The 144,179-nt window shown below is 37.6% G+C and overlaps 1 long non-coding RNA gene across 2 annotated transcripts; it reads left to right on the forward strand.

Annotated features, from left to right (window-relative positions):
- The first annotated feature begins 3,037 nt into the window (after window positions 1–3,037).
- LOC149534773 (uncharacterized) lies at window positions 3,038–82,233 on the forward strand. 2 transcript variants are annotated; one of them, XR_016357354.1, is made up of 3 exons: window positions 3,038–3,178; window positions 51,428–51,605; window positions 82,018–82,233. It is a non-coding gene; the product is annotated as an uncharacterized LOC149534773 (long non-coding RNA). The 2 variants fall into 2 exon arrangements; XR_016357353.1 differs by lacking the exon at window positions 82,018–82,233 and adding an exon at window positions 57,313–57,942.
- The last annotated feature ends 61,946 nt before the right edge of the window (window positions 82,234–144,179 follow it).

The following is a 144,179-nucleotide window of genomic DNA, read 5'->3' on the forward strand; positions in this document are numbered from 1 at the left end:
AATGTGGTCATATAATAATTAATTGAGAAGGTCTAACAGCCGACTCAATGAATTGTTTTGAGGACTTGGTATGAAGGAAGGACATTTTCCTTTATCATGAGGTATGAGATATGACATGAATTAAATTGATGATAAGAAGCAGAGAGTGCAGAATGTGAAGTTGAGCAAAGTAGTGTGGAAGTGAAGGAAACTTCATTGCCGAGGTTTTTCTGAGTGATCCAAGGTTTGATATTTAGATTCGAGTTTCATGACCTCGTCTACAAGGTCTAATAGTGATTGGTTTGGTTGAAAGAATCAAAGAAAATATGAGGATAACAATAAATTAATTGTTTGAGCAGTGAGCACTTCTTGTAGTTGAAATTGCATGTTTGAACAGTGGGCTCATCTTGCATACATTGTACTACAACTCCTAATAGGGTTGACACAACTCCTAACAAGGATTCAAAGTCTCCTAGTAGGGACTCTATGTACTAAATGTTGTAATAGACTCCTAATAGGGTCCATCCTCTAACAAGGAATATTTATATTAGTACATCATCTTGTGGGCATCATTTCCACCAGAGTTTTCCCTTTGATCAATGGTTTTTCTAGTCAACATATCTGGTGCAATTGTCTATGTGCATTTTATTATGATTTTTGTTTACTTTGGTTGAATGGTTAAGTTTGTTTAAAGAAGATAAATGTTTTAATTGTTAGATAACTGATTCACACCCCACCCCCCCATTTATCTTGTTGGACTATTGTTTCTAATAGAATGTAGCCTAGAGGAATATTAGATTTGAGGGATGTTGCTAGTGAAGAAAAGAGAAGTGTTGTAGGGGAAGAATTTTTTGATTTGATGGATTCTTTGCATAAGGAAGTCAAGTTGAGGTTGGAACAAAGTAATCAAAAGTATAAGGAGAATTCTGATAAGTCTAGAAGACATCATGATTTTGAAGTTGGTGATGAGGTGATGGTTCATTTGAAGAAAGGTAGATTTCCTAGTGGAACGTATGGTTAGCTGAAGATGAAGAAGTTTGGACCTTGTAAGATCTTGAGGAAGTTTGACAATGGTAATGCTTACGAAGTTAAGTTACCTAATGACACAGATATATCTCCTATATACAATGTTGCTAATTTATATAAGTACTGTGAGTCAGATGATGAAGTTGCTACACCAAATGATTATCCTAAGAAGCAGATTGAAGAGGTTGAACATATATTGAGCAGAGAGTTGGTAAAAGCACAAGAGGAAAAGATTACGAGTATTTGGTGAAGTGGAAGAATAGATCAGTTGAACATACTACATGGATTTCTCAATCTGAGTTGGATCTAACTCAGTTTGCGAAACTTGCATGATTTAGGAGAATCATTTCTTTCAACTATGGTTGTTTGGTGCAGGAGCATCCTGGGTTGCATTCCTATCCTGCATGTTTTCTTGTTTCTATGTTGCTATTGAGTTCCTTGTTGTTGCCGAGTTCTCTACTGCTGTTGAGTTTCTTATTGCTGCCAAGTTCCTATTGGTGTCGAGTTCTTAGTTGGTGCTTAGTTCTTAGTATGTGTCAAGTGTTGATTGGTGCCGAGTTCATGTATGTGTTGAGCATTGCCAAGTGCCAATATTTGCCTTGGTCCTTCTTCGACCAAGTTGTCTTTGTGTGGTTCCAACTTGATTCGACTTTGCACATATTTAATTTGGTATTTGTATTTAATATTTGTTAAGAGTTGACTTGTGGCTTGGTTATGAATTTAATGTAAGGGTTTATTTAGTTGGTAATTTATAATAGACCGACTTGTAGCCATGCAAGTATTTAAAGGGGTCTTGCATAAAGTCTTAAGTATTAGTATGATGGTTCATTAAGGAAGAAGAGTCAATAGGAGTTAGAATGCGATGATCATCCTTGAAGATCAAAGTTTGAATTATATTCTTGGTCGTAACTTGGAAGGCCTCACAATCGGGCATGTATTTGGTAATTTGATGAATGAATAAATGTTTTTCTCTTCTATCTCCTTTGGTTGCTATTCTCCATGTTGTGTATATGCAAACCAATGTAGAATAGCCACAATGTTTCCCTATCAATTATGAACCATGTACACAATGGTGATGGAAAACTATTGAGTAAGCATCATCGAGCTAGGTGGAATCTTACTATCAGAGCACAAAATGTATTGGTGGCATAATTACAACTATAAAGAGCATAAATGAGCACCTTTTGGTGCATAATCTAAGGAAGCCTCTAGAAAACAATTGAATGGAAGGGGTGGAAGTGTATTGTGCGAGGTAGTACGATCACTTAATGAAGGAATGTTTGGAAATTTTGCTCCATGTAGTGGATGTAGTGGGAAGGAACATACATTTTCTTTATATGGAAAGTATGGTTGTGGTAGTATAGGTAATAAATTTGCTGAATTAAACCTAAACGGTGACCAACTATTTGGTTACCAATAGTGACAACATTCTGCAATTTTGGGAAAGTGGAAACTGAACAACACTTTATTTTAGAATGTGAAGCCTACAAGAGTAGTAGAGATAAATTTGCGGACACTATATGTGATAGTTCTTGGCATAACCTATTCAACGAAGAGTACATTGAGCAATTGGGTGGACTCATCATCATCCTACACAAGCAACGAACATTGTTACTTAAGTCTGCTTTAGTTGTCTTGCTGTCCCATAGGCTATTTTTAGCCTCGTGGACGTTAAAATTTTATCTATCTATCTATCTATGAAGATGAGCCTCTCCCTTACATGTCAATTGTCTAAAATGACAATCTTTTACACCTTAGAAGTTTACAAGTGACATTATTTATTTATTTTTTATATCGATTTGTTAAATTAGTGGTCCACATAGAATTTGAAAATTAAATTTGATTTCAAATGTGATAATAAAAATGAAGAAAATTCCAATGATCCTATATTCCCTTACATGTTAAGAGTGGCCTATTTAATTCCCACAAGATAATCAGATATCCTTCGTTTATATTCTAAAAAATAAACTTTATTTTTTATTATACTATTAAAAATTACTACTATTCATTGAAAAAGATGTAGAAGGTGCTGGACTAGTCCCAAATCATCCAGACAGTTCAGTTACTTTTATTTCCGGCCATTTTACAAGCTCTGGCAGGACAGAGAGGTGCGGCAAGAGATACGACGCTGCAAGGTGTGAAGGTAGTCTAGAGGAATTGAAGCCAAGATCAGGTCAGAATTAAAATGATTCTTGCACATTTTATTGTTATATATCAGTGCGATGAACTCCATAATTTATGAAAGCTCGTACTCGGTTCCTCCGACTGCTTAATGTTTGAATCTTTGCCTTTTTTTGGGTGACATTTGCGTGTGTGGCCCTAGCAACCACGACTTGTATGTGAAGGAATAGTGTATATACTACCTGTAGCATTCCATCACGACCTGCATGAGTATGATTAGTGTTTATTCAGGTCTAGTATTGGTGTTTATGAGGCCTATGGATGTGTATCACGAACTTTATGTGTTAATTTATTGTTAGTATGATTTGTAGATGATCGACGATATTTCCTCGACCTGCATTACTTATGTCTTGCCCCACTCCTTTGAAGAAACTCACCAATTTGATCACGCGATTTATGCTTCCAATTTAACATGTATGTTTACTAGACTAATTGCAACTACCTCATTGGGCAAATTCATTTAGCTTTTATACTTCGATGGAGTGCATATGCCGTTTCAAAATTCCCAATTTGTAATCGGAAAGAAACGCGGGGAAATGGGTCACACAACTTGAGTTACACCTACCAATTGCATTTGTGTGACAATTTCTAATTTCTTTTATCAAATTTTCTATCATGGCGACCTTGATTTATTCGGGTATTGTGTCAAACTGTCATGCATGGAAGGATTCTATGAAAGGCAGTATAACTTCGATTTGCTCACGCCATTTGTACTAGCTTGAAAGTCTCTAAATCCTTTGTATTTCGTGCATATCTTGCAATCAACGGATTCCACTAGATGATCTCTTTCTAGGCAGTCTACCAAAAAAGTTGACGGGCCTTACGTATGCCTTCATATTTAGCAGGGAGGTTGTGACGTCTTCATACAGTTGCTATAGTGCAATTTCTGCATAATTTAAAACGTTAGTATGTTTTCATGCAGATTTTTAAGTTACGAGAAAATGATAAATTATAATTTTTCTCTTTTTTGGTCATGTCCCTAAATTTTAACATAATGATTTAATTAAACTAATTAATTAACTGGTCATAGAATTTAAACAATATAATAAAAGGACTTTTAATTAGTTTAATTAATTAATATGGGGCCTAAGTTAATAATATTTGTATTTGTGATTCTGATTGATTTAGTATATTTTAGACCCATTTTTATTTTAATTGTTTCTGTAGGTGTTGCCGTCGGCTATCTTTTCTAAACCCTCGGGAGTTTTTCTAAAAGGTATTTAACAATGTCACCCTTGTACTAGGGTATATTGGGACGAGGGGACGCTATAATGAGTTCCTGGGACGAGGAGAAAATGGGCCTCATTTTTTAGATGGCAGGGAGATGGCCAGGGGACGGTGGCAAGGGGAGGATGGGATAGGTAGGGGTGTTGTATAATATGCATATAGAACTTGAAATGCTTGTTATGAAATAATGTTTCAATAGAACATACCAAATTAAAATACTTGAACATATCAAAATTGCAACATGAACTAGAACAATTGAACATTCAACATAGTAACATATTACATACCGAATAGTAACATTAAAAAGTAAATAAATAGAAATTCAAGTACCCATTTCAGTGGAAGTGTGGTTGTGGAATGGCAGAGGTGGGGAAACTTGGGTGTGCAAGTACCTGATGCGGCAACGTCTTGGGGACGAGTATTTTGAGGTTTGGGAGGTGGGTGTGAGTCCTTGTGTTACATTGGTATTTAAGCACGACATATAGGTAGCACTTGCATGCGATTTGAATTATTTCTTTGTACTATGAATTTTTGTTGGAGTTCAATAGTGGTCACCATTTTAGAAGTGGAAGATCTTCCCTACTTGGCTTCTTCAGTTTTAGTGGGATTCAACCCTCAGTCTATTCCGTTTTTGTATTATTTGCTCGGATCTGACAAATCTACGCACCATCTTTGTTTACATATACATATATCTATATATCTGGAATTGGTTTGCAATACTTGTTCTAGTATTAATAGGCATTTCTAGCGAATATATTTATATTGTTTTGGCATTTCAAATCGTAGCTCAATCCATGGTGAAGCATCCGTCAATCATCCCCCTCCTTGCCTTGTTTTCCGTACGGTCCCTCAACACACTTGTTCCCCATGCCCATAACATCCTACCATCGTACGGTCTTATTACACTTTCTTCATTGTTGTACATACATCTCTCTCAAGCCGTACGATATAATGTCCCTATCATAAAATAAATGTATTTAATTAAACTTTTGTAATGGGCCGATTGATTTAATGTATCTCGGACCCATTTTTATTGTTGTTTTCATAGTTTGTGTCGCCGTCGGCTATCTTTGTACACCCTCCGAAAGTTTCCCAATGGGTATTCAAGCACGGCTTGTAGGTAGTCTGCAGGTATGCTTCTGGATTATTTTTCTCTGTACTACAAATTCCAGTTGGAGTTCTCTATAATTTCGCCATTTCGGAAGTGAAAGATCTTCCATATTTGGCTCGTGCGGTTTCGGTGAGATTCAACCCTCACCCTATTTCGTTGTTGCATGTATTTCATCACTTGGACCTGACAAATCGGAGTAATATCTTTCGGAAATTGTTATTATTCGCATGTGTTTTATCAAGAACTATTGTGTTTGTGTATGAATCAGATCGCCTTTTGTGTTGGACGCATAAACCCATTCGCGTGGCCTCCCATCTTCTTCTGTACAGCTAACTCCTAACCATACGGCCTCATCAAGCGTCTGTATGACTATCCTTGTCATTCTGTATGGCTTCTAAACTAGAGTATGGTCACTTTTGGATCTTGGAGGCATCATTCTTTCTGGAGGAAGTGTATGAAACATAAGTAGTTCTTGGAGGCATCATTCCTGAAGGCACCATTCTTTCTGGAGGCAATGTACGACACATAAGTAGTTCTTGGAGGCACCATTCTTTCTGGAGGAAGTGTACGACACATAAGTAGTTCCTAGAGGCATCATTCCTAGAGGCACCATTCTTTCTGGAGGTAGTGTACAACACATAAGTAGTTCTTGGAGGCATCATTCTTGGAGGCACCATTCTTTCTGGAGGAACTGTATGGCACATAAGTAGTTTCTGGAGGCATCATTCCTAGAGGCACCATTCTTTCTAGAAGCAGTGTACGGCACGTAAGTAGTTCCTGGAGGCATCATTCCTGGAGGCACCATTCTTTCTGGAGGCAATGTATGTCACATAAGTAGTTCCTGGAGGCATCATTCTTGGAGGCACCTTTTGCAGTTCGGGGTTATTTTGGAACATTACATACGACTTGTTTTCCCCTGAAATGTATAGACACCTCCTCACCCATATCGTATGCCCAAATCCACTACTCTCACCGTACGTCCATCCCATTCCATATTCTGTACGAACATCAAATCTTCCCCATGTTGCATAGTGTGTCACCAACTATACGAACTTCACCAGTCGTACGAGATTCACCAACCGTACATACCTCTGCTTCCAATGTGCAACTAGTATCAACACCGTATGGTCACTTACATCCACCATACACCAAGTTAATGCTATACTATCGATGATTGAATTGCCACAAACACTATTTAGAATTTGCACACACACAGATCGAGGTTGTTTCCTACATCCAATCCAAGTATGAAACATTACAGTGGTACAGAGCAATTGCCTTCAGATCGAGATCCCCTTCGGATTGAGATCCCTCTCGGAACCAGATGCCCTTTGGATCGAGTTTTCCTTCGGACTGAGTTCCCTTTCGGATCAAGTTTCCCTTTGGGTTGAGATTCCCTTCGGACCGAGCTCCCCTTTGGATCAATTTCCCCTTCGGACCAAGATTCTGTTCGGATCAAGATTATCTTTGGATCAAGACCCCCCTTTGGATTGAGGTCCCCTTCGGAAATAGATTGCCTCTAGACAGAGATTCCCTTCGGGCCTAGATTGCCTTCGTGAAATTGATTTTCCTCTTTTTTGTTTGCCTCCCACTGTTCCTCTAAATTTTATCGACAAAATTTATTATTAATGATTTTATTTAAGCATACTATTTATCATGACTGTTAAGAATAAAACAGCAAATTTTAATAATCATGGGGCCACTAACTCCTCAATTTGGGGTTAAAATTTTTGAGCAGCAACAACCGCTAGTCAAAATAGGCTCAATAGTCTCATGGGAACCTGCTTGGAGACATTGATAACATACTCCCATTCTAATGCAGGTAAGGAGTATGATAACATGTATTGTGGATTTAGTACACATACTATCACAATTGCTAGAAAGGTTTAAAACCATTTTCAACATTAGTTTGTGCATATCCTGCAATTATTGTTTTCCATGAAACCATTTTCCAAACAGACATTTTGTCAATCAATTTGAGCACCGCTTTAAATGCTTCCACATTTGACATTCCATTTAGGCACTCTGTCAAACAACTCACTTTTATTGTCCACGATTTCTTATTTTCAATTTTACTGTTTATATTCTGTATATTTTCTACCAAGAATGTGAACTATTTGGAGCTTGATCTGTTCATGTCTTTGTCTTGGAGCAATACTTCCTTGTTTTCTGTACAAAATTTAATGTGTGTGTGTGTGGTTCTTTCCCTTTAGTCGCCTGCCGAATTTTAAAAATTTTCAGCCTGTAGGTAACCACACACATGTTCCTTAATCTGTGCAAGTCTGTCAAATCCTTCTCTGTTGTTTGCAAGTGCTAACTAAATTTAATAACCTGCATGTCAACCGTTTTAGTCTACCAACCATTAACACATTACTTCCGTAGTAATGTTTTTAAAGTTTTAAATTAACTGTTTCCATGCAATTCATTTAGGGTTCAATACTATCTTGGATGCATGCAAAATGAGTGCCCTTTGGTAATAATTTTGCAACTTCATGCATTCCACTTTGTAGTGGGTGAAGGTTATTAAACATTAAATTAAAGGTCTTGGTCTTATTTCAAACCTTTTTGGCATATTGTTGTTAAATAAAAAAGAGTAATACCTATTAGATTTTTCTCTTAGCTCTTTTGAGCATCTTACTACGCCTCAATTCATTTCTTGTACATACATGAATAGTTTTAAGTATTTCCTACCCTCTACCTTTCTAATAATCCTTACTAATTATTATATATTGGTACACGAGAAGAAAAGTCTACTTTGAAATTAATAATTATTATATCATATAATAAAAGCCTAGTTTTTATGCTTAAGACAGTTATATGCTTTAGCCTTATTGTTAACACATGCATGTAAAATTTTCTTTTCCCTACTACTTTTATTCACCATATAAAACTAATAGCATGAGAAACCGAGTTAGACATATCTTGCTTCTTATATGGTATCTTTGTCTAGAAATGACATGATGCAAAGAATTTAATTTAATTCATCTCTCTCCTTTATTGATGTTATCAATTTCCTTGGGCAATTGTAATATGTATCATATATCAATGTAACATGAAAATGGTCTAACCTTGAGATCACCAAAGATCCTATATAATTATTGCATGCTGTGATTGTTTGGTCTTTGGAGGCAAATTTTTTACTGCTTTGGGTCCTTAGAGTGGAGACCATGATTTATGAGTCCTTAACAAACAAAGAAAAAATGCCCTCTATAGCCGGAAAAAACCTTCAACACATTACAAAAAGGTGTTCCACTCTATACAAGATCATTAGCTCGATATAAATATTGAAAAACAAAGTCAAAAATACTGCAATAAAAACTTTCCAAAGTGTGCACAATTCTAATATTTAATTCCTGAACATTGGCGAACAATCAAATATTATGTTACAAGCATAAATTAGAAAACCATAAATATGTATCATGTAAGATTGGATTTATGTGGCTCCCTTGTAAGGGAAAAACCTACTAAATAAGGACAAATATGTATTAATTTCAATAAGTATGATGGGCTATAGCACTCTTCAATTTGCACTCAGACAATATGGGACTATAGTTAAGTGAAAAATACTTTAAGTTCCTCTATTTAATAACACATTGATGATATAATGATCTCAACTCCTTTTTCTTATGTAATCAAAATCTCAAGGGGAAGAGTAACAAAGATAGGGAGGAAATCATTTTGGTTTGCTCAGCCTGATGGATGGTGAAAGGCTAACTTTGATGGTGCCGCTAAAGGTAATCTTGGACATGCTGGCTGTGGAGGGATGATTAGAGAAGCGAATGGAAATTGCATTGATTTTCTGGCAGTTCCTTTAGGCGTGCAGACTAGCCATGTGGCTGAGGCAACTAGAGCTCTCTATGTTATTAAACTCACAAAATGCCTTGAGTGCCGTAATCTTTGGGTTGAGGTGACTCAAAACAATATAATTAGATGCCTAATAAAGCCTCGTGGAATATTGAACCTATCATTAAGGTGGCAGAGGCCATTCTTTCCACCTTCGATAAGGTGTTTAATTCCCATGCATTTCGTGAAACTAACAAAGTGGCTGACCATTGCCAACCTGGCCGTGATGAGTAAAATCATCATGACTTGGCAAGGCGTTATTATAAAAGGAGATAATAAAAATTGATTTGACACATAGCTATGTTGGAAAGATTTTGTATAAAGATAGAACTTATATCTAAGTACTCTAAAGTGAGGAAAAGCATCATTATTAATTGGGGCAATTACAATATAGTGTTTTTAAATTTTGGCACACATGCTTTCTGGGTCTGCAATTTTCTCATATCACCTTGGGAGGGGAACTAAAGAGACAGGAGCTGGATTCATGCAAAGAGTGAAAAGACAAGGAGGAGGTGTGGAAGCAACTTGAAAAAGGTAAAGTTACTACCGAGCTAAAACGCCTTTACAGTTTCAATAGGGAGGTTACTTCTGAATTCTTTAATGGCTGGAATGGTGATACTCTTACAATGTATGGTGCCAATGTGGAGCTCAATGTTTAGTTTATTTATGAGATTACTGGTCTTCCTTGCATTGGGAGGGAATTCAATAAAAAGAGGAAGACCTCTGATGCTACAAGGTGTAAATTTCCTAAAACCAATGAGGATAAATTTCTTGTCAAGGTTGGGGATTACTACAATATAGGATAGATTTAAACCATTTAAAAGTTGGTCCTCACTTGCATCATGGAGATATTCTAGAGTCCACAATTATCATTTTGCTTTGCTTAACCATTACCATTATAAAGTTAGGAACTTAGGGTGTCCTTCCCCTTCTTTCCACTCAAATCTATGCATCATAGTTTGGTTGAATATAGGAAGAAATCGAGCAAGTGTGTCTTACATGGAGGCCTTATTCTCCTTATTTTTGAATGCTGTGAATTGAGGACTCCCAAACCTGTGATTAGAGACCCAAAGCGCAAAAGGAAAGTCGAGGGGAGGGACTTGTGGAGGCAGTTAGGAAGAGCCCTTGGGTAAAGATGTAAGAAGTCTCCTCTTAGCCTTTATAAGCAATTTGATAAGGAGAAGGGCATGAAAATTGGCGATGAGAGTGACTGTGAGTCTAAGAATAATGTGACTCGTGGTCAAGCCCAGGTTTGATGAATCCAAAGGCATAGAAATTGAGGATGACGATGTCTCCTTAGATTCTAGAAGGTAGAAAAATGCCCCTGCATCAAACTTTGAGAAGGATGAAGATAAAAACACCAATATGCAGATGGAGGACAACCCTTTTCTTATGGAAGCTCAAGAGATGGAAGGAAACCAAGAGAATAATGATAAGATTGCTGCTGATAAGAAAAAGCAAAATATTGATGAGAAACTTCAACAATGTGTCATTTGCGAGACCCCTATTGCCAATATTGTTGGGTACCCTAGCTTTGGTTCAATTGCGGGTCCTTCTAACCCTAAAATTCTTGAGATCCCTGCCCATAAAGAGCTTGGGGTTGGGAGGAAAAAGGATTCCATTCAGTAGAGCACTGAGATTTTTGGGGACAATCAACGTGGTCATTTGGAGTTCCTCCATAAGGCTAAAGATAAGGCCAACAACTCTCTTATACTGGATAATTGGATTTACAATGAAATTAATAACCTCAATATTAAGGTGGGAAGTTTGTAGACCCAACCTGAAAAAGAGATTCAGACCAGAAAGAGTTTGGAAGATAGGGTTGGCCAGGTTCTAGAGAAGATCTAATCTTTTGAAAAATATATAAAGGATATTCCTTGTGGTAGTGAAGAGAACATGAATGTGATTGTTCATAAGCTCAAGAAGGTGTCTAGCACCTTGGAGAAGAAAGATGAGAACTAGGAAGCCTGTCAGAATAGGTTGGAGAAGAAGGCTAAAGCTACTGCTATGGAGGGACCTAGCGAATGCTCGTTAGAAAGCATGAAGAAGACTATCCTTGCTTCTTCCAAGGCCAATCAGGCTCTAAAAGACTTTGTCGAGGATATTATTGTCATTGAGATGCAAGTGGCTAATGCTCTTAAGGAGCTTGCCTAGGTTTCTGGTTGTCTCTGTGTTTGAGTCCTATTTTGTCTTTGTGTGCCTCTGGCTGTCGGTTGGGTTTTCTTGTTGTGTCTATGCCAATAGTGTTTTATTCTGGTAATCTTCATTGAACCTCTTTTGTAATGTTTTGTAAGGGGTTTCAAGTTCCACTCTTAACTTGTTTTTGCCTTAAATCTAAAACACATTGATGATATAAAATATTTGGTGACTTAAGATTAAAGGAGAAAAGCACATGGGGAAATATGAAACACTAGAAAATAGGAGCAAAACAAAATCCCAAGAAATAGAGAAGCAAAAAGTGATTTTGTTTGTCCCACATTGGCAAGGTGAATGAATGTATTCTCTTGAAAATGCTACAAAAGAGATTGAAGAGCTCTTTTTGAGCATGCTTGGTTGGATATTGTTATTGCTTATGCTTTGGTTCTTGAAGGAGATTGTGCTTCTTTTTGTTGGTTTGTGAGGATATGTGCCCCATGTTGCAAAATACAATCTGGAGGATTGAAAATGGCTTCACTACAAGAGTTACATTGGAGCTTACTGGGAGTAATTGTAGATTTGATTCATAGTAGCAGTTGTGAGAAGTTTGGGGAGTTTCAAGTGTGGCCATAGCTGTATATATTATTGTTGCTGCATAACAGTTCTAGCTGTGTCATTTTGGTGATGTATTAATGCAAGCTAGGGTTTGAAATTCTTTATATTTTCTGACTGTAATTGATGCAGATATTTATATTCATTTCCAGCAAATGGATGTCTCGAACTTGTGCTTGTAATCTGATTTTTTTTTTGATAAATGATATTTTATTGCTTCATAAAAAAGTTTTACATTATCATTCAAAAAGGCCTAATATCCTTGATTTACCCTTTCCACCCATGCATTGCAGTTAGCAAAAGTTGACAAGCATTCCCTATGACCATAGACACAGGCATTGTTTCAAATAGCACATCCATGCAAATAAGCCATACTAAGGAAAATGGGCATTCGACAAAAGACCACACATGAGCTCACACATGGTGAGCCAGCAACACATTTCCTCCCTGGTTCTGTTGACCAATACTCCTCCTCCCGTGTCGACCTTGCTCTCCTTTCTACCTAAATTTTTTGGTGGCACTGATCTTGGGATCTCCCCTGCGTCTCTTTCTTTGACTTTTCTTGCCGTTTATTTCTGCTTCCTCCTTCGTTCTTCTACCATCCACCTCTTGTCATCCTCCCACTTGGCCACGAAATCCAACAACTCCATCGATGTCGTCCTCACCTCCCCAACCCTTTTCCAAATTGGCATTGCAAAACTGAAGACTATAAGTGACTCCACTCCTTCCGCTAACCCTTCAAGACACCTCTAAAGGCTCTTCGTTGTACGAAAGCCAACTCTAACATTCGCCAAGTCCAACCAACATTGGCCCCAGATGCCACTCTAGTTCCAAACATAATTTAATCATCCTTGTTGCCTCTTCTTTATTCTAAGCTAAAAGAAAGGCCCAATCATAGAACAAGGACAAAATATCAACATTTGTACTTGGACGGAATTTCTCTCCTACGAACTCCTTCCCAAACAAATGACAAACAATTCTGAAATCTCTTCATTAACACAAAACACCTTGTGTTTGTTTTTTCTTCAGCGTCAGCAGATAAAAATTTGCTTCCATTTATTATCCTCTTTATTTTTTCACCACTCTATTTTTTGATTGTGATCTTGGCTTGGTGAGCCTGCTAAATACAATCCTAAATTTAGAAAGTTTTATCCCCTACGGCAAAAGAAATAATGCCATTCCATTATTGTAATTGCAACCTAGAGTTTTGAATCTCCAACAAATGCCCGCATACACCATCATCTCTATCCACTTAACCAATCACTCCACTTCATCATTGCATTGTCACTCCCAAGAGTGTTTTAAATATCATCAAAAGGACAATACTATAAAGGGATGAGAGATAATAAATTTGAAGTCTTCCACTAGCTCTGTATGTTCTAACAAATTCCCTCCAACGTTAGCCATCTTTTCTGCTAATGCATTCCCTTTCCGCCTAGTGTGACTAACATTATATTCCTCAAATCCCGCTAAAAGCCTCTAAATCCTTTTTACAAATTTGTCTAGGAGCCAAGTCTCCATCTTACCCTTTATAATTCCATTTATTACAATTTGAGAATCACTAAAAGGATGGGTTTTCTTGGACCACTTTTCTTAATCATTGTAAGAACAAAAATTGCAGCCAAACATTTTGCTACATTATTGGACCATTTAGGCAATCCCTTCACACCTAGAACCGAAATGTTATTGTATGCATCTAAGATTGCACACCCTACTCCACTACGACCTGGATTACCTTTTGATGCGCCATCAAAGTGAACTCTCAACCTACCATCCCCCATCTTACTCTCATTTTCTTCTCTTTCTTGATTTTCATCTAAAGTTTTAGCCCTTGGCAGCCCATTAAGAGGCCTAAACCAAATCAAGGGCCACTTTGACTGTATACTTGAATCATTTCTAGAGAAAGGAATTTTTGATACGTTAACCTGAGAAGCAACATTGCTTACCAATTCTGATATGGCTCCCTCCAGCCTCTGAGAAAACCTCTCCCAATCCTCCTCTCGAAAAATCCTTCGTTTCCTTTCCTTCCGAATTTCAACACCACCGTCGAAGGGATCATCACCCAAACAACTGCAAAAGGTTGATTTTCCTCTAAACTTGGCCAAAACAAAGCCAATCTTTGATCCTATGTGGAAGTGGACTTGCCCAGTCCAACTTGTTGAAAAAAAGTTCCCAACATTTTATTGAGAACTTACGATGGAGGAGAAAACGGCCAACATTCTCCTCTGCCTCATGACACAAGAAACATTTGAATGGATCATTGAACTGCCTCTATAGCCTCTCGCTAGTCAAGATATGCTCCTTGCAAGCCAAGTAAAGGCCCTAACCTTAGGAAGACAAGCTTGATGTCAGCAGATCCTCAAGGCCCACTTCTCCCTAGACTCCTCATTTTCTCATAGATTGTATCCCTGCTTAACTAAATATTAGCCACTCTTGTAGCAATAACATATAATCTCCTTCCTCCTTTGTTAAAAAAATATCCCTCTTATCCATCAATCTCGTAAATCGCTAAGAAGAATTCATCTCTAGACCCAACTCTCTTGGGTCTTTCCATCTCAAAATTTCACCATCCATTTTTGTCTTTCAGTCCATATAATCCCCCACCTTAGAACCCCACCTTTCTTTAGCTGAATTCATCACAAGCTCTTCATTCAACAATTCTTGCATCGACTCCTTTCCATCCCATAAATCTCCCTAAAATTCCACCTTTTGTTTATCCCAAATCAACCACGAAACATGATCTATGATAATAGGCCTACAGCTAATAGTGAAATTTCAAAGAGCAAATCCCTTGGGTGGATCATCTACTTGCAAAATGCTTTCCTTGCTCCCTCCTTTGAGACATTTCTTACTCAGAATTTGAACCTACCATTGATTAGGTTTGTTGTACATTTCCCACACTAACTTTTCTCCTAGTGCTTCATTCATCTTTCTTCAATTCCTAAGCTTTGCTACCCCATTTGATTTTGGCTTCGAGGCTTTGTCTCATGCCAATAACAAAACTCTATCCTGATCACTGTTACCATTCCATAGGAACTTCTTCATTCTTTGCTCAAACTATTTTAACACCTTCTAAGATAAACAATTACCAGACAATAAATCAGAAGAGCTGAAATCACCAATTTGAGTAATGTGATCCTACTAGCCAATGTCAACCATTGAGACTTCCATCCTTCCATAACCTTGCAGCATCTATCAACTAATTGGTTCCACATACTTGCTCTTCCAACACCAACATATAAAGTAACGCCTAGAAGCTTGTTCGGGAGCTTACCCTGCGAACACCAGAGACTCCTACTATGTTCCTTTGCAAATTATTTTCCATATTTAAAAAAATTCCAACTTCGCTTGATTGATATCTTGCCCTGACTCATCTTGGTAAGTATCCAAAACATGTTTCATAACTCTTGCCTCCCTCACTGATGCTTCTCCAACTAGAAAGGTGTCTTCAGCAAATTGGTCTTAGTTCAACAACATTGCACTTCTCTTACCTGGAAATTGAGTGAATCACTTTGTGAGCGACTATGATATCATCAACAATATGTTTCCCAGGCATAAAACTACTTTGCTCAGGAGAAACAAGTTTATCCAAGACCAATTTCAACTGGTTATTTGCAATCTTTGAAATTATCTTACATATATGTTGTTACATAGGGAGATTGACCTGACGAACTCTTGTTGTCATTCTTTCTTTGGTATCAAGGCCACCAAAGTTTGTTAAAGTCTTGCAACACATACTCACAGGCTCTAGATTCTTGTACCACCCCTAACAACTACACACAAATGACCTTCTAGAACTTATGGTAAGAAAAGGCTTGAAAGCCATCAGGTCTTGGAGATTTATCTCTTGCAAGACCAAAAACAACCACCTTCAACTCTTTTAATACTTATTTGTTCCACGAGCATCCTATTGTCTTCTTCTACTAGAGTCAGCTGAATCACATCCAAAATTTGGTTCCTATTCACACTCGACTACCGGGGCATTAATCTCTTTAGCCACCGAAATCTCTTCCCCTTGTGGTAGGCGCAACTTGAAGATTATATTGACTGATCTCCTTGTTTTAATTGAACAGAAAAAAGAGCTTAGTGTTCTAGTCCCTTGCCCTAAGCCACAACTCCCTTTTTCTGCTTCCAAAAAACTTCTTCCCTTGCAAGGATCTCCTTGTACTTACTCTTGAGGTTCTTCTCAATTTCAAAAATTTGTCTCATCCATCCCCTCTTCTATAATTTTGCTGTTTAGAGCCGCTAACTCACCTTCTATTATCTCCTTCTCCTTAAAAATATTCTTGAAATGGTCCTTGTTCCATAGTTTTAATAGCTTTTTAATGTGTTGTAATTTCTTAAAGAACTTGAAACTTTTATTAGCTTCAATCTCTAGCACCTTGATCTACCACTCCCTGACCATAGCATAAAACCTTCCTCCCTAAACCACATCTATTCAAATTTAAACAAATTCCTTGGAGGAGTGCAATCTTTAATCATCTTGATTGAAATTGAAAAATGATCCAATGTTGAAAAGGGAAGAATCTCTGATTCAAACAATACCTACATTTGTCTCAAATCTCCACTAGCAAAAAAGCAATCTAGTTTCTTTGCTATGCCTGAAAAACTTGCATGTTGATTCATCCATGTGTATTTTCCGCTCTTTGGCCTAATCTCACATAAGTCATTATTTGCTACAAAATCTTGGAAATCTTTTTGAACCCTTTCGATCTTTCCTACCCCACCCCGCTTGTCAACTAGTTCCAGCATGGCATTAAAATCTCTAGCTAAAACAATACATTCTATCCATCAAGATTCAATGATTTTAGTGAGCTTATTTCACATGGCCTTCTTTTCATTATTTTGTCGCTCCGTTTAATCCTATCTTACCCTAGGTTTCTGGGACGAGGGGACATGGGGACAGGGAAACGTGTTTCCGAGACAGATTTTTTTTTTTCTCAGAGTAGGGGACGGCAGTGGGAACGACTATATAAAAAGTAGGGAAATTTGAAATATACAGGAAAATTTTAAATATTCATATAAAAACATGGATCACACATGCTTATATAAATTATAGAACTTTAACATATAATGTTTGAGTTAAATAATTTAATTTTAGATTTCACATGAGAGTGGAAATCAAACAAATTATCAAAACTGAAACATTAATTTTATGGGACAGCCGAGGGAAAGGTTTCTGGAGGTTTCCAAGTTTCTAGGAAGGGGGGATGTGGGGACGGGGTCAATTTTTGCCGGAAACGCGTCCTTGGGTAACATAGGTTTAATCAAAAAAAGATTGACATCCTAAGTAAAAAAGCCTTGATTGTTAACCATTTCCGACCTTGGTCCACCAACTCTACCTCCAAAAACTTAGGATTCCATAGTCCCCAAGCTCCCTAAAGCCCCAACCGCATCCACAAATTTTTTTGACCATCTTACCCTAACACCTAAATATCTAGCGACCATCTCCTTTTTAACTTTTGTCTCCTGTTGATCAAAACGATGGTTGATCAAACAACGTTGGAGCCCTTGACATTCCAAGTAAGGAGCCTTATTGTTTCCTAGGAGGGAATAGGCCCCTCCCGGATCTCAATTTGCTCTAGCCTTTCATACTCCCCGCTTCTTCCAACAGTTTCTGAATAGATTCTTGACGTCTTTTCTGCTTAACTCTATATAAGCTTTTAACTCAAACCAAATCTTTTTTGAGTGTTCTTGGAGATGGGACAACTTCCTCATCCGAAGAATCCTCTGATTCTTCATTTCTATCTACCGCATCCCATCTTGGAGATTGTGGATGTCTTCCTTTGCCTCACCCCTAGAAGGAGACATTTGAATATTTTTTAATATTAGTTCTTATAGAATATTGTCCTCTTGGCTCGATACCAAAAGTAGCTCCACATTAGTTACTGACAGCTGCCATTTTAAATCTTCTACGTTGACCACTAGATTCGCTGCCAAACCTGTGCTACTTCTAGGAACAAGAATCTCTTGACAGACCTTTGCCCCATCTGATTGAGGAGCAACCTTTGGGCTTTCTGTACCCATACCCATCTTTTTCCTAGAATTCATCAAGCCCTTGATGCAAGTAAACGACTGCAAAGTTGTTCCATCCCCTATTGACTTCACCATTTTAGTATTTCCATTACTTATTATGATTGATATACCCTGACCAATATCTGTCATTCCATGCGAGCCTATTGGGGGTTCCCTATCTATAACATTATCTAAATCATTTTTGTCCTTTGCTATCTTCGGGGCTGCAATGACAAGCTTCACCTCTGCTCCTAGTTGCTCCATTACCTCCTTCATTGTTCTCACCCTACCTTCCTGAGGGTTCTCTTTGGAAACATTGGCCATAAGGGTTTCACCTAGCTGCTCTTCATTCCCTTTTCCCTTATCCCTAGAAGTAGACTCCTTCCTATGGTCCCTTTTCTTACAAATCTCACACTTCTTTTCAAGCTTTTCCACCTCAATTTCCTGACATTAGTATCATCTAAGGTTCTGATTTCCAAAGCGTGGGGTAGCAGTGGATAAGGTTTCCATGCTATACATATCCTCACATAAAGCATGAAATCATTTTGATCGATCACTTCATCTTTGCAAATGAACTTTTCCAAGCGATTGCTAATTTGTTCAAGTATCTCCTCATGCTAGTATTAATGGGGAAGATTATAAAGCCTCACCTAGATTACAACTTCTTCCACTAATGCTTGCTTCGGGTTAAAATTAGGGACCCAATCTCTTACGTCAAACTTGATCCCCCCATCATAAAGGACCCATTAAACATTATCCACACTTTTTCTCATTTTTGCCTAGCCTTTACTAAGAAAAACCCATTCATCAGAGTTTTGAGAGTAAAATACTCATCCCAGTTGTCATTGACCCATTTGCAGATTCAAGGATAAAAAGAGCATCCTCCTCCCCATTTCAGAAAAAAGGTTGTCTCCCTTAGTACTCTGACATTTTCTCTCCATGTGTTTGATTCTATTCGTAAGTCTGCTGCCCTTTTAACTATTGTCTTTGGTACAAAGTCAATTGTTTCCTTTGGCTTCTCATGCCATTTAGGAACACATTTCTGAATGCTACCGCCAGTTACATTGTACCTTCTACCACTAAAAACCCTTGCTTCTCCCCATTGCACACTCTTTGGTTTCTTCAAAATTCCTTCAGTGTGTTTCCCTCCACCACTACTCCACTGCTTTTTTAGAGGCTCCCAAGCTCTTTGTGGTAGAGACCAAGGAAGCCTACCACCCCTTCGACCTTGCCCTCAACCTCTAAAGTTTTGCCTTCCATCATGAGAATCTTCCCTAAGAAACCCCCTTCCTCGCCTTCGCTCCATCACACTTTTATATTGATCTTCCCTTGTAATTTGATTTAATCATCTAGGTATTCTGAGTTTGCAATATATTGAATTCATTTTAAGAATTGTATTGGATTTTGGGTGATTTTGTTTAAAGGTTTTCAACATATTATTATTGTTATTGATTTGCAATATGAATCTAACCTTCAATTATATTCTAACTTCTCTCTTCAAGCTTAAAAAAAAACAAGAAGATACAAACAAGGCAGCATATCATATATGAAATTTGTGCAATAAATCTTTTCTACTACATTCTAATCAAAGTGCTTAACTTTATATTTTTGAGAGGTTTGTAGAAATAGAATCATTCTTGAGACTTGTTGATTTGAGTTTTGTTCTCCTATAGCATGCAAAATCAAATACTTGATGTTTTCATGAGAAACTCAAAGCACTCAATTCTCTCTTGGTATAAGGTCATCTTTCATGCTAAGCTTGCCAAGTAAGATCATGAAAAGGCTTCAAGGTTCCTTCTTAATCATGGACTTCACTCAATTTTATGATGTGATATGCTAGTTACACAGAGGGACTTACATTATTCATTCAATGGATCTTAACTCTTTCTCTTATAGATTTGGCTTTACAACGTGCAATGAAAATATAGTTTTGATCTTCAAACCTTTCCACTTGTACCCAAACTTAAATTGGCTAACTTCTATTGTTAACTACAAATGCAAGGAATCATGGATGACTTGTACTCTGCTAGATGTAATCTCACCAATGGTTCCATCCACTCAGTGCAAGCTTCTAATGAACACTCGAATGGTTTTCAAATCAATATATCCTCTCCAATACCATCAAATGGATGCAAACTAAAGATTCACCATCAGCTGAACTTAATTGCATTCAACCATTGACTTACCACACAAGGAACTCCTACCGTCAACAAGAGGCGAGTGGCCTAGATTTGTTTGAATCAATCGAATAAACATCTACAACAACTTACATTCAACTAAACTACTTCAACATGAAAAGGGATATACTCCAAGTGAAAGATTGAGGAAACCATGCAATATTACAAAGCAGTATTAAGTAATCCACCATGATGAACCAACAATGAATTATCAATTACTTTGACAAGCATTATAGAAACAACTTCATCAAGTCTCTCCCTTAGCTAGCCTACTTTAATCTCCAAGTTATCTACTACCTCCAATCTCTAAGCTAATGCCTTACAAATGAGAAGGCCTTGGCCTTTTATAGTAGTTCCATTACAAGAAAGGGCCAAGTTCAATTCAATGGCTGAGGTTTCTTCCCAACACTAATTAGGGTTGCCAAATTTACAACCAACTACATGGAGGCACCAATTAATGGGCCAATTGTAATAACCCCAATAGGTTATAACTTCTTCCAACAAAAATCTTTATACTTCAGTTGTTTGACATTTCGTCAAACACTTTGCAAGCAAGAGTCATCTGACTGATATAACTTTTCAGATTGCTGCAGTGATTCTTGTTTGGATTTCCCTCAAAGAGAATGCTTACAAAAGACTCCAAATTGTCTAAACAATGACCTAACATAAATATGCAACTAATTTTGGCAATAGTGAATGCATATATGAGTTCTAATCATGAAAATGATCACCTACAACCAACTGGTATTTTAACAAACAGTTGGTATGCAAGCTAACTAGCTGATAAAAAATGATATATTAACGCCCAAAGACAACTATTAATGACCAGCAATTGTATCTCCTTAATTGAGAATGAGTGTCCAATACAATATTCATACTAAGTTAGCCAAGACTCTTGGCATTTACAAAGATATCAAAATATGATGATTGTTGGTAAAGTAATATGCACCTACAGCTGCCAATGAAAACTAATGCAACACTAAATATCTAACTTCAATACTCCCCTACAGCAGTACGCTAATCACATGCATGATTAAATACAAGTATAGCCATGGATTGCTGATACCATTGTGAGGAATGTAAAAATGGATGATATATCTATTAATGAATGATAGGTTTGATATGAAATGACAATTACAACAGCACTCTATAGTGAAAGGCAACTATGAAAATACACATCAGACCTGGCATATGAAGTCGCCTTAAAGAATAGATGTATTGCAATACCACTAAACAGAAAATAATCTCCTTAAGTGCCCAAGTCGTGCCTCTCTAGCTGCCGCCCCTGATTGTAGATGGCTGTACTAATTTTCTTTGCTTTTTCGAATTGCTTTTTTTTTTTTTTGGATTGCTTTTCCGGACCTGCTTTTTCGGCCTGCTTTTTTCGGATTGCTTTTTTGGCCTGCTTTTTTCGAACTACTTTTTCGACCTGCTTTTTCGAACTACTTTTTCAGCCTGTTTTTTCAAACTGCTTTTTCGGCCTGCTTTTTGTACTCAAATATTTTTTCTCAATGTAGCACAAATAGAAGATTGAAGTATCTTCCTCCTAGCTGCAATAATTCAAGTGATATTTCACACCCTCAAAATCGCGTACCAATTGAGAGTTTTCGTTCTCAATGGCCACAAATATTTTTTCTTAGTGTAGCACAAATAGAAGACTGAAGTATCTTCCTCCCAGCTGCAATAATTCAAGTGATATTTCACACCCTCAAAATTGCGTACCAATTGAGAGTTTTCGTTCTCAATGGCCAGTTGTGACTATTGCAGAAACCCTAGGCTCCACAATGCACATCAAAAAACATCAACATCAACAACAACAAATCTGGATGATTAGAATGAAGCTCGGGGTGCCTATTTATTCTTTTTCCTCCACTTTCTCCAGAAGCTTCTAGAACATTATTTTATTTTATCTATTAAGTGACTTTATAAAAAATATTTTATAATTGAAGTCACTTTATTAAATTAATTAAATATAAAGTTACCTTTTAATATTTATTTATTTGATAACTTTATAAATAATTAATTTAATACCACTTATTTATTTAATTAAAATAATTAATTAGTCATCCTTATAAAATATTCATTATTTTGGACAACCTAATTAATTAAATTAATTAAATCAAATTGCCTCCAAAATGGGGACATGACAGTCCGCCCTTCTTGAAATTGCTTGTCCCCAAGCAATGGCTGAACAATAAACCAATCAATCCGCCTGGATCCCAAATGTCATCATGAACTATACTACTGTCAATTAACACAAGCTCCTGTGATATCCTCTGCAATATAACCAAGAGGAATCCATAATCAAACTGACAATTACAGCTCAACCAAACTCCAAAATCACAACTGCCACAGTAAGAAACCCATGAGACACAAACTCCTAGAACATCAGAACCCAAGTAAAGTGGACAAATCAAACTGCCAACACAATAAATACCATCAATGCATCCCACTGGCCTATACAAAATGTACAATCCAACTCTGCAATAATGGTGAACGCTCCCGAATGAAACTGTACCAAGTATGGAGAATCCACACACTGAACAACTCCTGTAGCCAACACAACTCTGCAGATCACCAGCCACTGTCTCATAGCCATAATTCCCATGCAGCGCTGATGGTGAAAAGACATCACAAGATAAACAGCAAGAAATGGAACCCAAACCAAATTTGTCTGCCATCAACTCCTCAACACAAGGATAAAAGGCTAATTGATGTACATACCCTGCAGTATAATGCTGATAAAAAGAACCAACCTCAGTCAACAGCTCACCATGAACAAGTGATACAACCCACTGTGACTGATCACCAGCTAAGTCAGGAGATGCTATAGCCAAAGGAGTAGAATCAATAACAACAACCGCTGAAGCATCACTCCCAAACTCTTGCTCTAAGTCATGTATTATAAAGTTGTCAACCGCAGAACCTATCGCCATGTCATGCCCATCACAACTCTCATCTCGAGGCGTCAAACCGTCCCATAACTGATGACGAGCACTAGGAACCAAAGTACATCTCTGTCTCATCATCTCATCAACATGGTCATCAAAGGTAAATTGATGAGCATACCTCACAGTGTAATGCCGATAGAATGCGCCAATCTCAGTCAATGGCTCAGACTGCAATCAATCACTAACCAAGCTGCAACTAACTACTACCTCCAAAGACATCGCCAAGGGAGTAGTATTACTAGCAGGAACCATGCCAACTGCTGGCTCACCAACATCACACATGATCTTTGATACAACATCTCTAGTCTCCGTGCCATCAGTACTAGAGGCCACCACCATGTTAGTTATACAACAGCAATCTGCTACAACACCCAACTCAACTGAACCTGACTCTAGTGGGAACGAACCCGATATGCCAATGTTAGTATCAAGGATGGATGCATCCCCATCTCCACTGTCTCTGATAATTTTGACCATGGACACCCTTGGATCACCAGACACCACAGCTTGACTGTATAGAATCTGGTAAAGACTGTAATCGCTCTAACACCATGGTCACCTTAGCCAAATGAAAGTGTGACTCCTCGAAGGCCAACTGTGTACTCTCAAGAATCTCAGAAGTCACCTTGAGCTGTTGAGTAAGCTCACTCACCTCATCTTCCTTGGCCAATAATGCATCGTATGCTGTACTCCCCCACTCCATTAGATAATCTCTATCGGCTACCAACTGCATATAATTCTGTCTCAAAATTCGAATAGCCTCCCATAAAGAGTGGATCTCTGTCAAGGAAAGATAACTGCCCCCCTGCTCATCACTAGTAGGAGAACCCCATCCATAAACTGCTAACAACTGACGAGCAGCATCGAAATGTTGGCAAGCGATAGCAATGTCTAGCTCACTAACTCTCAACTGACTAGACACATGATGGCACTGGCTAGACTATCTCCTACAAACCTCCTCTGATGCATGTCTAAAGGAGTATCCTCAAAGTTAATGGTCTCTAGAGTATTACCATCCATATCCTGCGAATCAACTCCAAAGCTCATATCAACATACGGAGTATCAAAAACTGTAGCACTATTGTCCAACTCCTCTGTACAAAAAGAAACTGCCAAAGAAACTAAGTCTTCAAAACTGCCCACTTCATCCTCCCGGATGTCATCAATGCCAATATGATCCTGGGACTCATCTGTACACACTGTCAAATATGAAAGATCATCAACACATTCCAGCAAGAATGGTCGACTGGATATATGAACAAAGCCCAACACCGGTGTATAAAAACTAATACCAACATCGGACAAGCTGTTGGTGCAAGAAAAGACAACACCATGCAATCTGCTAATCAAATCCATGATAGCACCCAAACAATCACTGCTACCAAAAAGTGTTAAAGATCTCCAGTCAACTGAATCCCAAACGCCAATATAACAATCTCGAGTCCATATCCGTAAACTAGAATCAGCTGGTAACTCAAGCAAACTCCTCACCTGAGTAATATGACCAATACCAGCTAACTTCACATTCCTGTCTGACATTGTCCCTGTATCCTGGATGTGAATGCAAGATGAACTCACGACATTATCAACGGCCACAAATGATTTACGTGCTGCAGAAAGCTGAGTATCAGGAGTGCAAGATGAAACTAAACTCAACTCCATGCCATGCTTATCCCCATGTCTCTCCCAGTCCTGTAATGCCAATGGAGTATTCACCAAAGAAGCTCGAATGTCCTCAAGCTCACGAGAAAGCTTGTCAACTTCCTCCTCCTTCCTCCTCAAGGCATCTGAATAGTCTCTGACAAGTCTAAGAAGATGGTCACAATCTAATAGAAGATGTAAATAACTCAACTTCATTGTTCCCATTCCTTCCCTAATCGCTTGTAAGTCAACACAAGAAGACTTCGCCTAAATTCCCTTGTGTCTACCCTGTAACTGAATCATCCGGATGTGATCCTCTATCATATCCCGCATCCTGTCATGATGAGATAATGAAGTCACAATACTGTCTTCGCTCAACTTCAGCTGGCTGGACAAATCATGTGAAGTACTACCAGCCTCAACCTCATGTGACGAAGCATCTATCTATGCCTGGTACTCTCTCTCAGCAAAGTCATGAATGCTCAATGTCTGCTCGTCTCTACCAGGGATCTCACCATCATGCACAACAACATCCTCATAATCATCATCTGAACCCACTATGTTGTAGTCACTGCTTGTTGGAACTAAACCATCTCGAGTACCTGTGACATCACCCTTTGGCAGCCTGTATACAACTGTCTCAACTTGAGTACCAAGTTGACAGTTACTATCCATCAGTGTAATATCCTTCACCACTTCTTGTGGCTGAACTGAAAGCTCTGACTGGTTGCAAACTTGTTTCTCGAACTCCTCATTAAGGTTCCTAGTAACATCTCTCACTGTATCAGTCAATTCTTTGCGAGAAGATTTGCCAAATCGAAATCCAGTTGACTTATCCACCTTAGCTGGGTTGGACAGCCTGTCATTTATACGGTGGTGCTTAACCAATAGTTCAGACATGTTATGCCTTATTTTCCTAAGTTCATCTCGAATGTCTGAATAGCCATCCTTTCCACAATTCCGACTCTGGATACCGTGTCTATCAATTGTCCAAGATTGTGTCCTCAGAGACTTTGTACTGTACCTGTCCATTCTGGATAAAGTAGAGTGCTGATCACTCATGTAAGTCGGTTCTCACCCCACAGGATGGCAAGAAAACCGCTCTGATACCACTGTAATAACCTCAATAGGTTATAACTTCTTCCAACACCAAAAATCTTTATACTTCAGTTGTTTGACATTTCGTCAAACACTTTGCAAGCAAGAGTCATCTGACTGATATAACTTTTCAGATTGCTACAGTGATTCTTGTTTGGATTTGCCTCAAAGAGAATGCTTACAAAAGACTCCAAATTGTCTAAACAATGACCTAACATAAATATGCAACTAATTTTGGCAATAGTGAATGCATATATGAGTTCTAATCATGAAAATGATCACCTACAGCCAACTGGTATTTTAACAAACAGTTGGTATGCAAGCTAACTGGCTGATAAAAAATGATATATTAACGCTCAAAGACAACTATTAATGACTAGCAATTGTATCTCCTTAATTGGGAATGAGTATCCAATACAATATTCATACTAAGTTAGCCAAGACTCTTGGCATTTACAAAGATATCAAAATATGATGATTGCTGGTAAAGTAATATGCACCTACAGCTGCCAATGAAAACTAATGCAACACCAAATATCTAACTCCAATACTCCCCTGCAGCAGTACGCTAATCACATGCATGATTAAATACAACTAAGGCCATGGATTGCTGATACCATTGTGAGGAATGTAAAAATGAATGATATATCTATTAATGAATGATAGGTTTGATACGAAATGACAATTACAACAGCACTCTATAGTGAAAGGCAACTATGAAAATACACATCAGACCTGGCATATGAAGTCGCCTTAGAGAATAGATGTATTGCAATACCACTGAACAGAAAATAACCTCCTCAAGTGCCCAAGTCGTGCCTCTCTAGCTGCCGCCCCTGATTGTAGATGGCTATAATAATTTTCTTTGCTTTTTCGGATTGCTTTTTTTTTTTTTTTTCGGATTCCTTTTCCGGACCTGCTTTTTCGGCCTGCTTTTTTTGGTTCTGCTTTTTCGGCCTGCTTTTTTTTCGGACTGCTTTTTCGACCTGCTTTTTTCGAACTGCTTTTTCGGCCTGCTTTTTCGAACTGCTTTTTCAACCTGCTTTTTTCGAACTGCTTTTTCTCAATGTAGCAAAAATCTTTATACTTCAGTTGTTTGACATTTCGTCAAACACTTTGCAAGCAAGGGTCCTCTGATTGATATAATTTTTCAGATTGCTGCAGTGATTCTTATTTGGATTTTCCTCAAAGAGAATGCTTACAAAAGACTCCAAATTGTCTAAACAATGACCTAACATAAATATGCAACTAATTTTGGCAATAGTGAATGCATATATGGGTTCTAATCATGAAAATGATCACCTACAGCCAACTGGTATTTTAACAAACAGTTGGTATGCAAGCTAACTAGTTGATAAAAAATGATATATTAACGCTCAAAGACAACTATTAATGACCAGCAATTGTATCTCCTTAATTGAGAATGAGTGTCCAATACAATATTCATACTAAGTTAGCCAAGACTCTTGGCATTTACAAAGATATCAAAATATGATGATTGCTGGTAAAGTAATATGCACCTACAGCTGCCAATGAAAACTAATGCAACACTAAATATCTAACTTCAATACTCCCCTACAGCAGTACGCTAATCACATGCATGATTAAATACAAGTATAGCCATGGATTGCTGATACCATTGTGAGGAATGTAAAAATGGATGATATATCTATTAATGAATGATAGGTTTGATACGAAATGACAATTACAACAACACTCTATAGTGAAAGGCAACTATGAAAATACACATCAGACCTGGCATATGAAGACGCCTTAGAGAATAGATGTATTGCAATACCACTGAACAGAAAATAACCTCCTTAAGTGCCCAAGTCGTGCCTCTCTAGCTACCGCCCCTGATTGTAGATGGCTGTACTAATTTTCTTTGCTTTTTCGAATTGCTTTTTTTAAATTTTTGGATTGGTTTTCCGGACCTGCTTTTTTGGCTTGCTTTTTCGGTTCTACTTTTTCGGCTTGCTTTTTTTGGACTACTTTTTCGGCCTGCTTTTTTCGAACTGCTTTTTCGGCCTGCTTTTTCGAACTGCTTTTTCGGCTTGCTTTTTCGAACTGCTTTTTCGGCCTGCTTTTGGTACTCAAATATTTTTTCTCAATGTAGCACAAATAGAAGACTGAAGTATCTTCCTCCTAGCTGCAATAATTCAAGTGATATTTCACACCCTCAAAATTGCGTACCAATTGAGAGTTTTCGTTCTCAATAGCCACAAATAGAAGACTGAAGTATCTTCCTCCCAGCTGCAATAATTCAAGTGATATTTCACACCCTCAAAATTGCATACCAATTGAGAGTTTTCGTTCTCAATGGCCAGTTGTGACTATTGCAGAAACCCTAGGCTCCACAATGCACATCAACAAACATCAACATCAACAACAACAAATCTGGATGATTAGAATGAAGCCCGGGGTGCCTATTTATTCTTTTTTATCCACTTTCTCCAGAAGCTTCTAGAACATTATTTTATTTTATCTATTAAGTGACTTTATAAAAAATATTTTATAATTGAAGTCACTTTATTAAATTAATTAAATATAAAGTTACCTTTTAATATTTATTTATTTGATAACTTTATAAATAATTAATTTAATACCACTTATTTATTTAATTAAAATAATTAATTAGTCATCGTCATAAAATATTCATTATTTTGGACAACGTAATTGATTAAATTAATTAAATCAAATTGCCTCCAAAATGGGGACATGACACCAATAAGAAAATTACAATGATTTTTCCAACCAATGAGAAAATAAGACACTCGGCATGTTGTGATTAAATGTGCTTGAAATTGAAAATTTCTAATTGGAGGAGACAAACTATTGACACCTCATCATTTTTATCCTGTGCTTTGAGTCATAGCCTGTAGAAGGTGTTTTAAACTGCAAAAGTATCTCTCAACATCTGAGATGTTCTCCATGCTTTGAAATTTCCTCATGGAATTTACTAGAATCATTTTCATCTTTGTGAACCCATGAGTTTGATCTTTCTTGATTCTCCTTGAACATGTCCTCATGTAGTTGGATCTTCTGTGCTTTTCTGAATTTCCTCTTTATTCCAATCTGAATTTGCAGGTTAGTAACTTGAACATGAATCTTTCCTTCTCACTTGAGTCCTCGGGCTTGAGCCATCTCCTTGTAGTACCTCAAAACCCTCGCCCCATTTGAGGTATTTTCATAGCCCAAGTCCTAGTGGAAGGATAATAAACAATGTTTAAAAAATAAACAATATTAACTCACACCAAACCATTTATATCATGAAAGTTGTATACCGATAATCTTTATTAAATTCAAGTATCCTAGAATCATTAGTATCTGTATTATCTTATTTTTATAGTGACCCATATTAGGATTTCAATGGAAAAGCTTGATAGGATCACAAGAGATTATTCCTCAACCAAGCCTTAAGGGCACACAATGAATCACCGAGTCATTCATCCTCTGATCCACAACTATGGTAGGATCTTCAGTCCATCCACTTGAGGTGGTGTGCTTGATGAAGAAAGACCAATAGTACTGCATCTTCCTATAAAACATTTTACATTGATTCGAAACATGATTGCTTGATGGGAATCAGTTAATTGATTATTTATCTTATATTTCTTCATACGACGCTGGAAGATTGTCTTCCTCAACCAAGCCAAAGGGTATGGGATGAGCCTTCAATTCATTCAGCCTCTAGGTCCACAACTATGGTAGGACCTCTAGTCTAATCCAGCTCAGGGTGGCATACTTGATGAGAGAAGACCAGTACCGTTGCATCTTCCTATGAGATTTATGTTGAGATAAGTACAATAATACTTGCATACCAATTACTTCCTTTAATATTTAGAACTGATTTTCTAAATTTTCTAACTCAGTTTATTTCAGAATTCTCTCTCCAATTCAACTTGATTATTCCATTTCACTTGATCAATTGAATTGATGAAAGAATTGATTGTCGGTTGTTTCTTGATTTGTAATTGACTGAATTTCTTTGATTTGATGATTTAATAACTTAGTGAAAGATTATTGAATGAATGTTGAATTCATAGAGTGATGAGTGAAGATTGAGTGCTGAATTGATGTATTGGTGGCTGATGATTGATATGTCATCCTGGAACTCTTGGAATGATTTCTCCTTCAGGAGTTCTTTGGGGACATTACTTGGGGGCAATTTACTTGGTGGCCTTTTTGGGGAAATTGCCCCCAAAGTGAGGTTGTTGCACTTGAGGTGTCTAAAGGCCAATACACAAGTGGTAGTGGCACTAGTTGTGGTTCTTTAAATGTTCCTACATCATCTAATGTCAATGATACTATTAATCATTTATGTTTAAAATGACATTAGAGTTTATGGCATTTTTGTTCATTATATGATTGTATGGGGTATTATAAAATTAATTTTTTTTCTATTAAATATAAGTTAATCAGTCTGATACATATGAGATCGAAGTATATCAGAGTACCACCATTGCTAATAGCTTATCAAACTTAAACCAAAAAACATGATTTGTGGCCCATTCAGATCTACCACATATAACATATGGCCATGATATAGAAAAGGGATCAAAACCAAACTATTATCATTTATTCCTTGAACCATGTTGTCCAAGGCAGGGGGCCATCTGCCCATCTAAATCTTAAGCCATCTTCCTTAATCTCATTATAGGGGTTGCTGAGCAGTGCCTCCCATAGTATAGCAGGGGGACAAGGAATGGTGCCGATAAGAATGCATGGGGGTCTTCTAGCTCTGATCTCTGCTGCATTTGAGACACCAGTATCTCATTTTTTGCTCCTTCATCAAGGACCAACCTATTGAATACCTCTCTGACTGCATTCCTCTGTGCACTAGTGCTGGCTGTTCTAGCGTCTGCATTCTGGGCAGGTTCTTTTAGGGTGTTCAGTTCAGTAATTCTCTTCCTTCAGATGATCTGGTCCAACATTTCCTTCAGTGTACAATCATAGTTAAAGCCCTTTGCTTCTTTGGATTGGATCTCAAATGGAATATCTTCATCTCTAAGCACATTAGTGCATTCTTTGATCACTTTGAGAAAGTGTTTCTGTTTGACCTTGAAACTCAAAGTAACCTGCACACAAATGTGGTGATGGATGAGTCTCCATAGAGACTTCGTAAGAACCCTATGCCTACCTTTGAAAATATCCTCATTCCTAAGAAGCCAAATGAACCAAAGAAAATGAGAGGAGAAAATAGACCAGAAAAGATTGATGTGTTTGCGAAGACTAGGGATAAAACCAACAATAGCATGAAAATTAGAGATATTATAATCCATTGTGAGTCCAAAAGAATTCCAAACTCCCTAGGTAAAGTTGATAAAGTTGATTTCAGAGGAGACATGAGAAATTGATTCAGGATGTTGACACACAAAACAAAGTTATGGGTCACCATCAGGTTTAATGAGGGGCAGTCTGTGGAGCAAAGTTTGCCAAAAAAAACAGGGCAATTTGGGTTCAATAGGGCAGTGCCAAAGAGATTGAAGGAAATTGCTCCAGTACTTAGAATCATAGTTGGTAGACCATTTGATATTGAGGTGGTTCACCATGTCCACAAAGTCTAAAAGTAGGTTATAAACACATATAGCATTTGTAGCAAATAAGGGGAATCATGCAGACACTTCGGCAAGGGAAGTCTGTCAGTGATCTCACTACACTCTAACAGAAGCTTTAAGAACACCCACGCCTCTTTCAACATGGAGAAGGTTCTTTGAGTGGTAGGTAAATTATATTTGGTGTTCAACTCTTCCCATTCAACCAGCTTACCATTAGTGATTAGATCACTAAACTTAGTAATACCCATTTTATACTGATGTTTAGCAGAGTATCCTTCGAGTAGGGGCAATGGTTTCCAATTCTTCTTTAGGTTCCACCAAGGAGACTTCTCTCCGTTTACTTTGAGGCTGTTATCAATTATCAATTTATCCCAGCTCCAGAGAGCCATTCCCTAACTTGTTCCCAACCTTCCACTTTGATTTTCCACTTTCCAGAAAGGAGATCATGAATGTGCATTCCTTTCCAAGATTTGCCCATGTGTGAAGACCCCTGACAATGTTGTCTCAGATCAAGATCTTTCATGATTCATTTCCTTGGGTAGCTCTGGCCACCTATTTTACTGCAAGTGCAATACCTTACTGCTTTGGATCTTTCAATCCCAGACCTCCTACTTCCTTCCTTTTCACACACCATTCCCATTTAATTACATGTCTTTTCTTCTTTCCTTTCCCACCCGACCAAAGGAAGTTTCTAATAATTTTCTGGACATATTTAATCTGAGATTAATTGAAGAGCCAAGCGGAAGAGTAATAGATGGTATAGGCTGATAAGATCTTCTGGCATACTTGGAGCCTTCCTGCCACAGAGAAGTAATTATTCTTCCACTTCAAGAGCTTCTTTTCAATTTTATCTTTGATCCAATGCCATATAGAGTTTAGATTTGGAGAAACAGAGAATGGTATGCCCAAGTATCTCATCAGATGATTGGAATCACCACAGGAGATGCCAAATTTTGTATACCAGTTAGGTGGCTGGTCATCCCAACCTAACATGATTGATTTTGATACTGCGATTTTGCTGCCAGAGGCTTTGTAGAACATCTCCAATTCGGCAATGAGGTTTTCTGTATCACTTTCCGAGAGTTCAATCAATAAAGAAGTGTCATTGCGAAGTCTACATTGAATATCTCCTTATGGTTGGTGAGAGTGATCCCTTTTACACTAGGAGATAGGAAGTCATCTCTGAAAATATAGTGAAGGCAGTTTGTAGCAATGACAAATAATGCTGGAGCTAAAGGGCAGCCCTATCTTATGGATCTTGAAAGAGAAAGTGAATTGGATCTCACTCCATCAATTTCTACTGTTGTTGCTGCATCTACCATGAGGGTGAGGACCATTTTGTTGAAGAAGTCAGGAAATCCAAGACCTTCCAACATCATACTGATGAACTTCCATTCCACCCTGTTATGTGCCTTGTCGTAATCAATCAAGAACATAGCAATGTGTTGTCTTGAGTCTTTTTCCCTTACCATAGTCTCTCACCAAGTGATAAGTTTTTCCAAGATGTACCTCCCTTTCAGAAAGCCTGCTTGTGTATGGCAAATTACCTTGGGTAAGACATCCTTCAGTCTAAGAGCTAGTGTTTTGGCTAGACGTCTATAAGACACATTCAGGAGAGGAATGGGCCTCTAGTTCTTGATCAATGTTTTGTCTCCGTCCTTGGGGATTAGCTTTATCAGACCCATATTGATCACTGATCCTAGTGATCCATTTTGCACAACATCCTCATATAGCAACAGGAGGTCCTGCCAGATCTATTCCACATGGGTTTTATAGAACTCCACCAGGATACCATCTGGCCCTGGGCCATCATTGCTCATTTGGGCGAGTGCATTAACAATTTCGTCCTTTGAGATAGGTTGATTCATTCTCAGTCTGTCTTTCCTTGGTACCTTTTCGGTAATAGGACTTTTAATCTTCCTCCTTTCCTCTTCCATCACTAGCCCATTCTCTTTTGAAGTGAATAAGCTGGCATAGAACTTGGCAAATGCATCAAGGATAACTTTTTGATCAGAAATTTCTCTTCCAACTTTGATTCTTCAGTTATCAACTCAATTTCATCCCTGGCTTCTTTAGAATTTAGCAATTGAAAGAAGTATCTGGATCCTTTATCCCCATGTTCTAGCCAGTTGATTCTGGCCCTCATTTTAGCTCCCTGTATTTTATTGTTTTGGAGTTTTCCCAAACAGTCTCTAGCTAACACTAGGGTACCCTGGGCTACCCTATTGGAAGGGTCTGATTGCATAACAATCTCTGCATTTACTAGAGCATTGTGAAGAATAGGCTCTTCCCTCTTGCATCTTTAGCCCTTTCCTTGCTCGCTGTCTGAAATAATTTTCTCCAACTCTCCACCACACCTTCCCATCTCCTTCCCATCTGTTAATGGCATTAGGGTACTTGGCAATATTGTGATTATACCTTCTGATCATAATAGTAGCAGATTTAATACCTTCTGGCTTCATCCTTAAGTAGGGAAGTGTTGAGTGCAAAGCCAGCTGATCTGATATCTGGTTGATTAGACTGATTCAGAAGGAATATAGTATCCACAATTGGGTGGTGATCAGAGAGGGTGAATGGATAGATTTGTACAGTTGATCCATCCTGAGATTTCTTAAAGATGAAAGAATCCTTAGTCACAAGAATCCTGTCCAGTCTACTGTATATTCTCTTGGTTTCTTTCTGAAAGTTGGTCCAAGTAAATTTGATACCCCTATGGTCCCTTTTCTTCCAGCTAATGTATCAAAAAGTTTGAATTTGCTGATAAGTTTGGAGCAATAGAATTTTTCTTCAACTCATCATTCAAATCTATATCCTCCACCTTTTTGTCTTGTTGTCTCTCTATCATATTAAAATCTTTGGCCATGATCCATGGGATGTCCTTCAGTTGACACATCCAGTCCCATAGGGGGATTCTACTATTATAGTTGTTGGTGGCATAAATTGAGCAGATCCCAATTTCCTTCTTGTTGATAATGAGGGTAAACCAAACCATTCTATTGCAAGGTGATGCACCCCATGCAACTATTGACTTCTTCCACTTAGGACTGATTAGAATTGCTGCTCCTCCTTTCCCTCTAGTATGATTTGTGAAAACTGATTTAGCATCTTTCTAGATGCATTTGAGTGCCACATTGAGTTGGAAACCAGTAACCTTAATCTCTTGGAGTTTTACTACATAGATTAATGCACACAGAAAATGAACAAGAACAGCAACAGTAGTACTCCTTTATTCGCATATGCCAATAGATTACATATAGAGCATGAGATGATTTACAATGATCCTAGATGGGATATAAATACTTTTCCGCCGAACCTTCCCGAAGGGGTCTGTCAGCTAGAAAACAATCCTAATCTACTTGTCGGCTACCAAATACAAAATCTCCGACGGCATAACCCATTCGGCTACATAATACAAAATCTGCCGACGACATCATTGCCCCCAAAAAGAAAAGTCGTCTCCTGACGACTAACAAAATAGGAGACAACCCACATACAACAAAACAAAAAATACTAGAGAGAAGGTGGTGCCCTTGAAGAATGCTGCTGTCGACGCAACTCATAGACCTACTTTGTCCGGATGCTCAAATCCTTTTGAATCCGTGTGTTAACTTCTATGGCCTCTTTCAGAAGAAGCGCTGCATCCATAGTCTGTGTCTTTGCCAACTGTAATTCTTGTTTAGCTGCTTCCTTATCTCGCACGGCCGCCTCCCTATCCCTTGTGCTGCCCGCTCAGTTGCCCACGTTGCCTGCTGGCTGGCCAAGTCTGCTGCTAACTTCTCCCTAGCCTCCCTCTCAACTGCTAGAGATCTCTATGTTGCAATCCTGTCTGCTGCCCTGTCTGCCTCCGTGCGCCTGCGAGCATAATAAACCTCCTTATAGAGTCCCACAATCTCATGCGCCAGCTTCTCCAGCGAAGTGTTGCAGGGCCCCAACTCTGGCTTGGTGGCCCAATTTGCCAACATCTCCGGTGTCTCAACAGCTGGCCAACCCCTCTCCTCAAAACATGAACGGAATCGCTGCGGACAGATCCCCCTGATGTAAGCTCGAACCAAATGCCACTCTCTCTGTCGAGTCATAACCTGCAATGCCACATTGTGTCCCTTCTTTAATGCAACCTTCATAGCCCTGAGGTAGTCCCTGCACCTGTCCTCATCCGACCCATAATCCTCCTTTGCAAAACCCTCCATCGTCCACTCCGCATCACTATTCTCTTCCTCATTTGCGAGGACCATGCCCACATCCGATGTAGCCTCCTCTGCTCTTGGCACAACCTCGGCCTGTGGCACCCCCACCTCTTGAGGCTCTAGTACTACAGCTGATAATCCTAGGTGCCTGGGGGATTGGATGGACGGACCAACCTCGGCAGGGATGAGTTGGAATTGCTGTCTCAAGAAAGCACTGACTCTATTCATCACCTCCGGCTGCTCTGACTGTGCGGGCTCCATACTCTCCTCCTGTTGTGCTGGCTGGGCTGACTGGACTGTCTGTATTGGCTCAGCGGCTACTAACAAGAAAGACCAAACGGTGACGATTGCAAAATAGTCAAATCACATCCTAGTGAACTTGGGGCTCAGGCTCCGGCGCTAGCAACTCTACCCTTTGTGATACTGGCTCCATTGGTGCAACTAGAACAACATCTGCTATGGCCATGGAGAAAGTAACACCTGGAGTGGTCGTCAGTGCAACAACATCTGTCGTTAGTGGGACACCCTCTGCCACTGCCTATGGGACATTTGCTACCGCCGGCGGGGTCATCATGACCGGTGCATGACGCTGACCAAAAGGAGGAATGTGTGACATGGGAGCAGACAAGTGCGCCGAAGTTGACAACTGCAGCGGGGTGAAAAATGTGGGCTCACTATTTGTTGGTTCGCTGCTAACCTTTGTGGAAGTACTCTCTTCCTCATACTCTGAGTCGCTGCTCTTTGAAGTCTCCTCCTGTTCGCTGTCAGTGTCCCTGTGAGCCACCTGCAATCCTTGAAATACCTTCTGTTGTCCCGCTGCTGTCCCACGTGTGTCCAGATGTCTCCAATAAAATATTGGAGGCTCTCCTTGTACCAACTTTCCCTGAGGTGGTGCCTCAAAATCATCCATGGGTATCTGATTAACTGTTGCCTCCAGAAACAAGCCAATTGCATGATGCGGCATAAAGAATGTGCGGTGCTGGAGTGTCATGAACTCCTCCATCCTGTCAGCAAGAACTATAGCCCAATCATACACCGTGTCGTTCATGATGCCATTCATGAATACTATCTGCGGCAACGCTATATCTGAAGCCTGAGTTGCCCCTGTCAGCTTGCTCTTGATAACGTCCATAATGCACCTCCAGTGGTCTCCCCGAATAAGATCCCACCGAAGTCCTCTCCATTTAGACCCCTTTATTACTGACTCCATCTTGTTACGTGTAAGATCGCGGCCCACTAATCGAATCCAGTATTCCGTTCTTGAGAGAGCTTGTGATTCTTGATTTCCACCTTCTTACCTCCAGGACCAGGAATGCCAAAAACCCTTGTGAAATCCCTAGGCTTAAAAGAAACCGTCATCCGATGCTTTTTGTACAAAAATGTGCTTGTTCTGTTGTGCCAATTATATGCTTCTATCATAGTCTGCAAAACTGATTTAAATAATCGGATAGAAAAAAATGGAAGCTGGATGGCCCAATGCACTTGTGCTTGTACCAAAATTTTCTTAACGAGGTCGGCGTCTGGAGTTTCCTGCCACCATTTTCGGCATTCGCTGCCATTGAGACCCTCAAAGTGGATGGTGAGATGAGTGAGTTCCTCCCTGACTTTCTGTTTCTTGCTGCTAGAAGTAGATGGCCTTGCAACTTGGATTCCCGATGCTAAAACCCTTGCATTCTTCTCCATACTTGTCTTCAGTTGGTTCTTCCACTTCCGTTTCCCTACTGATTCCATATGATAACGGCTTCTTTCCTCTTTATATAGTATATGGTTCCTCCTTTTGCATACAGGCCACAAATTGAAGTGCTAGCTAAATAACATCCGTGGGGGAATAAAAACACTCCGCACAATACCATCCGTGGGGGAGAAAAGCTTAGCCTCGGGAGAGCTTCAATCCGAGGAAATAGAAGACGTTTGTGGAGATGAAGGTAAAGCCGTAGGACAGTAGAAGAAGATATCGCCCCTAGAGAAAAGTTTAGGCCGCGGGGAACAAAAGAGATTTTCTGGCTCACCGAATGGTTGAAGTTCCTACACAATATGTTTGCAATGAGCACTCGAATAATAAGGCACAGGCATCTACTTTTCTTGCTTCCAAACTTTCAATGAACAAGGTTAATGAACCCCTCGCACCAGCAAGCAACCCCCATAAGATATATCGCCTGTTACAACAAGGTTAGGTAGTGAAGAGTAAAATGCTGCATTGTGATGAAGAGAGGAAGTCTGTCGTTGAAGAAGTGTCCACTCAAAATGTCGAAGAGTAGGAGATCAAGTCGTGGAAACTAGAGAACACATGTAGGAGAATGGCAACACCAATGGAAGACAATGGAGTTTAAGCAGTCGCGGAAAACATCCTAGCACGCGGAAGGCAGGGATAATCCATGGGAGAGTAGAGTTCACCGCGGAGGAACTTGACCGAGGGGAGGTAAACAGTCCGCAGGTGACTGTTCGCAGATATACCTGTGGGACACTGTTCGCGGACAGGTGTCTGTGGGTGTATGTCCGTGAGCCAATCTTTGCGGGCCTTCACCCGCTCACTAGCTTTGCTTTTTTTTGTCAATTAATTAATTAATTAATTAATTTTTTGTAATTTTTTTATTTTTATTTTTCAATACAAAAATACAACTCAATCTTCGACTGAAAATTACAACTTAGCTCTCCGTCTCGACTTCACCATCCTGCGACGACGAGGGAATTGTTCCGATTTGGGCAGTCGACGATGGGGTCATTCGGGCTATGTCATTTTGCAACAACGCGGGAGTGTTCCTGATATAGTACCATTTCAGCTTCGGCCCTTTCACTGTCTGAGGCACTTCTTGCCCGTCCAAGGTCCACAATTTTATTGCCCCATTGTCCCCTACTTCCCGGATCTGGTATGGCCCGACCCATTTGATTTTGAATTTACCTGGTTTGACTTCATTCTTTTCATCATACTTTAACACCCACTGTCCTAGCTGGAATTTATTCAGTTTCAGATGTTTGTCATGCCATGCCTTACGCCTGTTTTGCGTCACTTTCGTGGCCCACTGTGCTAATAACTGCTTCTCCTCGAGCCTGTTCAATTTGTACAACCGCTCCCTTAAGCTTTCCATGTTGCCTAACTTGTTTTCAAGTGCAATCCTCATGCTCGGTATCATGAATTCACCGGTACCATTGCCTCCTGTCCGAACATTAATTGGAAAGGTGTGTTGTGCCCTGTTGTCACTTTATATGCTGTACGATATGCCCACAGAGTAGAAGGTAGCTTTTCCTCCTAGTCCTCCCCTTCGACTACACAAGACTTGTAGATAATGGATACCAGAATCTTGTTTGTAGCTTCAGCGTGTCTGTTTGCTCTCTATAGTATGGGCTCAATAATGAATGACATATCTTGAATTCGGTGGTGAGTAGTCTGATGACATGATTAACAAAATGTCCACCCCTATCACTTGTTAACTGCAATGGAATTCCATACCTGGTAATGATCTGCTCATAAATAAACCTTGCTGTGCTGACGGTCGAGTTATCTGATAGTGCGCATGCCTCCACCCACTTCGTCAGATACTCCATGGCGACAATAATGTACCGACACCGTCTAGTCCTGCTCACCTTCAAGGGTCCAATGAAATCCAATCCCCATCGTTCAAAGAGTTCTTGCGCGTGTGAAGGATTGAGCGGCATAAAGTCTCTCTAGCGGCTTCCCAGCCCGTTGGCAAGTGTCACAATTGACGACCCATTCTTGTGCATCGTTGTACACCATCGGCCACCACAATCCTGCCAGTAGTATCTTCCTTGCAGTGGTGTCGGGTCCCATATGTTCACCTGCTGGTCCCTCATGTGCATCCTTCAGTACTCTCGGCATTTCTTCCTCCAACACACACCGTCTAAGAATATGATCCAACCCCATCTTATAGAGAAATCTGTTGATCAGCTGGAAGGTACGGCTCCTGATTATCAACTTGCGCCTTTCGTTTGCTGGCATTTCACTAGGAAACTATTCTGTCGACAGGTATTCTCCAATGCTCCTGTACCATTCTGGCAGTACTACAATCTGAAACAACTGTGTCAAGAAAGTCGTCGTGCACCCCGTTTGTGGGTTCCCCCGTTTTGATTCTCGACAGATGGTTGGCGCCGACATGCTTCTTCCTCGGTCGTACAATGATTTTGAAGGTAAACTCTTGCAACAGAAGTAACCATCTGCTAATTCTTGAATGACAGGTTTATTGACGAGGTATAGCAAAGCTTGATGGTCCACATAGAACACAAATGGTGTCGCTAGCAAGTAATGTCGGAACTTCTGTACTGCGTACACCATGCCCAATGTTTCCCGTTCCGTGGTGCTGTAGTTCTTTTTTGCTTTAGATAACAGTCGGCTGGCAAAGTATATTGGGTGATCCAAGCCGTGGTTACCTGTCTACGCCAAGGTTGCTCCGATCGCATAGTTGGATGCATCGACATGAACATGAAATTCCTTATCCCAATCCGGATATGCCAAGATGGGTGCCGTAGCCAATCGTACCTTCAGTGCTTGAAATACCTCATCATGTTCCTTCTCCCATCTGAATGATTCTCCCTTGCAGGTTAACCTGTCCAGTGGATATGATAACTTCGCAAAATTTTTAATGAACCTTCTGTAATAACTTGTGTCCCAAAAAAGATTTTACCTCCGTTACATTGGTGGACGGCTGCATTTCCAATATTACTCTAAGCTTGTCTGCATCCGTCTATAATCCCTCTTTATAGACTGTGTCCAAGCAACCTTCCTTGCGGAACCATAAACATGCACTTCTTCGGATTCAGAGCTAGGTGCGCCCGTCGACATCTCTCCATACACTCGCCCAGTGCTGCCAGGTGTTTTTCCTCAGCACTGAATATTGACCAATCATCGAGGAATGCTTTGAAGTTTCCCATGGACATTTTGTCAAAGATATGCAGTATGATACGCTGGAATGTAGCAGGCGCATTGCATAGACCAAACGGCATCCGGTTATATGCGTACATCCCATCCTCGACGACAAATGTTGTCTTCAATTTGTCCTCCTCCGCTATAGAGATCTGATTGTACCCAGAAAACCTGTCCATAAAGGAGTAAATTTCATGTCTGGCAACCTCCTCCAAAGTGTTGTCTGTAAATGGAATCGGAAAGGGATCCTTGATGGTAACTGCATTAAGACATTAGAAGTCCACACAAATCCGGATCTGGATGGTGTCCTTTAGTGAGATAACTATAGGTGACACCCATTCACTTGTCTACACTTTGAAAATAATTCTGGCTTCCAGCATTCGGTTGATTTCCTCTGTAACTCGTGCCACATAGTTCTTATTCATTCTGTAGGGTCGCTTCCGTACCGGCATTGCTCCTTCGACCAGTGGGATGCGGTCCACACACAACTCCGGAGGTATTCCCTTCAGACCCTTGTATGTCCATGCAAATACATCCTTATATTCCAAGAATATCTTGAATGCTATTGCTTTCAATACTGGATCCTAGTTATCTCCCACCAATATGTTTCTTGGTTCAACTTCGTCTCCCAAATTCATAGTTTGCAGTATGGCTTCATTATACTTGATTGTTTCCCCCTCACTGAATGTATGGGCAGGTGTGACATCCAACAGGGCATTCCCCTCTTAATCTCGGTGAATTTTGTTGGAAATTCATCTCCCCTCGGACCTTCCTCAATTGTCAGTACATTGTAGCTCTGGAATAGTTTGTAGTCCTCTATTTGCTAGTGGTAGAGACCGTTCACCAAATCCAAATCGTCATCTGTTGTTCCTCCTTCCAACTGCAAGACTCCCTCTTGATCTGGTTTCATACGCTGCCTCCCTTCATCTTCCTCTTCGGAATCTGATGACAAAGCTTCTCCCACCATCTGAGTGTGCAAATCAATGACGAATTTTCTCCCTTTGCTTTCCAATGATAAAGTGTTTCTCTTCTAGTTGTGTTTAACTCTGGCCTGATTAAGCCATCCATGGCCTAGAATTGCGTCGTATCCTTTTCTCTTCAGTGGGATGATGACAAAGTCAAGCAAGAACGACTGTATGCCAATTGTTACCGATTGCGCCATCAGAACACCAAGAGGTTTTATGCCATGTTGGTCTGCTGTCAGCAACTGAAATGTAGGTGGCCACAGCGTCGATTGTCCCAACTTCCTCCAGGTATCCTTGGGTAAGACGTTCACGCCGGACCCACTGTCGACAATTTTGTCCGTCAGCACAGTTCCGAGAATCCCCATCTTGACGACCGTTGGATGCCGTTCGGATGCAAGTGCCAGCAACATTGGGTCTTCTCCACCGGCGGTAATTTCCTTCTCTCTTCTTGGTTCTCTTGTCCCTGTCGCAATATTTGTGACTGTCGATTGGAGCTGAGGCATTGTAAGAAGCAAATCATTTATCTTGACCTGTACCTCCGTTTGTAAAATCTGCCGTATGATGTTTTGTTCCGCGGCATTCCTTGCCGAGGTGCCGGTGGTGTCTTTCAGCTGGGAGGTCTCCACCTGTGATGCCTTTTCAATATCCACCTGCACTTCCCCTAGTTTCCTTTTTTCTTCTGTTGGGTCCGGGTACACTTTTGCTTGCCTCCGCATAATTGCGAGAACCTCCTCTTCATCCGTTCCGACAGTGATCAAGTTTACTCCTAATTTTGGGCACTTGGCATCTTCATGATCACCTGGTCCGCACCATCTGCATAACAATTTCGGTGTGTTTGCTATTGTGCACTCCCAGGCAAAGTGGCCCCACAAATTGCATGCGTGGCATTGAATTATCGGTCGGCCGTTCGCATTGTACTGAATTCGACTCCTCCCGCCATTATTAGTGTTGCTGCTGCTGCTGTTGTTGTTTTGACCTCACCGATTATTTCTATATCCTTCAGATGTGGCACCCTCCATACTTGTGTTCCTGCTTCCTCTGGATGCGGAAGCCTCTTATGCCACGAACACCTGTTGAGGGCCTCTGGTTTTCATGTTGAAGGGGCATTCTTTTGTGGAATGTCCCATGATTTGACAAATATCATAGAACTGGTTCTTTGGAAAGGAGCCTTTTGTGTGACCTTCTGCCTTACATTTCGTGCACCATAATTCGCTTCCCTTTGTTTCTTTCTGCATGTTCTTGAATTCCTTCATCATCCGAATCATGTCCTTCTAGAGGGCTCGGAGCTTTTTGCTGCTGTTTTCCTCATCACTACTTTTTTCTTCCGAGGATGCATCACTGTCTGACTCAGAGGAGTTACTCTTCTTCTTTTTAGTCTTTTGCTCACTTTTCAGGTTTAGTGCTCGGTTGTATGCTTCAGTGTATGACGACGGTGGCACGATCTTCATTTTCTTTCGCAATTTCGAGTGTAGGCCTTCAATGAACCACCTTTTCTGTAATCCATCAGTTGGCTTATTCTCCATTTTGTTGATCAAGTCCTACAACTTCTTGGCATAGACTCAGACTATTTCATTTTTCCCTTGTCTTGTATTGTATATCTCTGCTACAATTTCGTTGTCGTTGCAGAGTAGTTGAAATTCCGCCATAAACTCCTTCTTAAGGTTATCCCAAGTGGTTAAGTTCTGGGGATCTACATCGGTGAACTAGTTGATTGCAACACCTTGTAAGGTGGCCAGAAATTGCCGAGCCCATTTGTTTGTATCAGTTATGCCATTTTCCCTCCAACTTGTTTCGCATGTTTTACAGTGTCGGATCGGATCGGATTGGCCGTACTATCACCATCAAATTTTGGCAACTTTTCTTTTGGTCCTGCCATCACTACTAGATTTTGCGCACGACCGTTGTTTAGTCTTGCAACACTGGCCCTGTTCACTCCCACATTGGCGGTTTGTACTCCTACACCGGCGGTCTGCACTCCCACACCAGCGATCTGCATTCCAACACCGGCGGATTGTTCTTCCACACCAGCGATCGACACTTCCACACTGGCGGATTGTTCTCCCACACTGGCGGATTGTTCTCCCACATTGGCAGTCTCAACAGCTGCGAACGTTGGTGAAGAAGGATCTTCTGAAGTTGTTCCTTCTGGATGTTTACTGTATGGATTAATTAAGCAACGCACACAGGAAATAGACACGAACACCGAACAACAAACAACAGAACTCTTATTATTATTTGCATATACCAACAGTACATTATGCTTCGATATATCATGATAAGATCTGATGATGATTACAATGCTTCCCGAAGGGGTTATAAATACTTTCCGACGAACCTTCCCGAAGGTATCTGTCGGCCAGATACATCATGTCCGCTACAAACTATTTATCGTCGGCTACATAACAAGAACTTTCCCGAAGGGACCCGTCGGCTGATACACAATTTCCTTTTCGAAGGGACCCATCGGCCGATACACAATTTCTACCGATGACATCATCCCCCCCAAAAAGAAAAGTCGTCTCCTGATGATTACAGAACAAAACTCAAACAACTAATACAACAATATCACTTTCACATTCATCCCGTTGCATCGATAGCCTTTGCTAACACAATACTGACTCTTCAAGCTGACCTTGATAGCCACCTGTGCTGCTTTCTCTGCTTCTAACTCCTCGATACCTTGAGCCAAGTGTCGCTGCACTGCCTCCAACTAGATGATCAGCTCCTCCCGAGCTCTCTATGCATCCACCAAGACAGCCTCACGGCCAACACCTACTCTCAGTGCCTCTGATACACAGACACTCCATGCCTGCAGTAGCTCCAAGTCTTCGCAACTGGTCAGACTCCCACGACTGATATCCGCAACGATTGGGCGTCCAGGGGGCAACGCCCTCGGCGGGGTCGAGGGGCAGTGCCCTCGCGGGGTCCGGGGACAGCGCCCCGGGTGTGCTCCCTGTCGCAATACAGGGCGGGGTCGAGGGGCAGCGCCCCTCATCGCCAAGACCAAATTAGCACTTTGTAACCCACACAAAAATGCACGGAACACACCATTTCTGTCATTTTCTGCCGATTCTACACTCTTTCTGGCAATCGCTAATGCTTCCCCTTCCCTATGACATCATCTGATACTCATTCTGAGCAACTTGATTCTGTTGTCGTTTTTTTTTTTTTTAGAAAACCTCCTGTCACCCTTCTGTGATGAAATCTGTCTGAAGGCGTCTTCACTATTTCAATCTTTTGGAAAAGCCGTACTGCAATATCCCACCATGTCTTCAAAATCCGCACTAAGACTCGAATTCCGTACAACAAACAACATATAAATGGGAAAATCCGTACGGCAAGCTTTTTAACAAAGCCGTACGGTAACTCAACCTCCAAAATTCGTACGGTGACAGGGACTCAAAAGCTGTATGGTGACTACATAAAACCCGTACATAGCCTGCCTAAAATTCGTACACTGCATCTTCATTAGAAATCCGTACGTTGTCTCCACAATCCGTACGGCGGCTGTGAAAATATCTGTACGGAAACTGTCTCCAAAATCCGTACGGTATCTGCCCACTAAAAAATCGTATGGTAGCATTTAAAAACCGTACACCGCTTTTTTATTATAAAATCCGTACAGTGAACCATTAAATTCCGTACACAACCTCCAAAAACTGTATGGTGAGCAGGTTAAGAATCCGTACGGTGCTCCTTCCTTCACTATAAAATCCGTATGGTACATATCAGACTTGATGCTTTTTCGTACACTGCTCAAAACTTCCAAGAAAAAAATCCGTAAGATGCAAAACTTGGCGAAATCCATACGGTACAAAAATCCGTACACTTCCTTCGAAACCGTATGGTGAACATTTAAGAATCCGTATGGTGCTTTGTTTCCAAAAATCCGTACAGTAGCTTTTTCATCACTTTTTTATCATTTTTTTTTTTTTTTTGAAAATCTCACTTCTGGAACAATTATGTACAATATTTACATATATACAGTACTTACAGTCTTCTCTCAGTTATTCGTCCACGGGGGTACATTACTTCTTTCATGGCAAACATTCAACTTCGACCTATTCACTACATTGAATACTTCCTTTCCGTCTAGCATCCACTGTTTTATTGCTCCGTTATTGCTTACTTCCCGCATCTGGTACGACCCAACCCATTTAATTTTGAACTTGCCTGGTTTGATCTTATTCCAATTGTCGTACTTTAACACCCACTGTCCGAGTTGAAACCTGCTACACCTGTTCTGTGTCATCTCCATACCGCCCAGTTTGTTCTCGAAGCTCCGTAGCATGGACTCCATCAGTTGCCCGTTCTGGCCGCCAATAACACGTCCACTCCGTACTGTTGCAACTTTTATTAGACCCTTCCGCTTTGTTTCCTGTGCAGACCGTATCGTGTGTCTTCGTTGCTGCTAGTACCTTTCTGCTATATTTGTGGTTTGACATAATACTTTCTTCTTGCGCAGTCGTACAGTAGAATCTTTCCTTCTTTTGGGTTCGTACTGTATGTTCTGTCCTTCAGCTTTAGTCATATCCGTGTTTTCTTCTTCGGCTTCTCTATGTTGCTTCGAACATTCATTTCTTCCTTCGGCTTCTCCATGTTCCTTCGGACATTCATTTCCTCCGTCGGCTTCTCTGTGTTCCTTCGGACATTCATTTCCTCCTTCGGCTTCTCTGTGTTCCTGCGGATATTCATTTCCTCCTTCGGCTTCTCTGTGTTCCTTCGGACATTCATTTCCTCCTTCGGCTTCTCTGTATTCCTTCGGACATTCATTTCCTTCTTTCTTACCTTCGTCGATCCTTAGCATATTACAACTTGGAAGGAGCTCGTAATCCTCTATCTGCCAGTGGTAAAGACCATTTACTAAATCCAGATCATCATCTCCTTCCAATCGTAGGACTCCCTCCTGATCAGGTTCTATACTCTATCTCCTCTCATCGTCTTCTCCTTCAGAATCTGACGATAGAGCTTCTTCTCCAACCATCTGAGTGTGTAGATCAATGACATACTTCCAGCCTTTGCTTTCAAGTGATAAAGTATTTTTCTTCCAATCGTGCTTCGCCTTGGCTTGTATCAGCCACTCGCAGCCCAGAATGGCATCATATCCTCTCCGCTTCAGTGGGATCACGACAAAGTCCAACAGGAATGGCTGTGTTCCAATCATCACTGGTTGTGTTGTCAGGACTCCCAATGGCTTGATTCCATGTTGATCGGCTGTTAACAGTTGGAATGTAGGTCGCCATAATGTCGGTTGTCCCAACTTTTTCCAAGTGTCTTCAGGCAACACATTGACACCGGACCCTCCGTCCACAATTGTTTCCATCAATACAGTCTCGAGAATTCCCATTTCGACGACTGCTGGATGGCGTCCGGATGAGAGGGCTAACAACATCGGATCTTCTGCACTTGCGCCACTTTCCTTCTCCTTTTTGTGCACTGTACTTGCTCCACTTTCTTGCTTCCTTCCATGTTCTCCTGGTAGTTGAGTAGCGGGAACAATGTTTGTGAGTGTCGATCGGAGCTGTGGCATAGTGAGCAACAGATCACTTATCATGACAGGTATCTTGGCTTGCAAAATTTGCCGGACAATGTTTTGTTCTGCGCAGTTCCGTACGGAAGTACTCGGTGTGTCCTTCAGGTGTGCTGTTTCTGCCTGTGTTGCTTTCTGGATCTCTACCCATGCTTCTTCTAGTCTCGTCTTTTCTTCCGGGGGGTCGGGTTACACTTTTGCTTGCTTCCGTGTGATGGCCAAAACCTCTTCTTCGTTCGTCCCGACGGTGATCAAGTTTACTCCCGACTTCGAACACCTAGCATCTTCATGATCACCAGGTCCACACCATCTGCATAACAACTTTGGTGTGTTCATTGTTGTGCACTCGCAGGCGAAGTGACCCCATAGATTGCATGCACGGCATTGAACAATTGGCCGACCATTCGCATTGTACTGAATTCGACTCCTTTTTCCATTGTTGTTGTTGCCACCATTGTTGTTATTGTTGTTGTTATTTGGACCGCGCCGGTTGTTTCTATATCCGCCTGATGTGGCACCTTCCGTACTGGTGTTCCCGTTCCCTCCTGACGGGGATGCCTCCTGTGATAGGAACACTTGCTGCGGTGTCCTTGTTTTTAAATTGAAAGGGCATTCCTTTACTGAGTGTCCTAGGATCTATAACAGATTTCACAAAATTGATCTTTCGGGCAGGATCCCTTCGTATGGCCTTCTTTCTTACATTCCGTGCACCATAGGTCATTGCCCTTAGTTTCCTTGTTCATGTTTTTGAATTCCTTCATCATCCGCATCATGTCCTTCTGGAGAGCACGGACTTTCTTGCTGCTTCCTTCGTCATCGTCGCTGCTATCTTCTCCTGAAGGCTCATCGTCATCTGAATTCGACGAGCTGATCTTCTTCTTCTTCTTTGTCTTCTGGTCACTTTCGAGGTTCATTGCCCTATTGTACGCTTCAATGTATGTGGATGGTGGCACAATTTTCATCTTTTTCCGCAGCTTCGGGTGAAGGCCTTCAATGAACCATCTTTTCTGGAGTCCATCTGCCGGCTTATTCTCCATTTTACTGATTAAGTCCTTCAATCTCCTGGTGAAGACCCGTATTGTTTCATTCTTCTTTTGCTTGGTATTTAATATCTCGGCTACAATTTCATTATCATCACGCAAAAGTTGAAATTCCGCAATGAACTCCTTAATATTATCCCAACTATTTAATTTTTGTGGATCAGCATCAATAAACCAATCAATCGCAACACCCTGTAGGGTAGCAGGAAATTGTCGGATCCATTCATTTGTATCTGTTATGCCATTTGCCCTCCAGATCGTTTCACATGTTTTACAATGTCGAATGGGATCAGCTGCTTCATCACCATCAAATTTAGGCAATTTTTCCTTCGGACCTGCCATTATCACTGTATGTTGAGGGTTTTGTTGTGTACCTGCGCTGTTCTGAGCTCCCGCGCTGTTTTGAACACCCGCGCTGTTCTGCACACCCGTGTTGTTCTGCACACCCGCGCTGTTTTGAGCACCCGCGTTGTTCTGAGCTCCCGCGCCATTTTGAACACCCGCGCTGTTCTGGACACCCACGTTGTTCTTCACACCCGCGCTGTTTTTTGCTTCCGCGCTGTTTTCAACACCCGTGCTGTTTTCTGCTTCCGCGCTGTGTTCAACACCCGCGTTGTTTTGGACTTCTGCGCTGTTTGGTGAAGAAGAGGGTTCGTCAACCGCAGCTATCCGTTCCGAAAGTATATCTCGGACGAAGAGGTCACTCCACGCTCGTGCTCCTTCGGCACATCGAGTCATGCGAGTCGATCTCCTTCCGTCAGGATTCTCTTCCCGTGGCGTATGCAGGTTCAGAAACTCCTCCCTCGCTTCTTCCACCAAATCAAGCCGTTGTCGAGTCTCCTTCAACAATCCTTCGGCGCTCTTGTTTCTGTCGGAAATCTTCTGAAACCTCCTTCAACGCTCTATCTGCTGAGCCAAAATTAAATTCTCCTGCGCAACGCGTATGTCATCTTTTTCCTTCAGCTTACTCTTATCTTTGTTCAACTGATTCGGCATATAATTCATATCCGTCTGCCTGCGTGCCAGATCCATTGGGCAACGGCGCCAAATGTTTACCGTATGAATTAATTAAGCAACGCACACAGGAAATAGACATGAACACCGAACAGCAAACAGCAGAACTCTTATTATTATTCACATATACCAACAGTACATTATGCTTCGATATATCATGATAAGATCTAATGATGATTACAATGCTTCCCGAAGGGGTTATAAATACTTTCCGACGAACCTTCCCGAAGGTATCCGTCGGCCAGATACATCATGTCCGCTACAAACTATTTACCGTCGGCTACATAACAAGAACTTTCCCGAAGGGACCCGTCGGTTGATACACAATTTCCTTTTCGAAGGGACTCGTTGGCCGATACACAATTTCCTTTCCGAAGGGACCCGTCGGCCGATACACAATTTCTACCGATGACACTGGAAGTGTATCCCGGATGAAGAGTTCACTCCACGCTCTTGCTCCCTCGGCACTCCGAGCCGTGCGAGTCAATTCTCTTCCGTTTGGACTCTCTTCCCTCAGCGAATACAAATTCAAAAAATCCTCCCTTGTTTCTTCCACCAATTCTACCTGCTGTTGAGTCTCCTCCAACAATTCTTCCGCACTTCTGTGTTCGTCGATAATCTTCTGGAACCTCCTTCTGCATTCGGCTTGCTGTGCCAAAATTAAATTTTCTTGCACAGTACGTATGCCATCTTTCCCCTTTATCTTATTTCGATCTTTGTTAAGCTGATTTGGCATTAAGCTTCATTCCTCCCTCCTTCCAGGTTCATAGGGCAATGGCGCCAAATGTTTACGGCATAGATTAATGCACACAGACAGTGAACAAGAACAGCAACAACAGTACTCTTTTATTCACATATGCCAACAGATTACATACAGAGCATAAGATGATTTACAATGATCCCAGACAAGGTATAAATACTTTTCTGCCGAACCTTCCCGAAGGGGTCTGTCGGCTAGAAAACAATCCTAATCTACCCGTTGGCTACCAAATACAAAATCTCCGACGGCATAACCCAGTCAGCTATAGAATACAAAATCTGCCGACGACATGGAGCAAGAGGAAGTCAATGTCACTGTAATTCCTAAGGAGTCTTTTAATAACATACTTCCTATCTAGTGTCTCCAATTGTCTTACATTCTAGGATACATATTTGGTCATCATAATTGACGTGTGTGATTCAATCTCCATTAGTGTTTGAAAGCTGTTGAAGCACTTGGGCAATTTCCTCTTTTGGATCTTAGTGAGCTCAATGGAGCCAGCAGAGTTGGGTGGTCTGCCTCACTTCCTTTTGGTAGGCTGGTCATTATCTTCCTTAACCCCCTCTTCTCTGATTAGATCCTCATTATAACCATTGGTTCTATATTTAGGTCTCCTGGTTTTCTTTTTGCATTAAAGACAAACAGTTCCTCCTCTTCCTCTCTGTTGCAAGGGCCTGGGGCTCTGTCATCCTCCTCAGAAGACTTCACAGGGCATGTCCCCTCACACTCCTTAGGATCTGGAACTCTGATAACAGAGGCCAGTCCTCTAGGAGGAGGGACCTCACTAGGAAAGGGAGGCGGGGGCAAGGTGGGAGAGGCCGGGATGACCACAAGGTCAAAGTTGTTGAGACTGTCTTCAATATCACAGGATTTTATGATGGCATCGAGACCCTCACAAACTGGTTCACAGCTTGGAGTTGAAACATTAAATTGAGCAACTGGGGATTGAAAGGGATTAAAATCCTGCATCTCTTGGGCAGAGGGACCAGAGGCTACTTTGGGAGAGCCAAGAAGCATGGCTTCAACTTCCTCTAAGGGGGGAAGAACCAGAGGCATAGGAGATCGGTTCTGGAACTTATGACCAGAAATCTTCTTTATTTTCTCTAGGACAGTTTGCTGGCCATTCTGAGTCTGATGCTTAGCTTTAAGGGGAGAAAGTTGGAGACCAAGAGATTCCAGGTTGGGGTCTGGAAGGTCAATAGGAACTTTGCATATATGTATATATCATACAAATATGTATATAGTTGTGAATTTTGCATTTGTTTGTATGGACAAAACAAAATGAACCCAACCCAATTTCTCTTTTCCAGATCCATTAACCAGAACCAGGATCTGTACAGAACTGGTAATGGAATCTGGGAATGTAATTTTCTTGTCAGTGAGAATTCCTTTGTGTTTTCATTTGTGTCTGTCATACAGTTCTCTCTTTCTAACTACTTTCTTGTTTATCTTTTTCTGTGCCTGCAGTTTTTCGAATCTTGACTAGATGTTTTTTTCCTGCAGCTTTTTTTGACTCAAAGGAAAAATGACAGAGCCACCATTTACCCCAAGGGAGAAAATTTACCAGAAGCAAAAGTATTTCCAAAGTGTTCACAAGCCCGTATATTTGAAGGGGCCTTATGATAAGATTACCTCTGTGGCCATTCCAATCGCATTCGCAGTTACAGCAGTTGCTATGATTGTATGCCTTTTTATTGGACCTAATTAATCTTAAGTTTTTTCCCATTTCTGTATGTGATGCTTGTGACTAGTTGTTTGTTTTTGCATTAAGCAAGATATGCATCTTCTAAAAGAAAGATAAATGGGGGTTTTATTTGGGACCCTTGTCCAAAGTTAAAATCTATTACCATTGGTTACAATCCTGTCTCATGGCTTCATTAGCTGTTACAACATAGAAAACTACACATACTCTGTGGTAACTGTTAACTGTAAACAATAATTTTAGTGAATTATCTAATAAACTTTGAGCAGTACCCTTCAGAACCTCTTTTTAACTAGCTAAAGAAGTGCAAATATGGTAATAGTAAAAGCAGGAGTCCAATGGACAAGAGGCCTGCAAAATAAAAAGCTAGTTGTCGATTTCTGAACAAGAATATAAGTATTTAGACAAAACATGCAAGATCCAAGCACCAAAGCAACCTTGCCAAGAATCAAAACAATTGATTAGAAAAAAGACTTGATTGAGGTTATGCTGTCATAAACTCCATTTAAGACTTACAAAGAAAATAGGTATGCCTTAGAGCATAGCTACAAGGTCAGGAAGAAAAGGAGGTGCAAAAAATTTTTAAAAAATTAAAAGAAGATGTATGAATAGTGAAAAAAAATTAGAAACATATAATTCAAGTTGAAAATGTAGCATAAAATTGGATTTCACAAAATTAATATCTGACATCCCTCAGATCCATAGTCCTTGATTCTAAACCAAAATCAGCTTCAATTATTAACATAGATTTGAATTTATCAGATGAATCCTTCAATCATTAATCTAAACTTGTATTTTTCCAATTTGGATTATTGTCCTAAAAATCTGATTACGTTATATGCTGTTATCATCATGCCAAATAAGAGCATGCTATTCTGTGACACTATCACAGAGCACCTCCATTACTGGCAAAACTTAATGGTACTTTAACTGAACTTTTTCAGTCTGTGTTTGTGATGTCCCCTTTGTAATTTTCCCTAGAATCACAATTGCAACATATGAGGGCTAGGGTTCAGTCTACCAAGCAAAATATCTCTTCAAATTGTGTGATCTTGGATTTGAATCCTGCAGTCATAATGTAAGAAACACACACATTTATCCATTATTAGGGTTAGTCCAGAACATATGATATTCATATAATTCTATAGCATCATTTCAAATGCATTAGGGTGTGGGAGAAGAAGCGTGAGAGGTCCGCCCAAAGCAATCTGACATTAAGCCCAAGATTGAAACTTTGGCCCTCTTGGCCCCAATGGAGGCAACATGGACATCCACTTGGGGCATCCTACCTAGTGGGGTGGTTATACTTGCTTTCTCTATCTGTGCGTCATCTCCTAAGATTACTAGTCATCCTGATAGAGTCGGAAAGGACGTCATAATGGAGGTTCCTCAAAGATCCTATCTAAGCTCAAGAGCATAGCTTTGGCCCTCTTGGCCTCGATGGAAAGGAAGACGGACATCCACTTGGGGTATCCTACCTAGGTGGCGATCCTCACGATCACCTCTTAAAACCTCCTTCCATACATGATGGGTGTTTACAAATAGACTTTGACATATGCATTTTATTTCTAATTATAATCATATATAAACGATAATTGACCTACAAATAATCTATAAGCAATATTGATACGGCAAGAGCAATTGTTAGATTACTGGATGCTGGTAATAACAGTTCTGAAATGCCTAGGGGCCTATTGCTTTCCTATGCATGGTCAAAATATTATCTTATTATTAAATTTTTGTAACTGCTTTTAATTGATGATTGTAATTGGTATGATATTCCTGATTTTTGAGTTTGCTTCTTATCGATGATTATTTGTGCTTGATATTTCCTTTAACAAACCTTCTTTCCCTTTATGTCTTCTAGTGTGAGGGAGAGCTACCTCTTCATCATCTATGCCTTTTTTCAATGGTCACAACCTTTCATAATAACCAACTTTCAAAGAGTCACAAACCTTCATCATTGCTGCCCTTTGAATTAGTCCTCCTCTTTCTTCCAGTCCCTTTCTTCTTCCATTATTCCTTCTTGATTCCTATTCTCTAGAGATTCTTCCTCCACATCTCCTTTCAATGGCCGATAAAATCGCTAACTCCATAATGAGAATGCATTGGTTTTTCAATAAACTTAGCCAACTTCTTTGTATTGCTGATGAATAATAATTGAGTCTCTTAAGAATGCATTGGCCTTTAACAAAACATTGCAAAGTCTGGTAAATTGCTGATGATGCTAGTTGCTTGAGCATATCAGTACCTTTGATGGCTGCTACAACCTGCCAACCAGGCTCTTATAAAACTAAGCACCTTTCCAATATGTTATGGGTTGAGCATATCATTTGTTTTGAGAAATAAACCAAGTTAATATATCGACCTCTTAGGAAACTCAAACAGCTGCTGCTAACAACTATATTATAGAAGAGTTAAATGTTCTTTATTGTACTTGTTATCCTGTGACAGTGCTTTGGCAAGTTGACCAAGTAATTAATTGCCATTTAGGCCTCTTTGGGATAACATGAGGAAACCTATTTTAATTGGTCATTTCAAATGGTTTTGACTTTATAAAATGGCCAATAATAAATCAAATTTGCATGTGTGCAAGGGTATACTAGTGTCCATTTGGTTACCATTTAAGCTTCAGTCTTGACATTGACTTGATCAAGGTGATGCAAGGTTTGACATCAGTACATGTTACCAATCCACATTATCCTTTGGCACTTCACAAATGCTTGTCAAATATAATAATGTTACTGGTGATTTGTTTTTATCTGCCTCCGCTAATGTTACATTCTATGAGAAGGAATCTTATTCAAAGAATATTGCTGATATGTTCATACACCAGGTACATTTTATTTTCTTAGAGGGAGAAATGATTTATCTCTTAACATTTTGCAAGCAAGAGCTAGAATAGGAGAAAAACATTGATAACTTTTGAACTGTTGATCCTTTTGTGACAAAATTTTGCCTAAACAACCAAAACGCTATAATGACAAGAACCAGAAAAATGAGTACACTTGGAGCTAAGAAAGCTGTGAATTTGATTTTTTTTTTTAGGATTAGGTCACAGAAAATAGAAACATTATTCTTGAAATCTGTGAAATGGATCACCTCGAAAGCTGGCCATATTGCTTGGAATAGCATGATGAACATTCTTATAAAAGGACTTTGCACTTACACTTTCAAAATTTAATTGTTTCAGTGAATCTTGGTGAACTAGAGGACAACTCCCTAGGCTTTTGATTGAGATAAGAAATGTTTTGGCTTTGAAATAACAAAAGGCTCAATGCGGGAAAGTTCTCTAGGATTTCTTCAACTAGGAAATCCTCAATTTAGTGATTTTAATGCATTTAAAAAAAAATTGTCGAGTTTGAAGTGGGGGCTAATCGATTCTTATGAGGGAATTGTGGTGGAGACTATAGATACAAGAGTGGTGGTGTATTTTATGTTATGGAACTCAAAATTCATATAGATGGTGTACATTCCCCTACAGGTTATTAGCATGCTTGCAGACTCTGGAGATTGTTTTCTCATGAAGAGATATTGGATCCAAAATTTATAAAGTGGGAAGACAATTTGGATGTTTGTCAAGGAACTTGCCATGATTAGGCCCTTGGACAGTGTATTTCAACTTGAACTATGCAAACTAGAAATTGGGAGCATGTGTATTGTCTAAGGTTGAAGTTGTGGGATAAATCAGAATGCTTAAAGATAAACGAAATTTTTAGTAGCTTCTGAAGTGTGTGATATGTGTTGGTGTTGATTGAGCCCAGAAATTCGTTAGTGTGTGATATGTGTTGGTGTTGATTGAGCCCAGAAATTCGTTAGTGTGTGATATGTGTTGGTGTTGATTGAGCCCAGAAATTTGTTATTCTATTCACGTGAACAGATGTTGTGGAGAGGTTTCTTTCTTATATTTTGATGAGGCAATGATGTGTAAAAGAAGCAAGTAATTGATATTTGGTCAGCCACTTACATGGGTATTACCTAATGGAGTTTACAGCAGGGACACCTATGTTATTAATCTGAGAGGGATAGAGGTCATGAAGTAAAATTTAAATAGAGACCAGGAAGAGCCGGCATATTATTTGAGTAATTGACAGAATGGATCAATTCAGAGCATAAACAGAAATGTGTGATTATGGAGACTGGAAATTTTCATAACCATAAGCTTGTTTGTCTTTGGCACTGCAGACTGTACTCATGCTCAAAATGGAAACTAAAGAAAACCATGAGCAACAGATTTTTTTTATTTTGGAAAGGCAACAGTAATAATACTGAAAAAATAGCACTCTACAGCACACATTATTCACTATTTCGATCACATTTAAAGGACTGCTCTTTAGATTGAAATCACCCAGCATGCACTTCAACAGACAGGAATTTCTATCTAGGCAATTATTAACAAGAGCTTACGTTTTTGCATGCCTTGGACAGTGTTTTAATAGCATCAAAAGCGTGTTTTTGCTTAGTCATTCAATGCTTAAAGAGGAGCAATCGATCTCAGAAGAAGAGAGACAATGTTAGTAACCAGTGTGAACATGTAGTTCTCTTGGTCACAAATGCAAATGCAATTTGGTATACCTGAAAGTGTTGATCCGAGGATAAATGAAGGATCTATTCACAATGTATTCACAAAGTCTTTAGATAACTATATGAAGTGGTGTAAATATCTGTGTAAGCGTCCTTATTGGCATAGTGTGGAAGCACTTAACAGAGAAAAGAAGCTGCTGCTAGTTGCCTTATACTTTTTGATTTGGGGCAAAGCTGCAAATGTTCGCTTTTTGCCTGAATGTATTTGTTATATTTTTCATAATATGGCGGAGGAGTTGGATGAAATATCACAACAGCAATTTGCCCAGCAAGCTCTTTCTTGCGCTGGGGAGAATGGTGTTTCATTCCTTCAGGAAATCATCTCGCCCATATATGAAATTGTGGCAGCAGAGGCTCAGAGTAACGATAATGGGAAAGCGTCACATTCAGCATGGAAAAACTACGATGATTTTGATGAGTTCTTTTGGTCATCAAAATGTTTTGAACTTGGATGGCCTTGGAAAAGAAGCCACATTTTTTCAGGAAACCAAAGGAATCAAAAAAGGGGTTTGGTGCTTATTGCATTCAATGTGGCAAGGTTAATGTGGATACCCTCAAGGAAGTTCTTAGTGTTGGTCCCACATATTTTACCATGAAGTTTATAGAAAGTGCACTTGATATTATGATGATGTATGGAGCTTATTCAATGGCTCAAGGATTAGCTATTTCAAGGATATTAATACATTTCATCTAGTTCGGTGGATCATCTGTATTGATTGCCTATCTCTACATAAATATGCTTCATGAGCGTAGCAAGCGAAATTCAGATTCTTTCTATTTTAGAATCTGCGCCTTGGTTTTGGGTGTGTATTTTACTATTCAAGTTTGCTTTGGCCCTCTTCTTCAGATACCTTCATGGCGAAGACTAAGCAACAAAGTCGATCAGTGGTCTCTTATTCGATTTTTCAAGTGGATGTATTAGGAACGATATTATGTTGGGAGTGGCCTTTCTTGAATATAATTTGGTGGCATAACAGAGGACGAAATCTGCATCAATTAGCTTTTTGGAGTGGAAAAAGTCTTGCAGCGTCTTCCATGCTTGGAAAACATATTATTCATCATCACTAATGGGTTTCTAATATCGTGTTGTGTTTATTTGCAGGAAGATGCAGTCTGGAAAGCCCACCATGGCATGCGGTCTGGTGTTCAGAGGATGCGAGTCACACAGAAAAATGCCCATGTAACTGAAGGAGAGTATATTTAATTATATGCAAATGCCATGGGAATTCAAACATGCATCTCGTGGATTAACGAATTCACGCCCAAAATTGATCGCCGCAAAGGTCATATATTAACGTTAAAGGAGAATACAACACACACAAAAATTTGATTATGTTTTGATAAAATTAAAAATATTATTTCTAACATTGGATTAGTTGATTTATGAAGGGGTGCGACTTTTTAAGTAAAACCGGCACCCTTTCCATGTCTATAAGTATAAATTCAAACCAAAAGCAGATATTATTGGGACCAAATTCATCGCTTTTATAAAGTGATATTAAAGCTATTGTCATTGTAATTTGCAAACCTTTATCAATACTGTTGGATTTTTTCTTCCCAAGGGAGAAGTTGGAGTTTTGAACGAAGCAAAGGAGATTCTGATTTTTGAGCACTATTTCTAGTCATTGTGTGGAACTTATTGTGTTGGATAGAACATCAAGAGATTGAGTGTCTTCAACACGATTTGTCCAACACCAACATCAGTAAGAAATTTTATTTGTTTTAGAGTTGAATTGTGCATAGCTCGTTCTTTATAGTTGAGTTGTTCATTTGTTTCTAATTTATTAATTTGATAAGTACATTAAATTGTTTGCTGCTATTCAGATTTGATCAATACAAATAGTGTAGGATATCATCTTTTTCTCATTATTTGTATCTATTATGCCCATGTGATGGTTAAATTATAATAGACTAATCTGACTACACTAAAGTGTGACAATTTGTGGCATCAAATTAACTAAGTTATTAATAAATACTATACCAACAGCATTGTAAAGTTGTATGTAAGAAATGTATGTTTGACTCTATCGCCCAATTAGAATTCAGCACTGATCATAAAAATTGCTAATAAATTTTGAACCCAATGCTGGCATTTTTCTATTCTTTTCCTTTGACAATCTGATTTCATTCAATAATTCGTTTTAACTTTTCTATTTCAGCAAACACACAAAAATAATAAAAGTAATCGAACTTTGAAGATAAATAATTATTAACTACAATCCAGAACTTTTCCTTGATGCTTGCCAATTGAGGAGTTTATTTGATTGCTGTAATCTGCTATAAATCATCTTGGAATTGAGTTTTGCCATCCAGGATTTAGGTAAACAGGCCTTGGTCTAGCGGAACCAAAAGCACAAAGGATTGGGATCAATCCTGTTACATTGGCCAAAATCAGTTAGATACCCAACATCGAGTAGGCAAGGCTCGTAGGTTTCTAACCAGTGATTTTGATAACCAACAGGTGTGTAGAAGGTTTATGAAATTGCTAGGATGTGAAAGGAATATTTGAAAGGGTAAGGAAAGTGTGAGGCTAAAAATTTATAACAAAAACTTATGGTGGTAGTAGGAAAGCTGCAAGAATAATGGAAGAAGTTGGCTAAGGGTCAAAAAATGAGGGAAGAAATGGAAAAGCTTAAAATTAATTCATGGGAACAATATCTAAAAATAAAATATTAACAAAATTTCACAATATTGCCATACAAGTTTGTCGAAATCTCGAGATGAGTAATAGGTTTTGAAATAAGTTGGTGCACATGATATATGTTCAAACTTGGCACTAATTGTGGGTTTTGATCCTTTGACAATGGCTTGTTATGCGAGGATAGTGTTTTAGATTAAGGCAAAAATAGGTTTTGAGGGGACCCAAAACCCCTTATAAAAACAAAAGATAAGCGAAAAGGATCATTAGGTTTTACAAGGACCTGAAACCTGAAATTCACATCTAATCAAAAGTTAGGTTTTTCAGGGATTTGAACCCAGAAAAGTACTAAACATAGTTCAAACCCAGGTTTTACAAGGACTTGGAACCTAGAGTTTATACAAAAAAAAGATGGAAACGATGGAAAAAATGGAAGACCATAACCAACAACCCGACCAGGGACTAGAGACCTACAAACTAGACCAACAACTAAATTAGATCTTTAATGACCTTAGCTAATTCCTTGCCAGCCTCGACAGTACTCTGAAGGATGTCTTATACTGTAGAACCAAGCGCCTCAACAACAACTTTCTTCGTGCTCTCTCGATCTTTTGCTCGGACCACCCGAAATCTTGGCCGCAACAGCATTAGGTGACATGATCTCCCATTACTCTTTAACCGGTTGCTGAAGTTCCATTTCATACTCTTTTAATTTCTTAGGGATATTTCTAACTTGATTTTCTAGTTGGGTTCTCTTAATTTTTTCTTGATCCATTTTTCTCTAGATTTTGGCCATTTTTTTCTTTAGAACAATTATTTCGTTGTAGAGCCAGGAGTCCACTTGGAGGGAAGCGTCCGCTTTCGCCTTGGCTTTGTGAAGGAAAGACAGTTTCAGTGAATTATTTTCATCTCTAACCTCTTCATCAGAATTTTTTCCTAGAATCATTAGTGATTTCCTGGGTTTCCTTGAGATAGAGTTGATTATCAGTATTTAAACCCTTTTGTTCCTTTATCTCCTTCTGATTCTTCTTGTTTAGGCATTGATCTTTAATGACTAGGGCTTTTCCTTCATCATTCTTCTCTATTTTAATGTCCATCGAGCTCTTAATGTTAGTAATATCCTTTTTGGTGGGTGTAGGCTATTCACTTTGGTTCCCATCATACTGCCCTAAGGCTTTTGAAATCATTTTTGACTCCAAGTTCCTTTCTTTGCTACTTTCCCCCTCATTCTTAACCATTGAAATACCCTTGCTTCCAGAGTACCCATCCAGGTTAGAGCTAAAATCTCTTATTTCCGTGTTATCCTCATCATCTACACTTTTCTTCAACTTTGTAGCTTCCTCATAATTTTTCTTCTTTTTCTCCCTCTTAATCTCCTTCTTTGTGCCCTTGCTATCACTAAAACCCTCTTTTGTTTTAACCTTATTATTTTAAATTTTCTTAGCACTTATCTTTTGATGAGGCTCGCTACCAACCGATTTTCTCTTCTTCTTCGTTATAGGTGAAGGTTTTACTGCATTATTTCTACAGTAATTCTCAATTTATAAAATAAGACTTTCATGGAGCACAGGTCTAGATTCCTTCTTCCTATGGGCCTGAAGACTATGAAGTAGAGAGAACTTCAAATAAAAAGGGAACGACAACCTATCTTTACAACAGAAATGGTTTAAAAATACAAAATGAAATTTATGCACCCTTTTAGATCTTCCATCCAGAATGAAGTATTCACAAATGTGGGATAAGACATCTTGCTAGATTGCCTTGATTTGGTCTAGGTCATAGAAGTCCCCATTCTTCACAAGCCTTGTCTCCTCATCATCATTTTTCGGAAATTGGTTGACTGTTGCATTCGATATGTTTGTTTCCTTTTTGAATTTTAGCCCACCCATTGGAAGACCTGTAATCTTCGCAACAAATTCCTTGGTCAAATTCATTGCTACCCCATGAAGAGTAACCCTTTCCTTCGTCCAATTCTTGAAGAAATAATCAGTGATATGGGGCTTGTAGCCATGTAACTTCTTGATGTACACAGTCACTTTGCCCTTTTGGAGTATCTCCCACACCATAGATTTCGCCTTCCATTCGTTGTAGGTAGACAACTCTTGCTTCCTCGGCCCACCCATTGTGCAGCCTGCTCTACAACTTTTTTGAAAAACAGTAACTTCAATCGAGAACAATGTATGCTTAATGCCAAGGAAAATTTTCACCCTTAAAACATGCCAAGTACTTTTGATGATGATACAATGGTACTTGTTAACACGAAAGTTTTCACCCTTGCCTAAAGTTTTGACCTAAAGGCAACCTTGTGTAACATGGAAACAATCTCAAAAGTGTGGGACTTTGCAATTAGAGATTGAGTCTTCGGAGAAGGCTGACTTCCTTACTATTAGGGCATGCCTAACTATTTCTTGAGAGGAAAAGGGAGAAGGAATACATGAAAGCAAACTACCTATTCTAATCTAGAGGGGTGATACACCAAATAGTATTTTGATCTACTTCTTTTCTAATGACTACACTAGAATCCAATAGACTTCACAAGTTATACCATTATCTATATTTCTCCAATCTCAATATGACAGGTAAGCCAAGAAGACAACATAATCATGAAAGGAATACAATAGTTTCACTTAAGAAGATCAGTTATCCGAGACGAACATAATCATATGGTATTACAATTGTCAAAATATATTCAGAAGAAGTGAGGCATAATAGGTTGCACAAACTTAACTAACTGATAATGGATATGATAAGGGCGATTCCTATTGAATTAGAGGCACAACAATTACAGAGAAGATCTGTGAAGGATTAGAAAAAAAAGAGATCCTTGGAAAAACAACAAAACTTGCCTTTATAGGGTGCATGCATAACCCTAATACAACCTTGAGTCTAAACTCCCTCGATCATGAGATTGGAATACGGATGAGAGCAATAATTGAGGATCAGAAAAAAAATCTGATCATGGAGTGCAATTTCTCACGAGAAATGACAGAAAGAACAAGGGAAAGCATGCACCAACCGCAAGAGATCAAATCAAAGCTAGATCAATCATGATACACATTTAAGAAGCATGGAGTGTGACGGCGTTGAAGACATCAAAAAATGGTTATAGATGATGAATCATTTCTTCTATTTTTCCTCCAATTGTTGCATGAATTTCACCTACATTTCACCAAATCAGCAAGTCAACTAAAGTCAATCATTCCTCTGCCACATGGCTCCATGTCCTCGAAGTATTTTTCCACCTCGCCTAGCCTTCTATCTTTATGTTGACATGTGCCTGCTCATTGCTTCATAGCTTTGCAACTGACTTTTCTCTTTAACTATTTAACCATGTGAAGCTGTGACCTACCTTGTTTTATGCTTATCGCTGCGTCGCAACCTTTTATCTTTCTAGCCCCTTAACTTTGGCGACCTTGTGGCAATGCAAAAATAATCATTTCGCACCGTCGCCGTAGTTTGGGCTTGACAACCCTCTAACCGCACGACGATGTGAAACCACTTATCTTGACTGCCATTGCCCAGTCATGACTTAACTATTAACTTTGATGTTTAACCCCACGACTGTGCGATCCATAAGTTTTCACAACTTCGCTGCCATGACCACATGTTAGCAATTTAACCATGTGACGAAGTGACTCAAGGCTTTTGCCATCTCACAGCCTTAACCCCGAGTTCAACATTTAACCTTGCGACTGAGCGAAAACATTGAAATTGACTGCAGCGTGTTTGACCTTTCGCTCGGTCGCAACTCAACTTTGAAGTTCATTTTGATAGAATCACATCGATTCATCAAGTCTGCTTTCATTCGATGAATTCCCTTTCGAAATTGACCCTTGCAACTTTGCGACCAAAGGCTTTTCGCAGCATCGCCACCCTGACTCTGAGTTAAGCTTAACTCCCTATGACCTTGCAACCAGAGGCTTTTTGCAACATCACCACCTGCATTTGAACGTTAGTTTAAACCGTGGCAAAGCTGTGCAAACCATGAACTTGACCATTTCACACCCTTGCGACCCTCTTGACGGTTAAGCCATAAACTGCAGTGACAAAGCAAAAGCAAGGTAGTCGCATGGTCATGACTTGAAACATTCATAAGGAAAATGCCATTTAATAAGAAAATATTAAGACTTGGGAATATAAGGAAAGTACATTTGACTAAGGTTTTACATATCCCTCTCATGCATGCATGGCAACCTATGAATACTTCAAGAACGTGGATTAAGGCTACCATCTTGGTTTTCATACCCTTTTTTTTATGAGATTGGCAATATTTGGAAAATGGGGGGGGGGGGAGAACAAAAATGTTCAATAGTACCTCCTAGAGATACACAAACAATTCGCAATAAAACCATCACTTGTCATAATAAATTGCTCAATCTTATGTAATCTTTCCTTCAATAGAATTAGTCATATCATTATTAATAATCACCATTAGTTCACTGTCCTTGCTGAGGTAATCATGCCAAGTCATCTTAGCGTCCCTATTAACTGCTTTATTTTCTATCCAGTCAGCTACTTTATTGCCTTCATGGAACATATGGGTTATAATTACTTTGTCAGTTTTTCTAATAAGATCTTTAATTTCCATAAGGTATGTGTGGATAGTGTTGGGATTGTGGTTGTAAGTTGTAACCAATTTTCTATCATAATTGTAGTTGTGATTAGGTCACTAGCAATTGTATCAATGTCTAGGTAAACATTTTAGCTAGGTCATTATTTTAATTGCATTATTGTCTAGGTAGGCACAATTTTATAGAACATTTAAAAATGACTAGAAATAGATACTGCGAATTGAGAAGACTTATTGTCCATCCAGTATCTTGACAACAATTGTGTTGCTGAGTGTTTTGTAACACCCTATGACATCAAATAAAATACCAAAGGGCAGCCTATCCTCTCTTGAATAAAATCTTCAATACGCTAAACTATGTGATCACAAAGTCCATTTCAAGGTTCCTAATATAGTAATATGTGATGTCACCAATTTTAGTGCAATAATTAATTAATTAATTGGTCATGAATAAAATAAAATAATAGACATAATTAATTAATAAATATGGAGCCCAAATTAGTAAACTAATGAAATAATTAATATTGTCAGCTTGTACTTGTAAATCTCTAGATGCTTCTTGGAGGCCTTTATAAGGAGATGTCTGGACATTGTAATGGATCATGGATTGGATTTGACTCTGTTGTATTTTTGGAAGTAGGAGGCTAAAGGATTTTGTGTGCAATTTTAGAGGTAGAAGACCCTCCCTACTTTGTAGGTTACAATTTCAATGGTTTAGCACCACCCTACTCTACCGCTGGAAATATCATATGGATATTTCACTTGTGTGCGAGATCTATCACTCTTCATCTTTTGGTGACACTGTATTTTCTCGGATCTTGTCCGACATCTATGTAATTTGTAGTACTATTAATTATTGAATGCGAAACACTCTTGAGTTGCTTACTTTTTTTGGTGATTTGGTGTTCTATTATTAATTGTATGTGCATCTGAATTTGTGCGTACTTGCATTCATTTATCTTAGCATTGGCCAACCATCTGGTGATGAAGGAGAAATAACCTACGCGGAGTGCCCCACTACTATACGACCTTTGTATGATCCTTTGGACGTACTCCATCACACCATACAATTTGGTCAGCATCAAACCGTACATTCCAAGTCAAGCCGCACACCCAACACTCTTGGCGTCGCCCATTACTAGTACCATATGGGCATACTTTATCTCCTCGTACAACATCATTTGACCTCTCCTACTCCTATTGTACAACACCCCCACCATACGACAGCCTTGCCATACCTATATGCTACTCCACTCCCTTCTTGTACGGCTAACTTCCACCATTCCCTCCATACCAAGCTCCCTCCTATATTGTACGATCTATTCCAAACAATTAGACAACCTTGGTACCATATGCCATACTCACCTCTCTTCAATTTGCCCTTGACCACTTAGTTTCCTTCCATTCAGATTCAGATTTTCCTGTCACTTAGGCATCCAACCTGGTATGCGGAAGTTGTGTATATTAAAATGGTATCGGAGTTGGTGATCTTGCCATATGGGGTATTGAGATTGAATCATGGTGCTGAAAGATGGTTTGAGTGAAATGTTGAGAGAGTTAAGAAGTCAACAAAAGCTCTAGGAACAGACAAAGGAGACACTCAACCTCTTAGCAAGCACAAGGTCAATAATGATGACTCCCACTCCTAGGGTCAAGCGTCAAGAATTGAAAACATCCCATTTGGCTAAGTTGTTGAAACAAATCAAGCAAGATTGGGTGATGGGTGAATGGGAAAAAGACGTCTCTGAAGGATTATATAGAATTGTGAATGAAGTATCCATCATCACAGCACAATATACTCTTCAACAATGGTTTGAAGCAAGAGATTGAGAAATGGCTATAGGATGAAGTCATATAGATATCAGAGGATATGGACAAGCAAAAGACTCTAATTACCCCATTCAGATGGAGAACAAAAGAATTCTCACGACAACCAGAAGATTGAAGAAATCATGGATGATTCTAATAAGGTTGATGATGGAGAAACCATTGAGGTCACAAAACAAGACAAAATAACAGATTTGAAAAGGAGGACAACCAAGCCAATGTTGAAGTGGGACCTAGTAATATTGTCAGTGTGTGGAAAGAGAGCAAGGCTACAAATCTTCTGGAGAATATGGGTAATGATTAGGAGTCACATAAATGGAATCACAAAGCTAGAGGTGGAGACATTACTGACAATCAATTGCAGGAACAATTTCTACCATTATTTGAGTATAAAGTCTATCCTCCTTAGGTGGCAATCATGAAGGATTACATCGATGAATTTCAAGACTGGCATGTTTGGGATCCTAAAGACTATGGACACGACAATGTTTATATCAGAGTGGCATAGCGGAATTTTTTCGACAGTGTAACACAACAAAGGTTGGATGTGATGTCCCTAGTTTTAGCAGGGTCCTGCAATTGGCCAAGTCAGTTCATCATAGCGACCCTCGTGAGCTGACAGTGCATTTTGGGGGTCTTAGTTGTGGATTTACTATTTTTAGTAGTTGTTATTTTTGGCAACACAGTGGATGGCTTGGTAGTTGGTCGTCACCTGCAGTTAACAAGGTAAATAATTGCATGAGCTCTTATTTATTTATTATTTGTTGAGTTGCATTATTATAATAATGTTTATATTATAATAATAATGACTTTAAGTGATATTTCTAAAAAGCAAGTTGGAAAGTTTCGAGTGTTGAGTTCTTTTGGGAAACTTCCACGATTTCAGAAGTGGAGTTTTATGGAAACTTTTTCCAACGAAAGCTTATAAATAAGAGCTCATTCATTGGGAAAGACACGCTTGATTATATATTTGATTTTGTGCCTTTGTGGCTTTTTCTCGGGTTCTTGACTGTATGCCCTTGCTGATGTATAAAGGGCTCTGAGTTTCTGATGTTTGAGGTCATTGCTGAAGTATAGTGGTTCCACTGGTCAAATCTCCTATCTATCATTATCTGTGTCTGGGAGATTGGTGTTGTAATTTTGAGATCCATAACTAACAGTTGTGCTAAGATAAAAAATTGTCAGAATCATCCTATTGTGACTCCTATGGCTTGGAGATTTTGAAAGTGCAAGTTTATGATTTAACAGCGGAGAGTCTACATTTGTTTGGTTGGACGAATTGATACTTGGAAGCTGTGAATTTCATCAAGTATTGGCAAGCATGGGTGAAAGCAAGAAGTGTTTGCTAGAAGTGAGTAGACGACTTCATTGTGTAGACCACTCGACCTTAATACCTTGGTGTTTGAGCTGTTGCAGCAAGGAGAGGCTAATGCAACTTGTTTTGGGCCTACAGTTTATAGTTGGTCACGTATTTCAGCAGACCATAGCCGTGGGTCGGTGTGGGAACTATTTATTGCAGACAACAGCTGATTGGAGTGTTGTCGGAGATGTCACCATTACTGCTGTAGGTAGTTGATGCATATGCAATTCAGCTGCGAGTTGATATAAGGAGAGACGACCATTGTCCAAACAACTCAATTCAGGTTCAAATCACTATTTAGAATTGTATTGAGGTTTTATGCATGGTTGGTCATTTCCTCAAATTAATAAATTGGCAAATTACCTGCAGCTAGGTGCCATGATTAAAACATATATTTCTGATTTGTGGTTTTCATATCAAATGCATAGAATCCCTTTCTAGTCATAGTCTGAATTTATAACATCATTTTAAACTTCTTGTAACTTATCTACTTGGGAAAATTCAAAATAAATTGGAGAACAATTAAATATTGCAAGTAAGATTTTGTGCATTCATTTGTCAAATTGGGAGCCAGCTAGGGGTTTTTACATTGGATGCAAATTTATTCAGTTCACCTGTGCAGTTGGTTTGGGATCTTGGAGCTGATAGCATTTCACTCAATTATGGATTGCTTGAGGGCACACAATCTTTGGGTGGCAAGGATTTTAGATGTCCCCAATTTTAATGTAATAATTAATTAATTGGTCCTAGAAATAAAATAAAATAATAAAGGACATTTAATTAATAAATATGGGGCCCAAATAAGTAAACTAGTGAAATAATTAATATTGTCGACTTGTACTTGTAAATCTGTAGATGCTTCTTAGAGGCCTTTATAAGGAGATGTTTGGACATTGTCATGGATCATGGATTGGATTTCATTCTTTGCTCTACTTTTAGAAGTTGGAGGCTGAAAGAGTTTGTGCACAGTTTTGGAGGTGGAAGACCCTCCCTACTCTACCTCTTGTAGTTTTGGTGGTTCAGCACCACCCTACTCTACTTTCGGAAATATCATACGGATATTTCACTTGTGCGTGAGATCTATCACTTGTCATCATTTGGTGACTGCTCTGTATTTGCTTGGATCTTGTCCAACATCTATGTAATTTTCCATACTATTCATTATTGAATGCGAAACACTCTCGAGTTATGATATTGCTATCAGGATTTAACTATGTAGTTTTTGAGTCAAACTCATTGACCCATGTATCATGAGTAGTGATTCAACACGAATCCATCTCTCATGAGAATAAATGGAACACTTAGCGCTCATTGGATCTACGTGATGCTCACAGAGGTGAAGCTTTGGGACTTCCCAGGAGGTCACCCATCCCAGTACTACTCCATCTTGAGTGCGCTTAACTATGCAGTTTCCTCCATGGTTTAAATGGAACACTTAGCACTCATTGGATCTAGGTGATGCTCATAGAGGTGAAGCACTGAGACTTCTCGGGAGGTCACCCATCCCAGTATTACTCCAGCTTTGGTGCGCTTTCCAGTACTACTCCCGATGCTTCACCTCTATGAGCATCACCTAGATCCATTGAGTGCTAAGTGTTCCATTTATTCTCATGAGAGATGGATTCATGTTGAATCACTACTCATGATACATGGGTCAATGAGTTTGACTCAAAAGCTACACAGTTAAATCTTGATAGCAATATCATAATTTGACTTCTTGTGGAAAATATCTCCTACTCTTGAGTTCTTGACTTTTTCTAGTGCTCTGGAATTCTATTAGTAATTGTCTGCGCATCTGAATTTGTGTACTTGCATTCATTATCCTACACCAACCGTGCGACACCCCTACCGTACGACATCCCTTCCATACATGTATGCTACTCCACTTCCTTCTCATACAACCAACTTCCACCATTCCCTCCGTACTAGGCTCCCTCCTACACCGTACAGTCTATTCCTAATAGTCAAACGTCCTTGACATTGTATGCCATACTCAACTCTCTCTTCATAGGGCCTTGACCACTTCTCTTCCTTTCATTCCTATTTAGTTTTTCCTATCACTTAGGTGTCCAACTTGGTATGTGGAAGTTGGGTACAATACACAATGCGGGTAATTTTTTTTTTCAGGATAGACTCAATTTGGCTCGATGTAATGTTGGTTCCCAAGGGGACTTAAGTAATTGTTTTAAGATATTAACTCAATTTCAAATGTTGCCAATTTTCTTTGTCAGGTTGTTTTGAAAATTTTTCCTGCTTGACCTTTATTAAGGCTTTTGAAGAATAAAATGAAAAAGAGGAGGTTTTAGGAAGACAATTCTAAATATAGACTAACCCTGAAATTGAACATATCCTTGCTTTGCCATTTTCTACAACCTACAAAGATGATGCAACCTTCTAAGGTATTAAATTGATTTTCATCACTTGTGTTCACCAACATTTGAAACAATGAACAAGGTGATAGAAGTTAAGCTTATTATCCGAACATATTGGCTAACCTTGCACTACAATTGAAAATCATTGAATTATAATAGCCTAAAGGTATGAACTTGACAGATTTGACCATTGATAGTACTATTAATCCTTCATTCATTTGCTATTAACTTTGTAAAACAAATCTGTTCTAGTGAGAAACAAGAAACCATGTTAATTTGCAAAAGAGAACAAATATCCACTAAATTTCAATGAACTTTGTTCATTTCTTAAGAAGTATTGCTACAACAATTTCTCCATAGTCTCCCCTAACAATGAAACAAGAAGGGTTTATATAAGCACCCCAAAACAAACAAACAGTCCAGATTGATCCAAGATCAACCATCAAGATAATAAATTATTCAAAAGCACAACTATTGAATGTGTATTGTCCATGCGAGGACATTAAATTATTTATTATAGATTTTTCCATTTAGGCTTTTGCAGAGAAAAGTTTATAGTTCTTCATTGTTACATCCCAATTTTTTGCCCTAAAATTTTAAACTAATTATAGCCGTTGTTATAACATGTTAGTTATAGCCGTTACTTATCTCTTCATGTTCATGTGAAATTGAATTAGTTAATTATGGCCGTTGTATCGATCTAATTACCATATGAAATTGAGTTAGTTAATTATAGCCGTTGTATCGATCTAATTACCATATGAAATTGAATTAGTTAATTCTCGCCGTTGTATTAATTTATTCATGATCATGTGAAATAGATATGATGAACAAGTCAGTTATTATGATGTTGATCAGATTCCTAACGGTCACTTGATGATCTTAATTAACAATTTATAAATCTTGAATTGATGTCTTGGCAAGAATGTTGATCACGGGATGAAGACTGGAGAGAGAGGGGAAGCATTGCGAAACAAGGTCATCGGAAGGGGATCGTCATAAGGTTCAGTCATCAGAAATGACAAGTTTGACCTAAAAACCACCCTGGCAAGGTTACTAGGACTTGACGACATAATTTTATAGTGGAACCACATGAGCTATAAGTAAAAACAATATATTAAAAACAATACAAAATGAACATAAGTTCTTACCTTTAAGAAATTATCAAATAATAATATCATTTAAATATTATTTTATTCTCTCAATTATGATCATAGGTAAATAATAATAAAGTGGCACCATTACATTAAAAATATTAATCCAATGATGCCACCTTACCAATATGTACCTATAAACTTAATCAAGAAAATAAAACAAATATAAATGATATTAATTAATTAAAAACTCTTCATCCTTCATTTCTTTTCAATTTTCCCTCCTTTCTATTTCTTCTTTTAGCCGATTTGATAAAGAATTCGAATATGATCTTGTAACTGATGGTAGCTGTAAGGTCGGGCTTAAGATTATTTAATAAACCTTTAAACATTCTCGGCAATCATCCTGTTTCGGCAACTTGCATCTGTATTCATCATTGACCTTCATTTTCTTTGCAACCTGAGACTCTATGTTAGCCATTTGCAGAGGTTAAGTTTTCCCTTGCTTGCAATCCACTTGGAAAGTCAAATCGATTGTATTCACAAACACTGAGCTAGGGTAGACAGTTAATATCAAGTGCAGACTGATCTCAGGATTGGATTTAGAGAGAGTCAAGTAAGATAATCCAACTCTTATAAACATTTTCCTTTTATTTATACTTCCTTGTTATCACGTTTGCTATCTTGATTCGGCAGTCTATTATGAGAAAGAAAAGCCGCATAGAACTTAAGATACTACATGTTAGAATCAATAAATTATTTTCCCTATATCATCGAATTGAAGTATGAATATTCCAGTCATAAACAATGGAGTTTGATATGTTTCCAGTCTACTGACTGTTTACTTTAATATCATTGCCATTAAATCAAACACCTTCCTTTACCGTCTGAATGTGTGATTAAACTATATTTCTTTTCTTTTTTAGAATGATGTCTTTTATTCCTCAAGAACAAACCAAATACATTTTGCTATAAAATTTAGTAACAGAGATTGAGATAATGAACTATAAGCACCAAGATATTCACCAGGCTTATGCCAGAATATGGTGAATAAGGTGTAAAGTCTCTAAGTGAAGATATTCGGAGGGCACTAAGGAATCACCGGCTAGATGGCCTGATTATGATGAGGAGGTGTAGATGTACCTATAATTTTTTTTTATAAAAATGATATATATATATATATATAAATGCATTAGCTCATGCAAGTTCCACTTCTGAAATAAGTTGTCAAGCTGAGTGGTGGAGATCGGGTTGTAAACTCACATTATGAAATCCTTGGCCAAGGTGGAATTAGGCTCGGAACAATTGATCTTGTTGTTGTCCAGATGCTTCAGTTATTTCGTTGAATAACTATTAGGACCTCAACCCACCTTGATACTTTGATGGCTAGATCAATGAACATCCCAAGCCCGAGCTTGGGGTAGGGAGGGCCGTTCTATTAAATTAGAACCTGTGGGGATAAGTAATGGTCTGCCGCTGGGAGGTTAAGCCTATGTCAATGCTTCTCCTCTCACCAAAGCCAAAGCTTGGACAATCGAGTAAGGAAACTTCACAACTAATCTGTATGTTCTTTTAAACCTGTAAGTTTAGTTAATCTTTTCAAGCTTGAAAGTCATATACTTTAAACTAATACATTGAGTAGTTAAATGATCATGTATATTTCATTTGAATCTCATTTCAAGTACATTTATTCTCGGTCAAATCTAGAGGTAGTTTAATAATTACTTTCAGCTGAATTAGTTGTAATGTTTTAAATCCATAGTCTTGGAAGATTAGCATTTGTAATTTAGATTTATTTCAGTTTAAACAATAGATTGGAAAAACTATGTCATGTGAAACAAGACTAAATCAGTTAGTTAGTTCAAGGCTATAATTTAGCTTGTAAGAAACCAGATGTTACATTCATGTTTGAATGATGATCTCAAAGTTTTTTTTATTTGATATATATATTCCAAGGTTGCATGGGTACGTGGGTACGGGAACGGGAACGGGTACGGGAGTGGGTACGGGTACGCATATTTTTCAAAATAGGGGACGGGGGTACGTGTGTATGCCTAATTTTTTCTATATAATTAATATTTATAGAAAATATAAAAATCAAAATATCTGTCATGAGTCATGACATTGAGCATTCAAAACAAGATATTTGAAAATATAAGCCATAAGTCAAATATATGTATATGCTATTGCTGAATGTTTAAAGTATTTTTCAAAATAGGGGAGGGAGGTACTTGGGTATGTCAAACTTATTTTAAAATTACGCTTTTATATTTATAAAAAATCTGATTTTATGAGTCATGACAATGGTTTTTTAAAACAAGAACAGTGATAAAGTTTGCAAATGTAATGTACTGTTTTCAGTTTCAGATTTCCTATATGTTTGAAATAATAATACATGATAAATGCTTAGATGCATAACAAAGAAGGCAGACTTTAAACATGAACAAGAAGATCCTAAACCATATGACAATGACATATTGCAAATGATAAACTTTTGACTTGAACAGTGATAAAGTTTATTGTTAATGAGTATCAAAGTTTCAAACTGATTTGGTATTGAATTAAGTTTGATAAACAACAAGCTAATACAAAAACAAAAAACCCAAAAAAAAAAATCAGACTCTTAATCAAGGTCTTTAGCTATGATGCTCTCCACCGAGTACCCGGTACGTGGGATACGTGTACCCGGTACTTGGGTACGTGGGTACGAGTACCAAGGGTGTGGGTACGAGTACCCATGCAACCTTGATATATTCTTTCATTCTAAGAGTCATGACTTTATGTAATTAATAATTATATTATATTTGATAATCTAAATATATTAATAAACAAAATTTAAAGAGGGGTAAACGCGTTGACCTAGAGCTATGAACTAGTGAGGCCACAAACGGGGTACCTCATCCCCATTAGATTTGAACCTTGATGGCAAGGATAACAACTCAACAACTTAACCATCACAACATGCCACTATTGGCCTAAATATATTAATAATTATATTATACTTGATAATATAATTATACTAATAATTATATATTTAAAACATATATTATATTAGTAATATAGATCATATCAATATTACTACTTATAATATATTTACTTTACATATTTAGATTATTAAATATTATATAATATTTAATTCTCATATTTCATATTAATATATTATGCAGTGAATATAGTAAATTTAACATTATTAATATTCCATTATTACTTTATTTATTAATTATTAAATTATATGGAATTTATTTTGACAAGGATATCACAGTCCTCCCCTCTCAGATTTTGCTTGTCCTCAAGCAAAAAGCGTTTATACGTGACTTTTTGTAGAACCAACATATAATTGGATGCATGAAGATTTAGTATACGTCATAATGCATGAAAACACAAAGCATACATGAAGCAGGCATATGGATGTATGAAAACACTAAGCAAACACATGAAAACACAAAACAGACACATGAATGCATGAAAACACAAAGAAGACACAATTTAGACATATAATACATGCTTTCTTGATTGATGGCGTACAGTTCACTAGAGTCAAGAAGATGAGTTGCAAAGTTTTCGTCTTTGATAGAATCCTGCAACCGCAAGTGATCATTAGTACACGTGTATATATAAGTTTCAATGAAAATGTGAGTCAAGATAATTTATCACAAGCCAATCCCATACTTCCACATGAGGTGGCTTACTTAGGGGAATTGTCTGTTTTATTTTTCTTTATATAGGGATATCACAGAGTGATTGTTTTCTTTGTTTCTTACACGTGGCACAAGGAAGAAGAGCCATTTGGAATACAGATAAGGCTGACACCTAGCAAGCTAATCCATAGAACCAGACTCCAAGATAAAATTCCCTTTTCTTCTCTCTATCCATGAATGCACTAAATCTGACCATGGGTGAATAAAGCTCATACATTTCTATATTGGGCAAGTTACCCAATTGCACCTGTATCACGTCCAAGGCTTCAATTCATTGGCTGAAAGTATTTTCCCACTTGTTCTCTTGTAGATCATAAGGGAAAGATGCCATCGAGTTGAGATGCACTTTTTTTCACATTCTCCTTCAATTTTTCCAAGTTCAATCCATCTGCATCACTGATTTCCTGTCCAAGGAATTCCTCAAGTGACACGAGGATCTCGAGCTGTCTCATTTCGAGTGAATTTTTCATATCCATATACTCTTCCTTTATCCTATCAAATGCTTTTTTCTTTTCTGCCAAAGAATGGTTTCGTCTGTTGAAGTCGTATGAGACTCCATTAATAACATTCTCTTAAACCAATATCTGCACAGACATTTCCTTCAATGTTTTGAGACATGGCATAATCTTGTCTTCTGCATTGTAGAACTCCTTCCAACTTTCTCACCTGATCAATCTCAGTCAAGAGCATCACTATTCTGTCATAAGTTCAAACATGCTTCTCTAAGAATTGCTTCACTTGTTTTGAAGTGTTCCTAACCCATTTGTGTAACTTGTAATTTGCATTGCTTCAAGGCAGCTTGTTGATTCTTGAGGAAGAGAAGGTGGTGGGAGGGATGTTTCATCCTCTTGTCTTACAGGAGCTGTTATTTGCTGAATGAACTCCATAAGTCTCATGTTCTCCATTTCTAATTTTTCCTCCTCCATTTCTGTTCTAGCAAACCTATCCTTAATGGCTGCTTCTTTTTCAGCCAACTCTTGGAAATTTTTGATCCTTTGTAGTTGGTGCAATGTCAAGTGTTGTGAACTCATAATCCATGGGGATAATATCATCTTTGGGCTTGTTTACCTTCGGAACAGCGACCTGCAAGATCCTAGACTTTGTATTATTCCTGCTGATTTGAGAATACTTCTTTGGTTTCTTTGGATCTTTGCAATTTCTTGTAAAACGGCATGCATGTTCTCAATTGGTTGAACCTCACCTACTAGCTTGGGCTTCTTTGTCAATCTTTTGTAAAATGTCATGCATATTCTTGATTGGTTGGACCTCATCTACTAGCTTGGACTTCTTTGCCAGACTCTCTATCAACCAATCAGGTACAGTAGACAGATTCATTCCACTTCTAATTCAATGTTATCGTTCAATCCCCTTAAGAGTGGAAATCACCCCCTCCTCTATTTCGTCATCATACTCTACAAATTATCTACCTCCATAAAATAAATGACTTGAAAGACTTGTTCTTGAAAAGGTTCCAATTGTTCATTTTGAAGTACAGTTTTCTGCTCATGATGTCATTCACCTTCAATAGTGAATGTTAACTCTAGTGTCTTTGTGGTTCATCTGCTGGTAGTTGACTGAGGAAAACCCACCTTTTTCTTCCTTTGCACTGTCTTTTCATTTGCTGCTCCTCCATTATTTGCATATGAACTTTCAACCACCTCTTCCCTCTTCCTTGAACTTGGAACTTCACTTTGGCTATATTTTCCTTGCTGTTTTTTTAACTTGATATAGCTATGGAGGACCTTGTCATTGTTTAATTTTGTTTAACTAAGAGTGACACATCCTTTCCTCAACTAACTGATTTGGTATCTCCTACTCCCTCAAACTAGCTACGATGTCTCTCATTAATGTATTCAGATTTGCCAACTCTGGTTGTATGCAACTTGGTAATAGGGTGAGTTTTCTTTTGTCTTTCTCATACTAAGAATATTTATAGTCTCCATTGTCTTTTAATTGATTAGGAATAGGAAATAAATCACATTTCCTTAGAAAACCTTCTAGAATTTTTTACCACATCTTTCTTACTCAATATCCATCTATCAGATTGGACCTACAGTACTCTGACTCACTAACATGTCCTTTTATCCTTTTGTGAATTCTTTGTTGCGAACCATAACTTGGTCTTGTTTTTTACATGCCAAGCTTACAAAACTTCTACTCTCAATTGGTTGTCTTGGCTGCTTAGAGTGAAGGCCATGTCTCTAACATCTTTCCCATCGCAATAGGAAAATGATGTCCAAGCTTGTGCTCTTTTGTTTGGATTAAGTCGAGGTGATCCAATGGTCTTGCTACCTCTAGCATGACTAACTTGTTGGGTATCTCAAAAATTTGTACGGAGTTTTGTAATGTCCCCACTATTAGGGTTAGCTTGGGACAAGTAATACCTGCAAACAATTGTTAGAATCGTAATAATAACAAATCTGATTATACTATTCTACCCTCTAATTTAACCCCAACCTTAATGTCGTCACCAGATCGGGCTTCCTAACCCTTAGCTATTCTGCTATCTTCTCATGGAGCGCTCACATTAAGGTTTTTCTTGGACGGAACATCCTCTGTCCAATGCCAATCACACATGCATATGTTGATGTCATCAGAATATTCTGGCACATGGAGATCATCTATTGATCCTAGTCACGATGGTCAAATGGAGACCTTAACGCCTTACATACCCCATGATAGGAATCCCATTAATCTCCATGATGGCAGTCCTGTGGACTGATACAAAGGATCAAATATCCCTTACATAAAGAATCACTTGATTGTCACATTAGAATGATATCACTATAGCGTTCAAATAATGTTCAAATATTCACATTCAAATAATGTTCAAATATTCACAATTCCTTATATCTAAATGATACATTATATTCAAATATTCATAATTCCTTATATTAAAATATAACAATAATACATTTGTATTTAATTAAAAATAACATTTACAATACCCACTAAATATCATACCTTTATATATTTAAATATTAAAATAACGCTATATAGCATTGTCATACCTTTATTTATATTACCCATATGAAATCATGATTGCTTTTATGGCCCACCCCTATAATTTCGGGGTTCTCCAAGGTTTCTATTAAATCTTCTACTTTCTATGTAGGATGAACATTATTTTATTTCTTTCCCATTTAAATATGATTTCTTTTTCCCGATCTTGTTCCTCCCCTTAATTTCATGTGTAATGCAATATATATATATTGCTCAACTCGGATGGGTTGTGTCCATTTGAGGTGTTGCTCGATATGGAACCCAATGACAATTATTATTCGTGTATAGGTTTTGATTATGTAAAAATAGGTTTTAAGGGACCCGAAACCTTTAACAAAGTATCAAAGAAGAATTAACAAAAGAGTTCAGAGAATAAAAAGCCTTAGAGAACAAACAAACAAACACAGAAACAAGAGGCCAAGTACAACTATGCAAAAAAAGACAGCAAAAGGAAAGTAAAAGGACAGCACCCAGATAGCTACAAAGTTTTCAACAGGTTTGCAGCTTGCTCTACTAGAATGTTCATATTTTCCAAAAGCTTTCATTTCATCCAACTTTTTTACTTCCACTCTTTCATTCTTCTTGGAATTGGCCCTTGTGCACTTGCTCGAGCCTTGGTCCTCATTCACAACAGAGGAGTCAAATCCCTTAGCCTGATCTATCTTGTTCAGCAAAGTATTGAAGTTATCAGCCACAGTCTTCAAAATGCTGCACTTTTGGTCAGCCAATTTCTTGATCGTTGTTTCCATATTACTAACTCTAGCATCCATGCTCTCCATCCTTTTTTGAATATCTTTATTTTTCGGTTCCAAGTTCCTGTTTTTGGTTTCAATTGGTGGCATCCGTTCATTAAGTTTTTAACTTCTTTTGCATTGCCAATGACTTCAGATAGCCTATCGCTAGCCTAGCGTACGCTCCTCCCTTGCCGTCCTTCTGAGCTGCTCAAAATCTTTTGAAATCTCATGCATTTTCTGTTTAAGGATCCTGACATCCTTCAAAATTGACCCTGGGTTACCCATGAAACCCTTTAGGAACCCCTTCTCACCCTCTTCTCTGTTATGTTCAAAATAGTGCTCTTGCTTCCCTTGTTTGTTTTTATCCAATTCCACCTCCTTGGGAACATTGTCATCACCCTCATCCTGAGCTGACACCATTTTTCTTTTTCTTTCCATCCTTTTGATTAAAGGTTCATCATCAGAGGGGACAGAGATGATTATTCGTGTATAGGTTATTAGTGAGTTGAATTATTTTAGAAATTAATAGTTTATTTGGTTCAATCTAGTTATAAAGTAATTAATATATTTTCTAATGAAGTACTTGATTTTGTTTATCAATTAAATTATTATTATAGATGGAAAATATCATAATAGACTTAAATATATCGAATGATCATTTAATTCTTTAGTCGATTACTTAAGGATATCGATTATTTGAATTTTTATTATCAAAGGGGGAATATTGCAAGTTTCCTCAACCTGTGGATTCTTATGTAGGCAGAGGTAGGAAATTGAATAAACCATGGTCTATATTTTCCAAATACTGCCATAATCTCCTTGAATAACCTCTTCAAACTTACTCCTTGAGGTAATCGGGTGATGTACATAGGAAAGGTATCATTGGTTAGCTTGAAATTGTCTATATAGTGCAGCTGCAGCTGAGGATAGCAATTGTACGCTTTGAATTGGTTGTTCCTAAGTCCCACTTTTCCTTTGCATATCAATCCTGTATATCTAGTGCATTAGGCTAGGATATACACCACATAGGAACTCATGCTCCTTGGGAGATACTCTTGACCCTGCTCATCATATGAATCATGTCATCATACTCCTTTGGAGTTTCTGCAAACAAGTCTCTTGGGTGACCTGGAATGATGCTCGTTGTGTGCCTTGATCCAACTGGTGTTGAATATCTCCATACAGGTGCTTTGTGCTTGATCAAACATAACTCATGATTCTTCTTTCTATTCAGCATGTTTTTGCAGTTAGGGATTTCAAACACCTCCCTAATGGAATCTTCAATGAAGTGGGCCATGGTTATTTCGTTAATGGTCTTGATGGATCTTGTTTGTGGATCATACCTCTTAGTCAATATCAACTCACTGCATTGAACTGCTGGTGGAAAGCCCACAATTTGATGAAGTCCACACTTGATTGTATTCATTCATTGTGGATGTAAGGCATTCTACTAGGTGTGCCAAAATAGTCTTTTCTTATACTGAAAAATGTTGAATCGTTTGAGATTTGTGTCTCCGACATCCTTCCATTTAGATACCATTTAGGATTCAGGATATAAACCTTTAAGCACCTCCTTAACTTGGGTCTTTCTTGATTGTAGTTCCATTATTTCTTTGTACAGACATAGTACTTGTATTGAGCTTGTAGCTAGTGACACTTGAAGGCTGCAAAAACATTTAATGAATGGAGGTTACACTCCTATTTAGATTCTGTTGATGGATTTTAAGCATTTCAACCTTCATAAATCATAAAGAAACCAGTTGAGATTGGAAATTCCGTGACATTTGCAGATAACATTCCTGAAATCTGATTTTCAAAATGTGAGGATGGTTGGTTTAAGCTTTAAAACTTAAGAATTGCCCTCTTTCACGAAAACTCAAGAAAAATAGGAGGAAAATCTTTGATTTAAAATTGATTATTAGCACTGCAAGCTTGAAGGAGGTTTTAAAAAATGATATTTTGCAAGTAATTAATAAATTTGATCTTGAAAATCTCTTTGTTTGTCCTTTACTCTTGCAGTTCTGAATTGATGACACTTTCCTTTGCTGTGATATTGAGCTGAGAACTACTCTCTTCTGCTAACTTGTGAGGTGACTTGAGTTGAAATAAATTTCATTATCTATCACTATCCTTCTATAGACAAGGAGAGCTTTCCTTGCAAGGGTCGACTTAATTTATTATTCTTTGTCTCATAAAAAAGTGCTTAATTTTTCTTCTCCAATAAGCAACTCATATTTGCTTTCGTTTAGTTATCGGTTTCCATTATGATTGATGTGTTTGTAAAAGCAAGGGGGTTGATCTGTCATGAAAACAAGAAACTGAAAACTTGCCCAAACTTATCAAGTCAATACAAGGTGTGATATGGGTTTGCTTTTGTTTTGTTTTGTTTAACCTCTTGGAAAATCTCAACCCATGTGCCATTTGCCTTCCATCCTTTTTTTATTAACTTTAAACACTTGATGTTTTTAAGCATTTCAGGAAATCACTTCTTGATACCTCTTCAAATTCTCATGTCATTCGACACTTAAGGTTTTCAAGAACTGGAAATAATTGTTTCTTAACATTTTGATTTGACCAATTGAGGAAGCTCTCCATAGCTATTTCGTCCACTTGCCAAACCTTCGATATTGGCATTTCTTTGAAAAAAACAGTTTCTAGAAAAAAGGAAAAAGAAAAAGAAATGTTCTAAAAAGAGACTCTCAAATCGATCTAGAAATATAAAAACATTACTTTCGACAAATAGAAAAAGCAAATAAGAACTTAAAAAAATGTAAAAACAAAGAGTTGTTAAAATTGGTCTCATAAAATTGCATTCTCTCTTGAGCTATCTGAATGCATTCATAGCATCAGAATATTCATCCAACCAAGTTCGCACTAAGTTGAATCCCCAAACTTGACCACACCATTGTAAGGGTGCCTTGTCCACTTCCTCTAAATTGAAGCATTGTAAGTATTGCTTTAACAACATCCCCGTACTTGACTGGAAACCCACAACTTGACCTGTTTGTAGAGGTAAGAGGTTAGAGACTAAAACCCCTAAACACTAACCTAAAAAAATGAAGGGGTCCCCATTATCTACTAGGCAATGTGTGGAAACGTTGCAACATGTTGTAACGCTGAGGAAATGGCTAATGTGTTCTCAAACATGCTATAGGAATGGACACTCACATGATTGCAATAGAGAGTAGAACTTTCAAAAATTTCAAAGTATGTGATTTTTGACTTTTCAAAACTAGGCTGGCTTGGGTGGACATGAAAATGAGCTTGGGGGAGTGAAAAATGAAATTTAAGCCAACACATTTTATAGAATTTGATAATTTTAATGCACCTCAACATTGGCTAAGTTTTGTTTTTTAAAGTGTTTAATTTGCATATGTAACTTGTGTTTTGTGTGAATTATATCATCATTCTCCAAGTTATATATATATTGGTTCCGGGTTTTTGAGATATGCTTGTTTCATGTTTTTAAATCCCCACTTTAGTGATAAATTTTGTTATAATTTGTGGAAGTCTCAAAATTGAACAATATTTTGTTTTCTTCTTATGCACGGGTTTATCTTTTGAAGGACTAAGGAACAAACCTACTACATCTTTCTCTACAGGGTCGTGGCATATACAATATGGCTTATGGAGTAGGAAAGAAGGAATGATAAGTTTGTCACTATTGGGCATTGCATTATGAATCATTCATTAGTGATTTACATTCTAAAGTGTTGAAAAATGTTGGAGCATCAAACTTGATTGCATATCACGCCATTGCACAAAATATCTAAAACATAATAATATTGACATGTTTTGCAATGAATCATTGAGATGCTTATTATTTATTAAACTAATTTACTAAATCTAATCCCAAGTAACTAAAGAAACTCTATTATAAATGTAAACCTTAATTTTTACAACATTTCAATCATTAAACAATGAGTTAAAAATAAACTAGAGGAACAAATTGTTGTGTTCAAAAATTGGTAGTAAGGTTTTTATTTCTCAACCATTGATTAATGTTAGAAGACTAGTAATAATTTTTGTGTGGGGTCATTTTAGATTTGTTAATATTCAATGGTCAAAAAATTTATTGTTGTTCCAAGGTTATTCAATGGTCATAAAGTTGGTTCCATACTTGTTCCAAGAAAATTCTATAAATGTTCAACTCTGCATTATGGAGGTGTTTCTATTTATTTTCTTTCGCTTTATTTGGTATCGGATCACTGATTCATAAACTGGTTTTATTTTAAAAATATCTTCTTGGTATGACCTTTTATGGTGTCTTATTGCCCACGCAAGCTGATTTTCCTAGGTATTTTGAGCCATGTCTAAGCTTGGTGTTGAAATGCTCAAGATAGATGTTACCTTTTCATGGGAAAGCACCATTTAATTTCTTGAATGGCTTGCAAGAAGAATGCTAATTATATCAGGCTAATTGGGATCTGGTTCCCTAATAGTCAATTCATTCAAGCTTGAGACATTCCGATAATCTCTTGGGTATTGTGTATTTTTTTGTTTGAACGTAGCTAATGGAAATATTTCAAGGCACAACACCATCGAACGAACTTCTTGCAAGGAACCTAAGGAATATTTTCATTATTTTAGTACTCGGGTTGATTATGAGTACTAATCTAATGTCATGGTGGCCACCATAGCAACAACAAAAAAGTACCCATACACATGCAACCGCAAAGTTGGTAAATATAAGACAGAGATAAGATGACAAGGAGAAATGGAACCTAAAGAGCCAAAGCAACCATTGTTGTTGCCATACCCTAACTGAGATCTAGAATACCTCCAAAAACAACCTATGTTGTACTATCCTATAGGTGATTTGTAGCCTTGTGGGCATTAAAATAATTTCTTTCCCTCTTTCTTTCAACTCTCTTGTTTTTTGAAGCATTCTCCCTCATTTTCCCAAGTACCCCAAATCTTTTTTTTTTTAATCATGAAATGTATTGATACATGAATATAAAATCAAAGACTAACCATTTGAAAGTTTCACAATGAGTGGAAAAAAAATTGCTTCTCCTATAAGGTTTTAGTGTATCATATGATATTGTAGATGCTAGTGTTTTAATAGTTTCAAAATCTTGGTGATATCAATTGAATTGTTTTAGTGATGCTTGTAATCGTTAAGGTTGCACAAATTTTTATTCTTGCCATTATAAGTATGTAGTTTTCTTCAACACCAAATCTCTCCTTACCTTGTTGGGCATAGATTTGATTCTAGGGCTCTTTATTGAAATGGGATTGACTTGTTGTATCATTTCATCTCGTTGAACACATAGCCATGGAGATTGGTTGGAGGAGGAAGGACAACACTAACCCTTACATAGTAGGAGGTTGAGATGTGGGAAAGGAAACTAATCAACCTTTTAAGTTTAATTGGTATTTTTAAGATTGCTCTGTGATAGATCATTTACCTACCTAGATAGATAATAGGGAGGAAATACTCATGTTCAAATTTCTTAAGGCCTTTAGGTCAACACATTCTATGAGTCATGGTCTTTAGTTGTGACGATTAATCATATTACCATAGACAAACCCATACATCAATTGGATTTGATAACAATGAAGTGCAAAAAATGGTTCTCTAAGGTAGATTGAGATTGTTAAAGATCCTTATCCCCTCAATGTTCAATTTCAAGATCAAATGGGGTTTTACTAAAACATCTCATCAATAGTCTTTCAACAAATGGACCTGAGTAGAATTTAATAATCAATTTTCCACAATATAATAAAATTTCATTCATTGTTAGAAGTTTAGAAGTGTAGTATTGATATAAAAGAAGATGTTGTCCCTAATTTAGACATTTGAATAATTACAAACCAATAATATTTAATTGGCTAGAACAAATGAGGAGTTAGGAAAATGGTTAGCTCGTTGCTCAATTAGAGTTGGTGGTGAAGAATCATGTTGAGTGATTATATTTGAAAATTTGTGTGAAGAACCTCACATAAAATAATATAATTGGTATACAAATTTTTGGCAATGGGCCACCATCCCTCATTGGATTTGCAACATGATTTAACAACCTCCCATGTCTTATATAAGTCTAGTGGTTGTATTGAGCATTGACAAATTCATTTTTTGGTGCAGTGACAACCCTAACGGCTAACAAGTGGTATCAAAACTTTCTCATAGGTTTGAATCATTGAACGTTGTGATGAGTAACATTAGAAGGAGATTGTTGGCAGTGGGCCAATGTCCCTCGTTGGATTCATGACATAGTTTAACAACCTCATGTGCTTTCTATAAGTCTAGTGGTTGTATTGAGCATTGATAAGTTGATCTTTTAGTGCAATGACAAGCCCAATAGTTAACACAAATACACTACAATATTATATTCTTAGGCGACTCCATAGTTTTGGGCTCATTTTATTGCTAGACAAATCATAAATGAAAGATAAATCAAGTGGTTTAAAACTTCTTACTTGGTTTCTCCATTAAGTGGGAGATCAATCATGACTAGGAGATGGGAATTTTTCTTCTCTTGAATTGTGTTTGCTAAGAAATTTTCTTAGTGGATACATTCTGACCTTGTTTAGTATCAGACATAGTTTTGTGTTCTTTGGTTTAACTTTGCAAAATAGTTTTCTATAGTTATGTGTTTATTGTACATTTCCTTCCCATCTTATGATTAAAAAGATTGTATTAGTTAATGTATCAAATAACTCGCCATTTAATTGATAGTTATTTGGACGTATCAATTGCAAAAGATGTTATGAAGCACATTCTCTAAGTGAGTGATTCTCCCCAAAGTAATATGACTTGGTAAAGGCATGAAGTAGGTGATACTTTCCAAATTATATAACTTGGTCACGACATGTTTGAGTAACCTAATGGCTGATGATTGTTGTTGTTGATTAATTTAAAATTAGCTTTTGAAGGGACTTGAAACCCTTAACAACTTTAGAACATAAAGATATTGAGTGAAAGCCTCAAGAAAAAAGGTTGCCAATAAAAAATGACTATCAGCCCAAGACAAATTGAAGGAATAGTTCAAAGGACAACACTATTCAAGACCAAATGAAGCAAGCACGATATAAAAATAAACAAAAAGCCCAATCTTTCCAATGAGAATTAAAACCAAGAATCCACAACCTACATGAAATAAGGGAAAACAATAGGATTTTTCTTTGCCTCCCTTCTTTTGGGAACATAATCTCATGTCAAAGTGAGGGGACTGCTTATTATGTTTTCCAATAATTGCGATCTACCCTCCACCAAAGAAGCCTTTTCCTGCCAATCTTGAGAAACCAAAGCATGAGATTCCATGACATAAACTAGCCACAACGGGACTGACAAGAGAGTTTTGTATAGGACCAAAATTGGTGTTCTATGCGGGAGGAGTGGCAACGAAATTATGTTGCACAAAACCAACAACATTCACAACAACATAATGCTTGACTATGTCAACAATGATAGTTTTCTTAGTGCAATCTAGGCCCACCTCCTCTAGAAAAGGAGAAACACCAAACCCATCATCACCAATGAAAACAAAAAACTCTATAAGATCAACAAAAATTAGTAGAAGAATGTGAAGATGTGTTGATCAATGAAGGGTTTGTTGGAGCAATAGCAATAGAACAACCAAGAACAGTATGAGCAGACACAACATGACCACTTCCAATAGAAGAGTCACTAGCACAACCATCACTAGAAGACACAAGATTGGAAAAGCCAATAGGCAAGATTTTAGGAGAAACGGAATGAGCAGAGACAAAACCAACAACAACAGGGTTCACATTAATAAGAGACTTGAACAACAGTCTTGGAAAATTTTCTAAACAATAATGCAATTTTTAGAAGAGGCACCTTTCCACCAAGAAATAGACTTTTTCATCTTAACCTTCTCTAATTTGCATTGGGCTTCCAAATGACTCAGTTTAAAGAAATTCCTACATCTAAATGAGAGCCCTTCATAGTCCAAATTTTGAATCCAAAATCTTTTAGAATTCTCTAACTTAATCATTTCTAGAAGCCCCTTAAAGATGTCCATCTCTACTAGGATACATTCAAAAGTAGAATGCATTATATCAGATGACTCATCATCCCATTAACAATTCACTAAGAGCATTTCTCATTGCTTCCAACAGGTATTTAACCCAAAGATGAAGAGGAAGATAGGGAAGCCTTAACCATATCAAAAAATTGAAAAATGATTCAAAAGAGGGGGGAAAATTGGGGTGCCACGATTTCACCATCAACACAAATTTTCTTTTCCAAGCAGAAGAGTGATCACAAATAATGAACTTTCTATCATCAACATTTTTCAAACTTAATAATAAAAAACCCCTTGGCCATGGGGAAGATGTGAATAGTTCCAGATAAAATAGGTTCCCACATAGAGGAGATCGACTTTTGCAAATTAGGAAGAATCGATTAGAAACCATTTAAATGACATGTCACAACATGATTAGAAAAATAGAGGAGGCAACCCCAATGTCTTTCACCACATTCTCTTCCAAAGTGATTCAAATAGGGAAAGGTCCCTTAACTTTTACACTTGCACTGCCACCAATCTCAGTCCCACTAGAAAGAGAAGTTAGAGACCCAACTGAGATCTTACCCATAGATGGCAAGGTCCCAATAGATAGAGAAGCTCCAATAGAAGTGTTGCAAAGTTTTAGTCCTACCCTTGTAAAACTTAAAGTCATTGGTATTTAAGTGAGTCTGTGTCCAAGTGTGATGTCTAGGTATCCTGTAGGTCACTTCTCATCTTTCTCGAGTACCTCATTTTCTTTGTTTTTTGATTTTCCTAATCATGTTGTGTGGGTTTAATATTTTTCTAGTGCGCAAAGGATCTAGGTGATCTAGGCATGGTTGGGATGTGTTTTGGTGTCTTCCCAATGAGAAAGTTATCTATGTTTCACCATCTGCTATCTTGCTTCAACATCTCTCTTTCCTATGGGTTTTGAGAAATCAAACTAGTTTTCCTAATTAATGAACTTAATCAAGTGCGTATCCGAAAAGAGGAAGTCCTGAAAGTAATCTAGAAGTTGTGAAACCACAAATCAAAGGTAGTGACAAGCCCATTCATATTTTAGAGGTAAATTTTATTTTCACAAGGAAGAGCAGATCTATGGGTTTTCCGCTGCGCACTAATGGAAGCAAAGGTGTTTTGTTTTTCTCCCAAAGCCATAGTGATTTATGTGAAATCCAAGCCTTACGTACAAGCAATAAAGGCAAGATGTTGAATGAACTGTTGCAAGCTCTTTATTAGTGAGACATGCTCAAAGTCCAACTTCATGACCACCAGATTAAGTTTAAAGAGTAAAGTGTTGTTAAGCTTTACTTCATTCTAGGAAATGTTGTTGAGAAAGGGGTCTTCCATCCCCAAGGTAATGACAAAGGCCACTCCTCTAAAAGCTTTGAAAACAAAAAGACAAGCCACCTTAAAGTTCTCAAAAGATACTTTTAGAAAAGGCAGTGATGTGAATGCAATCTCGAAATAAAGGAAAGGAAGTGTTAAGTGCCCAAGGCAGAAGGTGAAAGAATGAAGTGTATAAGCTAACAAAGGATCACTCCCCATGCTATGATTCTAAAAAGAAGGAAAGTGGGTTTGCGGAAAAGATAATTTTCTCTTTCTCCCTAATGGAACTTAAAGACTTGTTTTGTTAAGTGATTTTTAGTAGTATCACTTTACTTTAAGTAAAGTAATAGTGCCTCTGGAAATACAAGTTTTTATGTGCAAATGAACAAAAATTTTAAATAGCCATTAATCATGGAATTAAATGCAAAACTTCCCATTATAATCATTGGCCGAACTTAATTTCATGTGTGTGGCACCAACATTCTAATTTATATACCTATTTTATCAGAATTGCCTGCAATTGATTTCTTCAAGTGTATTAAAACGACTATTTATCGAGAACTATATCCTATACAAACATAATGAATGACAATCAAGGCTATCGGTTATGATAAATTAATAGGCCTATCAAGTGAATTGAAAGAGATAACATATACAACATTTAAATTCTGCGATTTGGGTGATCTCCATAGGAGACTCAATTCTCAACCAATTCACCTGATTACTCAAAAGCTTAAAGAAAATGAACTAGTTGAGGTATCCTATTTTCCAATGGCAACACATGCACCAAAGCTTGTGAGGGAATGTATCGAGAGATACAACCCAAAAATAAAGAAGATTTTGTTCGTTGATCAATCCATCCTCATCTCAATCAATAAGGCATTGATGTAGTTCGCATTCAACATTCCCATGAGAGAGGAGTATTGTGATGTTGATTTCAATTCTTCTACGTCTATGTTTAATGAGAAGAAAACTCTCAGATGGGAACACATGCAGATGAAATGGTTTGAGATTGCTCGTTCGAAGAAGAGTAAAATTCCCAAGATCCTATTTGCCACAAATTTGAAAAGAGAGATAGTGGATATTCTTGCTCTACTTCTCAGACTAAAAGGAAAAGAGGAGATCTTGGAGTTCATCGAGCACCATTTCTTCCTTGTGCAACCTATATGTGCTGATGATATGTAGATTGACTGGGCACAGATTATCTGCGATGAGCTCACCTCGTAGTTCAATTTGGCCAGAGGATTTAAGAAATTTTACATGTTCTCCTATCTAATTTATGCCTTGGCTACTCACCACATGTGGCCTGACCTCCCTAGCATCCAAAACTATGATGAGCACACTAAAGTGTATGAGTTCTATCCAGATCTGTAACTGCAAAGAAGTTTTGAAGAGTATGTGACCGTAAATGATGCCTTCACAATGGGGCTATGATGGGAATTGCAAGGATACCCTGAAAGGAGATTCTCACCAGATGCAATCTTGGCTATTAGCCAATTCGAATGCTCATTCATCTAGTTTCCAAGGTTCTCTTACTTATGGATAGGTGCTTACAATGGTTTTTGCAAGAGGCTTCCATAGTATCTAGTGGGCAAGGTAGTTCTAGTCGAATTATGTCGACAGGTTCTCAAAATGAACACCTTGTGTTCTAATGTAAAGAAAATAGTTGGGATTCCCTTCCCCATAGTGGGTGGACCCTATACATGTGCTTCCAGATCCAATGCTCAAAATCTGGTGAAGAGCTTCGAAAACAAAATCAAATTGGTAGACTATGAGGTACTCAGGTGTCAATATCATTCAGTAAACTTTGTAAAGGATCACTTGAAGTTGGGATATGCCTATAGGCATGTTCCAGATATTGAGGACTTCTAGTGTAGGTGTCTCAATGAATACCAGACTTGGGAGAAATTTCAGTCACGACTAACAATTAATGAGATTAAATTGTATAACAACTCTGTTGTAGATGATGGAGCCTACATACATCCCACATCCTACAAGAAGATCAAATGTACCCCAATTTCATCTACTCGACTTGCAGGTCTTGTCAATGGCACTATGGAGGTCCTTATGCATGGAATAATCAAAAGAATAGATAAGTGGGTAGAGTGGACCTGAGTGAGGAAGAAGAGAATCGAGAGCATTGGTTCTATGGGTGAAGTATCTTTTGGAGCCACCCAGTTGACTGCAGTAGTGACCACCACAACTAATACTTCAACATCTGCAGGCTCATCACAGTTCATTGGTCAAGGTGGAGATCGACCTCCAGAGAAGAATATGCCAATCACTCCTACCTACAGAGGTGGCTCTCTTCCAAACATCGAGAAAGTTGGGGAGAAGGAGGGAGACAAGGAAAAGGAGAAAGAATAAGAGAAATCAATGGTAAAGCTTGCTTCACTGTCCAAATCATCAATTTGGATGGTGACACCAACCCCATGGATGGCCAAGAACAACACACGTCTTAACAAGGGGATACCTTGGCCATCTCAATGACTGAGGTCACTACCTTCCCCATTTCTTTCTAGAGAAAGAAAACTCCCCTAATACTAAGGAAGCTATTCAATCAGAACAATGGATCTTGGTATCCCTCTTCACGATTTTATGGTGAGCATGTGGAAGTCCACCAACGAAAAGATTGAAGATAAGTTGGAAGAACTTAGAGAAGACAAGGATGTCTGAAAGGCCTTGACTAAGGAATTGATGGAGTACATTAGGTCTACACTCAGGAGCACTTCATCAAGCCAATTTGACCCGATTATAGAGGAGAACAAAAATCTACTCCTAAAGCTACAACAAGAAAGACAATTCAAGCAGGTTGGCTGAGGATGGGAAGACCAAATGAAAGTTCAAGGTCCCCCATTAATTGAAAATTTGGGAGGTCTAGTGTTAGATTCTCACAAACTAAGGGAGGTAGCTTCAACTCATTAGACCTCCATACAAAAGGTAGCAGATGGACTAACAGAGTAGTTGGCCCTACTATAAGAGGTTATTGACATGAAGATAAATGCTGCCATTACCCATGGGATCCTCAAAATGAGCAAGGAGTCATTGTTTCACTAGAAACAATCCTTGGAATTTATTATAGAAAGCTCCATGAGGTCTGGAAATGAGCTCAAGGATGTCCATGACTTGGTGCAGAAGGTTATCAAAAAATTATTTCAATATTTGAAGATACTGCATATAAAGTCTTTTATGTTTGCTAATGGTAAGCTTATTGATATCGAGAGAATGAAGTCAAAGTTCTTGGCATTTTTTGATGAAGCCATTGACCCACTCAACTTCCAAATATCCACGATTCAAGAACTCTCTACAACAGACTCAATCATAAGGAGAGAATTAGAGAAGTTCTAGTCAAGGGTCACCAAAATTGATGAACTGACTGATATGCACGACTACTGGATGATTTGAGCTGACAACATCATCACTCCAAATATTGACAAACTAGACAAAGTAACATATGCCATGAAAGCTTACAAAGCCAAAGCAGTTACTTTAAAAGGGCACGATGTTCTGATGTTCATCCAGAGATCTGTCACTCTCTCTCTTCTCTCTTTTTGTAGCCATTCATAGCATTTCATCAATTTCTATAACGGACAATGATTCAAGCTTTTCCTATTTTTAGCTTATTTTGTTTAGAGATGCTCTATGCATGCAATCATCTAGTGTATCTAGCCATTTTGAGAAGGCCTATATATATAACATTTTGAGAAGTTTATCAGATTAACAAAATTAATTTTGGGCAAACCCTTATAGCTGGGACTACTATGTGTGACTCCGAGTCCAATTTTAATTTTTTTGTTCATCTAGTTTAGATATATTATGTGGAATGAATGTGTTGTTGTTGAAAATTGAATGAATGCAAATGAACTTGGATTTATTTCCTTCACTCAATATATTGTATGCTTTACTTTCTTTAGCATAAACATTCTTTTGTTCTTTCTATTGTACACTGTAGTTTATGTGCTTAGTGTAGTTCGTTACAAAAGGAGGCTAGAAATCGGTCGATGGAGTGGATGAGATACAGAAAATCCAAGTATTGTCAAAATATCAATTAACTTTGTAATCTAGGATTACCCATTTTGTCAGCTTTTCTTTCTCTCCTACTATAGTAGTTGGTTATGCATGTTTCCATTTCTTGCATTTAGGTTAGAATAGATTGCATGTTGTGAGTTAGTCCCCATTTCACTTTCTTAGGTTGTTTAAAGTGTTGAGCAACTTGGTATTTTCCTCTTTTGCTCTTTAGTTAAGAGCATACCCCAAAAACCCGAAAAACAAATTCATTTTAAATCTTGCATATAAAAGGGAGTTGTACCTTTCAATTTAGGGGTCTGTGATAGATAACTACACTGATCCATTCTGTTGTTAACTTTGTTTTCCTCCACAAGACATTGGACATTTTAAGAGTCAAGGTATCAACCAAAAAGGTAAGGAAGACAAACTATTAACCAACTGTTTTTGGTGACTCTACTAGGGAATGAACTCACATGTCCTAAGTTCTCTTAGTGAGTTTGTTTGTGGCTTTACTAAGTAGGTTAGAGCTTATCTTTGTGGCACTCAACTCATTGAGCCATGTATAACAACTGATAAGGAGAAATGGCATTGCCTCATGAAGGACAAATCTCAATAGTGCAACCTAACCTTAGTTTCCAAGATGAACAAGAGGACATAATAAATTAGTTGAATACCCTTTCCTTGAAAAGCCAAAAGTCCCTTGACCAATATAGAAGAGTATTTTTCCCTCAAAAGAGAAGAGGCCAATGTTGAATATTGGGAGGGAGTGTTACGTGAAAGAAGATTAAGAGAAGCACGCTTATTGTGAATTAAGATAAGTTCATCCTAGATCCTAAATATACCCGCAATGCTCATGGTAAAGGGAAAGTCGACCCTATGTTTGAAGAATTGCAGAAAGTTGAGTTTCCCATATTGGAAGATCCTCTAAGAAGAGAGAGATCCCATTCATGGGATCTAGTGTTTTAGGGTATCCATGGCGCTCTTTTTCTGCCACCTTGTCCTATCTTTTAGATATGCATTCATTCCTCTTCTCCTATTTTTCACACTCAACTCTTGTCATTGTGTAATGCCCTCACTCTTCATGGAGTAGTTGCCCCTACTGCTATTACTTTTTAGCCCATACCAGTAATCCTCCTTGTCTCAATGGTTTTTCCTTGGGGTAATGCTATTGGACCTCTACAAGTCACTTCCAATAACGACCTACCTAGAGCTTCTTGAAAGAATTTTCCCAAATTCAATGGTGATGGGAAGGTCTCTGCCGATGAGCACATTGTGACTTTCTTTGTTGCATGTAGTTTTGTTTGTCCTCAGCATGAAGATGTAGCAACGATGATGTTTGTGGAAACTTTGGTTGAGAATGCAACTGACTGGTTTCAACATCTCCTAGTGGGATGCATCATGACCTGGGATGACATGTATAGTTGATTTGAAGCATGCTACAAAAGTACAGAAGATTAACACACTTTTTTGACTTAACTTACCCAGATAAAGAAGGAACCCAGTGTTCCTATGAGAGACTTCATTGAAAATTTTAACAAGTTGGTCAATAGGATCTTTTCTACAAGAAGACGCACTAGAGATAACTAGAGAATGTTCTTCATCAACTCCATGCCCCCTAACATAAGTTTTCAAATTAGGCATGCACATGAGGCTAATATGTTGGCTTCTCAGACCTTGGAAATAGAATTGGAGGACAATCTAATAGCAATTGGAAAATGGAAGAGAGAAATTCAAAGTAGAGCCTCAACAATCTCTGCTACTGGTACAACTAACAATACTGAAGAAATGCTTTGGAAGATATCAAATGAAATTATTTCCATGAAAAGACAAATGGGGAATCTCGTTTCTTTGCTCCAACAACCATATCAAGACATTCCTCGAAGGCCACATGAAGGAAGACCATTGCAATTATTGTCTGCTATGCAAAAGCTTATTATTGAGGCACCTCCCAAGAAGCAAAATATGTGCATATTCCACCTAAGAGAGGATCACAATGGTGATTCTTGACCAAAAATGAATAGGTATAAACAACTCATGACTAGTAATGAGCTAACAATTGAGTACCTTGAAAGTGAAGATGATTTTTCTCCGCATGGTGACTCTGCAACATTTTTTTTGGAGTATGAATAAGATTCAGAGGTTGGAGATGATTGCTTTGCCACCTTGGATATAATTCAGATTACCGTGGCTACAAGAAATCAGAGAGAGAAGAATTTGGTGAACTCTGTTCCTACCTAGAACACATCCATTGACCCTTCACCAATTGTAGTTGGAGCATCCACTTCCTCATCCTGGAGGAAATAAGAGAAATTTTTTGAGCCAAATGGTAAGCCTCACTCCTTGTTTGACATAATAAAATATTGTAAAGATGCTCACATCCAAGTGTCTCTCCTTGACTATCTCAAAACTCATTCTGTTGAATTGCAAAAGTTAATAGATTATTGTAAAGGTGATGCTAATGGAAAAACTCAACCTAATGTCAATTTTACAATTAGTAATGACCAACCTCAATTGGATAGTGGTCCACTAGATGATGAAGAGCTTGTCTTGCATATGCTCTTTAGAGAGGAAGAAGCTTTAGTGTTGGCTACCTCCCCTGGTCAGAAACTTGATCCATTTTATGTGTCTTCATATGTAAATGGTCATAAGCTTAGTAACTGCATAATTGATTCTGGAGCTTTTGATAATGTTATGCCCTTTTTTATCACTCGTAACCTTGGCTTGACCCTTACCAAGGCTTTTGGACATTACTATTCCATGGATGCAAAGCAGGTCCCTCTATTAGGACAAGTGAAAGATGCACAAGTAGCATTGGCTACACACCCTGCAAAGAGAATGAAGCTAACCATCTTGGTAGAAGATATTCTGGCTAATTATGTCATGCTTTTGACTAGGAGCTTTTGCAGGGACATGGGAGGGGAAATCAAGATGGATTGGTCTCATGCCATAATCCCCGTGGGAAATAAGAAAATCAAGTTGGAACTTGAGGAGAAGGCCAAATTCACGGTCTTGAAGTCTGATGATCTTAAGGCACAGATCCTATATCAAGAGATAGAGTTCGGAAATGACATAATATTCTCTAACTTCAGTCATTTGAAAGGTCAATTAGAGCCGCCTAGTGACTTGGAAATTTGGACCCTAGAGTTTGATGACAGTCATGCTACTGTTGGGTTTGGAGCTGGCATGGTACTTATATCCCTGAACGGAGATGTGACTCAACTTGCATACAAGGTGAAATTCAAAAACACCAACAATACAATAGAGTATGAAGCCTTGCTGTTAGGTATTATTGATGCGAAGCAGAGATGAGTGAAAGTCTTAAGAGCTCAAGGAGATGCAGAGCTTATAGTAAAACAAGTTTGAGCTCAATATACTGTGAAGAATGCAAGGCTCATATATTACAGAAATAGAGTTTGGGATGAGATTGAGGACATGGATGCCTTCTGAATACAAGTTGTTCCAAGAGAATAAAATACAATGGAAAATTTGTTGGTTGCCTCTTCTCCACTTCTACTTCAACATCTGAATTTATCAAATAATTAATACAAACTGGAAGTTTTATTTAGGCCCAATGTTCCTAACTACATTGAGACGTGGCAAGTTTTCAACGATGACAAATAGATCTAGTCTTTCCTAGAAGGCTTTGAACCTTCCAGTGATTAGTATTTTGAAGGAAGAAAAGGTTCTATAAATGATTTTACCCTTGACACCAAGAAAGAGTTGGAGCTTGGAGGTGAGAAACTCAAAGGTAATAAGATTCCGAGACAAAAGCATTTATCAGAAGGAAAAGGGGTAGGAAGGGTTGCACTTCCAAAGATTTTGAATGGATGAATATTGGTACTAAATACAAATGTAAAATGATCAATATTCATAGTAGCTTCTCAAAAGAAGAAAGGGCTAAAGCTAAGGGACTATTTTTAGAATACCAAGATCTATTTTCTTGAGGGTATGAGGACCTGAAGACTTTTAGGAATGGTGAATTCAAGCACAAAATCCCTCTCAAATTTGAAGTCACTCCCTTTAGACATAAGCAACATAATTACAACCCTATGGTTTCAAACGCCACATTTAGGGAAGTTCACAATATGCTAGAAATAAGAATCATCTACCCCATACATCATTCTACATGGATAGTCAATATTGTCCCTGTCCAGAAAAAGAATGGGGAGATTAGAATTTGTGTGGATTTCATGAATTTGAATTAGGCATCTCTAAAGGAAAACTATGCCTTGCCCAATATGGATCATTTGTTGCAAATAGTTCCCAGTTCTAAAATGATGTTCGTGTTAGATGGATTTTTAGGTTTCAACCAAATTAAGATGGACTTGGAAGATTAGTTCAAAACAATGTTCACCACCCCTTGGGGAACATTTTTTATATAACAAAATGCCCTTTGGACTCATCAATGGTGGGACGACCTTTCAAAGGGCTATGAATTCCTCCTTCGCTAATCTAAAGAATAAGATTATCGTCATATACTTGGATGATTTAATTTTCTTCTTCAAGGAAAGAGAGAATCACTTAAGGGACTTGGAGAAAGTGTTGACAAGATGCAGGAAGCATGGGATTTCACTCAATCCCAAGAAGTTAGTATTTTGTTTCAAAGAAGGAAATTTTTTAAGTCATACAGTCTCCCAAGAAGGCATAATTAGGATTGACCTAGAATGGGTTAGAGCTATCCAACAACTGAATTTGCCAGGAAGAAAATTTGGAGTCAAATCATTCTTTGGATAGTTAAACTTTCTTAGGCGCTTTGTCCCTGATTTTTCCAAAATTACCAAATGCATAGTTGATATGATGAAGGGAAGTCAAAGCTTCAAATGGAACGATTCTAGAATAAAGGATTTTGACTAGATCAAGGACACCATAGCCAAAGCACCTATTCTAGTCCATCCTAATTACACTAAACAATTCATAGTGTATTTCTATGCCTTAGCCCACACACTATGTGCAATACTTATGCAAAAAAATAAGGAAGGTATTCAAGTGCCAATCGCTTTCATGAGTACTCCTAAAGAGCATGAGTTAAGATAATCTCAAATGGAAAAACATACCTATGCAATGATAAGAGTACACAATAATTTTAGATTCTATGTCTTACACTCACATGTTGTGGTTTATGTACTTGACTTTGCTTTTAAAAGCATATTAACCTAGCAAGAGATAGGTTGTAATACTAGAGGCCCATGGATAGAAAAAGTGTAAGAATATAATATTGAGTTGAAGCCAACAAAGCTAGTGCGGGGGAATGGCTTGTGCAAGATAATTGTAGAAAATCGAGATTCAAGTCTAGATGATGAATCTTCAAGAGTGCTAATGGTCAGTCTCCAAGACTTGTGGTTCTCAAACATTGCCTATTTTCTCACTTACGAGGATCGCCCAGATGACCTAAAATACAAAAAGAAAAGAGACCTTAGGCTTAAATTAGTTAAGTATGTCATATATAATGACCAACTGTACAAGAGAGTAATAGATGGAACCTTCTTGAGATGTGTAGACAAGCCCCAACAAGAAAGATTGCTTCAAAATTTTCACAATGAGGCCTGTGGTGGGAATTTCTCATCTACAGTCACAACATACAAGATTTTGAGGCAATGGTACTACTAGCCTGACATGCTCAAAGATGCATATAAATGGGTGGCCAAATGCAAAAAGTGTATGATGTTCTCCGGCAAGCCTCAATTGATTGCTCTACCTTTGAAGCCAATTGTAATTGAAGGCCCCTTTCAACAATGGGGAGTTGATTTTATTGGACCAATCAATCCACCCTCTTCTGTGGGTCATTTAGGTCATCATTGGTATAGACTACTTCACCAAATGGGTGTAAGCCAAGCCTACCAAGAAAACTACTTATGAATTCGTTTGTTAGTTCATCAAAGAAAACATTTTGGTAAAGTTTGGGGTACCAATGAAGCTTGTCATGGACAATGCTACTTACTTTTCTTCTATGGAGATCATTGAGTTCTGCTACGATAAAAACATACACAGTCATTTATCAAATTACTTCCCTTAAGGGAATGGTCAAGCATAATCAAGTAATAAGAACTTCATTAATATCATAAATAAGTTGGTTTCTAATAACTAGAAGAATTGGCACAAAAGATTGCATGAGGTACTTTGGCACTACTACATTTGGGCCCAAATTGCGATGACAAGTCGTCGCAATTATGATAGTAACCCATTGCCCAACTGACATCAATCAAAATTGGCAACTATCGGACGTGTGTGGGACTTTTGTTGTTGCAAGGTGCGATGGCAATGGTTACCGTCGCAATTGAGATGACTAAAGGTGTCATAAATTGGGCTACCATTCTTGCAAACTGCTCATTTTTACTATAAGAATTGTGATAGAAATCTGTCAAAGACACTGTCATAATTGCGATGTCTGTGTGACAAAAATGCTATGGGTCCCATGGCAAGCCATGAGAAACCTCTATCACAATTGGGATGGGCATGTGGCAAGAATGTTGTGGGATCGATGGCTAGCCATAGCAATTATGATGATGTGTTGTTTTAATAAAACAAAAATTGGTGACAAAAGTTGAATAGCTATGTAGGTTAATATTGAGCTTCACTTGGTATCGAGAATAGTTTAATAATCTCTACTAATTAGGGCCAACCACACGAAGGTGGAAGCTCATTTGGCCTCACCCCCTCGCCCCAACCATCTAAATTCCTTGTTAACATCTAAAATCTTTAAGAAATGATCAATATTTAAAGTACAAACAAAGGTTCCAGACTTGCAAAAGTGACATCATTTTCCCATCTTCTCGTGTATGTCATTTTTCGTCACATCCAAAATAAGATTCTGCCACTTTGAATTGAGAATTCATGTGCAACTGCATTCAAATGCATGGACATCAGGTAGAGCTGATAAAACACAACACAATTACATTTATTTAATAGGTTTATTAAGTTTTTAAAATTATAGACCATCATCATGAACAATGTTCATGATGGTCTATAACTTGAAATAGCTAATTAAAGACCTCCAACAAAAATGCAAACCTGTTGCATTTTTCAGCTCTGTTTGATGTCATATGCATATGAATTGACATTGCATATTGAACTATGGTGTCCTTCTTCATTTCCTGAAACCAAGAGATTCACACAACTAGTTGTCATACAATCATAGGTTATTGTTCAGCTTCACTTGGTTTTGAGAATAGTTTAATATTCTCTACTAATCAGGGCCAACCATGTGAAGGAGAAAGCTCATTTGCCTTCATAATATTTAAATTCCCTATTAACATCTAAGATCTTTAAGAAAAGATTAATCTTTAAAGTACTTGGAATGTCTTTAGCACCTCCTGTTACTCTCAAGGGAAGTCTGTCTTCATTGCTCATGAGAAATTCATCACATGGGCACATCCAAGAATGTCCTCATTGCATCATGCATAAAATGAATCTAATATTAGAAAATGACCCCTAAGAAATAATATTTCAAGAGAAATAAACATGAAAAATGAGAGAGAGAAAGGGGAATCTACTTACCAATAGGCATTACCATCACATCTATGGCCATGCTATCTGTTGAGTGAGTTTTATTATTTTTCTATTGTGCCAAGATCTCTCTATTTACACACACACACACACACACACACATAAAGATCACAAGGGCACAACAACGAGATGCAGAGATCATTGAGGCACGATAATGGAATACAATGGTCACAAGGGCACATACGTACATACATGTATTTCTATATATATATATAGAAAGATATTTTTTAAGTTTCTAAGTGACTTACCTTAAGATCCTCCACAAAAATAATGCAAACCAAGAAAAATGGGCAGAGTTCGCTAAAGAAATTTTACAAAAGCATATCATAGCAGATATTTTTAGAAGGAAACAAGCCATAAACCAGTTAAATGGATCTAGTTGTTGATTAGCTAGGTTGATATATACATATAGTTAATTGGGTTATGGCTTCTGCAAGGGAATGAGCCTTGTGATTATGGAATTTACACAGAAGCAAAAGTTACTTCTCCAACTCCTTACACTCAACTCTTCATTGAAGTTATTCTTCTAGAAGTGAGAATAACTACTAAAAATTTCTAAGAGTCAAGGGACTTTGAACCTATGCTATATTTTTTGGAGACATGGGAGAAGTTACTATCAGCTTCAATACTTTATAACATTCTAGATCATATAGTGATGCCCAAATTAATAGTAGTAGTAGATACTTGGGATGTAGAGATCACAAGGGCATGACAACAAAATGTAGTGATCACAAAGGCATGCCAACGGAATCCTAGATCTCCACATGATACATACATAAATACATACATACATATACATGTATGTATATAGAGAGATGTCCTTTTAAGTTGCTTATTACATCTTAGCACACTAGAAAAATTGATCTAGTTGTACATACATATTCCTTTTTAAAGAGGGGTAAATACTTTGACCTAGAGCTATGAACTAGTGAGGTCACAAATGGGGGACCTCATCCCCCTTAGATATGAACCTTGATGGAAAGGATAACAACTCAACAACTTAACTATCACAACATGCCACTATTGGCGGCTGTACATACATATTCCGAAATCCAAATAATTAAATAATAAAACTCACTCAACTCATGCTAAGTGATGTAGCTCAAGATCCTGCACAAAAATAATGCTTTTGTCAACTCCTTGCACTCAACTCTTCACTGAAGTTATTCTTCTAGCAGTGAGAATAGTTGGTACAAATTCCTGGGAGCCAAGGGACCCTAAACCTATGCTAATTTTTTTGGAGACATAGGAGAAGTTACTACTGTCTTCAGTGCTTCATTACATTCTAGATTATACAATGATGCTCACATTAACAACAACATTAGATACTTGGGATCCTCGTAGGGAGAACATGCCAATTCATGAATGGTTACATCCTTGGCTTCCATTATTGGGAAAGTGTATGGAGCCTTTGTATCCAACCATTTGTTATAAATTGGGGAATGTGCTTCATGCCTGATATTCAAGTGATGCATCTACATATGCAATTTTATCACCTTGGAAAACTATATTTGATCCTGCTAACTGGGAACAATTGATTTTTTATTTTATTATACTTAATTTGATGATAGTTCTATAGGAATTTATAAGCAACCCAACTAATCAACAACTAGACCAAGTTAACAACTGTAGATACTTGGGATCCTTGCAGGGAGAGCATGCCAATATAATTCAAAACCTGTAGAATTTAAATCAAATTATTTATCTACAATTATTTTAAACCTTTAATAAGATAGGCATAAAATACCAAGTCTACTAGATCCAAAAATTCTAGCTAAATTTACTGGCAAATATAGAACAAATAATAACATAGTCCACTATGTTTTCCAACATGTTTCTACATTGTTAATACCCTGTCTTAGCTAATTTTCCTGAATCTAATTGAAGTCAATTTGGAATTTCAAAAGCTTGTATTTCTTGAGCACATAGAAAACATAGTTATAATTAAGAGGTGCATACAAGTAAACATATTTCAAACCCCATTGCAAAAGAAAGCAATCATAAAATACAAATACTCTTTAAAAAGCTGAACAAATTTTCCCTTAACAAAATTAGATATATTCTACGATTTTTATACGATATTTCAGCTAGATTTTCTTGTTAGAAATCATGGCATTTGGAAAAATAACATAGATTTGAAATAAAAGTTTGTATTAGCCAAAACTAAATAAAAATCAACTCAATTTTTCCATGCTATTGAAAATATCATTTGTTCCTACATTGGCAAAACTTTGTCTCAACATATTAGGAAATAAATGATCTAATGGGGTTTCTTCTTTAGGGGCATATTAGATGCATCGTAACAGAGCATTCAAAGCAATATTGTTGAAAGTTTTATAATGTGCTTAAAATTGGTAGAACAAAGGAGGGAATGAACATAGTTCCTATTTTTGGTTGGGAAAGCGGTTTTTAGCACTAGTAGATTAAATGGGCATCAATAATGAGAATGTGGATAAAATATTAACCACCCATTTCACTTAATCCATATTGATTGACATTGTATGAGATCAAAAACACTTAAACTCTCTTAATTTATCTTTATGTTCTTATTTATATCTGAACTCTTATAATCTTAATTTTGATAAGGTAGTTGTTTATAATTTGGATAATCTTTTCTCCTTCAAATAGTTGATGCTTGTTGTCAACTTTCAATGCACATTCATAATGAAATATGCTGATTAATCTCTGAGTTGTGACATTCTGGGGGTAAGAAATGTCAATTCAAGAATCTCTTTGGTTACAATGTCAAACACTTCTAGAAGATTTCATAATGCACGTGGGTCAAGAAAGATTACATGTAGGAATTGTCTATGTGGTATACTTGCATTTAATAATTAAAAAATCAATATAGAATTATAATCTATGTTTTTATATAATTATTATTAAATAAATAAACATGTGTTATTACAAGACAAGACACAAGCTCAGTTATCTATGGACAAGGGAGTAAATTTCGTAAGTAGAGAATCCTACCAGACTTTCTATCTAGAAACTTCTTACGAAGGATTTGTTTAGAATTTCCAAGGATGTTGATATTCATGACATTTCTATAATTACTACCTATAAAGTTTATATCTTCCAAAAAATTACCTTTCCCCTTGTTGAAACATCTAGATAGAGGGAACACACTTAAGAATTGGTGCAATAGTCTAGAAAGAGTACCTAAGAAGAGATGGATCTCACATTCATTCAATAGAAATCATTCATTATCACATGAAGTAAAAAAAAAATTATGAGCATCCATAAAACAATCTCATAATGTCCAAAGCTAACATCTAACATTAGTTCATTGTTTAACATTCATTAACAGTAACACATAAACACATAACATTCAATAACATGTGAAATAAGGTATTAAAAAATGCCTCAACCAATTACGATTTAATTTTGAATCACCTACCTAATTAGTTTGGAATTTTGTTCTCACAAAACATCATAAAATGTAAGAACAACTATTGCCAAAAAGAGCATACAAAGATTATTATTGTGATCCAATCATGTTTTTGATTAAGTAAAATAGGTCTGATAGGGATCCTGAAACCCAAAAGTTTTACAACATTAAGATATAAATTAAAAAGGTCCAGCTAACATGAAACTGCTATGAAAAGCCAAAACCAACAAAAGGCCCATGACCAAGAGGCAAAAGCCAACACCCAACAAAACTATGAAAAAAACCAAAAGAAAAATAGACTAATGGTTGTCCTTATCTTGATCCTACAGAGTTTCTGCAGCTTCGTTATCCTTCTGATTGTTTGTTCCTTCCTGGTTCTTGTTTTGGGTTTCCACTTAGTCCACCTGGTTCACCTGGTCCCTAGAGTCTTTCTGAGCAACCTCTTCTTGGCCAAAGTCCAACCTGGTCTTCTGCATCGTGTCCCCACCAAGTCTGGCTCTCATTAGAGAATTCCCCAAATTGACAATGTTCTCATTCAGGGTGTGCAAAGTGTCCACTATTTGTTTTGTCATGATCTAGTGGATGGAATCAAACCTCTGGACTTTCTATTCAACCAAGGAGAGTCTGTCCTCCTATTCACCACTGGTGTCCTGACCACTGTAGATATTTTGACTACCTTCTTGATCTCTCTTCCTTCCTGTGGTCTCCTGGTCCCTATGGATGTGCTGGCTATTGTCCTAGTTTTTCTTATCCTTTAGAGCCTTAATTTCCTAAAACAACCATTTGATGGAACGAAAGTTATCAATCAAGCTATTCTTTGCATTGTTCAAGAGGTTGAGGCTGATTTCCCACGCATTGTCAAAAATGACCAACAAAGTAGGGTCAATTAGCTCATTATAGTGGGTTCTGCTATCAAGGTCTTCCAACACCTAGATGTTCATTGACTCTCTAACAATACCCAAACTTGTAGTATCCAAGTTAAAATTCCTCCAAGCCCTCCTCCTGTTCTTCCTAATCACCTCTCTGCTTTTTTCCACCATAATTTTAATCATCTCCTCAGGCGGTGGTGTGGGTGGGATAGGGCTAGGGGTCTCAGCACTTTGGGCCTTTAGGTCTATTTGGGGCAAGGCCTAGTTAGCTTTTCTTTTCTTGGGGTTTCCCGAGGGGGTGTCAAGAGCTTCCTCCTACTTGTCACTTTTTCTCCCCTTCTCCTCTTCTTTCAAATTATCCTTCCCCAGCTCCTTATCCTCATCCTTAGAGTCTGTTTCAATCTCCTCATCTTCCTCACTATTCGCCTCTTGAGGCTCAGGCTTGGGGAGAGGGGGAGGGAGGCATCTAGGGCTCTTTCTACTGGGAATGCGGGGATTGCGGACAGAGATGGCATTGGTGGCATTGACCTCATCCTCAATTTTCACTACCTGAACATCCCTAGAATCAGAACTAGCAATGTCTTCTGAAGCACAAGTTGGGTCACCAAGGGATTTTCCTCTGGTTTGAGTTTTCAAAAACTTATAAATTAGGAGAAGAAGGCCTTCGTGGAGGGCAAGGTTGGTAACAAGTTTTTTCTTGAAACCCTCAATACTCTTGGACATGGAAGAGTAAAGATAAAAGGGAAGAGAAATTTTAACACCATGCCTAAAGTGGTTTAACAAAACAAAATGGTGTGTTCTTATCCTATCAAATCTAGGGTCAAGAGTGATATACTCAATGAGGATCCTGAGAACATACTTCCAAATTTTTTTGATGGATTCTATGTTGTAGTAGGTGTCAATCTTGACAAGATTATCTTTCTCCATTTCGTCCTTGAAAAAAAATGCTAACTGCATTGGCTGACATCTTTTTGTCCCTATAGAAATTCATGCCTTCTTGGGGAATGTCTGTCACCTCTACGATCAAGCCCTCAAAAATTTGATGGGAGACATCATCAATTTTGACTCTCCCGTTGCTCCATGTTTCCACCATGCTCTTCTTCACCCTAGATTCGAAGCTGTGAAGCTTTTCCATGAACTTGGTGATGCCACCTTTTTCGAGTTTACGCCACACCTTCTTCTTCTCCTTCTAGTTCTCTGCCTCCCCCTAGGGCTCTCTTCTAATCCTCTCTCTGACCATGGTAGCCTTCGGCTCTGCAAACTCTATACCACTAGCTATTTTATAGTGCTTAATTTTCCTTTGGGTGCTTAAAAAAAAATATTTTTACGATATTTAGTGGTTTTGTTCTTGCCATCCTTCAAAGTGTGCCTTCCGTACGCATAATTATGACTTGAAAAGGGCTCTGCATGATTTCTAATAACTCCCCCTCGGATGTGTGATTTAGCAAATCCTTTCATTATTAAAATGGGATTTTATTTGTACCCTAGATTCTATGCTGCCAGATCAACTCAATCATCGTAGCTAAGATTTTGTCTCCATTCGTCCACATCATTACTGAGTTTCTGGCGATGGCATCATTGGCAAACTAGTCAGCAATTGAGTTGGCTTCTCGGTAAGCATGGCTAATGTGAGTCTTTTTGAACTTTCCCAAGTTAGATTTGATGTCCTCTATGATGTTGGCAATCGTCCAGGAAGGTGTAGATTGACCTTTGATGCAATTGATGATGTTTAGAGAGTTTCCCTCAAGCCACAAGTGCTCGATCTCGGAGGCCAAGGCCAACTTAACAATATGTCTGGCTGCATTGGCTTCCACAAAGTGGTTTTTTCTGGTGACCAAGAGGGAATGAAATGGTTGCAATTCCTCCACCCGAACTATTTCTAATTATGCCTCCACTTCTAGCTAGATTGGGGTTCGCCTTAGCCGCCCCATCAAAGTTGGCTTTGTGCCATTCCTCAAGGGGAAAAGACCATTTTGCTTCCTTTCTTCTCATGGCCCTATCTTTCTTACTAGCTTTTCTGATTCCACCTTCCTTGATATTTCCTCCTTTTGTTATTGCGAAGTTCTCCAGAATGAGACCTTCAATTTTCTTAGCAATTATGAACTCTGGTGACTCACTTTCTCTAAATATTCAGTTGTTGTGCTCTTTCCAGATTCCCCAGCAGAAGTTTGGGAGAGTCTAGGAGCTCATTAACTGAGAGTTCAAACCATAGTGATGGCTTCTCCATTGGTAGAAGAAATCTGGGATACTGGCTGGGGGGCACCAACTTAATCCAAGATCTTTAGTTAGGAAGATCCACACCTTGGAAGAGTAGGGACAGTGGATGAATAAGTGATTGACCGTTTCCAATTCATGCTTGTAGAGGTAACATCTGTTGGGGATAATTTGGCCTCTCTTGGCTAAATTATCTAGGGTGAGAATTTTGTCTTGCAGGAGGAGCCTGAAGAAAATGTTGATTTTAGGTGTGAGACCAGACATCTAGGATTTGGCCCAAATAGGTTTCTCCATCCTATCCCATAAAATGAAGTAGTTAGAAGCAACTAAATAAATTCCGTTCGAGGTGTCTCCCCAAATGATGGAGTCCTTATCATTGTTAATGAAGGTGACACTCAGTAAAACCATCAGGGGGTCAAGGTCCAGGGATATCACAGGTAGGTTGTGCTAGCCATTCTCTGATCTGTACTCACTAAATTCCATGCCAAACCTTTCTATGCATTACTCTACCCATCTTTTGTAGCTAGGATGGTTGATTAGTGGTCCCTGGCATGTCCAGTTGTCCTACCAAAATAAAATGTTGTCACCTTTGCCAACTTTCCATTTGGCCTTGGATTTAGCCAGGGGTTTGGCCTTTAGGATCGCATTCCAAATCTAGGAACCCTGGGGAATCTCAGCCTCATGAATCAGGAAAGTGAGGGATTGTCTTCTTAGATATTTCTCAAATAGGATATCCCACTAGACACCTGTGCTTTGAAAAATGCGCCATATCTGTTTAGCTAAAAGGGCATTATTGAGATGTTTTATTTTTCTGATACCTAGCCCCCCGTGGCATTTTGGAAGGTAGAAAAGGTCCCAAGCAACAAGGTGGTATCTCTTGTGATCTTCAGACCCAGACTAGAGGAAGTCCCTCTGAATCTTCTCCATTTTGTCTGCATATTTGGCCGAGATACCAAAGAGGCTTAAGGCATAGGTAGGGAGGTTCTAGAATATAGATTTGACCAGAGTGCACTTGCTAGCCTGACTTAGGGTGGCCCCTTTCCAGCCAACGAGCTTCCTGTTGAATCTGTCAATGATGCTATTCCATAATGAATCTAGGGGTCTAGTGCCCAAAGACAGGCCAAGATAGCTAACTAGCTAGCTGGCAAGGACCCAATACCACTTCCTAGGATGCGAGCAATTTTCCTCTGTCTCTCCAAAGGGGTATTGATAAAGTAAACTGAGCTCTTCTCCCAATTGATAGCCTGGCCTGAGCCCTTGGTATAGGTGTTAAGGAGATCCTTGAAAACTCTGGCCTCTCTAATATAGGCTTCTCTTCCCAAGATAGTGTTGTCCACAAATTGTTGATGAGTGAAGGAATAGGGAGCCGAACAAGGCTTGAGCCCTTGTAAACTCCTGTCCTAACTTTTCCTTTGTATAAGTCTTCCCAAGCATTCAACCAAGATGATAAAGAGGATAGGGGATAAGGGATCACCCTACCTCAGTCCTCTCAATGGGAAGAATAAAAGAGAGGGGGAGCCATTAACCAAAATAGATAAAGAAGTAACAAGCTGAGAGATGAGCTTACAAACCTGAGCATCAAACCTAAAAGCCTAAAAGATAGCATAAGGAAATTCTAGTCCACCTTGTCATAGGCTTTAGACATATCTAGTTTGAGCAGAAAACCTTCCTTCTTACCAGCCTCAAGAGAGTGGATGACCTCGTGAACCGTGACAATGGAATCTAGAATTTGCCTCCCAGGGACAAAGCTAGTTTGCTGAGGAGAAATGATCAAGTGAAGAATGCTAAGGAGCTTGGAAGTAAGGACCTTAGATATGATTTTGTAGAAAGAATTGTAGAGACTAATAGACCTAAACTTGTCCATTGAGTCAGCTCTCAGAATCTTGGGAATGAGAAGTAGGAACGTGGCATTGAGTTCTTTCAAAAGATTTTTGGCTCCAAAGAATTCTTGAATAGCCTTAATCACATCCCTATTGACCACTTCCCAATAGACCTAGAAAAAGAAGGTCGGGAAACTCTCTGGGCTAGAATTTTTGTCCCCTGGAAGAGATTTGAGAGCCTGGAAGATTTCCCTTAGGGAGGGAATAGCTTTCAAAATCGAATTGTGATGCGTTTGCAACAAGGAAGGAATAACAAACAAAATATTTGCTTGATCAAGCATTGAGAGAGAAGGGTCCTTGGAGAGGAGGGATGAGAAGAATTGAACTGCTTCATCTGCCATCTCTTCGTCCTTGTGTAATTGAGCCTAGCCCTTCTTAATGATTGAGATTCTGTTGTTTGCCCTATGTTTAAGAGTGGTCAGATGGAAGAATCTTGAGTTCTGGTCACCCTCTCTCAACCAGTTGACTCTAGATCTTTGTTTCCAAAAATGTTCTTCCTTTGATATAATGTTGTGGAGATCAGAGAGGATGGCCCTCTCTTCCATCCTATTCTGGTCATTATATCTGAAAAGATAAATTTCTTCTTGGATGATGTAGAGCTAGTCAGTCTTCTCATCTTTATCCTAGAAAATGTGGCCAAAGTTTGACTTATTCTAGATCTTAATGTTTCTCTTGACATTTTTCAATTTCTGGGCAACTTTGTACATAGCAGTTCCTTTGACCTCAATATTCCACCAAGTAGAGATCTTGGATTCCAGATCCAAGTAGGTAATCCACATTTTCTCAAACCAGAAAGGGAATGTCCTTTTGACAACAAAAGGAGAGACATAGAGAAAAATAGGAGAATGGTCTAAGGCTATTCTTGGGAGAAGGGAGAGTCTACAAGAGTGTGTTTGTAGTCACCCTGGAGAGATGAGGGCTCTGTCAAGATGAACCTGGATACATTCATTGCCAAATCTTCAATTAGACCAAGTGAATCTTCCTCCCTGGAGGTCCACATCCATGAAATCTAGGTTAAGGATGAAGTTGGAGAGGTCAAGCTTGCTATCCTGATCCGGGGCTAGACCACCACATTTTTCATAATCAGGGAGAGGAGAGTTAAAGTCCCCCATGATGATCCCTTTGTTGACATCATTGTTGGTGATGACAGCAAAGATCTTATCCCAGCAGGCTTTCCTTTCCCTTTTAGAGTTGGGGGCATATAGGTTCAAAATAAACCAAGAGTCATCGCTATGGATATGAGACACCTTACAAAGGAGAGCATTATCATCATTGAAGATGGGGGTCAACCTGAACGCCCTGTTGTTAAAAGGAATCATCACCCCTCTTGAGGCATCAACTAAGTCAGTGGCCTCATAATTCATGAGTTTGCTGAAAGAAATCTTATTAACCAACTCCCTTTTTATCTTGGTCTCCTAGATCAACAGAAAATTGGGTCTTTGATCTCCGATCAAATTTCTAACTAGTTCTTGTTTGTGAGCCCCATTAAGGCCCCTTATGTTCCAAGAAATGACTTTCATTTCTTGCTTCCTGAGAATTCCTTGATGATTCTCTGCCTCCCATTTGCTAGGTTCCTTTTGGTTTCTTCTTGTAACAGTTGATTGGATTTCTTCATTCCTTTTTGCTTGGGGGTTGTCCCAACATTAGCCCTAACCTTGCTTTTGGTTGTCATAGGGGACAAAGGGGGATGGTCACAAAGTTGGTTCTTCTTTTTCTTTTTTGTCATGCACTAATTATTAAGGCTGTCAGGAGAGCAACTATCAATCCATTCTTCCCAATGAGAGATCTGGTCAAGAGATGCATTGTTGATGAGTTGAAGGAGTTTTGCCTCCAATCCCTTAGGAACAGATGGGGCAATCTCCTGCCTAGAATCTGTTCCAAAGGGATGGGTTGAGGAAGCCAAAGGCTTGGGGGAAATCTTCTAAGGAAAAACCTGCCTGCCATTGGAGTAGGGGGTCTCCATCCTCAGAGCTTCTCTCTCGTTGGAGAGGGGTGGTTCCTGCCTCTTGTCGATCTACCTCTTGTCATGCTGTGCAAGCTCTTTCAGTGATATACCTCCCTCTTCAACGTGGCTTCCTCGGGGGGGGGGGGGGGGGGGGGCGCAACATTAACTGACACCATTTGAGCTGGATCACCCACATTAGCATAATCTACCTAGATGCATTATGCTTTTCTTCCTTTCTCTCTTGCGACTTTGAGGACTTGGAGGATTTGCGCATCCATATCAGCATCTTCTTTCGTTTGGCGAAAGAATGAGAAGGGATAGTTTTTCTCTTAGCTTTGTCTGAGGTGGTTAGCTCCTTGGTCTTCTATTTTTCTGCCCTGGGGTACTGATGAGCCTTGTGACCAGCCTTCAAGCAAAGAAAGTAGGTGAAAGGAATAGTTTCATATATTAGTTTCTGGATGTGCACTCCAAGTTTGGAATGAAAGACCACAGTCTCAGGCATGTATGTGCCTTCTCTAACACCTATGTAGATGCATGCATAGTTGGGACGACACTTGGAAGCCGTGATCAGATTTGTAGAGAGGAGTTCACCAAAAGTCCTTGCAAGCCCCATAAAAACATCCTCATTTCAAAATTCTAAAGGTAGCTTGGGTAATCTAACCCAGACGGGGACTTGAACAAAAAAGGAGTCACTCAAATTTAGTTTGGAGGACCGCCTTTGTAGCACCAGAGTGGTATGACCAAAATCCCATTGTCCTTCACAAAGAATATTGGCCAAATCTTCCATGCAAGTGAAATCGAATGACATGAAGCCCTTCGCCATAGGTGTAATTGAGACTTGGCCTTTGAGGGCCCAATGCTTCTTGATGTAGGTCCTAATATCATCAATGTTTGGTTTGGCCCCCAAAAATTTCCCAATTAGTGTCAAAGCCATGGATTGAATGCTATGATCTACAATCTCATTTGGGATGACAATGACACAAGAGCCTTTCTTAGATTTAGGTATCGTTTTGACGGGGAGGAAAGAGGACTTACCTAAGGGTTTGACCCCAAAAAGAGAGGACCATTTTGTAGCTCCTTGCTGGTCTACTTTGGGAATCGAAGGAATCCTGACCACTTCCTTGGGGGGGACATCTGGGTCCTCATCCATGATCTCTGATTGGTCCCCAGTACTTGAAGCTTCCTAACCGCCCCCCCTGCTACGCATGTTCTAGTCTAGGGTTCTGATCCCAGTGATCCAGAGAAATCCCGCCCTTACGTGAATTCAAATTTTAAAAATCTCCATTCCCTGTGCTCCCTCCACTCTCACTCATCACGATTCCTCTTGGAAGCATGTGACTTTCAAACTGTTAAGCCTCATGATCCAATCATGTTTTTCTCTCTCTTTCGGCACAATCCTTCTTACAATTTTTTGGCTCAATCTCCAACTAGTTAGTATGTGTTTTGAAAAATTATTGTTGGACTGTGAGTGAGGAAAAAGAGAAATATCAAACTTGAAAAAGATGTTCATAAATGCAATTAATTTTTAAAATTCAATTTTATAAACTTACAAAGAGAACAATAGAATTATAAGGAACTATTGTAGTTTGTATTATTTGAAAATTATAGTTATAAGTGATAAAGTTATATACCTTTAATTTAGAGAGCAAAAATAACGGAAATAAAGTATTGCAAAAAGTGCAAGCTCAACCGCCCCCCCAACATGGATGACACTGTTAGGTAAAAGCACAAGCTTGTGTCATCCTTTTGTAAAGGAAAAAGCTAACAAAAGTATAACTATTCACCTTTAATAACATAAAATTGGTATTATTATTTTTTATTTGAAAATCAAGTAAAATAATGAATGTGTAGAAATTGATAAAGTTTATGATTATAATTTTTAATAATTATTTGGAATAAGAATTGATATATATTTTTTATTTTTATAGATAATTTTTTAGTTGCTGAAAAAACACTGAAAATTAGGGGTCTAGTTCCCACCACAAAACTAAATGAAAATAAACTTATTTCCTTTTATCTCAGACTACGTTATGGATGACATATATGACTATAACAATCAAAACTAAAAATTTTCTTTAGATCTATATTTCTCTTTTATAATGATTCAAATTTTAACTCACTTGAAATCGATAGTTGTCATCTCCCACCACATTTTTCAAAACAAATCTATTCTGACCAGGAGAAAAATTATACATTCTAGAAGATGATTCTCTCCTCTAGAAAGTCTATAATTTAAAATTTTTTTTGATATGTTTTAATATTTTTTTCTTTTTCAAAACTGACATTTTTTTGAGTGTTAAAATATGTGCTTGTAAAAAATTCTAATTACAATATACTATATCTAATTAAAACACTATAAACTCTATATGAGAATATTCTTGACTCTTAGCTCTATAAAATGGTTTTTATGTGTTATTAAAAAAATCTCATAAAAAATAATAGGAGTTTTTGAAACACCACTTTTATGAAATAATTGTATTTCTTTAGTAATTAGACACAAACTAGTATAAAACATGCATTTAATAGACATTTCCAACTGGAAAAGTGTAAGAATATATATAAATTAGCTTAAATGAACTTGTCTAGATCATATGTTTGAGTGAAAATGATTTTTAGATAGAAATACTCACTTTAGTCATTTTCATAAGTCAACCTGAAAAGTGACATAGCTTTGTACTTTTACCCCGTTTTGTAGAGAATAGTTACATACATACACAAATTTTGTAAACACCCAAAAAATGGCAAAGACTTAAATTACACAATTTCGATCAATTAATGCAAATTAAGGAGAAAATTAGAAGAAAACAACAAACTTTCAAATTAAGAATTACATTAGGTCATTAATCGATTAAGTTATCTATCAAATCAATAAGACCTAAATCAACTTCAAAAAAGGAGAAAAACAATTCAAAATCATAAAATAAAATTTAAAAGGGAGAGGGAAAAAGAAAAACTTTTGAAAGTAAATGAATTTTTTATTAAATCAATAAATCCATTTATCCTCACAAAATGAAAATCCTCCTTTTATATTATAAAGAATTGAGAAAAATCTACATTTAACCTCAAATCAAGACTTTTGGGCTCATTCTCTTGTCTCTTATGAGACATTTTAGTTGAAATAAAACCCACATTTGTCCTCAAAATCAAGACTTTTGGACTCCTCTTGTCTCTTATGAGACATTTTAATTGAAAAAAAATGCACTTTCATTCTCAAAATCAAGACTTTTGGGCTCCTTGTCTTGTCTCTTATGAGACATTTTCAATTTCACCTCTATCCACCAATTAAAGGTAAAACCTAAATTCTTACCTCAACCCTTTCTAAAATCCTATAAATAGAAGGATAATTCAAGAGCAAAGGGACCCAAGTTTTAGGCATCTGCATTATAGGCATATTTAGAGTTGTCATATTGAGCACATTAGCATTGTTATTCTAGCAAGTTTATGTCATTTTGAATAACATTTTAACTTGTTTTTCTTTTTTTAGTATCATCTTAACATGTGTAGCTCATTGCATGTTCATTTTGATAGTATTCTAAGAGTTGTTATTACATGTAATCTACATTTTCATCTTAGATCTTGCATACATAGTGATAGATCTTCATTTTAAGCATACTTCTCATTCTAGAACTATCACTGAGATGCTAGTGTGAGAGAATTCTTGGCAGTTGTAGTTAGAGAAACATGAGATGTTCATAGAGTTTGGATTTTGATAATGATTTCTTGGGTTTAGTCTAGTTTGTTGTCATTTTATTTGCACTTTGCATCAAGGTTTCATGAATACACGAATATTTCATGTACAAAATGGCACCCATTGTGGGGCTTCATATTAAAGCCTCTATGCTCTTCAAGTTTTCTTGCTAATCTATTATTTTTCTTTTAGATCTGTTATTATTTTTCTTTTAGATCTACTTTTTTTTTCTAGTTTTGGTGCAAATCTGATCTTTTGCTAGTTTTATAGCATGTGAGAAGCTTCATAACAAGATCAAAATACTTTCAAAGATGTTTCCAAGCTCACAAAGATTGGATCTATCACTCCCTTGACGTAGCAACACTTTTACATACCATTTTAACACTTCCGCCTAGTCTTTTAATGTATTTGGATAATCCTGCCGTGCATTTGATCATTCTTATAATGCGTTTGATCATTCTTATAATGCGTTTGATCATTCTTATAATGCATTCGATCATTTTTATAATGCATTTTCTTATTTTTATAGCACATTTGCTCATTTTTATTGTGCATTTGAAGATTCTTATAGTGCGTATACCACTTTAGGTGACACATATGCTATTTTCTGTTATACATTTGATCCGAGCTATTAACCTTCACATCTAATATTTGGATCTGATTTTTTGTTTGTTTAATTAAAACCTCATCTAAGCTGAAAAGAACTCTCAGGCTACTAGAAATGTGCAATAGGAATGAAGACCCTCAAAAATGTGCCTAGCCTTTGCTAGCTCTAAAATAGGTAAGTAGATCAGAACCCTTGTGAATTAGATTGTGGCATTTCCTTTTAAGTCCATAACCTAATCTAAATAGTAGATCTGACCTCACTGATCTAATTAGAAGTAGGCCTATGCTCTCAACTCATGAGAGTTGATCAGAATGCCAAACCTTCTATAAGGGTTAGTAATAGTGAAATAGGGAAAGAACAAACACATAGTTTAACTAGGAGCCTCTTTGTCTACTATAGTTAAGGGCTTCAAAATAAACAAAAACTTGTTTTGTGTGTTTCGGAGGTTAGAACAGTAGGGATATGCTTCCACTCTACTAGAGTGATCAAATTCCTAGACCTGTTTATGATTTCCATTTTCCTATTTTTTATTAGGTAGAATTACTTAGCCGTAGAAAGGTTACCTCTTGAGTTGCCTTAGCAGGGCCAGTGAGAGGAAATGCCTCCCAATCTTGCATTCCCAATTGAATGCAAGCCACATGTGTTTGGAACATAGTCTTTAGATAGACCAACACTGGGGAAAATAATAATAAAGAATTAATAATTTATGATAGAATTCAACTAGTCTATAGGTGTCAATCCGAGCTTATAAGCTTGCGAAAGGTGTTCGAGCAATATGCTATCAAGGGGTGATAGTTGTGAGATGAGGGATTATGAATACAACTACAACACATGAAGCAAATCTCTAAAAGACTAAATAAATCCTAGTGATAGGAACTATCACTTCCTAGCGGTAGGAACATCAAAAACAAAAATAAACAATAATCTATAAAATATTAAAAACAATAATTTATAAATAATGATGGCTTTATAAATGTTTCATCCAACTCTAAATTAGTTAAAATAAATAAAAATGCAAATATCTAATATAATAAATAGACTAAGTATGAAATCAAACTCCTCAATAATATATATTAAATATCATAGCAAATGAAAACATCATCGTGCTTTGCCAATTGAGCGGGCCCTTACTCCTTGGCTTGCACGATGAGTAGAGAATGATTAGATTCTACGCCATTGTAATCATGCAAAATATTACTTTATTCAAAAATAACACATGCTGGTACAATATGTCTTTCTAAAAGCTTCCTTACAATAATTTGCAGAAATGTACCCCCCATTACATATGTTTAGTACTGCTTATATAGGCACCACTTTTAAAATGCAATAATTGCGGTGATAGGTAATCCATACCAAGAATAGAAAAAATTTGATATATGTAGATAATAGGTATTTTTCTGTTACCATACCAATGGACTATTATTGTCTTTATATTGATTATGTTGTAGTCTTGTTTTGGTCCATAACCAATAAGTAATAAGAAGCAATTTGGTTGTAACAAAATGCTTAGAACCATAGGTTTTTCAGCATATATCCACATAGGTCTCCTTGTTGTCATCTTTACATATTTACATAGGTTTTTCATTCCATATTTGCCCCATGATATTTGCAGCAAATGTTGATGAAAACAAAAAGTCTCTCCATGCTAGCAAGAAACAATATGCAATACAAATTAAGGCTTCTGATCTCCCCCTTTAATATTATAAGAAATATTTCCATCGAGGTAAAAACATGTCATATATTTAAAAGTTGATGGAGATTTAGATTGGTGAAAGAGCTATAGGAAGATGCATAGTGGGCGATAGGAAGAATCATAACATATTATCAACTTGTTAGATAAATACAATTTGATCTTATTTATTCACATATTCTATCTAATAAGTATATTCAATATTACTCATAAATATTAGATCATATGAAACATAGAATGAGAAAATGGAATATTAAAATCTATATTGAAATGAATATGAAGGCTTATATGAAGGGTAAAATATAGCATAATCTGGGACATAAATTGCTATCATCATTCCCCCCAACTTAGCTTATTGCACGTCCTCATGCAATCATTATGATCATGAGGTCTTTAGTTTTAATTGAAAGCACTTTAGGTTTATGGTTTTTAGCTTTGTCTCCACCTCGAACCATGATAACTCATATAAACAAAAATCCCTTTCATTGCTTCACATGACAAGCTTTGTTATTTTTTTCTTCTTCAATAGGGACATCTCTTTAAAATTTTCATTAGTTATTTCTCTTTTCTCTTTTATTTTATTTTATTTTATTTGCATTTTTGATAGCATCACGGATCAAAAGGTTTCATATTGTAAAAATTTATCTCAATTTGCACAAGGGGAGTTTAAATGGGTGAATAGGAGAGATGAGAGACAAAAAATAAGCTATTGTATGATGGATATAATGGATAATTTGTAAGGGTGATGGATGGAAGATAAGAGGATGACATACCTCTCCCCAACTTAAGGGTCTACCATCCATCGAAAATGAGGAGAGGATAGGAAGGGGTGTTGCATAGTGATCAATAGAATAAGAAATATAAATAAATTTAAGAGATAAAATAAAGAAAAACAAAATTAGTTGTTTTACCAACATGCATGTGTACAGAGACCAATGTCAAAACATAGAGCAACTCAATAACTATGTAGGAATTTGCAACAGTGAGCAAAGAGAAGCATCCAAAACCACAACACCACAAAATACCACCATCTGACTGAAAGCATCGAAGAGAAGACCATTGGAAGGAACTAGAAAACTAGGAGAGTGACTAGAATTGGAGGGTTGTCATCATCAACTGAACTAGTATAGATCATATAGGAAGTAGCACGTTCAACTGAAAACACCTCAACTGAATAGGAAACTCAAACTATGGGTGATCAAAGATGTGAGGATCATGCTGAAGAGGAACAGAGCTGCAAAAATGAGTGATAGTAGGTGCTGAGAATGAAAAGAATCACTAAAGCCAATGAGCGTTCCTAAAAATAATAATTAGTAGAGAAACCAAGAACACCAATTATTGCATTTTTCATTTTTTCAAATTTTTTTTTTTTCATTTTTTCACATTTTGATAATGACAAGTGACTGTTGGCAAGCTAATTTTCAATCACTCACCACTTAATCACACTGTAAAACTATTTTCACCACTAAGAATTTATTTTGCAGTTAACATCCCCTGAAAATCGGTTTTCAGATATTAACTAGCCAACAATGCGCGAAGTTTTTCATTGTTGGATCTTTTATTTCTTTTTTCCTTTTTTTGATTTTTTTCAATTTTTCAATAACTACATAGAATGACCAAAGAACTGAAATCCTAACATGGATGATGAAAAATGATACCATTCAAAGCTTGATTTTTTTACCATGACCACACAGAAGGCACTATTGAAGCTTGATTGCATAAGGAACTTGAAATGATGACTAGGAATAATCTCCAAAAGGTTGGGAAGATTGAAACATTGCACTATCAACCTTGATCTACATATCTCATGCCTCTGAATTTGAAAACTGCCTAAAGAAATTTAGAACATACTAGGACACTTGGATGAAATAAATACTCACAAGGATGATGAAACTCATATGGCATAGTGCTCTGATAATGACAAAACTGGATCACCTAGCATGAAGTTGTGCTACATATCCAATCCTTGTAAAGAATGAAAATCAATCCATAAACACACTTTTGTTATAAAGGACAAGGTCATAGAGTGAAATACCAATTATAGTCTCCAATGTGTCCATAGAACTTCAAAGAGGAGGAGACACAACCCAAGGAAGGAGTGTGATGATCTATAATGTCTTCAAAGTTTTTCTTGATGTGTAGCTCAAAAATGATAATGAATCTCATAGACCAAGTTGCATATTTTCCTCCATGTGAGAAATCACCAAACAAAGGAAATCTCATTTCAATGTAATGAACACCCTATGCCAAAATCTCCACGTGATCTTGAATAGTGAAGCATAAGTGAATCAGATATGCACCAAATAGCTAGCAAGCCCACATAATGTCAACATAGTGTGTTATGTAATGATTGTGTAGAGAAGAATCATCAACTGGTATTGTTTCTAAGATCATCTCACCACAACAAGAGACCTGTAACCATATTCTCAAAATCAAGTATAGTAGAGCAATTTTATCCTATCAATAACCCTATCATTAAGTGAGTAACATCACTTTACAAATGATAGGTATAGTTATTAATATTAATAAATACTTGTTAAAAATGAAATAATGTAATTATAACAAATTATAGCAATGTAAATCAATATAAGAATACATACCTTGAATCATTCAGGTATCACATGTCGAGGTTTGCTACAAAGACCACCAAAACAATCATTGAAACTTGATTGGACATCATCTAAGAACCACAAGATTGGAAAGATTCCCCCCAACTTAACTTCATGATACAAGGTCATGAAATTGTTAGGATAACCAAAGAAATTCGGCAACCCATGAGAGAGTAACACATAATTAGAAGTTTGTGAGCCTTTTTGAATGATAGATAAATAGTTCAATAATTCAATGGATGTACTCCCAAATTAGCTCTAGGTCATAAAAGCATAGGGAATTTGAATTATCCAAGGAATCAAGAAATGGATTTAGCACTTGTTATCAATGAATGATCATCATAAGATACAGGAACCAAGAATGAAGAATATGTGGATATTAATACTTCAATCCTTGTTTAAACAAATGAATCATCCATAGTGTATTTGGTCATCTTAGTACAATGAAAATAATCAACAATTAGGAATAAAAATCATCCAATTTTAACATTTTGGTCATTAATGCATAGAATCCCTCGTGCTTAATCAATTATTGGTCCTAGATCAACAAGTATGTGAGGAGCTCTCATTTTAACCATAGGCCTCCAAATGTCAATATGTATAAGTACAAAAGTAGTAGAATATAGATCGTGGAGGATATGGTACCATGTTTGTGAAATATGGAATGTATATGGTTTAATATTACTTAGTGAATGATTAACATAAACACGCATGCTTATGAGTCCAATAATTAAAATTGGTGCAATTTGAAGTATGGGCTCATTTATAGGTATTTAGAATTCACTAAGTGGAGAGGAAGAACAAAGTTGATTATAATTCAATAAATAATATTTTTCTTCTAATTTAATTAAACCAAAATCCCATTCCTTAAGTGCATCGATATATTCCAATGTTGATTTATCAATATCAAGCACATTATTAGATTGTATAGGGATCCTTGAAAGCTCAATATTATATGTATTTCCAACCACCTTATTATGAAGTGTTGTATGAAGCAATATAGTTTCCTTTGGTGGATATGGTGGAGTGGGTAGAATATGATATGAATGAGATACTGAATATGGTAAGAAGTGTGAATGAGATAAAGTATATGGGAATAAGTAGGATGGGTGGAACGAGGATTGTAAAGATGGGTATAGTGGTTGTTGTGAGTGTTCTTGATTCCATTTCTCATGCATATTATGTAAAGAAGTATGTTTTGAAGAAATGTGTTGGCTTTGTAATGAAATAGAGTGATAATAAATGTACCAACATAATGCATACCTTGATCTTCTTGGGTTGGCATTTGAAATAGGCAACCAACTATAGGAAAGACTTGTTCACTTGCATCCTTTTTGTAGTCAGGTTCAAAAATGTCTTGTGCTTCATTTACCATGCACTCTTGGTTGTTTGTGCATATGCACTAATCATCTTTCCTATAGCAATTAGAACAATAAGCATTTGAATTTTCATCCTCAAAATCACATTTCTCTAAGATTTCATCAATAAATTTCTCATGTTCAAACATAGAGATAGAATTATCGCATACCTGTCATAATGGAAGATCAAGAGAATTTAAATTTCATTTATTAGGTAGAGAAGGTATAATGGTATCACATTTAGTCAGCATGATTTACCCACCAATTTGTTCTTTTGTTTTAAATTTGAAGGCGGGGATCTGGGGGCGGTAGCCAACAGTGGGTTCAAGGGGCAATGCCCCTTGTAGGGTCTTGGGACAGTGCCCAAGGTCCATCCCCTATTGTAGTATAGGACAGGGTCAAGGGGTAGCACCCTTGATGCCAAGCACATTTTACCTCTTGCATTCCTTTCAAATTTTGCATTTTTGAAACAATTTTCAACCAAAATTGATATACTTAAACAACATTGAAAAGACATCATTTTAAATATTTTTCTTCAAAATATGCTTGTCTTTACCAATAACTCACAACAACTTATGATAATGTAAAATTTAATTAACTTCTAAAGAAACTAATGAATCTAATTTCTAAGGCCTACTTGCAAAATCTAAAACAAAACTCTAAAGCAAGGCATCTAAATGATTTACAAAATGCAAATTAAGATTAGTTACTTAAGCAAGGCTAGTGATTGCAAAAGTGTTCATCCTAATGCTTTGTTCCTAACTCAAATCAGAAAACTAACACGCCTTTGATACTTTCTCCCGGTAATGATGCCAAAATGATAGGCCAATACTAGGGCAAATAATAATAAAGAATTAATGATTTGTGATAAAATTTGGTTGGTCTATACGTGTTAATCTGAGAGCATAATCTTGCGAAAGGTGTTTGAGCAATATGCTATCAAGGGGTGATAGTTGTGAGATGAGGGATTATTAGTGCAACTACAACACATAAAGAAAATCTTTGAAAGACTAAATAAATCCCAATGACAAGAACTGTCACTTCCTAGTGACAAGAACATCAGAAACAAAAATAAACAATAACCTATAAAATATTAAAAACAATAATTTATAAATATCGATGGCTTTAGAAATGTTTCATCCAGCTCTAAATTAGTTAAAATAGATAAAAACACAAATATCTAATTTAATAAATAGACTAAGTATGAAATCAAACTCCTTAATAATATATTAAATAACATACCAAATGAAAACATCACCGTGCTTTGCCAGTCGAGCGGCCCCTTACTCCCTAGCTTGCATGATGAGTAGAGAATGATTAGATTCTACACTGTTGCAATCATGCAAAATATTAATTTATTCAAAATTAACACATGCTAATAAAATATGTCTTTTTCAAAGCTTCCTTATAGTAATTTGCAGAAATGTATCCCCCATTAAGTATGTTTATTGCTGCTTATATAGGCACAACTTTAAAAATGCAATAACTACGGTGATAGGTAATCCATACCAAGAATAGAAAAAATCTGATATATGTAGATAATAGTTTTTTTTTTGTTACCGTACCAATGGACTATTATTTTCTTTATATTGATTATGTTCCTGTCTTGTTTTGGTTCATAACCAATAAGTAATAAGAAGCAATTCGGTTGTAACATAATCCTTAGAACCATATGCTTTTTAGCATATATCCACGTAAGTCTCATTGCTGTCATCTTCAAATATTTACATAGGTTTTTCATTCCATATTCACCCCATGATATCTGCAGCAAATGTTGATGAAAACAAAAAGTGTCTTCATGCTAGCAAGAAATGATATGAAATACAAATTAAGGCTTGTGATCTTCCCCTTTAATATTATAAGAAATATTTCCATCGAGGTAAGTATGTGTCATATATTTAAAAGTTGATGGAGATTTAGATTGGTGAAAGAGCTACAGGAAGATGCATAGTGGGTGACAGGAAGAATCATAATATATTATCAACTTGTTAGATAAATACAATTTGATCTTATTTATTCACATATTCTATCTAATAACTATATTCAATATTGCTCATAAATATTAGATCATATGCAACATAGAAGGAGAAAATGGAATATTAAAATAGATATTGAAATGAACATGAAGCCTTATATGAAGGGTAAAATATGACATAATCTAGGATGTAAATTTCTCTCATCAACTTCCTCTCATAGTGCCATAAGGGATTGTGCCAAACCTCCTTAGCATTGGTGGGAATCTCTCTGTTGCAGGAGAGATAAATTTGAACATTGATGGTTAAAAACTAAAACCCACTAGTCACCAACTCTAGATAACCTTGTTAGGAAGGCCTTTTCCTTCCACTTTCTAGGTGTGTGCCCTTTTATAGTTTATTGTGGCCTCTACCATTGTGATTGGATGTGTTTTTTGAAATTTAGTAACAAACTCCATTTCAAATCACAGTCCTTCCAAAAGGCATGACTATAAACTGATAACGAGAAATTGAGTTCAAAACTAGAACATCAGTGAAAGATTCTAGAATAACGCATCTACCACTCCAAAAAATGCATCTAAATAATCCTGTGATGCTTTTGAACTCTGTTATAACGCATGTAATTGCAAAATAACACATCTGAATCCTTAAATAGTGCATTCACCCTACAAAACAATGCATATGATAGATAAAATAGTGCATTTAAATATTTAAATAGCGCTTATGATTAGTGAAATAATGCGTATGATCAATGAAATAGTGCATTTAATCAATCCTATGACGCATCTAAGAAAGAACCTAAAATAGAGGCTATCTGCATACTTGAAATTTGCAAACAAAGAACAAATTGAGATAACCTTTTTCCCATTGATATTTTCTAGGCTAAGAGATCTTGAAATTGATCAAAACCATTTTTGAAATAAGAAAATATACAAACATTATTATTAATCCAATAGTCCTCATTACTTCATTTAGCATATCAAGTCAGAAAAGTCCAGAGAAACACATCCATTCCCTACCTAACTTCATGAGCGTGAACTTATCGTATCAATATTTCCAAAACACCTTGTCTATCCTAACTTGTTACTCTTAATGAATCATGGTCAATGAAAATCCTCACATTGTGAAAATGCATGAGTTAGAGGAATCCTATTCACTTCTCATGCCACTGCACAAAACCAATGTAACTGTGAAGCCAAAACGATCACATATACGAGTAAGTGCTAGAATAGCCAATAGAACTATCAAAGCACAAAATCTCTGAACCCACCAAACGTAGTTAATCATGAGTCACCCATGTTCAACCAAAATTTAGAACACTTTGCCAAAATGGGTTCATCTAACATATGGGATGAAAAGAGCATTGAAATTAAAATTAAAGACTTTCAACAAAATCCTGAACTTGTCAATGTCATGGACAAGATACTTAAGAAACAAAAAGAACGCTACATACTATCATTAACACAACAAGGTGCAAAATTGCCATCTGGCTTTGATGTGACCAATCTAAAATGAGATGAAGAAGAGTCACCCTTAGATATTGTCACAGAAAAATTATAATACTTACAATTGAAAATGGAAAGGATGAAGTGAGGGAAAATACAACCTGCAAAGTTTAGCCTCGAAAAGGTGTGTCCTCTACCATTCGATAAAAGCATTACTATCACACCTTTCCCTCAAAATGTGTAAATAACAAAATATGATAAATATTTTGGTACATCGAATCCACAAGATCACCTTAGACAATTCTATGCGCTAAGTATGGATTTTGTCCATGATGTGACTTACCTAATGTGTCTATTTCCTAGGAGCCTTGGGCGGCAAGCCAAGGAGTTGTTCTCCAAGCTACCCTCCAACATTAAAACCTTTGATCAATTGGCTTACATTTTTATCGCCCAATATTCCTATAACATCAAAAGGGAAGTTACAATGATCGATTTGTGTAACACAAAACAACTTCCTGGCGAATCATTCAAGGTCTTCCTTCAATGGTGGAGGCATATGTTTGCTAAGTATCATAGAGAAATATTGGACAAAGAGAATATAGAAATCTTCATCAATAGTCTCCCAAAACCTATGAATTATTGGCTCCAATTCCAAGGACCTAAAGATTTTAAGACTACCTTAGAAAACACTGCTAAGGTAGAAGAAATTTTGATAAACAATGACATTATTAAATTATCTAAAAATGGTAAGGGTTTCTCCAAAAATTCCACACATAATCACAATTCCTCTGATCAGTCCACTAACAAACGAAAATTGTGGTGGAGAAACAATAACAAAAACACCACCAATGATGGGGTGGTTGAAGCCAACCATGTCAAACCTCAAACTCAACCTCCTCTAAATCAACTAGGTCTTATTGTCAACAACATCAATCCAAAAACACCTCAACAAGATAACGCCTATCCATTTTATCGATGTAACACTACAACCCCATCTACATCTAATCAATAAGTTGCTTATATCAAGCTCCTCCTCCATGAAGATATTAGTCTTCCAATATACCCAAAGAGTATACACATATCAGAGTATCTTATGAGAGTGCTTTACAAACCCTCTTGGCCGATGAACTCATTTTGTTACCCAAGGCCAAACCCTATGAACCCCAAGTCAAACCAAAGTGGTGGAATGACAAACACATTTGTGCCTATCACCAAAATAGGGGGCCATACAAAAACTAATCAATGACAAAACTATCGAAGTAAATAACCTTAGTAACAATGAAGACCATATGACCTTCAAGAACCCTTTCATGAGTCATGAAAAGGGTGAATTCTTAAGGGGGCATTCAAAAATTAATCAATGATAGAACTATCGATGTAAATAACTTTAGCAACAATGAAGACCATATGACCTTCAAGAACCCTTTCATGAGTCATGAAAAGGGTGAATTCTCCAGAGCTAATCAGAAGGCACCTCCTCATGATAAGGTTAATTATGCACATCAATACAATAATGCCATCTACATGATCTTCGAATTTGATGATATCATAAATATCATCGTAATTAAGGATAAAAATAAGAAATAATCATCAAATGTTGTTACCTGAGGTCAGGCCTCTAAAGTCATTTTACCAGGATCTGTGGAAAATTCCAATCATGCAACTACGAGTTCCTCCTTGCCTAAGTACAACTTGGTTAGTTAGTTACTTAAGATTCCTACTCATATCTCCATTTTTGAGTTGTTGCAAATCTTGCCAGAGCATAAAGAAATCCTCACCAAAGCCTTAGTGCCAAATGACCTAGATGTGAGAGGGTTTCAAAAAATGGTCAACAATCTTGTGGCTCCTCATTACATCTCCTTTTCAGCCCAAGATGACATGTTTTTCATCTAGCTGCAAAATTTCCCTCTACATATTGAAGTCTTTATCCACAGAAATAGAATTAAGAGAGCATTGGTTGATGGTGGGGTAGGTCTCAATATTTGCACACTAAATTTAGTAAAAGCCCTAGGATATACAAAAGATGTTGTTGATCCAAGGAAGAAAATCACCATCAAAGCTTATGATGACTAGGAGCAATCCTCCAAAGGCATGGTTATTCTACCAATCAAGGTTGGATCGGTTGTGAAAGAAACTATTTGTCAAGTCTTAGACTTGAAATTAACTTATAACATCCTATTAGGAAGACTATGGATTCATAATATGCAAGGTGTTCCCTCCACTTACCATCAGTGTCTTAAATTTTCATACATGGGTCAAGAGGTGACCATACTGAGGGACCAAAACTTTGCACAATATTATAATTCCCTTGTTCCTCATAATAGAGAAGATACTAGCACCCTGACATATGATATCAACCCGTCCACATTGATAGACACTTCATGTTCTACCAGCCAAAATAATGACCTCTCATCTACATCGACTAAGGGTAAAGAGAAAGTTGGTCGTTCAAGTTCTTCCCCTCCTTCACCATCATCATCAAAGGACCCTAAATAGATTCATTATGAAGAAATGTATAGGTTGATGAAGGAGTTTGATAAGAAGTGTAAACTACAATGCAGAGGGGTAGGTGGGTACTCAATCTTCTTATTTGATCACCCACTTTCTCCAAGATCTCATGGAAAACCATCATCCACCACTAGACCATATCACACATATTTTGTTAAGGCAAGTGGAGTACCCCCAAGCATAGTAGATGAAATTAGTAAACAAAATATTGACATCTCCCCCCATCTACAAGGAAAAGGTTTTTAGCTAATGAAAAAGATGGGATATATAGGAAATGGTCCCTTAGGGAAAGGGAAAGACATTGTCGAACCTCTTGTAGCATAGTTTCGATCAAAAAAATCCAAAAGGGGTAGGGTATAGAGAAAAATACAAGGCATAGAGAAATCTCGAGTCTCTTCCCAAGCATAATGATTCTACCTTTTGTGCTCTGGCATGGGTACTGAAAGAAAGAGTTAGTAATAGCAAGAACGCAACTGATATAATAAATGTAAATCTATCTCTCCCCAATTCACACCACACAAGAGAACCACTCATAGACACCTCCAATAATGAATATGATGATGACTCCACTAAGTGGGAATTTGAATCATTATATGAAGAGTCCATCCATGACAAAGAATGTGATATTGTTTAGATTCATGTATCCAATGATTTCACTGCACAAGGATCAACCTCTCATCTAGATCTTACTTCACCAAGATTTAGAATGCAACATAACAACTTAGGGGCTACTATAGATGAGGATGATAAACATATTGAAGAGTTCTAGTTTCAAACCCTATTTCTTGACTTCTTTTTAGTAGAAGTTGAAGATGACTACTATGAGCCACTCACCAGCTCTACTTTTCTTGACACTTTAGAGGAAGCACATGCCATAGACCTAACTGATACAGTGTATGAGCCATCTAACAAGATCATGTATTTGAACCCCATGAAATGCTTTCCATATAATGAATCACTCTCCCTAGTCCATCCCAAACTTATTAGTTGGGATACAACTAAGCCTCACCATATCCCCCATTTTGACACTAACCACGATGTCTTCAGCTACCTTAACACGGTTGAAAAATCTCATCCATGAAGAACCAAAAAAATGCACATAGCTGACTCTGATATCAATCATCTCAGTCATACTAGTATAGGCCAAGTAGTTCATAGCCTTGAGGATCACTACCATGTTGTAGCCGATCTTGTGAAAAAAATGGAAATAAATAGAAGTGACACATCCAATGGTGAAAACCCAATTGTGGCACCCATGGATGAGATGATTGATACCTTACTTGTGTACTCCAAGGAAAGATCATCCATTTTAATCGTACCAACCAAAAATATCAACATTGGTGTAGAATAGGAACCAAAGATCATCTATTTGGTTCAAACTTTAAGCATAAAGAAAGGAACCAAATTCATTCACTTCTTTGTAGAGAGGCAAAATAAACTTTACATGGTCTTATGTAGACATGCCAAGATTAGACCTAACTTTAATCCTCCATCACCTCAACATTTCTCCAGAGGTCAAGCCAATCAAACAAAAAATTAGGAAGATGCATCCCCATGTAGCTCTACTAGTCAAAGTAGAATTAGAGAAATTGGTCAGTACCAACTTCATCCAACTCCTAATGTATGCATCATGGATATCAAACATTGTGCCTATATCAAAGAAGAATGGTAGCAGACACATCTACATTGATTTTTGGGATGTAAACAAAGCATGTCCTAAAGATGATTTCCCCCTTCCCAACATTGACGCCATTGTAGATTTGACAGCAAGCCATTCCATGTTTTCACTTATGGATAGATTTTCAAGGTATAATTAGATTAGGATAGCTCTAGAGGACCAAAAGAAAATGACCTTTACTTGTGCATGGGGCATGTTTTGTTGGAATGTGATTCCCTTTGGGCTAAAGAATGCAGGGCCACCTATAATCGAGCCATGACCACTATCTTTCATGACATGATGCACATTGTTATGGAAGACTATGTAGATGATATCCTTTCCTTTTTCCATACTTTAGAAGAACATCTCCCCATCTTGGACAAGATATTTACTCGCTTAGAAGCATTCAAAGTTAGGATAAATCAAAAGAAATGTGCTTTTGGCATCAAATATGGCAAGGTTCTAGGATACATTGTCTTGGCCAAAGGGATAGAAGTTGATCCTAAAAAGGTACAGGCCATAGTTACCCTACAATTGCCGAAGAACCTGAGTTAGCTACATTCTCTCCAAGGAAGACTTCAATCAGTTCATCATTTCATTTCCTAGTTAGCAGAGAAGTGTGTGTCTTTCACCCACTTATTACACAAAGACATAATTTTCAAATGGGATGATCAATGTCAGAAAGCTTTTGATTTACTCAAAACCTACTTGATGAATCTGCTAGTGTTGGTGCCTCCAGTGTCACACAAACCATTACTATTCTATTTTTCCCTAACGGAAAAATCGATTGGAGCCCTCTTAGAACAAGAAAATGACCAAGGAAAAGAAAGGGCCATTTATTACATCAGTTGCACCCTGATCAACTAGGAGCTAAATTACTCCTTTATTGAAAAGGCATGTTTGGCCATAGTTTTTGCTTCCCAAAAGCTACGTCATTATGTTTTGACACATAAGGTCAAGCTCATCTCCAAGATTGATACCCTCAAATATCTTCTCAGCAAAACAATGTTAACAGGTAGACTGGCCAAGTGGGTGATGATCCTAAGTGAATTTGATATTGAGTATGTTGATACGAAAGCAATAAAAGGATAGGCCATCACTGATCAGTTGGTAGATGTGCCTATAGAGAGCTCAAATCCTATCTTAGCTAATTTTCTAGATATGCACATCCTTCAAATAGAGCTGGTAACTTGGAAGTTCTATTTTGATGGTTCTTACACACACCATGGTTTAGGCACCGATATTTTGTTCATCATGCCACTAGGTGTTACCATCCCCAAATCCTACAAACTACTTTTCCCCTACACCAACAACATGGTGGAATATGAAGCCTTGGACTTAGGCCTCAAGCTTGCTTTAGAAGGGAAACTAATAGTACTAGAGGTTTACAAAGATTCTTAGTTGATCATCAATCAAGTCATTGACACATATTAGACCAAGGATGAAAACTTATTGCCTTACAAACATATGGTTGACACACTTAAGGCATGTTTTGTTCATATTACTTTTGAACAAATTCCTAGAGATAAGAACAGAGTAGCAAATACCATGGTCACCTTGGCCTCCTTGCTTCTGTCACCTAAGCAACACAAGTGATATGAGTTCTTAGTAGAAGTGGTGGTTCAACCCATGTTTATTCAACCTAATTCACTTATCATTTGTCAGTTAGACACTCTTGATTCCCTTTGGTATAACCCCATCATCACTTACCTTCATGATAACACCATCCCCTCTGACCTTTCATGCAACCAAAAATGTAATTTCATTCAACAGACCTCGTGCTACACTTTGGTGGCTGATACACTATATAGGAAGGGCTTTGACGGTACTTTGTTTAGATGTCTTGAGAAGGATGAGTCGAGAGTTTCTCTGCAAGAAGTCCATGTGGGGATTTTTGGGTCACACTCCAATGGTTTTACATTAGCAAAGAAGATTCTTAGGATGGGTTATTTTTGGCCAACCATGGAAAAGGATTCTATCAACTATGTTAAGACTCGCAAAAAATGTCAAATCCATGATAACCTTGTTCATGCACTAGCCCAAGAACTCAACCCTTTGGCCACACCATGGCCTTTTTATCAGTGGGGTTTTGATTTAATTGGAGCCATCCACCAAGCTTCCTCCAATGGACATAAATTGGTTATTACTGCCATAGAATAGTTCACCAAGTGGGTTGAAGTGGCACCACTTGCTGACCTTACAGGAAAACAAATATCTTCCTTTGTCCTAACCATATCATTTGTTGGTTTGGAATACCTGATGCCATTCTCACTGACAATGCCTTGCACTTTAAAAATCAAATAATTGACAAATTATGTGAGAACATTCACATTATACACCACTCATCAAATTATTACCCCCAAGGCAATGGCCAAGTAGAGGCCACCAATAAGACCATTATGAACATTCTCAAGAGAACTGTCAATGATATTGGTAGAGATTGGCATTTACAACTAAATCTTGCCCTCTGGGCCTATAGGATGAGTGTTAGGACACCTACTAGCACAACACCCTTCTCTTGGTTTATGGTTGTGAAGCCATTCTTACCTTAGAGGTTGAGATTCCATCCTTGAGAGTTACTCTTTGTGATATCCTATCAGATGAGGAATATAGAGTGGCTTTTCTAGAGCATTTGGAGTTATTAGAAGAACATCAACATATGACACATGAACACCTCAAAGTGTATCGGAATAGATTATCAAGACATTACAACAAAAAGGTCAAACCCTGTGTCTTTTAGGTTGGTGACCCAGTGCTCCAAGAAAACCCTAAAAACCAAGCTGCTAGGGAAAAGAAAGGAAAATGGGAGGGTAATTGGATTGGTCCTTACATTATCATAGAGTCTTTTGGGACTGGTACTATAGACTTGTGGATTGTGATGTTGCCAATCTAGCAGAACCCATAAGTAGTATCCATCTCAAAGAGTTCTATGTTTAAGGCTTTGAGGAAACATATCATCACCAAAAATACAAAAAAATTGAAAAACACTAGAAAATACAAAAAATAAAAATAAAATTGGTACAAAAGAAGTAAGAAATACCACCTTTGGTTTGAAAAGGAGTGAGAGATAACACCTTTGGACTTCTCTAAACAACACAAGTTCTTCAATGCTGAAAAACAATCAAGATAGTACCTGAGCAACTGTTTATGTGACAAATTTTTCTTGTTTAAGGCTTATCTAGCATAGTCAAGTTAATTTCACACATATTCAATTGAGAAATACTTGTGGGCTACAGTTCAGTGGTCTCTTAGCATCAAACACAACTCATAGCAGCAAAGACAATCAGTATAACAACACCAAAGGGAAGCACAATAGATCAGGAGAAACATGGAGTCAGATTATGTATTGAGATATCGTAGACATGAATTGTAAGAAAATTAGTGCACCTCTTAGCTATTTGCCATGGCTGATAATTTCCAATATTCATTTTAGCTTTTTATTCGATCTTTTTGTCATTCCAAATATTCTTTTTGCCTTCATAATCTCCAATATAACTCCCTGAGCCCACTCTTAGCCCTTTTAGCCCACTTTGGTCTCCTTGACTCTTTCACTGCCTCCACATGGTCCTAGCTATCTCCACAGTCCAAAAAATCTCACTCACATCCTCGCTTCACCCCCACCAATTGGAAAATTGTCAAAAATTATCAAAAAAGTCCAAAAATTGTCAAAAATAATTTAAAAAATCCAAAAATTATAAAAAATTATCAAAAAAATAAAAAATTGTCAAAAATTATCAAAAAAATCCAAAAATTGTCAAAGATTATTAAAAAAATCCAAAAATTATCAAAAAAATCTAAAAATTATTAAAAAAATCCAAAAATTGTTAAATATTATCAAAAAAAATAAAAAAAGGGTAAAAGATTATCAAAAAAATTCAAAAATTGTAAAAAATTATCAAAAAATTCAAAAAAGGGTAAAAAATTATCAAAAATTATCAAAAAAGTTCAAAAAAGAATAAAAAATTATAAAAAAAGTTCAAAAATTGTCAAAAATTGCCAAAAACATCCAAAAGGAGGTAATAATTACCAAACATAGCCGCAAAATCTTGAAAAATTAACAACACCCCAAAATTCTCGTCAAACATGGATCACTTTAGATCAAATAAGCTAATTAAGAAAACATAAATTATTGCTATATTTTTCAAACGAATGATCCATTGATTTCATGTCAAATTGGTGCCCATCTATAATTGCAGCTCCTTTGGGATAGGTTTGCGTACCTCGACCAATTTTATATGAAATCAATGGTGAGGTGCACCATATTAAAAAATATTCAAATATGTTATGGCATGTTTTATATCTCTATTAACTATGGAAAAACAATTAAAGTGCCTCAACAACATTAAGAAGCAACGTAGCTATGTCCTAAAACCTCTCGCTGGGCTTTGGAAAATTTGGCACAATGTGAATAACACAAGAGGTGCTGACAAAGTTCCCTTTCCTTCCTCTTTTCAAGAACAAAAATTCCCAATGGATTATTAGTCTTTTTATGTTGTAGTGGCCACAATTGATCTAAACTCCTTCAACAAATATATCAATGTTATCCTACAAGCCCAAATATTCGTCGAACTCTTTCATCATCACCTAACTAGGGACACAGAATAAGCAAGCGTAAGTGTGAGAGCTTGCCACCCCCCTCAAGTTCCTTTTTAGGCCCAAACACCTTTTTTAGGCCCCTCAAGCACCTTTTTTTAGGCCCTTGAAGCACCTTTTTAAAGGCCCAAATGCCATTTTCAAGCCCCTCAAGCGCCTTTTTAGGCCCAAAATACCCTTTTTAGGCCCCTCAAGCACCTTTTTAGACCCAAAATGCCTTTTTCAGGCCCCTCAAAGAACATTTTTTAGGCCCAAACACCTTTTTCAAGCCCCTCAAGTGCCTTTTTAAGCCCCTCAAGCACCTTTTCAGGCCCAAAATGCCTTTTTTAGGTCCCTCAAAGCACCTTTTTAAGCCAAATGCCTTTTTCAAGACCCTATTTTGCCTTTTTCAAAGCCTAGGTGTCCTTTTTGGGCCCCCAAAATGCCTTTTTTTGGCCAAAGCACCTTTTTGAAGGCCTTGTTTTGCCTTTTTCAAGGCCTAGGTTTCCTTTTTGGGCCCCCAAGACACTTTTTTTTGGGTCAAAGAACCTTTTTCAAGGCCCTATTTCATCTTTCTTGAGGACCAGGTGTCCTTTTAGGCCCCCAAACACCTTTTGATAGGCCTTGAGAGTGTCCGTCTCAGCACAAACCTAGAGAAACATCCCACATGTTGGCCTTGCAATCATCTATAAAGGCTATTAACATATACAAAATTATGCCTTACACATCAAAACTCTCCAAATGTTATGCAAATCTATACTCATCTTTCATTATGAGCCCACATGGACATTCAACTCCTCGCATACAAGTAAAGGTTTTCCTTACTCTACAAATCATATTGTTCCCACTTTTATGGAGATTAAAACATTTCCAACATTTTTCAAAAATCCCAAAAATATTTAAATATTCTCAAAAATTCCATAAACATTTGAATATTCCCAAAATTTCCAAAAACATTTGAATATTCCCAAATTTCCAAAAATGTTTGAATATTCCCAAAAATTCTAAAAACATCAAAAAATTCCTAAAATGCTAAAAATATCCAAATACATTCCAAAAATATCAAAAAAACACAAATAATGTTCATCCAACACATTAACATTACCACCAGTTGTCCTTTTTCTTGCCACAAAAATAAATACAAATTTTATTCTATTACGACAACAATGACAACATTATATTCAAATATCCTCTGGTGGATCATTTATTCTGGTCTCCCTAGGGGAGGTGGCAAGATAGGGTGTCCAATCAATGGTTTTTCTTTAGACCCAACTCTTGACAAAGAAGCCCTTTACATCAATCCTCCACATATCCACACTGCATCCATGGGAATCAAAAGTCTATTGTTGCGCAACTGTGTGAACAAATTTCCTATCCATAAATTGTATCTCCTACCAGTTCTCATTTAAGAATGCCTGATGATGAAGTCCCAGATAATAAGTAGCTTCTTGGTGTACCTTTTCCATCTGTTACATATCCATTGGCTTGTTTATTCTTGGTACAATGATCACTCATTGGGCCACATCCTACTCCTGTTGCATTTGATTTGTTGCCATTCACCAACGGTCCACATCTACTTTTTTCTCACCCAACTATTGTTGCAACTGTCTCACCTTCGACTCACTCAATGCTAACCGCTCCTACAGTTTTAATGACACGGAGTTCAATTTTGTAATTGTCTCCTTGAATGACTTGGACAATGATTGCAGCAACACCAACTCATTTTGCATGCTTTCCAACCCCATTTGTGCCATCTTTAGGGATTCCTACAATCTGTAAGCTTGCAACCACTTTGCCCACATTCCTACATCATTCCCTTCTAAACATGATTGCTCCATAGGCAGTTCTACTTCTAGTGATTGCACCTACACCTACTCTGTATTCACCACCTCTTGGAGTCATCTTGCTTTTGTTTGCGCTCCATCTTCTTGCACCTTCTCCATCAATCCTAGCAAAAAATTGACTTCCTATTTGGCATTCTCTACTCAGACTCTCTCCACAACCAACATTCTTCATAATTCTTCCACGTCACATGATGATTGATCTCCGCCCTTGCCTCTAGCCACGACTCCTTCACATTTACATTGCTTGCTTCCCCTTCCACTTATCCTTATCCTAGAATTCCGAAGATAGGCAACCAACCTGCTCCACTCATCCCCTCACCTACACTAATATATTCCAAATCCCTTGAAGCTTTTTCTACAAACTTTTTAAGAGATTTTATTTCCTCTACCTCCTCCTCTGCTCTGAGCATACTCTTCATCATTTCAGGTGGACTATTCTCTCCTTGTGTCATCATCTCATCATCATCCAATACCACCTACAATAATTGTTGTGTTGTAGTCCTCGACAGCATCATTAACACTAACAAGGGTGTTTCTTCTACCTTGATCCCCACATCTTTAGGTTGTGCCAACCCTCATCCCACCCGACTTGATTCACCTTGTAGTTCGGGCTGATACACCAACTCCTTAGAGGTTTTCCAAATGCACTTTGCTCTTCACCCTTGCCTAATCCACCTTCCCTAGCTAGCATCACCCTCTTGCTGCAACTGATCTAGTGAGCCTAACATGCTTTCACTTATAGACTACCTCAACCTTCTCAATCAATCTAATGACCACGTTTTAGTTTTCACCTTGATTCATTCCATTCCCATGCTATCTACCTATTTATGAACATCACTCGCATGGAATCACTCTTTAATGACCTTACCATGCCATTGAATTTTTTTTGCCAACCTTCTCTGCCAACACACACTCCATGCATTTTGCTACCAATTTCCACTAACACATCTCATAATTTTTTGCCCAACTATTATAACCAATTTATGCATGGTTTGAATAAATTTTACACTACTGCACACAACTGTCGGCACTAATAGTCCACAATAACTAGTTTTTCTATTGTTATGCACTTCTAGTACCTCCATGATGTACTTGACTAGAGGTACCAGGATGAAGTCATGATACTTTATTTTCCTTTGATTTTTCACTATTTAATTCTAGTGATCCTCTACTTTCATGCATTATTGATGTCCACTTGTTAGTGCCTCCTCTCATTTGGGAAGCCTTGTGTACCTTGACCAATTTTGTATGATATCTTAGGTGAGGACTTTATCTACCATTTGATTGTTTGTGTGCCTATTTTTATTTACTGTGTCTATAACATTTGTTTTCAATAAATTGTCATACTTTTCATGTACATTATTTGTAATTGGTGGTACTTCTTAGCGTAACATAGTATTCATATCACCATAACTAAGCTAGTGGTAGTTGTATTTTGTCACTTTTTATTAAACACTCTATGATGATAGTTAGTTTGCATCTCTTTACAATAAAAATGATAGTTAGTTGCATTTTCATCTTGGGTCTCTTGCAAACATATGTTTGGCACATAAATCAAGATAACACACACATGGATTTCATCAACAATACTTAACAACAAGGCTACAATCAACGAGTAAGGTTATTCAACAACAAGTCACCACCCAACATACTAGTGCACGGTTAACACTCTACTATTGTGGACTTGGTCTCATCACAACACTTTGCATCACACTCCATCTCGCCTATCACCTATTCCACCTCTTGCATTACATGGCTTTTGAATCTTGAACAATTCTGGTCACTATTTCCTTTTATCAAAATTCATTCCTCATTACACCACATCATTTACCGGATTACATGGCTTTTGAATCTCAAAAAATTTCATTTCATCACATTTCATTTCCTCCCCCCCTTTTTTTTTGTTTATCACCATTCATTATATTTACTTTCATTTCATTACATCCCACAATGCATTTCATTTTGTTATATTTCATTCCATTTTTGTCACATTTATGTTCATTTACAAACTTCATACTTCATTTCCATTTCATTCCACTCTATTCCCATTTCATTTCATTTCTTTCTATTTTATCACTTCATTTCAATTTCATACCATTACATCCCATTTCATTTATCACAATTCACTACATCACATTTCATTACCTCCCATTTCATTTCCTTACATATCATAGTTTATTTCATTCCATTATATTTTCCCTCTTTCACTATATTCGTGAATTGCATTTCATTTTCTTCATCACATTACATTTCATTCATGCATTTCATCTCTTCATTTTGTGACTTTTGAATCTCAAAGGTTGATGTCCCATCTCATGTTTTTTGAATCTCAAACAATTTCATTTCCTTCCATTTTTCACTTTCATTCATCTTCCATTTGTTACATTTCATTTTACCATGTTTTATTACGTTACATTCTCATTACTTGTCATCATATTATATTTTCTCACATTTTCATTGATTATTTCATACCATTACATTCTATTTTCACATTTATTTCATTTCATTCTCATTTTATTACATTCCATTCCATGATACTTTGTCACACTTCCATTCATTTACACATTCATTTCATTTCTCATTTTATTTTACTCCATCACATCACATCGCCTCTTATTTTCATTTACCTCCTATCTCATTTCATTACATCACATTCTAAATTTCATTTCATTACATTTCATATCATCCCATTATGTTGTATTACATCTTATTTCAATGCATTACATTCTATCCCACTTTCATTACATTCTCATTACATTTTATCATATTTTCATATCATTCCCTTTGCACCATTTTTAGTTAAATTCATTTCATTACATTCCATTTATCACAGTCCATTCATCACAATTTGTCTCATTACATCACATTACATCAAATTTCATCTTACCACATTTTCATTTCATTCATGCCTATTTCATCACATTTGAATACATCACATTTCACAATTTACTGTATTCCATTACATCTAATTGCATTTTATCACATTTCATTTTACCACATTTGATTTGATTTCATTTATACCATCCCATCACATTTTCCTACATTACATCATTATTGCCATTTAATTATTTCAATCATTATCCACATATCATACGACATTAATCATTCAGACATATATTAATATCTACTACTACTATATCCATCCAATCATACCATCCCATGCATACAGGAGTCCATGATATAGCAAGTGCACATCTTTGAAAATTAACAAGCTTAGATATCTCATCAAGCAAAAAAAATCAAACAATACATCATAAGGATAATATCAACATGAATATAAGATATACTACAAAGATCAAATAATATGAACATCAATAGATCACATCGTCTATCCACACGAACATCCAATGATCACCAAGTACATCAACATGAATATCAATTGAACATCAAAAAAATAATCATACATAATGATGAGTAATGCTATAACACATAATGTACACTCATCCCTATATAAGTGGCTGACCCAAAGGTCCTTGCTCACCGGGGGCACTCACATCCTCTTGTGGTGCCTGCTCAGTCGTATCTATCATCATTACAACCTGTTTGGCTATGGTTATCTGACTAGTCAACACCCCATCTATCCTCAGTGGTGGTGGCACTAGTGGTGGCCTCGATGTTATTGCAAATATAAATGCCAATAGTGTACTTGTCAACTCACCCATCCAAGCCTCCATGGCACTCATCCGAGCCTCCAAATTAGTGGATCCTCCTAGCCTCTCTGTGTTGTTTAGTGTGGAGCCTGATCAGTCCCCAAGTGGAAGATTGTTAGATTGTGGTGACTGATCAGGAAAGTACTGTACATACTTCATAAAAATGGGAAATTTTTTTTTTTGGGCAGTAGCCGACATATTATGGCCGACATATGGCCGACATGTTATAACCCTAAAGCAGTTTAATACTTGTATAAAAGGGCTTAGGGTTGGGTATTTTTCATAATGTTGTGATACGAAATTGGTTTTTGCGGCGGTATTGAGCTGTAAGGGATTACGGATTGTAATCAGGTTGTAATCACTGGATTGTAATAAGATCGGACTTGCTGTTTGGTGGACGTAGCCCAGGGATTGGGTGTCACACGTTAAATCTTGGTGCCTTGTGTTCATTTCTGTGTGTTCTATTATTTTCTGTTATTGGTTATATTTCCATGTAGATTTTATTTCTATCTGTGGTTTATCCTAACAAGTGGTATCAGAGCAAGGTTGTCTTTCAGTTATCCTCTGTAGGAAAGTCTCACGGTTAAGTGGGAGTCTCACAGTTGAGTGGGAGCGATGGCAGATGAGGGTAAGTTGAGGGTTGACAAGTTTAATGGGCAGAACTTCCAGTTATGGAAGATGCAAATGGAAGACTATTTATATCAGAAGGATTTATGGAAGCTGTTAGAAAGAAAAGCCAAGAATCAGGGAACTATGTCAGAGGCTAAATGGGATCTTTTGGACAGAAAGGCACTCGGAAGCATTCGGTTATGCTTGGCACCATCGGTGGCATTTAATATTACAAAAGCAAAGACGATAGAAGATTTGATGAAAACCCTAGCGACACTATATGAAAAGCCCTCCGCTTCAAATAAGGTATTTTTCATGAAGCATTTATTTAATATGAAAATGGAAAAAGGTGGATCTATTGCAGATCATTTAAATGAGTTTAATACTATTACTAGTCAATTATCTTCTGTGGGTATCAATTTTGATGAAGAAATTAGGGCTCTCTTTATTTTGTGTTCTTTGCCTGAAAGTTGGAATGGCTTGGTAATGGCGGTGAGTAATTCTGTTCCTGGATCTAGTACCCTAAAATATGATGATGTGATCAGTGTTATTTTAAGTGAGGAAAATTGTAGAAAATCCTCAAGTGGATCTGTATTAGGAAGTGCTTTAAATGCACAAAGTAGGGGCAGAACAACTGAAAGAGGAAGTAACTCTGGAAATCATGAGAAATCAAGAGGAAAGTCAAAGGGGAGGAGGTCTCAATCGAGAGGACCAAATGATTGCTGGTACTATGGAAAATCAGGGCACAAAAAGAAAGATTGCTGGAATCGAAAGAAAAATGAAGGAGATAAATCAGATGGAGACAAGGAGGCAAATGTGGTAAGTAACAAATCTGAAGAGGATGCTTTGCTTCTGTCTTTAGAGAGTGTTGATGATTCATGGGTTTTAGATTTTGGTGCTTCATTTCATGCTACACCTCATAGAGGTTATTTCATTGATTATGTCCAAGGGGATTTTGGGCTTGTTTATTTGGGGGATAATGAACCCTGTCAGATTGTTGGAAAGGGAAAAATTAAGATTAAGTTGCAGAATGGGAATCATTGGCTACTACATGAGGTAAGACATGTTCCAAAACTAAGTAGAAATTTAATTTCAGCAGGGCAACTCGGTGATGAGGGTTGTGTAGTTACTTTTAATGATAAAAATTGGAAGGTTTCAAAAGGTTCCCTTATAGTAGCAAAAGGTGTGAAAGTAGGCACCTTATATCTTTGTATAGGTCATCTTGTTCCTTCTACTTTGATTGTTTCAGAGAAAAATGAATATTCAGGAACAATTACTGCAGTTGAGCAGGGAGAACAAATAGCTGCTGTAGATTCTGATACAGCATTGTGGCACAATAGACTTGGGCACATGAGTGAGAAAGGTATGAAAGTACTTCATTCAAGGAAAGTTTTACCAGGTCTAAAATGTGTGAATATGGATTTCTGTGAAAGTTGTGTGTATGGAAAACAAAAGAGAGAGAGTTTTGTAAAGACAGGGAAGGAAAACAAAAAGGAGAAATTAGAGCTTGTGCATACAGATGTATGGGGACCAGCCCAGGTATCTTCCCTTGGTGGCTCTCATTATTATGTTACATTTATTGATGACGCAACTAGAAAAGTATGGGTTTATTTCCTTAGACAGAAATCTGATGTATTTCAAACTTTTAAGAAATGGAAATGCTTGGTTGAAAATGAGACTGGTAAGAAATTAAAATGTCTTAGATCTAATAATGGTGGTGAGTATTGCAGTCATGAATTTGAAGATTATTTCTCCACTAATGGTATTCGTAGACACAAAACTCTTCCAAGGACTCCACAGGAAAATGGAGTGGCTGAACGCATGAACAAGACTATAATGGAGCGCGCAAAGAGCATGAGGTTGCATGCTGGGTTGCCCTTACACATGTGGGTGGAGGCTGTCAATACTACATTATATTTGATTAATAGAGGTCCCTCTACTCCTTTGGGTTGTGGTATTCCTGAGGAAGCATGGACTGGTAAGAAGGTGAGTTATTCTTTTCTCAAGACCTTTGGTTGTGAAGCTTTTGCTCATATAGACTCTGAAAATAGAACCAAGCTAGAAGCTAAATCAAAGAAATGTGTCTTTGTTGGATATGACATTAATGAATTTGGTTATAGGCTTTGGGATTTTGAAAATCTTAAAATTATTAGAAGTTGGGATGTCATATTCAATGAGAAAGTGTTGTACAAAGATCTATTGCAGCAACATGAGAAGAAAAAAGATGATTATGTAGTGCTGGATGATACTCCAAAAGCTGATGTTCCAGCCATTCCTCATGATGTGCAACAACTGCAACAACAATACCACACACACCAGTGAATGTTAGACGGTCAAAAAGGCAAATTAGACCTCCACAAAGGTTTTCTCCCTCTTTGTACTCTATTTTACTTACTGATGCTGGTGAACCTGAAAGTTATGATGAAGCTATGCAGGTGGATTCTAAGATTCAGTGGGAGTCTGCAATGAAAGATGAAATGGACTCTTTGCTAAAAAATAAGACATGGGATTTGTGCAAGTTGCCTGCAGGTAAAAAGGCTTTATAGAATAAATGGGTTTACAATTTGAAAGAAGAGGAAGGAGGTAAGAAAAGATTTAAGGACAGGTTAGTTGTAAAAGGATTTGCATAGAAAAAGGGAATTGATTTTGATGAGATATTTTCTCCTGTTGTTAAAATGACTTCTATTCGTACTATTTTAAGTCTTGTGGCTATTGAAGATTTGCATTTAGAGTAGATGGATGTTAAAACAACCTTTCTTCATGGTGATTTGGATGAAGAAATATATATGGCTTAGCCACAGGGTTTTGAGGTCAAAGGTAAGGAGAACTTAGTGTGCAAATTGAAGAAAAGTTTATATGGCTTGAAGCAAGCACCTCGGCAATGGTATCTGAAATTTGACAGTTTTATGCATAAGCATGGATATAATAGGTGTCATTCAGATTACTGTGTTTATTTTAAGAGGTTGGATGATGATAGCTACATTATTTTATGTTTATATGTTGATGATATGCTTGTAGCTGGGTCTAACATGGATCATATTAAGGGGCTGAAACGCCAATTAGCACATGCATTTGCTATGAAGGATTTGGGAGCAGCAAAACAAATCCTTGGTATGAAGATTTGCAGAGATAGGAAGAACAGAATATTGACGCTATCTCAAGCTGATTATGTTGAGAAGGTGTTGCAACATTTCTGTATGGAGAATGCTAAAGCTGTCAGCACACCTTTACCTGGTCATTTGAAATTGACTAAGGAGATGTGTCCCAAGACACATGAAGAGGAGGATAAGATGTCCAAGGTACCCTATGCTTCAGCTATAGGAAGTTTGATGTATGCTATGGTATGCACTAGGCCAGATATTGCACATGCAGTGGGAGTTGTTAGCAGGTATATGAGTCATCCAGGATTTGAGCATTGGAATGTTGTCAAGTGGATTCTCAGATATTTGAGAGGAACATCCAATAAGTGTTTACACTTTGGGGGATCTACTACTAATTTATAGGGCTATGTTGACTTAGATTTGGCTGGGGATATTGATACCAGGCGGAGTACTACAGGTTATGTCTTTACTATTGGTGGGGCAGACATGAGCTGGGTTTCTAGGTTACAGAAGATTAATGCTCTCTCCACTACAGAGGCAGAGTATGTTGCTGCTATAGAGGCAGCCAAGGAGATGATATGGCTTCAGTTCTTCTTGGAAGAATTGGGACATCCTCAGAAGGATAATTATTTGTTCACAGATAGTCAGAGCGCCATTCATCTTGCTAAGAATTCAGCTCTGCATTCTAAGACCAAACACATAGAGTTGCGGTACCATTTCATTCGATCAGTTTTGGAGGATGGACAGTTAAAGTTGGAGAAGATACCTACCAATGAAAATCCAGTAGATATGTTGACAAAGGTTGTAACAAGGGAGAAGCTGAACTCCTCTTCAGCTTCGGTTGGTCTTTTAGACTGAACATGAATAAAAGAATAGTAGAGTCCAGGATGGTTTGATCTAGTGGGAGCCCCATGTGGTAGTGGTATTGCTACATGATTAGTCTCCAAGTGGGAGATTGTTGTTTAGTGTGGAGCCTAATCAGTCCCCAAGTGGGAGATTGTTAGATTGTGGTATTTTTCATAATGTTGTGATACGAAATTGGTTCTTGCGACGGTATTGAGCTGTAAGGGATTACGGATTGTAATCAGGTTGTAATCACTGGATTGTAATAAGATCAGACTTGCTGTTTGGTGGACGTAGCCTAGGGATTGGGTGAACCACGTTAAATCTTGGTGCCTTGTGTTCATTTTTGTGTGTTCTGTTATTTTTTGTTATTGGTTATATTTGCATGTAGTTTTTATTTCTGTCCGTGGTTTATCCTAACACTCTAATGGTAGTTGTGCATCTGGCAGCACCTATTGCTGTCCCTATGGCTATACATTTGGTGGGTCATTGATCAAAGCCTATACCTATGGCCTTTGTTGCCAGATAAACTATATATCATCAGGCAACTTGGTCCTCACCTGCTTTTCCCTACCTTGCTGAACACCTATGTCTTGCTGACAAGTTCCCACTCCACCACCCATACCCCCTCTCACCTTCACACATCCATGTCCTTAGATCCCTCCAATCCTCCCTCCATTTCTTGGTCTCTACATTGGAGCTCATGCCACACCCCTCTGCGGTAATACCATAGCTACTTAGTCTCTCCCTCCATAGCTCCCCCATGCTCTAACCACACCTCTCACTCTCCCTCTAGCTTGTTGTCTCCCTCTACCTCTCCTTGGACCGCCCTCATCATCTTCATCCTCTCCTCCACTTGATGGCTCATCAATGCCTAGAATAGGCTCTGCCAGATCCGTGTATCTCAAAAAGGGATGCTCCTAAAACCATTGTGCATAGTCCCCCTCCATCCTTGCATTTTTCTCTCCATTCCAAAATGCCCATGGTTGTGGTGTGTCTATCATCTACAAAAAGACATCTAGACAAGCCTCATACTCCAAGGCCAACTCCCACATTGCCCTCTTTAACTGAACCTAAGCATAATGTGCTGACCCTTGTGGCATGCCTAAGCATCAACCAAACTATCGCACAACCTACTTGGAACAAAACCTCTCTATCACTATGGGCACCCAACCAAGTAAATATCTCAAACCAAAGAAATATACCATCTCATCATCATCCTTGACCCATGACTCAGTAAACCTATAGGGTCTCCATATGACCTCATCAATGTCATCCAAAATCCATTGCCAATACTCCATCTTTCCCAAATGGGGCTACATGATCACACCAGAATAAATATATATGTATATGTATGGCATACCCTATGGATGTTGTTGCACACATATAGGCTGAGTAACGGGTAGATGCTCCCATGTCCATAGCTATAACAAAATCACTCTCGTTGATAGTGATGAGGCTCTTAAATATACAACTTGATGCAAGTCATGGTACAAGTGGGCCAATATATAGCTACCCCATGAGAATCTCCATAGTTGATCTATCATATCTTGTATCAACTACCCCCATCCAATTGGACATACTCACCCTCATTGGTCTGGCAACAAAAGCCCTCCTATCAATCCTACCAAAACTATCAGCAATAGATCATATTGCAACATTTGGAACCATGATACACCGTCATCTCTGAACAATTGTCTAAAAATAGTGACATCTATATTCTAATCATAATACACTAGATCCCCTATTGTTAGGATCCACAATATCCAATATTCTTCCTCTGGAGTCACCGGAATCAACTCAGTCATTGACAAATGAAAGGTGTTGTGGTTCAAGTGCCATCGCTCGACCATAACTCTCAATAGCCCTCTGTTCACTCAGAGCTAGGGCATCTATAATAAATATATGAACCCACATCTATCTATCACTTGACACTTTATGACCGAAAATCTGCCTACTACATCTAGAGGCCATGGTTACAATCCTCACACCATGAGCTTGTACCCACATACCTGTTTGTAGCAAACAAACACATGACAATGTCAATTTTCATTAGAAGTGATCATCATACATTAGTCTACTGTCTATATCTAGCTATTCCACTACTAGTTCTATCTTGGACCTATTACTTGTCCTCTATCCTGAGCCAAACCTATTTGTTTTCCCTACTTTGTATCTTGACCCGGGGTATCTTTCTATCTATCATTATATTGATCCTAAGACATCACTTCATAACTACCCAATTGCTATTATTTACTCACTATGACACATCCCCAGTTGATTTTGCATTACCTTATGCTCAATTACAACTTTACAAGCTGTTTCCAATCTTCAAAGTTCATTTGTTCTATTTCCTAGAATATATGCGCTATAAGATCCATCAAATGTGCTAGGAAATTCATATGTGCTATTACAACAATTGAATGAGCTATTTCTCAGATCGAATGCACTATAATATATGTAAGCACTATCAAAATGCTCATATGTGCTATTTTATAGTGCATAAGCACTATTATACCCAAAAGCACTAAAATAGAATGCATATGTGGTACACGATTCTTCACATGTGCCTAAACACATAAATACTCTATTTAACGCTATAAATAGACTGTTTCCCTAATAAATGCACTATTTTGCTCCTACCCTAGGATTTTAAATGCATTATTTTTTTGCTCATATGCACTAAAACAATGTTTGAATGCACTAAAATAATACATATGTGCTAAGAGAGACCCTAAATGCACTATAGTACCTAAATTATCACATTTTTCACAAAATTTTGTGTGAAATTCCCAAAAAATTCAAGTACATATGAAAAATCTTAATACTAGATGATCTTGATGACTTACCAAGGCCCTGTAGTCTGCTGGGCACTAGTACCTATGACCCCTCTCAAATTTGTGCTCTCATAAAGGAACCACCATCCTCATTAGCTCGGAGCTCCAAAATGCAAAATTTCAGATAAGAGTGTGAAAATGAAAAGGGTCAATAACCTTTTGAACTATTTAACCCTCCTTAAGGGCATTTATATCACTTTTTCACTCTTTTTACCCAACCTCATAACCTTTTTCTCACTTTCACAAATTGGGTATTGTATTAAATCAACTCGATCATCTTTATTTGTCCATTATCCAACATTTTAGAAATCAAATTGGAACCTCCTTAATTTTTGCAATTTTTTTTCTTTTGCCAATTTCATTTCTGAGGGGTCATTGTATTCGTATCAAACTGGGGCATCCAAAAACGTTCTACCATAGCCAAAATTTTTGAACATCAAATCAAATTAGGGCATTCTATCAAGTTACCCTAAATGAGAGATTTTAAAATATTACAACATCAAATCATCATCAACAATCCGATATCATATCAACTACAAATCAATCAAACATCATCAACTAGACATT

This window comes from Cupressus sempervirens, chromosome 10, assembly GCF_028749045.1.
Source record: "Cupressus sempervirens isolate cs-2001-9-10 chromosome 10, ASM2874904v1, whole genome shotgun sequence".
Lineage (NCBI taxonomy): Eukaryota > Viridiplantae > Streptophyta > Pinopsida > Cupressales > Cupressaceae > Cupressus > Cupressus sempervirens.